A 144,179-nucleotide genomic window follows, 5' to 3' on the forward strand; every position below is an offset into this window, starting at 1 on the left:
ATTTCATGGAGTTAAAAAAATCAAATTCTCAAGATGTTGGATATTTACCAGTGCCAAAGAACCCACGTTTTGCCTATCCTAAAATATCACAAATAGTTTTTGGAGCTATCTCTTTCAGCATTTGTGCAATTCCATCTTGGATGCTCAAATTTGTTTTCAGATCCACACTTGAGTTTTCAGTCACGCATTTTTCTCATAAACAAAAAATATATAAGGCATAACAAAATGAAAATTTAAGAGTTCATGCATGCACAAAAAATTAGAAAATAATTTCACACACTAAAAATGAACTCCATGGTTTTGGTGTCCATGTTTGGGAAATTCCACTAGTACAACCCCTAATAATAAGCTTGGTGGAATTTTATAGGAAAGGGACCACTAACTGATCCTAACATGCTTTAAATGTGGTGGATATGCATGCCAGAAACATGTTGAGGATGCTAGTGGACCTAATGATTCAAAAATTTCAAGGAGTGGAAAAAATCAAATTCTCAAGTGGTTGGATATTTACAAGAGCCAAACAACCTATTTTTTTGCTTATCGTTAAAAATCACAGAGACTTTTGCAACTATCTCTCTCAGGATATGTGCATTTCCATCTTGGATGCTCCAATTTGCTCTAAGATCCACTTGAGTTTTCAGTCTCCCATTTTTCTTGTAAACAAAAAAGATATAAGGCATAACAAAATGAAAATTTAAGAGTTCATGTATGCAAAAAAAAATTGAAAATTATTTCACGCACTAAAAATGAACTCCGAGGATTTGTTATCCATGTTTCGGAAATTGCACTAGTACATCCCCTAATAATAAGCTTGGTGGAATTTTTTAGGAAATGGACTTCTAACTGATCCTAACATGCTTTAAATGTGGTGGATATGCATGCCAGAAACAAGTTGAGGATGCAAGTGGACCTAATGGTCCTAAAATTTCAAGGAGTGGTTAAAACCAAATTCTCAAGTGGTTGGATATTTACCAGAGTCAAACAACCCACCTTTTGCCTATCCTTAAAAATCACAGATACTTTATGGAACGATCTCGCTCAGCAGTTGTGCATCTCCATCTTCGATGCTCCAATTTGTGTTCTGATCCAAACTTGAGTTTTGACTCTCCCATTTTTTTCGTAAACAAAAAAGATATAAGGCATAACAAAATGAAAATTTTAGAGTTCATGTATGCAAAAAAAATTTGAAAATTATTTCACGCACTAAAAATGAACTCCAACGTTTTGTTATCCATGTTTGGGAAATTCCACTAGTACAACCCCTAATAATAAGCTTGGTGGAATTTTATAGGAAAGGAAATTCTTACTGATCCTAATATGCTTTAAATGTGGTGGATATGCAAGCCAGAAACATGGTTAGGATTCAAGTGGACCTAATGATCCAAAAATTTCAAGGAGTGGAAAAATTCAAATTCTCAAGTGGTTGGATATTTACCAGAGCCAAACAACCCACTTTTTGTCTGTCATTAAAATCACAAATACTTTTTGGAACTATCTCTATCAGCATTTGTGCATTTCCGTCTAGGATGCTCAAATTTGTTTTCAGATCCAAACTTGAGTTTTCACTCTCCCCCTTTTCTCGTAAATAAAAGTGATATAAGGCATAACCAAATGAAAATTTAAGAGTTCATGCATACAAAAAAAATTAGAAAATCATTTCATGCCCTAAAAATGAACTCCAAGGTTTTGGTGTCCATGTTTGGGAAATTCCTCTAGTACAACCCCTAATAATAAGCTTGGTGGAATTTTATTGGAAAGGGACCTCTAACTGATCCTAACATGCTTTAAATGTGGTGGATCTGCATCCTAGAAACATGTTGAGGATGCAACTGGACCTAATGATTCAAAAATTTTAAGCAGTGGAAAAAATCAAGTTCTCAAGTGGTTGGATAATTACAAGAGCCAAACAACCCACTTTTTGCCTATCGTTAAAAATCATAGAGACTTTTGGAACTATCTCTCTGAACATTTGTGCATTTCCATCTTGGATGCTCTAATTTGTTTTCAGATCCAAACTTGAGTTTTCAGTCTCCCATTTTTCTCGTAAACAAAAAAGATATAAGGCATAACAAAATTAAAATTTAAGAGTTCATGTATGCAAAAAAAAATTGAAAATTATTTCACGCTCTAAAAATGAACTCCGAGGATTTGTTATCCATGTTTGGGAAATTTCACTATGACAAACCCTAATAATAAGCTTGGTGGAATTTTATGGGAAAGGGACTTCTAATTGATCCTAACATGCTTTAAATGTGGTGGATATGCATGCCAGAAATATTTTGAGGATGCAAGTGGACCTAATGATCCTAAAATTTCAAGGAGTGGAAAAAATCAAATTCTAAAGTGGTTGGATATTTACAAGAGCCAAACAACCCACTTTTTGCCTATGCAAAAAGATCACAGATACTTTTTGGAACTATCTCTCTCAGCATTTGTGCATTTCCATCTTGGATGCTCAAAAATATTTTCAGATCCACACTTGAGTTTTCACTCTCCCATTTTTCATGTAAACAAAAAAGATATAGGCATAACAAAATGAAAATTTTAGAGTTCATCTATGCAAAAAAAAATTGAAAATTATTTCACGCACTAAAAATGAACTCCAAAGTTTTGTTATCCTTGTTTGGGAAATTCAATTAGTACAACCCCTAATAATAAGGTTGGTGTTATTTTAAAGGAAAGGGACTTCTAACCGATCCTAACATGCTTTAGATGTGGTGGATATGCAAGCCAGAAACATGTTGAGGATTCAAGTGGACCTAATGATCCAAAAATTTCAAGGAGTGGAAAAAATCAAATTCTCAAGTGGTTGGATATTTACCAGAGCCAAACAACGCACTTTTTGTCTGTCCTTAAAATCACAGATACTTTTTGGAACTACCTCTCTCAGCATTTGTGCATTTCCATCTAGGACGCTCAAATTTGTTTTCAGATCCAAACTTGATTTTTCACTCTCCCACTTTTCTCGTAAATAAAAAAGATATAAGGCATAACAAAATGAAAATTTAAGAGTTCATGTATGGAAAAAAAATTTGCAAATCATTTCACGCACTAAAAATGAACTCCAAGGTTTTGGTGTCCATGTTTGGGAAATTCCACTTGTACAACCCCTAATAATAAGCTTGGTGGAATTTTATTGGAAGGGGACCACTAACTGATCCTAACATGCTTTAAATGTGGTGGATATGCATGCCAGGAACATGTTGAGGATGCAAGTGGACCTAATGATTCAAAAATTTCAAGGTGTGGAAAAAAACAAATTCTCAAGTGGTCGGATATTTACCAGAGCCAAACAACCCACTTTTTGCCTGTCCTTAAAAATCACAGATACTTTTCGGGACTATCTCTCTCAGCATTTGTGCATTTCCATCAAGAATTCTCAAATTTGTTTTCAGATCCAAACTTGAGTTTTCAGTTTCCCATTTTTTTTGTAAACAAAAAAAGATATACGGCATAACAAAAGGAAAATTTAAGAGTTCATGAATGGAAAAAAAATTAGAAAATTATTTCACGCTCTAAAAATGAACTCCAAGGTTTTGGTGTCCATGTTTGGGAAATTCCACTAGTACAACCTCTAATAATAAGTTTGCTGGAATTTTATAGGAAAGGGACCTCTAACTGATCCTAACATGCTTTAAATGTGGTGGATATGCATGCTAGAAACAAGTTGAGGATGCAAGTGGACCTAATGATTCAAAATTTTCGAGTGGAAAAAATCAAATTCTCAAATGGTTGGATATTTACATGAGCAAAACACCACACTTTTTGCCTATCGTTAAAAATCACAGAGACTTTTGGAACTATCTCTCTCAGCATTTGTACATTTCGATCTTGGATGCTCCAATTTGCTTTCAGATCAAAACTTCAGTTTTCTGTCTCCCATTTTTCTCTTAAAGAAAAAAGATATAAGGCATAACAAAATGAAAATTTAAGAGTTCATGTATGCAAAAAAAAATTGAAAATTATTTCACGCACTAAAAATGAACGCCGAGGATTTGTTATCCATTTTTGGAAAATTGCACTAGTACATCCCCTAATAATAAGCTTGGTGGAATTTTATCGGAAAGGGACTTCTAACTGATCCAAACATGCTTTAAACTAGGTCGATATGCATGCGAGAAACATGTTGAGGATGCAAGTGGACCTAATGATCCTAAAATTTTAAGGAGTGGAAAAAATCAAATTCTCAAGTGGTTGGATATTTACCAGAGCCATACAACCCACCTTTTGCCTATCCTTAAAAATCACAGATACTTTTTGAAATTATCTCGCTCAGCATTTGTGCATTTCCATATTGGATGCTCGAATTTGTGTTCAGATCCAAACATGAGTTTTCACTCTCCCATTTTTTTCGTAAACAAAAATGATACAAGGCATAACAAAATGAAAATTTTCGAGTCCATGTATACAAAAAAATTTGAAAATTATTTCATGCACGAAAAATCAACTCCAAGCTTTTGTTATCCATGTTTTGGAAATTCCACTAGTACAACCCCTAAAAATAAGCTTGGTGGAATTTTATAGGAAATGGACTTCTAATTGATCCTAACATGCTTTAAATGTGGGGGATATGCATGCCAGAAACAAGTTGAGGACACAAGTGGACCTAATGATTCAAAAATTTCAAGGAGTGGAAAAAATCAAATTCTCAAGTGGTTAGATATTTACAAGAGCCAAACAACCCACTTTTTGCCTATCCTTTAAAATCACAGATACTTTTTGGAACTATCACACTCAGCATTTGTGCATTTCCATCTTTGATGCTCCAATTTGTTTTTAGATCCAAACTTGAGTTTCCACTCTCCCATTTTTCTCGTAAACAAAAAAGATATAAGACATAAAAAATTAAAATTTCAGAGTTCATGTATGCAAAAAAAATTTGAAAATTATTTCACGCGCTAAAAATGAACTCCAAGGATTTGTTATCCATGTTTGAGAAATTCCACAAGTACAACCCCTAATAATAAGCTTGGTGGAATTTTATAGGAAAGGGACTTCTAACTGATCCTAACATGCTTTAAATGTGGTGGATATGCATGCCAGAAACAAGTTGAGGATGCAAGTAGACCTAATGATCTTAAAATTTCAAGGAGTTAAAAAAATCAAATTCTCAAGAGGTTGGATATTTACCAGAGCCAAACAACCCACTTTTTGCCTATCCTAAAAAAACACAAATACTTTTTGGAACTATCTCTCTCAGCATTTGTGCATTTCCATCTTGGATGCTCAAATTTGTTTTCAGATCTACACTTGAGTTTTCAGTCACCCATTTTTCTCGTAAACTAAAAAGATATAAGGCATAACAAAATAAAAATTTAAGAGTTCATGCATGCAAAAAAAAATAGAAAATTATTTCACGCACTAAAAATGAACTCCATGGTTTTGGTGTCCATGTTTGGGAAATTCCACTAGTACAACCCCTAATAATAAGCTTGGTGGAATTTTATAGGAAAGGGACCTCTAACTGATCCTAACATGCTTTAAATGTGGTGGATATGCATGCCAGAAACATGTTGAGGATGCAAGTGGAGCTAATGATTCAAAAATTTCAAGGAGTGGAAAAAATCAAATTCTCAAGTGGTTGGATATTTACAAGAGCCAAACAACCCACTTTTTGCCTATCGGTAAAAATCACAGAGACTTTTGGAACTATCCCTCTCAGCATATGTGCATTTCCATCTTGGGTGCTCCAATTAGCTCTCAGATCCAAACTTGAGTTTTCTGTCTCCCATTTTTCTCTTAATCAAAAAAGATATCAGGCATAACAAAATGAAAATTTAAGAGTTCATGTATGCAAAAAATATTTGAAAATTATTTCATGCACTAAAAAAAAACTCCGAGGAGTTATCCATGTTTGGGAAATTGCACTAGTATATCCCCTAATAATAAACTTGGTGGAATTCTATAGGAAAGGGACTTCTAACTGATCCTAACATGCTTTAAATGTGGTGGATATGCATGCTAGAAACATGTTGTGGATGCAAGTGGACCTAATGATCCTAAAATTTCAAGGACTGGATAAAACCAAATTCTCCAGAGGTTGGATATTTACCAGAGCCAAACAACCCACCTTTTGCCTATCCTTAAAAATCACAGATACTTTATGGAACAATCTCGCTAAGCAATTGTGCATTTCCATCTTGGATGCTCCAATTTGAGTTCAGATCCAAACTTGAGTTTTGGCTCTCCCATTTTTTTCGTAAACAAAAAAGATATAAGGCATAAAAAATGAAAATTTTAGAGTTCATGCATGCAAAAAAAATTTGAAAATTATTTCACGCACTAAAAATGAACTCCAACATTTTGTTATCCATGTTTGGGAAATTCCACTAGTACAACCCCTAATAATAAGCTTGGTGGAATTTTATAGGAAAGGTAATTCTAACTGATGCTAACATGCTTTAAATGTGGTGGATATGCAAGCCAGAAACATGTTGAGATTTCAAGGGGACGTAATGATCCAAAAATTTCAAGGAGTGGAAAATTTCAAATTCTCAAGTGGTTAGATTTTTACCAAAGCCAAACAACCCACTTTTTGTCTGTCCTTAAAAATCACTGATACTTTTTGGAACTATCTCTGTCAACATTTGTGCATTTCCATCTAGGAAGCTCAAATTTGTTTTCAGATCCAAACATGAGTTTTCACTCTCGCACTTTTCTCGTAAATATAAAAGATTTAAGGCATAACAAAATGAAAATTTAAGAGTTCATGTATGCAAAAAAAAAAAAATAGAAAATCATTTCACGCACTAAAAATGAACTCCAAGGTTTTGGTGTCCATGTTTAGGAAATTCCACTAGTACAACCCCTAATAATAAGCTTGGTGGAATTTTATTGGAAAGGGACCTCTAACTGATCCTAACATGCTTTAAATGTGGTGGGTATGCATGCCAAAAACATGTGGAGGATGCAAGTAGACCTAATGATTCAAAAATTTGAAGCTGTAAAATCAAATTCTCAAATGGTTGGATATTTACAAGAGCCAAACAACCCACTAGTATAACCCGTAAAAATATGCTTGGTGGAATTTTATAGGAAAGGGACTTCTAACTGATCCTAACATGCTTTAAATGTGGTGGATATGCATGCTAGAAACATGTTGAGGATGCAAGTGGACCTAATGATCATAAAATTTCAAGGAGTGGATAAAACCAAATTCGCAAGTGGTTAGATATTTACCAGAGCCAAACAACCCACCTTTTTCTTATCATTTAAAATCACAGAGACTTTTGGAACTATCTCTCTCAGCATTTGTGCATCTCCATCTCTGATGCTCCAATTTGTTTTTGGATCCAAACTTGACTTTTCAGTCTCCCATTTTTCTCGTAAACAAAAAAGATACATGACATAACAAAATGAAAATTTCAGAGTTCATGTATGAAAAAAAAATTTGAAAATTATTTCACGCACTAAAAATGAATTCCAAGGATTTGTTATCCATGTTTGGGAAATTCCACTAGTACAATCCTAATAATAAGCTTGGTGGAATTTTATAGCAAAGGGACTTCTAACTGATGCTAACATGCATTAAATATGGTGGATATACATGCCAGAAACATGTTGAGGATCCTAAAATTTCAAGCAGTTAAAAAATTAAATTCTCAAGAGGTTGGATATTTACCAGAGCAAAACAAAACACTTTTTGCCTATCCTATAAAATCACAGATAGTTTTTGGAGCTATCTCTCTCAGCATTTGTGCATTTCCATCTTGGATGCTCAAATTTGGTTTTAGATCCACACTTGAGTTTTCAGTCACCCATTTTTCTCGTAAACAAAAAAGATATAAGGCATAACAAGATGAAAATTTAAGAGTTCATGCATGCAAAAAAAATTTGAAAATTATTTCACACACTAAAAATGAACTCTGAAGTTTTGTTATCCGTGTTTTGAAAATTCCACTAGTACAACCCCTAATAATAAGCTTGGTGTTATTTTTTAGGAAAGGGACTTCTAACAGATCCTAACATGCTTTAAATGTGGTGGATATGCAAGCAAGAAACATGTTGAGGATTCAATAGGACCTAATGATCCAAAAATTTCATGGAGTGGTAAAAATCAAAGTCTCAAGTGGTTGGATATTTACAAGAGCCAAACAACCCAGTTTTTGTCTGTCCTTAAAAATCACAGATACATTTGGGAACTATCTCTCTCAGCATTTGTGCATTTCCATCTAGGATGCTCAAATTTTTTTTCAGATCCAAACTTGAGTTTTCACTCTCCCACTTTTCTCGTAAACAAAAAAGATAAATGGCATAACATAATGAAAATTTCAGAGTTCATGTATGCAAAAAAAATTTAAAAATTATTTCACGCACTAATAACGACCTCCAAGGTTTTGTTATCCATGTTTGGGAAATTCCATTAGTACAACACCTAATAATAAGCTTGGTGGAATTTTATAGGAAAGGGACTTGTAACTGATCCTATCATGCTTTAAATGTGGTGGATATGCATGCCAGAAATAAGTTGAGGATGCAAGTGGAACTAATGATTCAAAATTTTCAAGGAGTGGAAAAAACCAAATTCTCAGGTGGTTGGATATTTACAACTGCAAAACAACACACTTTTTGCCTATCGTAAAAAATCACAGAGACTTTTGGAACTATCTCTCTCAGCATTTGTGCATTTCCATCTTGGATGCTCCAATTTGCTTTCAGATCCAAACTTGAGTTTTTTGTCTCCCATTTTTCTCTTAATCAAAAAAGATATAAGGCATAACAAAATGAAAATTTAAGAGTTCATGTATGCAAAAAAAATTTGAAAATTATTTCACGCACTAAAAATGAACTGCGAGGATTTGTTATCCGTGTTTGGGAAATTGCACTAGTACATCCCCTAATAATAAGCTTGGTGGAATTTTATAGGAAAGGGACTTCTAACTGATGCTAATATGTTTTAAAGTTGGTGGATATGCATGCCAGAAACATGTTGAGGATGCAAGTGGACCTAATGATCCTAAAATTTTAAGGAGTGAAAAAAATGAAATTCTCAAGTGGTTGGATATTTACCAGAGCCATACAACCCTCCTTTTGCCTATCCTTAAAAATTACAGATACTTTTTGGAACTATCTCGCTCAGTATTTGTCCATTTCCATCTTGGATACTCCAATTTGTGTACAAATCCAAACTTGAGTTTTCACACTCCCATTTTTTTCTTAAACAAAAAAGATACAAGGCAAAACAAAATGAAAATTTTAGAGTTCATGTATGCAAAAATAATTTGCAAATTATTTCACGCCTAAAAATGAACTCCAACGTTTTGTTATCCATGTTTGTGAAATTCCACTAGTACAACCCCTAAAAATAAGCTTGGTGGAATTTTATCGGAAAGGGACTTCTAACTGATCCTAACATGCTTTAAATGTGGTGGATATGCATGCCAGAAACATGTTGAGGACGCAAGTGGACCTAATGATTCGAAATTTTCAAGGAGTGGAAAAAATCAAATTCTCAAGTGGTTAGATATTTACAAGAGCCAAACAACCCACTTTTTGCCTTACCTTTAAAATCACAGATATTTTTGGAAGTATCACTCTCAGTATTTGTGCATTTCCATCTTGGATGCTCCTATTTGTTTTTTGATCCAAACTTATGTTTTCACTCTCACATTTTTCTCGTAAATAAAAAAGATATAAAACGTAAAAAAATGAAAATTTCAGAGTTCTTGTATGCAAAAAAAATTTGAAAATTATTTCACGCACTAAAATGAACTCCAAGGATTTGTTATCCATGTTTGGGAAATTCCACTAGTACAACCCCTAATAATAAGCTTACTGAATTTTATAGGAAAGGGACTTCTAACTGATCCTAACATGCTTTAAATGTGGTGGATATGCATGCCAGAAACATGTTGAGGATGCAAGTAGACCTAATGATCCTAAAATTTCAAGGAGTTAAAAAAATCAAATTCTCAAGAGGTTGGATATTTACCAGAGCAAAACAACCCACTTTTTGCCTATCCTAAAAAATCACAGATACTTTTCGGAACTATCTCTCTCAGCATTTGTGCATTTCCATATTGGATGCTCAAATTTGTTTTCAGATCCACACTTGAGTTTTCAGTCACCCATTTTTCTCGTAAACAAAAAAGATATAAGGCATATTAAAATAAAAAGTTATGAGTTCATGCATGCAAAAAAAAATTAGAAAATTATTTCACACACTGAAAATGAACTCCAAGGTTTTGGTGTCCATGTTTGGGAAATTCCACTAGTACAACCCTTAATAATAAGCTTGGTGGAATTTTATAGGAAAGGGACCTCTAACTGATCCTAACATGCTTTAAATGTGGTGGATATGCATGCCAGAAACATGTTGAGGATGCAAGTGGACCTAATGATTCAAAAATTTCAAGGAGTGGAAAAAATCAAATTCCAAAGTGGTTGGATATTTACAAGAGCCAAACAACCCACTTTTTGCCTATCGTTGAAAATCACAGAGACTTTTGGAACTATCTCTCTCAGCATATGTGCATTTCCATCTTGGATGCTCCAATTTGCTCTCAGATCCAATCTTGAGTTTTCAGTCTCCTATTTTTCTCGTAAACAAAAAAAATATAAGGCATAACAAAAAGAAAATTTAAGAGTTCATGTATGCAAAAAAAAATTGAAAATTTTTTCACACTCTAAAAATGAACTCCAACGTTTTCTTATCCATGTTTGGGAAATTCCACTTGTACAACCCCTAATAATAAGCTTGGTGGAATTTTATAGAAAAGGGAATTCTAACTGATCCTAACATTCTTTAAATGTGGTGGATATGCAAGCCAGAAACATGTTGAGGATTCAAGTGGACCTAATGATCAAAAAATTTCAAGGAGTGGAAAAATTCAAATTCTCAAGTGGATGGATGCGAGAGCCAAACAACCCACTTTTTGTCTGTCCTTAAAAATCACAGATACTTTTTGGAACTATCTCTCTCAGCATTTGTGCATTTCCATCTAGGACGCTCAAATTTGTTTTCAGATCCAAACTTGAGTTTTCACTCTCCCACTTTTCTCGTAAATAAAAAAGCTTTAAGGCATAACAAAATGAAAATTTAAGAGTTCAAATATGCAAAAAAAATAGAAAATCATTTAACGCACTAAAAATGAACTCCAAGGTTTTGGTGTCCATGTTTGGGAAATTCCACTAGTACAACCCCTAATAATAAGCTTGGTGGAATTTTATTGTAAAGGGACCTCTAACTGATCCTAACATGCTTTAAATGTGGTGGATATGCATGCCAGAAACATGTTGAGGATGCAAGTGGACCAAATGATTCAAAAATTTGGAGTGGAAAAATCAAATTCTCAAGTGGTTGGATATTTACAAGAGCCAAACAACCCACTTTTCGCCTATCGTTAAAAATCACAGAGACTTTTGGAACTATCTCTCTCAGCATATGTGCATTTTCATCTTGGATGCTCCAATTTGCTCTCAGATCCAAACTTGAGTTTTCAGACTCCCATTTTTCTCGTAAACAAAAAAGATATAAGGCAAAAAAAATGAAAATTTAAGAGTTCATGTATGCAAAAAAAAATTGAAAATTATTTAACGCACTAAAAATGAACTCTGAGGATTTGTTATCCATGTTTGGGAAATTGCACTAGTACATCCCCTAATAATAAGCTTGGTAGAATTTTATAGGAAAGGGACTTCTAACTGATCCTAACTTGCTTTAAATGTGGTGGATATGCATGCTAGAAACATGTTGAGGATGCAAGTGGACCTAATGATCCAAACAACCCAATTTTTGTCTATCCTTAAAAATCATAGATACTTTTGGGAACTATCTCTCTCAGCATTTGTGCATTTCCATCTTGGATGCTCAAATCTATTTTCAAATCCACACTTGAGTTTTCACTCTCCCATTTTTCATGTAAACAAAAAAGATATAGGCATAACAAAATGAAAATTTTAGAGTTCATGTATGCAAAAAAAATTTGAAAATTATTTCACACACTAAAAATGAACTCCAAAGTTTTGTTATCCATGTTTGGGAAATTCAATTAGTACAACCCCTAGTAATAAGCTGAGTGTTATTTTATAGGAAAAGGGACTTCTAACCGATCCTAACATGCTTTAAATGTGGTGGATATGCAAGGCAGAAACATGTTGAGGATTCAAGTGGACCTAATAATCCAAAAAATTCATGGAATGGAAAAAATCAAAGTCTCAAGTGGTTGGATATTTACCAGAGCCAAACAACCCACCATTTGCCTGTCCTTAAAAATCACAGATACTTTATGGAACGATCTCGCTCAGCAATTGTGCATTTCCATCTTGGATGCTCGAATTTGTGTTCAGATCCAAACTTGAGATTTGACTCTCCCATTTTTTTCGTAAAAAAAAAAGATATAAGGCATAACAAAAAGAAAATTTAAGAGTTCATGTATGCAAAAAAAATTTGAAAATTATTTCACGCACTAAAAATGAACTCCAACGTTTTCTTATCCATGTTTGGGAAATTCCACTAGTACAACCCCTAATAATAAGCTTGGTGGAATTTTATTGGAAAGGGACCTCTAACTGATCCTAACATGCTTTAAATGTGGTGGATAAGCATGCCAGAAACATGTTGAGGATGCAAGTGGACCTAATGATTCAAAAATTTCAAGCAGTGGAAAAAATCAAATTCTCAAAGTGGTTGGACATTTACAAGAGCCAAGCAACCCACTTTTTGCCTATCGTTAAAAATCACATAGACTTTTGGAACTATCTCTCTCAACATTTGTGCATTTCCATCTTGGATGCTCCAATTTGTTTTCAGATCCAAACTTAAGTTTTCAGTCTCCCATTTTTCTCGTACACAAAAAAGATATAAGGCATAACAAAATGAAAATTTAACATTTCATGTATGCAAAAAAAAATTGAAAATTATTTCACGCACTAAAAATGAACTCCGAGGATTTGTTATCCATGTTTGGGAAATTCCACTAGTACAACCCCTAATAATAAGATTGGTGGAATTTTATAGGAAAGGGACTTCTAACTGATCCTAACATGCTTTAAATGTGGGGGATATGCATGCCAGAAACATGTTGAGGATGAAGTGAATGTAATGATCCTAAAATTTCAAGGAGTGGAAAAAATCAAATTCTCAAGTGGTTGGATATTTTACCAGAGCCAAACAACCCACTTTTTGCCCAACCTAAAAAATCACAGATACTTTTGGGAACTATCTCTCTCAGCATTTGTGCATTTCCATCTTGGATGCTCCAATTTGTTTTCAGATCCACACTTGAGTTTTCACTCTCCCATTTTTCATGTAAACAAAAAAGATATAGGGATAACAAAATGAAAATTTTAGAGTTCATGTATGAAAAACAAATTTGAAAATTATTTCACGCACTAAAAATGAACTCCAAAATTTTGTTATCCATCTTTTGGAAATTCCACTAGTACAACCCCGAATAATAAACTTGGTGTTATTTTATAGGAAAGGGACTTCTAACTAATCCTAATATGCTTTAAATGTGGTGGATATGCAACCCAGAAACATGTTGAGGATTCAAGTGGGCCTAATGATCCAAAAGTTTCAAGGAGTGGTAAAAATCAAATTCTCAAGTGGTTGCATATTGACCAGAGCCAAACAACCCATTTTTGTCTGTCCTTAAAAATCACAGATACTTTTTGGAACTATCTCTCTCAGCATTTGTGCATTTCCATCTAGGACGTTCAAATTTTTTTTCAGATCAAAAGTTGAGTTTTCACTCTCCCACTATTCTAGTAAATAAAAAAGATATAAGGAATAACAAAATGAAAATTTAAGAGTTCATGTATGCAAAAAAAATTAGAAAATCATTTCACGCACTAAAAATTAACGCCAAGGTTTTGGTGACCATGTTTGGGAAGTTCCACTTTTACAACCCCTAAAAATAAGCTTGGTGGAATTTTATTGGAAGGGGACCTCTAACTTATCCTAACATGCTTTAAATGTGGTGGATATGCATGCCAGAAACATGTTGAGGATGCAAGTGGACCTAATGATCCAAAAATTTCAAGGAGTCAAAAAAACCAAATTCTCAAGTGGTTGAATATTTACTAGAGTTAAACAACCCAGTTTTTGCCTTTCCTAAAAAATCACAGATAATTTTTGGAACTATCACTCTCAGCATTTGTGCATTTCCATCTTTGATGCTTAAATTTGTTTTCAGATCCACACTTGAGTTTTCACTCTCCCATTTTTCTCCTAAACAAAAAAGATATAGGGCATGACAATATGAAAATTTTAGAGTTCATGTATGCAAAAAAATTGAAATTTATTTCACGCACCAAAAATGAACTCCAAGGTTTTGTTATCCATGTTTGGGAAATTCCAGGAGTTTAACCCCTATTAATAAGCTTGGTGTTATTTTATAGGAAAGGGACTTCTAACCGATCCTAACATGCTTTAAATCTGGTGGATATGCAAGCCAAAAACATGTTGAGGATTCAAGTGGACCTAATGATCCAAAACTTTCAAGGAGTGGAAAAAATCAAAGTCTCAAGTGGTTGGATATTTACCTGAGCTAAACAACCCACTTTTTGTCTGTCCTTAAAAATCACAGATACTTTTGGGAACTATCTCTCTCAGCATTTGTGCATTTCCATCTAGGATGCTCAAATTTGTTTTTAGATCCAAACTTGAGTTTTCACTCTCCCACTTTTCTCGTAAACAAAAAAGATATATGACATAACAAAATGAAAATTTCAGAGTTCATGTATGCAAAAAAAATTTGAAAATTATTTCATGCACTAAAAATGAACTCCAAGGTTTTGTTATCCATGTTTGGGAAATTCCACTAGTACAACCCCTAATAATAAGCTTGGTGGAATTTTATAGGAAAGGGAATTCTAACCGATCCTAACATGCTTTAAATGTGGTGGATATGCATGCCAGAAACATGTTGAGGATGCAAGTGGACCGAATGATCCTAAAATTTCAAGGAGTTAAAAAATCAAATTCTCAAGAGGTTGGATATTTACCAGAGCCAAACAACCCACTTTTTTCCTATCCAAAAAAATCACAGATACTTTTTGGAACTATCTGTCTCAGCATTTGTGCATTTCCATCTAGGATACTCAAATTTGTTTTCAGATCCAAACTTGAGCTTTCACTCTCCCACTCTTTTCGTAAACAAAAAAAATATATGGCATAACAAAATGAAAATTTCAGAGTTCATGTATGCAAAAAAAATTTGAATTATTTCACACACTAAAAATGAACTCCAAGGTTTTGTTATCATGTTTGGGAAATTCCATGAGTACAACCCCTGATAATAAGCTTGGTGGAATTTTAAAGGAAAGGGAATTCTAACTGATCCTAACATGCTTTAAATGTGGTGGATATGCATGCCTGAAACATGTTGAGGATGCAAGTGGACCTAATGATCCAAAAATTTCAAGGAGTGGAAAAAATCTAATTCTCAAGTGGTTGGATATTTACTAGAGCCAAACAACCCACTTTTTGCCTATCCTTAAAAATCACAGATAGTTTTTGGGACTATCTCTCTCAGCGTTTGTGCATTTCCATCAAGAATTCTCAAATTTGTTTTTAGATCCAAACTTGAGTTTTCAGTCTCCCATTTTTCTCGTCAACAAAAAAGATATACGGCATCACAAAATGAATATTTAAGAGTTCTTGTATGCAAAAAAAATTAGAAAATTATTTCACGCTCTAAAAATGAACTCCAATGTTTTGGTGTCCATGTTTGGGAAATTCCACTAGTACAGTGCCTAATAATAAGATTGGTGGAATTTTATAGGAAAGGGTCCTCTAACTGATCCTAACATGCTTTAAATGTGGTGGATATGCATGCCAGAAACATGTTGAGGATGCAAGTGGACCTAATGATTCAAAAATTTCAAGGAGTGGAAAAAATCAAATTCTCAAGTGGTTGAATATTTACAAGAGCCAAACAACACACTTTTTGCCTATCGTTAAAAATCACAGAGACTTTTGGAACTATCTCTCTCAGCATTTGTGCATTTCCATCTTGGATGCTCCAATTTACTTTCAGATCCAAACTTGAGTATTCTGTCTCCCATTTTTCTCGTAAACAAAAAAGATGTAAGGCATAACCAAATGAAAATTTAAGAGTTCATTTATGCAAAAAAACATTGAAAATTATTTCACGCACTAAAAATGAACTCCGAGGATTTGTTATCAATGTTTGGGAAATTGCACTAGTACATCCCCTAATAATAAGCATGGTGGAATTTTATAGGAAAATGACTTCTAACTTATCCTAACATGCTTTAAATGTCGTGGATATGCATGCCGGAAACATGTTGAGGATGCAAGTGGACCTGTTGATCGTAAAATTTCAAGCAGTGGAAAAAATCTAATTCTCAAGAGGTTGGATATTTTCCAGAGCCAAACAACCCACTTTTTGCCTATCCTAAAAAATCACAGATACTTTTTTGAACTATCTCTCTCAGCATTTGTGCGTTTCCATCTTGGATGCTCAAATCTATTTTAAGATCCACACTTGAGTTTTGACTCTCCCAATTTTCATGTAAACGAAAAAGATATAGGCATAACAAAATGAAAATTTTAGAGTTCATGTATGCAAAAAAAATTTGAAAATTATTTCACGCACTAAAAATGAACTCCAAAGTTTTGTTATCCAGGTTTGGAAAATTCAAATAGTACAACCCCTAATAATAAGTTTGGGGTTATTTTATAGGAAAGGGACTTCTAACCGATCCTAACATGCTTTAAAAGTGGTGGATATGCTAGCCAGAAACATGTTGAGGATTCAAGTGGACCTAATGATCCAAAAATTTCAAGGAGTGGAAAAAATAAAATTCTCAAGTGGTTGGATATTTACCAGAGCCAAACAACCCACTTTTTGTCTGTCATTAAAAATCCCAGATACTTTTTGGAACTATCTCTCTCAGCATTTGTGCATTTCCATCCAGGACGCTCAAATTTGTTTTCAGATCCAAACTTGAGTTTTCACTCTCCCACTTTTCTCGTAAATAAAAAAGATATAAGGCATAACAAAATGAAAATTTAAGAGTTCATGTATGCAAAAAAAATTAGAAAATCATTACACGCACTAAAAATGAACTCCAAGGTTTTGGTGTCCTTGTTTGGGAAATTCCACTAGTACAACCCCTAATAATAAGCTTGGTGTTATTTTGTAGGGAAGGGACTTCTAACCGATCCTAACATGCTTTAAATGTGGTGGATATGCAAGCCAGAAATATGTTGAGGATGCAAGTGGACCTAATGATTCAAATATTTCAAGGAGTGGAAAAAATCAAATTCTCAAGTGGTTGGATATTTACAAAAGCCAAACAACCCACTTTTTGCCTATCGTTAAAAATCACAGATACTTTTGAAACTATCTCTCTCAGCAAATTTGCATTTCCATCTTGGATTGTCCAATTTGCTCTCAAATCCAAACTTGAGTTTTCAGTCTCCCATTTTTGTCGTAAACAAAAAAGAAATAAGGCATAACAAAATCAAAATTTAAGACTTCATGTATGCAAAAAAAAAATTGAAAATTATTTCACGCACTAAAAATGAACTCCGAGGATTTGTTATCGATGTTTGGGAAATTGCACTAGTACAACCCCAAATAATAAGCTTGGTTGAATTTTATAAGAAAGGGAATTCTAACTGATCCTAACATGCTTTAAATGTGGTGAATATGCAAGCCACAAAAATGTTGAGGATTCAAGTGGACCAAATGATCCTAATATTTCAAGGAGTGGAAAAAATCAAATTCTCAAGTGGTTGGATATTTACCGGAGCCAAACAACCCACTTTTTGTCTGTCCTTAAAAATCACAGATACTTTTTGGAACTATCTCTCTCAGCATTTGTGCATTTCCATCTAGGACTCTCAAATTTGTTTTCAGATCAAAACTTGAGTTTTCACTCTCCCACTTTTCTCGTAAATAAAAAAGATATAAGGCATAACAAAATGAAAATTTTAGAGTTCATGTATGCAAAAAAAATTAGAAAATCATTTCACGCACTAAAAATGAACTCCATGGTTTTGGTGTCCATGTTTCGGAAATTCCACTAGTACAACACCTAATAATAAGCTTGGTGGAATTTTATTGGAAGGGGACCTCTAACTGATCCTAACATCCTTTAAATGTGGTGGATATGCATGCCAGAAACATGTTGAGGATGCAAGTGGACCTAATGATCCAAAAATTTCAAGGAGTGGAAAAAATCAAATTCTCAAATGGTTGAATATTTACCAGAGCCAAACAACCCACTTTTTGCCTATCCTAAAAAATCACAGATACTTTTTGGAACTATCTCTCTCAGCATTTGTGCATTTCCAACTTGGATGCTCAAATTTTTTTTTAGATCCACACTGGAGTTTTCACTCTCCCATTTATCATGTAAACATAAAAGATATAGGCATAACAAAATGAAAATTTTAGAGTTCATGTATGCAAAAAAATTTTGAAAATTATTTCACGCACTAAAAATGATCTCCAATGTTTAGTTATCCATGTTTGGGAAATTCCACTAGTACAACCCCAAATAATATGCTTGGTTGAATTTTATCAGAAAGGGAATTCTAACTGATACTAACATGCTTTAAATGTGGTGGATAAGCAAGCCAAAAACATGTTGAGGATTCAAGTGGACCTAATGATCCAAAAATTTCAAGGAGTGGAAAAAATCAAAGTCTCAAGTGGTTGGATATTTACCAGAGCCAAACAACCCACTTTTTGTCTGTGCTAAAAAATTACAGATACTTTTTGTAACTATCGGTCTCAGCATTTGTGCATTTCCATCTAGGATGCTCAAATTTGTTTTCAGATCCAAACTTGAGTTTTCACTCTCACACGTTTCTCGTAAGCAAAAAAGATATATCGCATAAAAAAATGAAACTTTCAGAGTTCTTGTATGCAAAAAAAAATTGAAAATTATTTAACGCACTAAAAATGAACTCCAATGCTTTGTTATCCATGTTTGGAAAGTTCCACCAGAACAACCCCTAATAATAATCTTGGTGGAATTTTATTGGAAAGGGAATTCTAACCGATCCTAACATGCTTTAAATGTGGTGGATATGCATGCCAGAAACATGTTGAGGATGCAAGTGGACCTAATGATCAAAAACTTTCAAGGAGTGGAAAAAAATAAATTCTCAAGTGGTTGAATATTTACCAGACCCAAACAACCCACTTTTTGCCAATCCTTAAAAATCACAGATACTTTTGGGAACTATCACTCTCAGCATTTGTGCATTTCCATCTTGGATGCTCAATTTTTTTGTTCAGATCCACCCTGGATTTTTCACTCTCCCATTTTTCATGTAAACAAAAAATATATAGGCAAAACAAAATCAAAATTTTAGAGTTCATGTATGCCAAAAAAGTTTGAATATTATTTCTCGCACTAAAAATTATCTCCTAAGTTTTGTTATCCATGTTTGGAAAATTCCACTAGTACAACCCCTAATAATAAGCTTGGTGTTACTCTATAGGAAAGGGACTTCTAACCGATCCTAACATGCTTTAAATGTGGTGGATATGCAAGCCAGAAACATGTTGAGGATTAAAGTGGACCTAATGATCCAAAAATTTCAAGGAGTGGTAAAAGTCAAATTCTCAAGTGGTTGGATATTTACCAGAGCCAAATAACCCACTTTTTGTCTGTCCTTAAAAATCACAGATACTTTTGGGAACTATCTCTTTCAGCATTTGTGCATTTCCATCTAGGATGCTCAAATTTGCTTTCAGATCCAAACTTGAATTTTCACTCTGCCACTTTACTCGTAAATAAAAAAGATATAAGGCATAACAAAATGAAAATTTTAGAGTACATGTATGCAAAAAAACTTTGAAATTATTTCACGCACTAAAAATGAACTCCAAGGTTTTGTTATCCATGTTTGGGAAATTCCACTAGTACAACCCCAAATAATAAGCTTGGTGGAATTTTATAGGAAAGGGAATTCTAACTGATGCTAACATGCTTTAAATGTGGTGGATATGCATGCCAGAAACATGTTGAGGACGCAAGTCGACCTAATGATCCAAAAATTTCCAGGAGTGGAAAAAATCAAATTCTCAAGTGGTTGGATATTTACAAGAGCCAAACAACCCACTTTTTGCCTATCGTTAAAAATCACAGAGATATTTGGAACTATCTCTCTCAGCATATCTGCATTTCCATCTTGGATGGTCCAATTTGCTTTCAGATCCAAACTTGAGTTTTCAGTCTCCCATTTTTGTCGTAAACAAAAAAGAAATAAGGCATAACAAAATGAAAATTTAAGAGTTCATGTATGCAAAAAAAATTGAAAATTATTTCACGCACTAAAAATGAACTCCGAGGATTTGTTATCCATTTTTTGGAAATTGCACTAGTACATCCCCTAATACTAAGCTTGGTGGAATTTTATAGGAAACATACTTCTAACTGATCCAAACATGCATTATATGTGGTGGATATGCATGCTAGAAACATGTTGAGGATGCAAGTGGACCTAATGATCATAAAATTTCAAGGAGTGGATAAAACCAAATTCTCAAGTGGTTAGATATTTACCAGAGCCAAACAACCCACCTTTTGCCTATCCTTAAAAATCACAGATACTGTATGGAACGATCTCGCTCAGCATTTGTGCATTTCCATCTTGGGTGCTCCAATTTGTGTTCAGATCCAAACTTGAATCTTGACTCTCCCATATTTTTCGTAAACAAAAAAGATATAAGGCATAACAAAATGAAAATTTTAGAGTTCATACATGCAAAAAATATTTGAAATTTATTTCACGCACTACAAATGAACTCCAACGTTTTGTTATCCATGTTTGGGAAATTCCACTAGTACAACCCCAAATAATAAGCTTGGTTGAATTTTATAAGAAAGGGAATTCTAACTGATCCTAACATGCTTTAAATGTGGTGAATATGCAAGCCAGAAACATGTTGAGGATTCAAGTGGACCTAATGATCCTAAAATTTCAAGGAGTGGAAAAAATGAAATTCGCAAGTGGTCGGATATTTACTAGAGCCAAACAACCCACTTTTTGTCTGTCCTTAAAAATCACAGATACTTTTTGGAACTATCTCTCTCAGCATTTGTGCATTTCCATCTAGGACTCTCAAATTTGTTTTCAAATCAAAACTTGAGTTTTCACTCTCCCACTTTTCTCGTAAATAAAAAAGATATAAGGCATAACAAAATGAAAATTTAAGAGTTCATGTATGCAAAAAAAATTAGAAAATCAATGCATGCACTAAAAATGAACTCCAAGGTTTTGGTGTCCATGATTGGGAAATTCCACTAGTACAACCCCTAATAATAAGCTTGGAGAAATTTTATTGGAAGGGGACCTCTAACTGATCCTAACATGTTTTAAATGTGGTGGATATGCATGCCAGAAACATGTTGAGGATGGAAGTTGACCTAATGATTCAGAAATTTCTAGGAGTGGAAAAAAACAAATTCTCAAGTGGTTGAATATTTACCAGAGCCAAACAACCCACTTTTTGCCTATCCTTAAAAATCACAGATACTTTTTGGAACTATCACTCTCAGCATTTGTGCATTTCCATATTGGATGATCAAATTTTTTGTTCTGATCCACACTGGAGTTTTTACTCTCCCTTTTTTCATGTAAACAAAGAAGATATAGGCATAACAAAATCCAAATTTTAGAGTTCATGTATGCAAAAAAAATTTTAAAATTATTTCACGCACTAAAAATGAACTCCAAAGTTTTGTTATCCATGTTTGGAAAATTCCACTAGTACAACCCCTAATAATAAGCTTGGTGTTATTCTACAGGAAAGGGACTTCTAACCGATCCTAACAAGCTTTAAATGTGGTGGATATGCAAGCTAGAAACATGTTGAGGATTAAAGTGGACCTACTGATCCAAAAATTTCAAGGAGTGGAAAAAATCAAATTCTCAAGTGGTTGGATATTTACCAGAGCCAAACAACCCACTTTTTGTCTGTCCTTAAAAATCACATATGCTTTTGGGAACTATCTCTCTCAGCATTTTCTGCATTTCCATCTAGGATGCTCAAATTTGCTTTCAGATCCAAACTTGAATTTTTACTCTGCCACTTTACTCATAAATAAAAAAGATATAAGGCATAACAAAATGAAAATTTTAGAGTACATGTATGCAAAAAAACTTTGAAAATTATTTCACTCACTAAAAATGAACTCCATGGTTTTGTTATCCATGTTTGGGAAATTCTACTAGTACAACCCCTAATAATAAGCTTGGTGGAATTTTATAAGAAAGGGAATTCTAACTGATGCTAACATGCTTTAAATGTGGTGGGCATGCTAGAAATATGTTGAGGATGCAAGTCGACCTTATGATCCAAAAATTTCCAGGAGTGGAAAAAATCAAATTCTCAAGTGGTTGGATATTTACAAGAGCCAAACAACCCACATTTTGCCTATCGTTAAAAATCACAGAGACATTTGGAACTATCTCTCTCAGCATATTTGCATTTCCATCTAGGATGCTCAAATTTGCTTTCAGATCCAAACTTGAATTTTTACTCTGCCACTTTACTCTTAAATAAAAAAGATATAAGGCATAACAAAATGAAAATTTTAGAGTACATGTATGCAAAAAAACTTTGAAAATTATTTCACGCACTAAAAATGAACTCCAAGGTTTTGTTATCCATGTTTGGGAAATTCTACTAGTACAACCCCTAATAATAAGCTTGGTGGAATTTTATAAGAAAGGGAATTCTAACTGATGCTAACATGCTTTAAATGTGGTGGATATGCATGCCAGAAACATGTTGAGGATGCAAGTCGACCTTATGATCCAAAAATTTCCAGGAGTGGAAAAAATCAAATTCTCAAGTGGTTGGATATTTACAAGAGCCAAACAACCCACATTTTGCCTATCGTTAAAAATCACAGAGACATTTGGAACTATCTCTCTCAGCATATTTGCTTTTCCATCTTGAATGGTCCAATTTGCTCTCAGATCCAAACTTGAGTTTGCAGTCTCCCATTTTTGTCGTAAACAAAAAAGAAAAAGGCATAACAAAATGAAAATTTAAGAGTTCATGTATGCAAAAAAAATTTGAAAATTATTTCACGCACTAAAAATGAACTCCGAGGATTTGTTATCCATGTTTGGGAAATTGCACTAGTACATCCCCTAATACTAGGCTTGGTGGAATTTTATAGGAAACGGACTTCTAACTTATCCAAACATGCATTATATGTGGTGGATATGCATGCTAGAAACATGTTGAGGATGCAAGTGGACCTAATGATCATAAAATTTCAAGGAGTGGATAAAACCAAATTCTCAAGTGGTTGGATATTTACCAGAGCCAAACAACCCACCTTTTGCCTATCCTTAAAAATCACAGATACTGTATGGAACGATCTCGCTCAGCATTTGTGCATTTCCATCTTGGGTGCTCCAATTTGTGTTCAGATCCAAACTTGAGTCTTGACTCTCCCATTTTTTTCGTAAACAAAAAAGATATAAGGCATAACAAAATGAAAATTTTAGAGTTCATGCATGCAAAAAATATTTGAAAATTATTTCACGCACTACAAATGAACTTCAACGTTTTGTTATCCATGTTTGGGAAATTCCACTAGTACAACCCCAAATAATAAGCTTGGCTGAATTTTATAAGAAAGGGAATTCTAACTGATCCTAACATGCTTTAAATGTGGTGGATATGCAAGCCAGAAACATGTTGAGGATTCAAGTGGACCTAATGATCCTAAAATTTCAAGGAGTGGAAAAAATGAAATTCTCAAGTGGTTGGATATTTACTAGAGCCAAACAACCCACTTTTTGTCTGTCCTTAAAAATCACAGATACTTTTTGGAACTATCTCTCTCAGCATTTGTGCATTTCCATCTAGGACTCTCAAATTTGTTTTCAAATCAAAACTTGAGTTTTCACTCTCCCACTTTTCTCGTAAATAAAAAAGATATAAGGCGTAACAAAATGAAAATTTAAGAGTTCGTGTATGCAAAAAAAATTAGAAAATCAATGCACGCACTAAAAATGAACTCCAAGGTTTTGGTGTCCATGATTGGGAAATTCCACTAGTACAACCCCTAATAATAAGCTTGGAGGAATTTTATTGGAAGGGGACCTCTAACTGATCCTAACATGCTTTAAATGTGGTGGATATGCATGCCAGAAACATGTTGAGGATGGAAGTTGACCTAATGATTCAGAAATTTCTAGGAGTGGAAAAAAACAAATTCTCAAGTGGTTGAATATTTACCAAAGCCAAACAACCCACTTTTTGCCTATCCTTAAAAATCGCAGATACTTTTTGGAACTATCACTCTCAGCATTTGTGCATTTCCATCTTGGATGCTCAAATTTTTTGTTCTGATCCACACTGGAGTTTTTACTCTCCCATTTTTCATGTAAACAAAAAAGATATAGGCATAACAAAATCAAAATTTTAGAGTTCATGTATGCAAAAAAATTTTAAAAATTATTTCACGCACTAAAAATGAACTCCAAAGTTTTGTTATCCATGTTTGGAAAATTCCACTAGTACAACCCCTAATAATAAGCTTGGTGTTATTCTATAGGAAAGGGACTTCTATCCAATCCTAACATGCTTTAAATGTCGTGGATAAGCAAGCCAGAAACATGTTGAGGATTAAAGTGGACCTAATGATCCAAAAATTTCAAGGAGTGGAAAAAATCAAATTCTCAAGTGGTTGGATATCTACCAGAGCCAAACAACCCACTTTTTGTCCGTCCTTAAAAATCACATATGCTTTTGGGAACTATCTCCCTCAGCATTTGTGCATTTTCATCTAGGATGCTCAAATTTGCTTTCAGATCCAAACTTGAATTTTTACTCTGCCACTTTACTCGTAAATAAAAAAGATATAAGGCATAACAAAATGAAAATTTTAGAGTACATGTATGCAAAAAAACTTTGAAAATTATTTCACGCACTAAAAATGAACTCCAAGGTTTTGTTATCCATGTTTGGGAAATTCCACTAGTATAACCCCTAATAATAAGTTTGGTGGAATTTTATAGGAAAGGGAATTCTAACTGAAGCTAACATGCTTTAAATGTGGTGGATATGCATGCCAGAAACAAAAATTTCCAGGAGTGGAAAAAATCAAATTCTCAAGTGGTTGGATATTTACAAGAGCCAAACAACCCACTTTTTGCCTATCGTTAAAAATCACAGAGACATTTGGAACTATCTCTCTCAGCAGATTTGCATTTCCATCTTCGATGGTTCAATTTGCACTCAGATCCAAACTTGAGTTTTCAGTCTCCCATTTTTGTCGTAAACCAAAAAGAAATAAGGCATAACAAAATGAAAATTTAAGAGTTCATGTATGCAAAAAAATTTTGAAAATTATTTCACGCATTAAAAATGAACTCCGAGGATTTGTTATCCATGTTTGGGAAATTGCATTAGTACATCCCCTAATACTAAGCTTGGCGGAATTTTATGGGAAACGGACTTCTAACTGATCCAAACATGCATTATATGTGGTGGATATGCATGCTAGAAACATGTTGAGGATGCAAGTGGACCTAATGATCATAAAATTTCAAGGAGTGGATAAAACCAAATTCTCAAGTGGTTGGATATTTACCAGAACCAAACAACCCACCTTTTGCCTATCCTTAAAAATCACAGATATTGTATGGAACGATCTCGCTCAGCATTTGTGCATTTCCATCTTGGATGCTCCAATTTGTGTTCAGATCCAAACTTGAGTTTTGACTCTCCCATTTTTTTCGTAAACAAAAAAGATTTAAGGCATAACAAAATGAAAATTTTAGAGTTCATGCATGCAAAAAAATTTGAAAATTATTTCACGCACTACATATGAACTCCAACGTTTTGTTATCCATGTTTGGGAAATTCCACTAGTACAACCCCAAATAATAAGCTTGGTTGAATTTTATAAGAAAGGGAATTCTAACTGATCCTAACATGCTTTAAATGTGGTGGATATGCAAGCCAGAAACATGTTGAGGATTCAAGTGGACCTAATGATCCTAAAATTTCAAGGAGTGGAAAAAATGAAATTCTCAAGTGGTTGGATATTTACTAGAGCCAAACAACCCACTTTTTGTCTGTCCTTAAAAATCACAGATACTTTTTGGAACTATCTCTCTCAGCATTTGTGCATTTCCATCTTGGACTCTCAAATTTGTTTTCAAATCAAAACTTGAGTTTTCACTCTCCCACTTTTCTCGTAAATAAAAAAGATATAAGGCATAACAAAATGAAAATTTAAGAGTTCATGTATGCAAAAAAAAATTAGAAAATCAATGCACGCACTAAAAATGAACTCCAAGGTTTTGGTGTCCATGATTGGGAAATTCCACTAGTACAACCCCTAATAATAAGCTTGGAGGAATTTTATTGGAAGGGGACCTCTAACTGATCCTAAGATGCTTTAAATGTGGTGGATATGCATGCCAGAAACATGTTGAGGATGGAAGTTGACCTAAGGATTCAGAAATTTCTAGGAGTGGTAAAAAACAAATTCTCAAGTGGTTGAATATTTACCAGAGCCAAACAACCCACTTTTTGCCTATCCTTAAAAATCACAGAAACTTTTTGAACTATCACTCTCAGCATTTGTGCATTTCCATCTTGGATGCTTAAATTTTTTGTTCTGATCCACACTGGAGTTTTTACTCTCCTATTTTTCATGTAAACAAAAAAAATATATGCAGAACAAAATGAAAATTTTAGAGTTCATGTATGCAAAAAAATTTTAAAAATTATTTCACGCACTAAAAATGAACTCCAATGTTTTGTTATCCATGTTTGGAAAATTCCACTAGTACAACCCCTAATAATAAGCTTGGTGTTATTCTATAGGAAAGGGACTTCTAACCGATCCTAACATGCTTTAAATGTGGTGGATATGCAAGCCAGAAACATGTTGAGGATTAAAGTGGACCCAATGATCCAAAAATTTCAAGGAGTGGAAAAAATCAAATTCTCAAGTGGTTGGATATTTACCAGAGCCAAACAACCCACTTTTTGTCTGTCCTTAAAAATCACATATGCTTTTGGGAACTGTCTCTCTCAGCATTTGTGCATTTCCATCTAGGATGCTCAAATTTTTTTTCAGATCCAAACTTGAATTTTTACTCTGCCACTTTACTCGTAAATAAAAAAGATATAAGGCATAACAAAATGAAAATTTCAGAGTACATGTATGCAAAAAAAAATTGAAAATTATTTCACGTACTAAAAATGAACTCCAAGGTTTTGTTATCCATGTTTGGGAAATTCCACTCGTACAACCCCTAATAATAAGCTTGGTGGAATTTTATAGGAAAGGGAATTCTAATCGATCCTAACATGCTTTAAATGTGGTGGATATGCATGCCAGAAACATGTTGAGGATGCAAGTGGAGCTAATGATCCAAAAATTTCAAGGAGTGGAAAAAATCAAATTTTCAAGTGGTTGAAAATTTACCAGAGCCAAACAACCCACTTTTTGCCTATCCTAAAAAATCACAGATACTTTTTGGAACTATCACTCTCAGCATTTGTGTATTTCCATCTTGGACGCTCGAATTTGTTTTCAGATCCACACTGGAGTTTTCACTCTCCCATTTTTCATGTAAACAAAAAAGATATCGGCATACCAAAAGAAAAATTTTAGACTTCATGTATTCAAAAAAATTTTAAAAATTATTTCATGCACTAAAAATGAACTCCAAAGTTTTGTTATCCATGTTTGGAAAATTGCACTAGTACAACCCCTAATAATAAGCTTGGTGTTATTTTATAGGAAAGAGACTTCTAACCGTTCCTAACATGCTTTCAATGTGGTGGATATGCAAGCCAGAAACATGTTGAGGATTAAAGTGGACCTAATGATCCAAAAATTTCAAGGTGTGGAAAAAATCAAAGTCTCAAGTTGTTGGATATTTACTTGAGCCAAACAACCCACTTTTTGTCTGTCCTTAAAAATCATAGATACTTTTGGGAACTATCTCTCTCAGCATTTGTGCATTTCCATCTAGGATGCTCAAATTTGTTTACAGGTCCAAACTTGAGTTTTCACTCTCCCACGTTTCTCGTAAACAAAAAAGATATATGGCATTAACAAAATGAAAATTTCAGAGTGCATGTATGCAAAAAAAATTTTAAAATTATTTCACGCACTAAAAATGAACTCCAAGGTTTTGTTATCCATGTTTGGGAAATTCCACTAGTACTACCCCTAATAATAAGCTTGGTGGAATTTTAAAGGAAAGGGAATTCTAACCGATCCTAACATGCTTTAAATGTGGTGGATATACATGCAAGAAACATGTTGAGGTTGCAAGTGGACCTAATGATCCAAATATTTCAAGTATTGGAAAAAAACAAATTCTCAAGTGGTTGAATATTTACCAGAGCCAAACAACCCACTTTTTGCCTATCCTAAAAAATCACAGATACTTTTTGGAACTATCTCTCTCAGCATTTGTGCATTTCCATCTTGGATGCTCAAAATTGTTTTCAAATCCACACTGGAGTTTTCACTCTCCCATTTTTCATGTAAACAAAAAAGATATAGGCATAACAAAATGAAAATTTTAGAGTTCGTGTATGCAAAAAAATTTAAAATTATTTCACGCACTAAAAATGAACTCAAAATTTTTGTTATCTATGTTTGGAAAATTCCACTATTACAACCCCTAATAATAAAGTGGGTGTTATTTTAAAGGAAAGGGAGTTCTAACCAATCCTAACATGCTTTAAATGTGGTGGATATGCAAGCCAGGAACATGTTGCGGATTAAAGTGGACCTAATGATCCAAAAACTTCAAGGAGTGGAAAAAATCAAAGTCTCAAATGGTTGGATATCTACCAGAGCCAAAGAACCCACTTTTTGTCTGTCCTTAAAAATCACAGATACTTTTGGGAACTATCTCTCTCAGTATATGTGCATTTCCATCTAGGATGCTCAAATTTTTTTTCAGATCCAAACTTGATTTTTCACACTCCCACTTTTCTCGTAAACAAAAAAGATATATGGCATAACAAAATGAAAATTTCAGAGTTCATGTATACAAAAAAAATTTGAAAATTATTTCACGCACTAAAAATGAACTCCAAGGTTTTGTGATCCTTGTTTGGGAAATTTCACTAGCACAACCCCTAATAATAAACTTGGTGGAATTTTATAGGAAAGGGAATTCTAACAGATCCTAACATGCTTTAAATGTGGTGGATATGCATGCCAGAAACATGTTGAGGATGAAAGTGGACCTAATGGTCCTAAAATTTCAAGGAGATAAAAAAATCAAATTCTCAAGAGGTTGGATATTTACCAGAGCCAAACAACCCACTTTTTGCCTATCCTAAAAAATCACAGATACTTTTTGGAACTATCACTCTCAACATTTGTGCATTTCTATCTTGGATGCTCAAATTTGTTTTCAGATCCTCACTTGAGTATTCACTCTCCCATTTTTCATGTAAACAAAAAAGATATACGCATAACAAAATGAAAATTTTAGATTTCATGTATGCAAAAAAATTTTGAAAATTATTTCACGCATTAAAAATGAACTCAAAAGTTTTGTTATCCATGTTTGGGAAATTACACTAGTACAAATCCTAATAATAAGCTTGGTGCTATTTTATAGGAAAGGGACTTCTAACCGATACTAACATGCTTTAAATGTTGTGAATATGCAAGCCAAAAACATGTTGAGGATTCAAGTGGACTTAATGACCCAAAAATTTCAAGGAGTGGAAAAAATAAAATTCTCAAGTGGTTGGATATTCACCCGAGCCAAACAACCTAACTTTTGTCTCTCCTTAAAAATCACAGATACTTTTTGGAACTTTCTCTCTCAACATTTTTGGATTTCCATCTTGGATGCTCAAATTTGTTTTCAGATCCAAACTTGAGTTTTCACTGTCCCACTTTTCTCGTAAACAAAAAAGATATGTGGCATAAAAAAATGAAAATTTCAGAGTTCAAGTATGCAAAAAAATTTGAAAATTATTTCACGCACTAAAAATGAACTCCAAGGTTTTGTTATCCATGTTTGGGAAATTCCACTAGTACAACTCCTAATAATAAGCTTGGTGGAATTTTATAGGAAAGGGAATTCTGACCGATCCTAACATGCTTTAAATGTGGTGGATATGCATGCCAGAAACATGTTGAGGATGCAAGTAGACCTAATGATCCTAAAATTTGAAGGAGTTAAAAAAATCAAATTCTCAAGAGGTTGGATATTGACCAAAGCCAAACAACCCACTTTTTGCCTATCCTAAAAAATCACAGATACTTTTTGGAACTATCACTCTCAGCTTTTGTGCATTTCCATCTTGGATGCACAAATTCGTTTTCAGATCCTCACTTGAGTTTTCACTCTCCCATTTTTCATGTAAACAAAAAAGATATAGGCATAAGAAAATGAAAATTTAAGAGTTCATGTATGCAAAAAAAATTTGAAAATTAATTAACGCACTAAAAATGAACTCAAAAGTTTTGTTATCCATGTTTGGGAAATTCCACTACTACAACCCCTAATAATAAGCTTGGAGCTATTTTATAGGAAAGAGACTTCTAACCGATCCTAACATGCTTTAAATGTGGTGGATATGCAAGCCAAAAACATGTTGAGGATTCAAGTGGACCTAATGATCCAAAAATTTCAAGGAGTTGAAAAAATCAAATTCTCAAGTGGTTGGATATTTGCCCAAGCCAAACAACCCACTTTTTGTCTGTCCTTAAAAATCACAGATACTTTTTCGAACTATCTCTCTCAGCCTTTGTGCATTTCTATCTAGGATGCTCAAATTTGTTTTCAGATCCAAACTTGAGTTTTCACTCTCCCTTTTTTCTCGTAAACCAAAAAGATATAAGGCATAACAAAATGAAAATTTTAGAGTTCATGTATGCAAAAAAAAATTGTAAAATTATTTCACGCACTAAAAATGAACTCCAAGGTTTTGTTATCCAAGTTTGGGAAATTCCACTAGTACAACCCCTAATAATAAGCTTGGTGGAATTTTCTAGGAAAGGGACTTCTAACTGATCCTACAATGCTCTAAATGTGGTGGATATGCATGCCAGAAACATGTTGAGGACGCAAGTGGACCTAATGATCCAAAAATTTCAAGGAGTGGAAAAAATCAAATTCTCAAGTGGTTAGATATTTACCTGAGCCAAACAATCCACTTTTTGCCTATCCTTTAAAATCACAGATACTTTTTGGAACTATCTCTCTCAGCATTTTTGCATTTCCATCTTAGATGCTCAAATTGGTTTTCAGATCCAAACTTGAGTTTTCACTCACCCATTTTTCTCGTAAACAAAAAAGATATAAGGCATAACAAAATGAAAATTTCGGAGTTTAAGTATGCAAAAAAAATTTGAAAATTATTTCACGCGCTAAAAATGAACTCCAAGGTTTTGTATCCATGATTGGGAAATTTCACTAGTACAACCCCTAATAATAAGCTTGGTGGAATTTTATAGGAAAGGGACCCCTAACTGATCCTAACATGCTTTAAATGTGGTGGATATGCGTGCAAGAAACTTGTTGAGGATTCAAGTGGACCTAATGATCCAAAATTTTCAAAGAGTGGAAAAAATCAAATTCTGAATTGGTTGGATATTTACCAGAGCCAAACAACCCTCTTTTTGTCTGTCCTTAAAAATCACAGATACCCTTTGGAACTCTCTCTCTTAGCATTTGTGCATTTCCATCTAGGATGCCCAAATTTGTTTTCATATCCAAACTTGAGTTTTCACTCTCCCACTTTTCTCGTAAACAAAAAAGATATATGGCATAACAAAATAAAAATTTAAGAGTTCATGGATGCAAAAAAAATTTGAAAATTATTTCACGTATTAAAAATGAAGTCCAAGGCTTTGTTATCATGTTTGGGAAATTCCACTAGTACAACCCCTAATAATAAGCTTGGTGAAATTTTAAAGGAAGGGGAATTCTAACCGATCCTAACAAGCTTTAAATGTGGTGGATATGAATGCCAGAAACATGTTGAGGATGCAAGTTGACCTAATGATCGTAAAATTTCAAGGAGTGGAAAAAATCAAATTCTCAAGTGGTTGGATATTTACCAGAGCCAAACAACCCACTTTTTTCCTGTCCTAAAAAGTCACAGAAACTTTTTTGAACTATCTCTCTCAGCATTTGTGAATTTCCATCTTGGATGCTCAAATCTGTTTTTAGATCCACACTTGAGTTTTCAGCCTCCCATTTTTCTCGAAAAGAAAAAAGATATAGGAATAAGAAAATGAAAATTTAAGAGTTCATGTATGCAAAAAAATTTTGAAAATTATTTCACGCTCTAAAAATGAACTCCAAAGTTTTGTTAACCGTGTTTGGGAAATTCAACTAGTACAACCCCAAATAATAAACTTGGTGGAATTTTATAGGAAAGGGACTTCTAACTGATCCTAACATGCTTTAAATGTAGTGGATATGCAAGCTAGAAACATGTTGAGGATTCAAGTGGATCTAATGATCCAAAAATTTCAAGGAGTGGAAAAATTCAAATTCTCAATTGGTTGGATATTTACCAGAGCGAAACAACCCTCTTTTTGTCTGTCCTTAAAAATCCCAGATACTTTTTGGAACTATCTCTCTCAGCATTTGTGCATTTCCATCTAGGACGCTCAAATTTGTTTTCCGATCCAAACTTGAGTTTTCACTCTCCCAGTTTGCTTGTAAATAAAAATGATATAAGGCATAACAAAATGAAATATAAGAGTTCATGTATGCAAAAAAATTAGAAAATCATTTCACGCACTAAAAATGAACTCCAAGGATTTGGTGTCCATGTTTGGGAAATTCCACTAGTACAACCCGTAATAATAAGCTTGGTGGAATTTTATTGGAAAGGGACCTCTAACTTATCCTAACATGCTTTAAATGTGGTGGATATGCATGCTAGAAACAAGTTGAGGATGCAAGTGTACCAAATGATTCAAAAAATTCATGGAGTCAAAAAAATCAAATTCTCAAGTGGTTGGAAATATTACAGGAGCCAAACAACATACTTTTTGACTATCGTTAAAAATCACAGAGACTTTTGGAACAATCTCTCTCAGCATTTGTGCATTTCCATCTTGGATGCTCCAATTTGCTTTCAGATCCAAACTTGAGTTTTCTGTCTCCCATTTTTCTCGTAAACAAAAAAGATATAAGGCAGAACCAAATGAAAATTTAAGAGTTCATGTATGCAAAAAAAATTTGAAAATTATTTCACGCACTAAAAATGAACTCCGAGGATTTTTTATCCATGTTTGGAAAATTGCACTAGTATATCCGCTAATAATAAGCTTGGTGGAATTCTATAGGAAACGGACTTCTAATTGATCCTAACATGCTTTAAATGTGATGGATATGCATGCCAGAAAGATGTTGAGGATGCAAGTGGACCTAATGATCATAAAATTTTAAGGAGTGGAAAAAGTCAAATTCTCAAGTGGTTGGATATTTACCAGAGCCAAACAACCCACCATTTGCCTACCCTTAAAAATCACAGATACTTTATGCAACGATCTCGCTCAACATTTGTGCATTTCTATCTTGGATGCTCCAATTTGTGTTCAGATCCAAACTTGAGTTTTGACTCTCCCATTTTTTTCGTAAACAAAAAAGATATAAGGCATAACAAAATGAAAATTTTAGAGTTCATGCATGCAAAAACAAATTGAAAATTATTTCACGCATTACAAATGAACTCCAACGTTTTGTTATCCATGTTTGGGAAATTCCACTAGTACAACCCCAACTAATAAGCTTGGTTGAATTTTATAAGAAAGGGAATTCTAACTGATCCTAACATGCTTTAAATGTGGTGGATATGCAAGCCAGAAACATGTTGAGGGTTCAAGTGGACCTAATGACCCAAAATTTTCAAGAAGATGAAAAAATCAAATTCTCAAGTGGTTGGATATTTACCGGAGCCATAAAACACACTTTTTGTCTATCCTTAAAAATCACAGATACTTTTTGGAACTATCTCTCTCAGCATTTGTGCATTTCCATCTAGGACTCTCAAATTTGTTTTCAGATCAAAACTTGAGTTTTCACTCTCCCACTTTTCTCGTAAATAAAAAAGATATAAGGCATAACAAAATGAATATTTAAGAGTTCATGTATGCAAAAAAAATTAGAAAATCAATGCACGCACTAAAAATGAACTCCAAGGTTTTGGTGTCCATGATTGGGAAATTCCACTAGTACAACCCCTAATAATAAGCTTGGAGGAATTTTATTGGAAGGGGACCTCTAACTGATCCTAACATGCTTTAAATGTGGTGGATATGCATGCCAGAACCATGTTGAGGATGGAAGTTGACCTAATGATTCAGAAATTTCTAGGAGTGGAAAAAAACAAATTCTCAAGTGGTTGAATATTTACCAGAGCCAAACAACCCACTTTTTGCCTATCCTTAAAAATCACAGAAACTTTTTGAACTATCACTCTCAGCATTTGTGCATTTCCATCTTGGATGCTTAAATTTTTTGTTCTGATCCACACTGGAGTTTTTACTCTCCCATTTTTCATGTAAACAAAAAAGAAATAGGCAGAAGAAAATGAAAATTTTAGAGTTCATGTATGCAAAAAAATTTTAAAAATTATTTCACGCACTAAAAATGAACTCCAAAGTTTTGTTATCCATGTTTGGAAAATTCCACTAGTACAACCCCTAATAATAAGCTTGGTGTTATTCTATAGGAAAGGGACTTCTAACTGATCCTAACATGCTTTAAATGTGGTGGATATGCAAGCCAGAAACATGTTGAGGATTAAAGTGGACCTAATGATCCAAAAATTTCAAGGAGTGGAAAAAATCAAATTCTCAAGTGGTTGGATATTTACCAGAGCCAAACAACCCACTTTTTGTCTGTCCTTGAAAATCACAAATGCTTTTGGGAACTATCTCTCTCAGCATTTGGGCATTTCCATCTAGGATGTTCAAATTTGTTTTCAGATCCAAACTTGAATTTTTACTCTGCCACTTTACTCGTAAATAAAAAAGATATAAGGCATAACAAAATGAAAATTTCAGAGTACATGCTTGCAAAAAAAAATTGAAAATTATTTCACGTACTAAAAATGAACTCCAAGGTTTTGTTATCCATGTTTGGGAAATTGCACTAGTACATCCCCTAATAATAAGCTTGGTGGAATTTTATAGGAAAGGGACATCTAACTGATCCTTACATGCATTAAATGTGGTGGATATGCATGCCGGAAACATGTTGAGGATGCAAGTGGACCTAATGATCCAAAAATTTCAAGGAGTGGAAAAAATTAAATTCTCATGTGGTTGAATATTTACCAGAGCCAAACAACCCACTTTTTGCCTATCCTTAAAAATCACAGAAACTTTTTGAACTATCTCTCTTAGCACTTGTGCATTTCCATTTTGGATGCTCAAATTTGTTTTCAGATCCACACTTGAGTTTTCAGTCACCCATTTTTCTCGTAAACAAAAAAGATATACGGCATAAAAAAATGAAAATTTAAGAGTTCATGCATGCAAAAAAAATTTCAAAATTATTTCACGCACTAAATTGGATCTCCAAGGTTTTGGTGTCCATGTTTGGGAAGTTCCACTAGTACAACCCCTAATATAAGGGTTGGTGGAATTTTATAGGAAAGGGACCTCTAACAGATCCTAACATACTTTAAATGTGGTGGATATGCATGCCAGAAAAATTTTGAGGATGCAAGTGGACCTAATGATTCAAAAATTTCAAGGAGTGAAAAAAATCAATTTCTCAAGTGATTGGATATTTACAAGAGCCAAACAACCCACTTTTTGCCTATCATTAAAAATCACAGAGACTTTTGGAACTATCTCTCTCAGCATATGTGAATTTCCATCTTGGATGCTCCAATTTGCTCTCAGATCCAAAGTTTAGTTTTCAGTCTCCCATTTTTCTCGTAAACAAAAAAGATATAAGCCATAACAAAATGAAAATTTAAGAGTTCATGTATACAAAAAATATTTGAAAATTATTTCACACACTAAAAATGAACTCGGAGGATTCGTTATCCATGTTTGGGAAATTGCACTAGTACATCCCCTAATACTACGCTTGGTGGAATTTTATAGGAAATGGACTTCTAACTGATCCAAACATGCTTTAAATGTGGTGGATATGCATGCTTGAAACATGTTGAGGATGCAAGTGGACCTAATGATCATAAAATTACAAGGAGTGGATAAAACCAAATTCTCAAGTGGTTGGATATTTACCTGAGCCAAACAACCCACCATTTGCCTATCCTTAAAAATCACAGATACTTTATGGAACGATCTCGCTCAACATTTGTACATTTCCATCTTGGATGCTCCAATTTGTGTTCAGATCCAAACTTGAGTTTTGACTCTCCCATTTTTTTCGTAAGCAAAAAAGATATAAGGCATAACAAAATGAAAATTTTAGAGTTCGTGCATGCAAAAAAAATTTGAAAATTATTTCATGCACTACAAATGAACTCCAATGTTTTGTTATCCATGTTTGGGAAATTCCACTAGTGCAACCCCAAATAATAAGCTTGGTTGAATTTTATAAGAAAGGGAATTCTAACTGATCCTAACATGCTTTAAATGTGGTGGATATGCAAGCCAGAAACATGTTGAGGATTCAAGTGGACCTATTGATCCAAAAATTTCAAGGAGTGGAAAAAATCAAATTCTCAAGAGGTTGGATATTTACCAGAGCCAAACAACCCACCATTTGCCTATCCTTAAAAATCACAGATACTTTATGGAACGATCTCCCTCAACATTTGTGCATTTCCATCTTGGATGCTCCAATTTGTGTTCAGATCCAAACTTGAGTTTTGACTCTCCCAATTTTTTCGTAAACAAAAAAGATATAAGGCATAACAAAATGAAAATTTTAGAGTACGTGCATGCAAAAAAAATTTGAAAATTATTTCATGCACTACAAATGAACTCCAATGTTTTGTTATCCATGTTTGGGAAATTCCACTAGTACAACCCCAAATAATAAGCTTGGTTGAATTTTATAAGAAAGGGAATTCTAACTGATCCTAACATGCTTTAAATGTGGTGGATATGCAAGCCAGAAACATGTTGAGGATTCAAGTGGACCTATTGATCCAAAAATTTCAAGGAGTGGAAAAAATGAAATTCTCAAGTGGTGGGATATTTACCGGAGCCAAACAACCCACTTTTTGTCTGTCCTTAAAAATCACAGATACTTTTTGGAACTATCTCTCTCAGCATTTGTGCATTTCCATCTAGGACTCTCAAATTTGTTTTCAGATAAAAACTTGAGTTTTCACTCTCCCACTTTTCTTGTAAATAAAAAAGATATAAGGCATAACAAAATGAAAATTTAAGAGTTCATGTATGCAAAAAAAAATTAGAAAATCATTTCATGCACTAAAAATGATCTCCAAGGTTTGGGTGTCCATGTTTGGGAAATTCCACTAGTACAACCCCTAATAATAAGCTTGGTGGAATTTTATTGGAAGGGGACCTCTAACTAATCCTTACATGCTTTAAATGTGGTGGATATGCATGCCGGAAACATGTTGAGGATGCAAGTGGACCTAATGATCCAAAAATTTCAAGGAGTGCAAAAAATCAAATTCTCATGTGGTTGAATATTTACTAGAGCCAAACAACCCACGTTTTGCCTATCCTTAAAAATCACAGAAACTTTTTGAACTATCTCTCTCAGCATTTGGGCATTTCAATTTTGGATGCTCAAATTTGTTTTCAGATCCACACTTGAGTTTTCAGTCACCCATTTTTCTCGTAAACAAAAAAGATATACGGCATAACAAAATGAAAATTTAAGAGTTCATGCATGCAAAAAAAATTAAAAAATTATTTCACGCACTAAATTGGAACTCCAAGGTTTTGGTGTCCATGTTAAGGAAGTTCCACTAGTACAACCCCTAATAAAAGGCTTGGTGGAATTTTATAGGAAAGGGACCTCTAACATATCCTAACATGCTTTAAATGTGGTGGATATGCATGCCAGAAAAATTTTGAGGATGCAAGTGGACCTAATGATTCAAAAATTTCAAGGAGTGAAAAAAATCAATTTCTCAAGTGATTGGATATTTACAAGCGCCAAACAACCCACTTTTTGCCTATCATTAAAAATCACAGAGACTTTTGGAACTATCTCTCTCAGCATATGTGAATTTCCATCTTGGATGCTCCAATTTGCTCTCAGATCCAAAGTTTAGTTTTCAGTCTCCCATTTTTCTCGTCAACAAAAAAGATATAAGGCATAACAAAATGAAAATTTAAGAGTTCATGTATACAAAAAAAATTTGAAAATTATTTCACGCACTAAAAATGAACTCAGAGGATTCGTTATCCATGTTTGGGAAATTGCACTAGTACATCCCGTAATACTAAGCTTGGTGGAATTTTATAGGAAATGGACTTCTAACTGATCCAAACATGCTTTAAATGTGGTGGATATGCATGCTTGAAACATGTTGAGGATGCAAGTGGACCTAATGATCATAAAATTTCAAGGAGTGGATAAAACCAAATTCTCAAGTGGTTGGATATTTACGAGAGGCAAACAACCCACCATTTGCCTATCCTTAATAATCACAGATACTTTATGGAACGATCTCGCTCAACATTTGTGCATTTCCATCTTGGATGCTCCAATTTGTGTTCAGATCCAAACTTGAGTTTTGACTCTCCCATTTTTTTCGTAAACAAAAAAGATAAAGGCATAACAAAATGAAAATTTTAGAGAGTTCATGCATGCAAAAAAAGTTTGAAAATTATATCATGCACTACAAATGAACTCCAATGTTTTGTTATCCATGTTTGGGAAATTCCACTAGTACAACCCCAAATAATAAGCTTGGTTGAATTTTATAAGAAAGGGAATTCTAACTGATCCTAACATGCTTTAAATGTGGTGGATATGCAAGCCAGAAACATGTTGAGGATTCAAGTGGACCTAATGATCCAAAAATTTCAAGGAGTGGAAAAAAATGAAATTCTCAAGTGGTTGGATATTTACCGGAGCCAAACAACCCACTTTTTGTCTGTCCTTAAAAATCACAGATACTTTTTGGAACTATCTCTCTCAGCATTTGTGCATTTCCATCTAGGACTCTCAAATTTGTTTTCAGATAAAAACTTGAGTTTTCACTCTCCCACTTTTCTCGTAAATAAAAAAGATATAAGGCATAACAAAATGAAAATTTAAGAGTTCATGTATGCAAAAAAAATTAGAAAATCATTTCACGCACTAAAAATGAACTCCAAGGTTTGGGTGTCCATGTTTGGGAAATTCCACTAGTACAACCCCTAATAATAAGCTTGGTGGAATTTTATTGGAAGGGGACCTCTAACTGATCCTTACATGCTTTAAATGTGGTGGATATGCATGCCGGAAACATGTTGAGGATGCAAGTGGACCTAATGATCCAAAAATTTCAAGGAGTGCAAAAAATCAAATTCTCATGTGGTTGAATATTTACCAGAGCCAAACAACCCACTTTTTTCCTATCCTTAAAAATCACAGAAACTTTTTGAACTATCTCTCTCAGCATTTGTGCATTTCCATTTTGGATGCTCAAATTTGTTTTCAGATCCACACTTGAGTTTTCAGTCACCCATTTTTCTCGTAAAAAAAAAAGATATACGGCATAACAAAATGAAAATTTAAGAGTTCATGCATGCAAAAAAAATTAAAAAATTATTTCACGCACTAAATTGGAACTCCAAGGTTTTGGTGTCCATGTTAGGGAAGTTCCACTAGTACAATCCCTAATAAAAGGCTTGGTGGAATTTTATAGGAAAGGGACCTCTAACTGATCCTAACATGCTTTAAATGTGGTGGATATGCATGCCAGAAAAATTTTGAGGATGCAACTGGACCTAATGATTCAAAAATTTCAAGGAGTGAAAAAAATCAATTTCTCAAGTGGTTGGATATTTACAAGAGCCAAACAACCCACTGTTTGCCTATCATTAAAAATCACAGAGACTTTTGGAACTATCTCTCTCAGCATATGTGAATTTCCATCTTGGATGCTCCAATTTGCTCTCAGATCCAAACTTTAGTTTTCAGTCTCCCATTTTTCTCGTAAACAAAAGGATATAAGGCATAACAAAATGAAAATTTAAGAGTTCATGTAGGCAAAAAAAATTTGAAAATTATTTCACGCACTAAAAATGAACTCAGAGGATTTGTTATCCATGTTTCGGAAATTGCACTACTACATCTCCTAATAAAAATCTTGGTGGAATTTTCTAGGAAAATGACTTCTAACTGATCCTAACATGCTTTAAATGTGGTGGATATGCATGCCACAAACATGTTGAGGACGCAAGTGGACCTAATGATCTTAAAATTTCAAGGAGTGGATAAAACAAAATTCTCAAGTGGTTGGATATTTACGAGAGCCAAACAACCCACCTTTTGCCTATCCTTTAAAATCACAGAGACTTTTGGAACTATCTCTCTCAGCATTTGTGCATTTCCATCTTGGATGCTCCAATTTTTTTTTAGATCCAAACTTGAGTTTTCAGTCTCCCATTTTTCTCGTAAACAAAAAAGATATAAAACATAAATAAATGAAAATTTCAGAGTTCATGTATGCAAAAAAAACTTGAAAATTATTTCACGCACTAAAAATGAACTCAAAGGATTTGTTATCCATGTTTGGAAAATTCCACAAGTACAATCCCTAATAATAAGTTCGGTGGAATTTTATAGGAAAGGGACTTCTAACCGATCCTAACATGCATTAAATGTGGGGGATAGACATGCCAGAAACATGTTGAGGATGCAAGTGGACCAAATTATCCTAAAATTTCATGGAGTTAAAAAAATCAAATTCTCAAGAGGTTGGATATTTACCAGAGCCAAAGAACCCACTTTTTGCCTATCCTAAAATATCATAGATAGTTTTTGGAGCTATCTCTCTCAGCATTTGTGCATTTCCATCTTGGATGCTCAAATTTGTTTTCAGATCCACACTTGAGTTTTCAGTCACCCATTTTTCTCGTAAAAAGAAATATATAAGGCATAACAAAATGAAAATTAAAGAGTTCATGCATGCAAAAAAAATTAGAAAATTATTTCACAAACTAAAAATGAACTCCATGGTTTTGGTGTCCATGTTTGGGAAATTCCACTAGTACAACCCCTAATAATAAGCTTGGTGGAATTTTATAGGAAAGGGACCTCTAACTGATCCTAACATGCTTTAAATGCGGTGGATATGCATGCCAAAAACATGTTGAGGATGCAAGTGGACCTAATGATTCAAAAATTTCGAGTGGAAAAAATCAAATTCTCAAGTGGTTGGATATTTACAAGAGCCAAACAACCTATTTTTTTGCCTATCGTTAAAAATCACAGAGACTTTTGGGACTATCTCTCTCAGGATATGTGCATTTCCATCTTGGATGCTCCAATTTGCTCTCAGATCCAAACTTGAGTTTTCAGTCTGCCATTTTTCTTGTAAACAAAAAAAATATAAGGCATAACAAAATGAAAATTTAAGAGTTCATGTATGCAAAAAAAATTTGAAAATTATTTCGCTCACTAAAAATGAACTCCGAGGATTTGTTATCCATGTTTGGGAAATTGCACTAGTACATCCCCTAATAATAAGCTTGGTGAAATTTTATAGGATAGGGACTTCTAACTGATCCTAACAAGCTTTAAATGTGGTGGATATGCATGCCAGAAACATGTTGAGGATGCAAGTGGACCTAATGGTCCTAAAATTTCCAGGAATGGATAAAACCAAATTCTCAAGTGGTTGGATATTTACCAGAGTCAAACAACCCACCTTTTGCCTATCCTTAAAAATCACAGATACTTTATGCAACGATCTCGCTCAGCATTTGTGCATTTCCATCTTGGATGCTCCAATTTGTGTTCAGATCCAAACTTGAGTTTTGACTCTCCCATTTTTTTTGTAAAAAAAAAAGATATAAGGCATAACAAAATGAAAATTTTAGAGTTCATGTATGCAAAAAAAATTTGAAAATTATTTCACGCACTAAAAATGAACTCCAACGTTTTATTATCCATGTTTGGGAAATTCTACTAGTACAACCCCTAATAATAAGCTTGGTGGAATTTTATAGGAAAGGGAATTCGTACTGATCCTAATATGCTTTAAATGTGGTGGATATGCAAGTCAGAAACATGTTGAGGATTCAAGGGGACCTAATGATCCAAAAATTTCATGGAGTGGAAAAATTCAAATTCTCACGTGGTTGGATATTTACCAGAGCCAAATAACCCACTTTTTGTCTGTCCTTAAAAATCATAGATACTTTTTGGAAGTATCTCTCCCAGAATTTGTGCATTTCCGTCTAGGATGCTCAAATGTGTTTTCAGATCCAAACTTGAGTTTTCACACTCCCACTTTTCTCGTAAATAAAAGTGATATAAGGGATAACAAAATGAAAATATAAGAGTTCATGTATACAAAAAAAATTAGAAAATCATTTCACGCACTAAAAATGAACTCCTAGGTTTTGGTGTCCATGTTTGGGAAATTCCACTAGTACAACCCCTAATAATAAGCTTGGTGGAATTTTATTGGAAAGGGACCTCTAACTGATCCTAACATGCTTTAAATGTGGTGGATATCCATGCTAGAAACAAGTTGAGGATGCAAGTGGACCTAATGATTCAAAAATTTCAAGCAGTGGAAAAAATCAAATTCTTAAGTGTTTGGATAATTACAAGAGCCAAACAACCCACTTTTTGCCTATCGTTAAAAATCACAGAGACTTTTGGAACTATCTCTCTCAACATTTGTGCATTTCCATCTTGGATGCTCCAATTTGTTTTCAGATCCAAACTTGAGTTTTCAGTCTCCCATTTTTCTCGTAAACAATAAAGATATAAGGCATAAAAAAATTAAAATTTAAGAGTCCATGTATGCAAAAAAAATTGGAAATTTATTTCGCGCTCTAAAAATGAACTCCGAGGATTTGTTATCCATGTTTGGGAAATTTCACTAGAACAACCCCTAATAATAAGCTTGGTGGAATTTTATGGGAAAGGGACTTCTAACTGCTCCTAACATGCTTTAAATGTGGTGGATATGCATGCAAGAAATATTTTGAGGATGCAAGTGGACCTAATGATCCTAAAATTTCAAGGAGTGGAAAAATCAAATTCTCAAGTGGTTGGATATTTACAAGAGCCAAACAACCAACTTTTTGCCTATGCAAAAAAATCACAGATACTCTTTGGAACTATCTCTCTCAGTATTTTTGCATTTCCATCTTGGATGCTCAAAACTATTTTCAGATCCACACTTGAGTTTTCACTCTCCCATTTTTTATGTAAACAAAAAAGATATAGGCATAACAAAATGAAAATTTTAGAGTTCATGTATGCAAAAAAAATTTGAAAATTATTTCACGTACTAAAAATGAACTCCAAAGTTTTGTTATCCATGTTTGGGAAATTCAATTAGTACAACCCCTAATAATAAGGTTGGTGTTATTTTATAGGAAAGGGACTTCTAACCGATCCTAACATGCTTTAGATGTGGTGGATATGCAAGCCAGAAACGTGTTGAGGATTCAAGTGGACCTAATGATCCAAAAATTTCAAGGAGTGGAAAAAATCAAATTCTCAAGTGGTTGGATATTTACCAGAGCCAAACAACCCACTTTTTGTCTATCCTTAAAATCACAGATACTTTTTGGAACTATCTCTCTCAGCATTTATGCATTTCCATCTAGGACGCTCAAATTTGTTTTCAGATCCAAACTTGATTTTTCACCCTCCCACTTTTCTCGTAAATAAAAAAGATATAAGGCATAACAAAATGAAAATTTAAGAGTTCATGTATGCAAAAAAAATTAGCAAATCATTTCAAGCACTAAAAATGAACTCCAAGGTTTTGGTGTCCATGTTTGGGAAATTCCACTTGTACAACCTCTAATAATAAGCTTGGTGGAATTTTATTGGAAGGGGACCTCTAACTGATCCTAACATGCTTTAAATGTGGTGGATATGCATGCCAGGAACATGTTGAGGATGCAAGTGGACCTAATGATTCAAAAATTTCAAGGTGTGGAAAAAATAAAATTCTCAAGTGGTTGGATATTTACAAGAACCATACAACCCACTTTTTGCCTATCGTTAAAAATCACAGAGACTTTTGGGACTATCTCTCTCAGCATTTGTGCATTTCCATCTTGGATGATCCAATTTTTTTTTAGATCCAAACTTGAGTTTCCAGTCTCCCACTTTTCTCGTAAACAAAAAAGATATATGGCATAACAAAAGAAAATTTCAGAGTTCATGTATGAAAAAAAAATTTGAAAATTATTTCACGCACTAATAATGAACTCCAAGGTTTTGTTATCCATGTTTGGGAAATTCCACAAGTACAACCCCTAATAATAAGCTTGGTGGAATTTAAAAGGAAAGGGAATTCTAACCGATCCTAACATGCTTTAAAGTAGGTAGATATGCATGCCAGAAACATGTTGAGGATGCAAGTGGACCTAATGATCCTAAAATTTTAAGGAGTGGAAAAAATCAAATTCTCAAGTGGTTGGACATTTACCAGAGCCATACAACCCACCTTTTGCCTATCCTTAAAAATCACAGATACTTTTTGGAACTATCTCGCTCAGCATTTGTGCATTTCCATATTGGATGCTCGAATTTGTGTTCAGATCCAAACTTGAGTTTTCACTCTCCCATTTTTTTCGTAAAAAAAAATGATACAAGGCATAACAAAATGAAAATTTTCGAGTCCATGTATGCAAAAAAATTTTGAAAATTATTTCACGCACTAAAAATCAACTCCAAGGATTTGTTATCCATGTTTTGGAAATTCCACTAGTACAACCCCTAAAAATAAGCTTGGTGGAATTTTATAGGAAATGGACTTCTAACTGATCCTAACATGCTTTAAATGTGGTGGATATGCATGCCAGAAACAAGTTGAGGACGCAAGTGGACCTAAGGATTCAAAAATTTCGAGGAGTGGAAAAAATCAAATTCTCAAGTGGTTAGATATTTACAAGAGCCAAACAACCCACTTTTTCCCTATCCTTTAAAATCACAGATACTTTTTGGAACTATCACTCTCAGCATTTTTGCAATTCCATCTTGGATGCTCCAATTTTTTTTTAGATCCAAACATGAGTTTTCAGTCTCCCATTTTTCTCGTAAACAAAAATGATATAAGACATAAAAAAATGAAAATTTTAGAGTTCAAGTATGCAAAAAAAATTTGAAAATTATTTCACGCGCTAAAAATGAACTCCAAGTATTTGTTATCCATGTTTGGGAAATTCCACTAGTACAACCCCTAATAATAAGCTTGGTGGAATTTTATAGGAAAGGGACTTCTAATTGATCCTAACATGCTTTAAATGTGGTGGATATGCATGCCAGAAACATGTTGAGGATGCAAGTAGACCTAATGATCCTAAAATTTCAAGGAGTTAAAAAAATCAAATTCTCAAGAGGTTGGATATTTACCAGAGCCAAACAACCCACTTTATGCCTATCCTAAAAAATCATAGATACTTTTTGGAACTATCTCTCTCAGCATTTGTGCATTTCCATCTTGGATGCTCAAATTTGTTTTCAGATCCACACTTGAGTTTTCAGTCACCCATTTTTCTTGTAAACAAAAAAGATATAAGGCATAACAAAATAAAAATTTAAGAGTTCATATATGAAAAAAAATTGAAAATTATTTCACACACTGAAAATGAACTCCAAGGTTTTGGTGTCCATGTTTGGGAAATTCCACTAGTACAACCCCTAATAATAAGCTTGGTGGAATTTTATAGGAAAGGGACCTCTAACTGATCCTAACATGCTTTAAATGTGGTGGATATGCATGCCAGAAACATGTTGAGGATGCAAGTGGACCTAATGATTCAAAAATTTCAAGGAGTGGAAAAAATCAAATTCTCAAGTGGTTGGATATTTACAAGAGACAAACAACCCACTTTTTGCCTATCGGTAAAAATCACAGAGACTTTTGGAACTATCTCTCTCAGCATATGTGCATTTCCATCTTGGGTGCTCCAATTTGCTCTCAGATCCAAACTTGAGTTTTCAGTCTCCCTTTTTTCTCTTAAACAAAAAAGATATCAGGCATAACAAAATGAAAATTTAAGAGTTCATGGATGCAAAAAAAATTTGAAAATTATTTCACGCACTAAAAATGAACTTCGAGGATTTGTTTTCCATGTTTGGGAAATTGCACTAGTATATCCCCTAATAATAAACTTGGTGGAATTCTATTGGAAAGGGACTTCTAACTGATCCTAACGTGCTTTAAATGTGGTGGATATGCATGCTAGAAACATGTTGAGGATGCAAGTGGACCTAATGATCCTAAAATTTCAAGGAGTGGATAAAACCAAATTCTCCAGAGGTTGGATATTTACCAGAGCCAAACAACCCACCTTTTGCCTATCCTTAAAAATCACAGATACTTTATGGAACGATCTCGCTAAGCAATTGTGCATTTCCATCTTGGATGCTCCAATTTGAGTTCAGATCCAAACTTGAGTTTTGGCTCTCCCATTTTTTTCGTAAACAAAAATGATATAAGGCATAAAAAAATGAAAATTTTAGAGTTCTTGTATGCAAAAAAAATTTGAAAATTATTTCACGCACTAAAAATGAACTCCAACATTTTGTTATCCATGTTCGGGAAATTCCACTAGTACAACCCCTAATAATAAGCTTGGTGAAATTTTATAGGAAAGGTAATTCTAACTGATCCTAACATGCTTTAAATGTGGTGGATAAGCAAGCCAGAAACATGTTGAGATTTGAAGAGGACCTAATGATCCAAAAATTTCAAGGAGTGGAAAAATTCAAATTCTCAAGTGGTTGGATATTTACTAGAGCGAAACAACCCACTTTTTGTCTGTCCTTAAAAATCACTGACTCTTTTTGGAACTATCTCTGTCAACATTTTTGCATTTCCATCTAGGACACTCAAATTTATTTTCAGATCCAAACATGAGTTTTCACTCTCGCACTTTACTCGTAAATATAAAAGATTTAAGGCATAACAAAATGAAAATTTAAGAGTTCATGTATGCAAAAAAAAAAATAGAAAATCATTTCACGCACTAAAAATGAACTCCAAGGTTTTGGTGTCCATGTTTTTGAAATTCCACTAGTACAACCCCTAATAATAAGCTTGGTGGAATTTTATTGGAAAGGGACCTCTAACTGATCCTAACATGCTTTAAATGTGGTGGATATGCATGCCAGAAACATGTTGAGGATGCAAGTGGACCTAATGATTCAAAAATTTCAAGCCGTAAAATCAAATTCTCAAGTGGTTGGATATTTAAAAAAGCCAAACAACCCACTTTTTGCCTATCATTAAAAATCACAAAGACTTTTGGAACTATCTCTCTCAATAATTGTGCATTTCCATTTTGGATGCTCCAATTTGTTTTCAGATCCAAACTTGAGTTTTCAGTCTCCCATTTTTCTCGTACACAAAAAAGATATAAGGCATAACAAAATGAAAATTTAAGATTTCATGTATGCAAAAACAATTTGAAAATTATTTCACGCACAAAAGATGAACTCCGAGGATTTGTTATCCATGTTTGGGAAATTCCACTAGTAGAACCCCTACTAATAAGCTTGGTGGAATTTTATAGGAATGGGACTTCTAACTGATCCTAACATGATTTAAATGTGGTGGTTACGAATGCCAGAAACATGTTGAGGATGCAAGTGAACCTAATGATCCAAAAATTTGAAGGAGTGGAAAAAATCAAAGTCTCAAGTGGTTGGATATTTACCAGAGCCAAACAACCCACTTTTTGTCTGTCCTTCAAAATCACAGATACTTTTGGGAACTATCACTCTCAACATTTGTGCATCTCCATCTTGGATGCTCAAATCTACTTTCAGATCCACACTTGAGTTTTCACTCTCCCATTTTTCATGTAAACAAAAAAGATATAGGCATAACAAAATGAAAATTTTAGAGTTCATGTATGCAAAAAAAATTTGAAAATTATTTCACACACTAAAAATGAACTCCAAGGTTTTGGTGTCCATGTTTGGGAAATTCCACTAGTACAACCCCTAATAATAAGCTTGGTGGAATTTGATAGGAAAGGGACCTCTAACTGATCCTAACATGCTTTAAATGTGGTGGATATGCATGCCAGAAACATGTTGAGGATGCAAGTGGACCTTATGATTCAAAAATTTCAAGGAGTGAAAAAAATCAATTTCTCAAGTGGTTGGATATAAATACTAGAACCAAACAACCCACTTTTTGCCTATCATTAAAAATCACAGAGACTTTTGGTCAGCATTTGTGCATTTCCATCTTGGATGCTCAAATTTGTTTTCAGATCCACACTTGAGTTTTCAGTCACCTATTTTTCTCGTAAACAAAAAAGATATAAGGCATAACAAAATGAAAATTTCGGAGTTTAAGTATGCAAAAAAAATTTGAAAATTATTTCACGCGCTAAAAATGAACTCCAAGGTTTTGTATCCATGATTGGGAAATTTCACTAGTACAACCCCTAATAATAAGCTTGGTGGAATTTGATAGGAAAGGGACCCCTAACTGATCCTAACATGCTTTAAATGTGGTGGATATGCATGCCAGAAACAAGTTGAGGATGCAAGTGGACCTTATGATTCAAAAATTTCAAGGAGTGAAAAAAATCAATTTCTCAAGTGGTTGGATATAAATACTAGAACCAAACAACCCACTTTTTGCCTATCATTAAAAATCACAGAGACTTTTGGTCAGCATTTGTGCATTTCCATCTTGGATGCTCAAATTTGTTTTCAGATCCACACTTGAGTTTTCAGTCACCTATTTTTCTCGTAAACAAAAAAGATATAAGGCATAACAAAATAAAAATTTAAGAGTTCATGTATGCAAAAATGGGAAATTTTATAGGTTTTGGTGTCCATATTTGGGAAATTCCACTAGTACAACCCCTTATAATAAGCTTGGTGGAATTTTATAGGAAAGGGAACTCTAACTGATCCTAACATGCTTTAAATGTGGTGGATATGCATGCCAGAAACATCTTGAGGATGCAAGTGGACATAATGATTCAAAAATTTCAGGGGGTGAAAAAAATCAATTTCTCAAGTGGTTGGATATTTACAAGAGCCAAACAATCCACTTTTTGCCTATCATTAAAAATCACAGAGACTTTTGGAACTATCTCTCTCAGCATATTTGCATTTCCGTCTTGGATGCTCCAATTTGCTCTCAGATCCAAACTTGAGTTTTCAGTCTCCCATTTTTCTCATAAACAAAAAAGATATCAGGCATAACAAAATCAAAATTTAAGAGTTCATGTATGCCAAAAAAATTTGAAAATTATTTCACACACTAAAAATGAACTCCGAGGATCTGTTATCCATGTTTGGGAAATTTCACTAGTACATCCCCTAATAATAAGCTTGGTGGAATTTTATAGGAAAGGGACTTCTAACTGATCCTAACATGCTTTAAATGTGGTGGAAATGCATGCCAGAAACATGTTGAGGATGCAAGTGGACCTAATGATCATAAAATTTCAAGGAGTGGATAAAACCAAATTCTCAAGTGGTTAGATATTTACAGAGCCAAACAACCCACCTTTTGCTTATCCTTTAAAATCACAGAGACTTTTGGAACTATCTCTCTCAGCATTTGTGCATTTCCATCTCTGATGCTCCAATTTGTTTTTAGATCCAAACTTGACTTTTCAGTCTCCCATTTTTCTCGTAAACAAAAAAGATACATGACATAACAAAATGAAAATTTCAGAGTTCATGTATGAAAAAAAATTTGAAAATTATTTCATGCACTAAAAATGAATTCCAAGGATTTGTTATCCATGTTTGGGAAATTCCACTAGTACAACCCCGAATAATAAGCTTGCTGGAATTTTATAGCAAAGGGACTTCTAACTGATGCTAACATGCATTAAATGTGGTGGATATACATGCCAGAAACAAGTTGAGGATGCAAGTGGACCTAATGATCCTAAAATTTCAAGGAGTTAAAAAAATCAAATTCTCAAGAGGTTGGATAATAATTACCAGAGCAAAACAACACACTTTTTGCCTATCCTATAAAATCACAGATACATTTTGGAGCTATCTCTCTCAGCATTTGTGCATTTCCATCTTGGATGCTCAAATTTGGTTTTAGATCCACACTTGAGTTTTCAGTCACCCATTTTTCTCGCAAACAAAAAAGATATAAGGCATAAAAAGAAGAAAATTTAAGAGTTCATCCATGCAAAAATAATTTGAAAATTATTTCACGCACTAAAAATGAACTCTAAAGTTTTGTTATCCGTGTTTGGAAAATTCCAATAGCACAACCCCTAATAATAAGCTTGGTGTTATTTTATAGGAAAGGGACTTCTAATAGATCCTAACATGCTTTAAATGTGGTGGATATACAAGCAAGAAACATGTTGAGGATTCAAGTGGGCCTAATGATCCAAAAATTTCAAGGAGTGGAAAAAATCAAAGTCGCAAGTGGTTGGATATTTACCAGAGCCAAACAACCCACTTTTTGTCTATCCTTAAAATCACAGATACTTTTTGGAACTATCTCTCTCAGCATTTATGCATTTCCATCTAGGACGCTCAAATTTGTTTTCAGATCCAAACTTGATTTTTCACCCTCCCACTTTTCTCGTAAATAAAAAAGATATAAGGCATAACAAAATGAAAATTTAAGAGTTCATGTATGCAAAAAAAATTAGCAAATCATTTCAAGCACTAAAAATGAACTCCAAGGTTTTGGTGTCCATGTTTGGGAAATTTCACTTGTACAACCTCTAATAATAAGCTTGGTGGAATTTTATTGGAAGGGGACCTCTAACTGATCCTAACATGCTTTAAATGTGGTGGATATGCATGCCAGGAACATGTTGAGGATGCAAGTGGACCTAATGATTCAAAAATTTCAAGGAGTGGAAAAAATAAAATTCTCAAGTGGTTGGATATTTACAAGAACCATACAACCCACTTTTTGCCTATCGTTAAAAATCACAGAGACTTTTGGGACTATCTCTCTCAGCATTTGTGCATTTCCATCTTGGATGCTCCAATTTGTTTTTAGATCCAAACTTGAGTTTTCAGTCTCCCACTTTTCTCGTAAACAAAAAAGATATATGGCATAACAAAAGAAAATTTCAGAGTTCATGTATGAAAAAAAAATTTGAAAATTATTTCACGCACTAATAATGAACTCCAAGGTTTTGTTATCCATGTTTGGGAAATTCCACAAGTACAACCCCTAATAATAAGCTTGGTGGAATTTAAAAGGAAAGGGAGTTCTAACCGATCCTAACATACTTTAAAGTAGGTAGATATGCATGCCAGAAACATGTTGAGGATGCAAGTGGACCTAATGATCCTAAAATTTTAAGGAGTGGAAAAAATCAAATTCTCAAGTGGTTGGATATTTACTAGAGCCATACAACCCACCTTTTGCCTATCCTTACAAATCACAGATACTTTTTGGAACTATCTCGCTCAGCAGTTGTGTATTTCCATATTGGATGCTCGAATTTGTGTTCAGATCCAAATTTGAGTTTTCACTCTCCCATTTTTTTCGTAAAAAAAAATGATACAAGGCATAACAAAATGAAAATTTTCGAGTCCATGTATGCAAAAAAAATTTGAAAATTATTTCACGCACTAAAAATCAACTCCAAGGATTTGTTATCCATGTTTTGGAAATTCCACTAGTACAACCCCTAAAAATAAGCTTGCTGGAATTTTATAGAAAAGAGACTTCTAACTGATCCTAAAATGCTTAAATGTGATGGATATGCATGCCAGAAACATGTTGAGGACGCAAGTGGACCTAATGATTCAAAATTTTCAAGGAGTGAAAAAAATCAAATTCTCAAGTGGTTATATATTTACAAGAGCCAAACAACCCACTTTTTGCCTAACCTTTAAAATCACAGATATTTCTGGAACTATCACTCTCAGCATTTGTGCATTTCCATCTTGGATGCTCCTATTTGTTTTTACATCCAAACTTGAGTTTTCACTCTCCCATTTTTCTCGTAAATAAAAAAGATATAAAACGTAACAAAATGAAAATTTCAGAGTTCATGTATGCAAAAAAAAATTGAAAATTATTTCACGCACTAAAAATGAACTCCAAGGATTTGTTATCCATGTTTGGGATATTCCACTAGTACATCCCCTAATAATAAGCTTGGTGGAATTTTATAGGAAAGGGACATCTAACTTATCCTAACATGCTTTAAATATGGTGGATATACATGCTAGAAACATGTTGAGGATGCAAGTAGTCCTAATGATCCTAAAATTTCAAGTAGTTAAAAAAATCAAATTCCCAAGAGGTTGGATATTTACGAGAGCCAAAAAACCCACTTTTTGCCTATCCTAAAAAATCACAGATACTTTTTGGAACTATCTGTCTCAGCATTTGTGCATTTCCATCTTGGATGCTCAAATTTGTTTTCAGATCCATACATGAGTTTTTAGTCACCCATTTTTCTCGTAAACAAAAAAGATATAAGGCATAACAAAATAAAAATTTAAGAGTTCATGCATGCAAAAAAAAAATTAAAAAATTATTTCACACACTGAAAATGAACTCCAAGGTTTGGGTGTCCATGTTTGGGAAAATCCACTAGTACAACCACTAATAATAAGTTTGGTGGAATTTTATAGGAAAGGGACCTCTAACTGATCCTAACATGGTTTAAATGTGGTGGATATGCATGCCAGAAACATGTTGAGGATGCAAGTGGACCTAATGATTCAAAAATTTCAAGGAGTGGAAAAAATCAAATTCTCAAGTGGTTGGATATTTACAAGAGCCAAACAACCCACTTGTTGCCTATCGTTGAAAATCACAGAGACTTTTGGAACTATCTCTCTCAGCATTTGTGCATTTCCATCTTGGATGCTCCAATTTGCTCTCATATCCAATCTTCAGTTTTCAGTCTCCCACTTTTCTCGCAAACAAAAAAGATATATGGCATAACAAAAGAAAATTTCAGAGTTCATGTATGCAAAAAAAATTTGAAAATTATTTCACACACTAATTATGAACTCCAAGGTTTTGTTATCCATGTTTGGGAAATTCCACTAGTACAACCCCTTATAATAAGCTTGGTGGAATTTTAAAGGAAAGGGAATTCTAACCGATCCTAACATGCTTTAACTGTGGTGGATATGCATGCCAGAAACATGTTGAGGATGCAAGTGGACCTAATGATCCAAAAATTTCAAGGTGTGGAAAAAAACAAATTCTCAAGTGGTTGGATATTTACCAGATCAAAACAACCCACTTTTTGCCTATCCTTAAAAATCTCAGATACTTTTCGGGACTATCTCTCTCAGCATTTGTGCATTTCCATCAAGGATTCTCAAATTTGTTTTCAGATCCAAACTTGAGTTTTCAGTCTCCCATTTTTTTCGTAAACAAAAAAAGATATACGGCATAACAAAAGGAAAATTTAAGAGTTCATGAATGCAAAACAAATTAGAAAATTATTTCACGCTCTAAAACTGAACTCCAAGGTTTTGGTGTCCATGTTTGGGAAATTCCACTAGTAAAACCCCTAATAATAAGTTTGGTGGAATGTTATAGGAAAGGGACCTCTAACTGATCCTAACATGCTTTAAATGTGGTGGATATGCATGCCAGAAACAAGTTGAGGATGCAAGTGGACCTAATGATTCAAAAATTTCAAGGAGTGGAAAAAATCAAATTGTCAAATGGTTGGATATTTACAAGAGCAAAACAACACACTTTTTGCCTATCGTTAAAAATCACAGAGACTTTTGGAACTATCTCTCTCAGCATTTGTACATTTCCATCTTGGATGCTCCAATTTGCTTTCAGATCCAAACTTGAGTTTTCTGTCTCCCATATTTCTCTTAAAGAAAAAAGATATAAGGCATAACGAAATGAAAATTTAAGAGTTCATGTATGCAAAAAAAAATTAAAAATTATTTCACGCACTAAAAATGAATTCTGAGGATTTGTTATCCATGTTTGGGAAATTGCACTAGTACATCCCCTAATAATAAGATTGCTGGAATTTTATAGGAAAGGGACTTCTAACTGATCTTAACATGCTTTAAAGTAGGTGGATATGCATGCCAGAAACATGTTGAGGATGCAAGTGGACCTAATGATCCTAAAATTTCAAGGAGTTAGAAAAATCAAATTCTCAAGAAGTTGGATATTTACCAGAGCCAAACAACCCACTTTTTGCCTATCCTAAAAAATCACAGATACCTTTTGGAACTATCTCTCGCAGCATTTGTGCATTTCCATCTTGGATGCTCAAATTTGTTTTTAGATCCACACTTGAGTTTTTCTGTCACCCATTTTTCTCATAAAAAAAATATATAAGGCATAACAAAATAAAAATTTAAGAGTTCATGCATGCAAACAAAATTAGAAAATTATTTCACACACTGAAAATGAACTCCAAGGTTTTGGTGTCCATGTTTGGGAAATTCCACTAGTACAACCCCTAATAATAAGCTTGGTGGAATTTTATAGGAAAGGGACCTCTAACTGATCCTAACATGCATTAAATGTGGTGGATATGCATGCAAGAAACGTGTTGAGGATGCAAGTGGACCTAATGATTCAAAAATTTCAAGGAGTGGAAAAAATCAATTTCTCAAGTGGTTGGATATTTACAAGAGCCAAACAACCCACTTTTTGCCTATCGGTAAAAATAACAGAGACATTTCGGAACTATCTCTCTCAGCATATGTGCATTTCCATCTTGGGTGCTCCAATTTGCTCTCAGATCCAAACTTTAGTTTTCAGTCTCCCATTTTTCTCTTAAACAAAAAAGATATCAGGCATAAAAAAAAATGAAAATTTAATAGTTCATCTATGCAAAAAAAAATTGAAAATTATTTCACGCACTGAAAATGGACTTCGAGGATTTGTTATCCATGTTTGGGAAATTGCACTAGTATATCCCATAATAATAAACTTGGTGGAATTCTATAGGAAAGGGACTTCTAACTGATCCTAACATGCTTTAAATGTGGTGGATATGCATGCTAGAAACATGTTGAGGATGCAAGTGGAACTAATGATCCTAAAATTTCAAGGACTGGATAAAACCAAATTCTCCAAATGTTGGATATTTACCAGAGCCAAACAACCCTCCTTTTTCCTATCCTTAAAACTCACTGATACCTTATGGAACGATCTCGCTAAGCAATTGTACATTTCCATCTTGGATGCTGCAATTTGAGTTCAGATCCAAACTTGAGTTTTGGCTCTCCCATTTTTTTCGCAAACAAAAAAGATATATGACATAAAAAAATGAAAATTTTAGAGTTCATGTATGCAAAAAAAATTTGAAAACTATTTCACGCACTAAAAATGAACTCCAACATTTTGTTATCCATGTTTGGGAAATTCCACTATTACAACCCCTAATAATAAGCTTGGTGGAATTTTATAGGAAAGGTAATTCTAACTTATCCTAACATGCTTTAAATGTGGTGGATATGCAAGCTAGAAACATGTTGAGATTTCAAGTTGACCTAATGATCCAAAAATTTCAAGGAGTGGAAAAATTCGAATTCTCAAGTGGTTGGATATTTACTTGAGCCAAACAACCCACTTTTTGTCTGTCCTTAAAAATCTCTGATACTTTTTGGAACTATCTCTGTCAGCATTTGTGCATTTCCATCTAGGACGCTCAAAAATGTTTTCAGATCCAAACTTGAGTTTTCAGTCTCCCACTTTTCTCAGAAATAAAAAAACTTTAAGGCATAACAAAATGAAAATTTAAGAGTTCATGCAAGCAAAACAAAATTAGAAAATTATGTCATGCACTAAAAATGAACTCCAAGGTTTTGGTGTCCATGTTTGGGAAATTCCACTAGTACAACCCCTAATAATAAGCTTGGTGGAATTTTATTGGAAAGGGACCTCTAACTGATCCTAACGTGCTTTAACTGAGGTGGATATGCATGCTAGAAACATGTTGAGGATGCAAGTGGACCTAATGATTCAAAAATTTAAAGCAGTGGAAAAAATAAAATTCTCAAGTGGTTGGATATTTACAAGAGCCAAACAACCCACTTTTTGCCTATCGTTAAAAATCACAGAGACTTTTGGAACTATCTCTCTCAGCATATGTGCATTTCCATCTTGGATGCTCCAATTTGCTCTCAGATCCAAACTTGAGTTTTCAGTCTCCCATTTTTCTCGTAAACAAAACAGATATAAGGCAAAAGAAAATGAAAATTTAAAATTATTTCATGCACTAAAAATGAACTCCGAGGATTTGTTATCCATGTTTGGGAAATTTCACTAGTACAACCCCTAAAAATAAGCTTGGTGGAATTTTATAGGAAAGGGACTGCTAACTGATCCTAACATGCTTTAAATGTGATGGATATGCATGCTAGAAACATGTTGACGATGCAAGTAGACCTAATGATCCCAAAATTTCAAGGAGTTAAAAAAATCAAATTCCCAAGAGGTTGGATATTTACCAGAGCCAAACAACCCACTTTTTGCCTATCCTAAAAAATCACAGATACTTTTTGGAACTATCTCTCTCAGCATTTTTGCATTTCTATCTTGGATGCTCAAATTTGTTTACCAGAGCCAAACAACCCACCTTTTGCCTATCCAAAAAAATCACAGATACTTTATGGAACGATCTCGCTCAGCATTTGTGAATTTCCATCTTGGATGCTCCAATTTGCTCTCAGATCCAAACTTGAGTTTTCACACTCCCATTTTTTTCAAAAACAAAAAAGATACAAGGCAAAACAAAATGAAAATTTTCGAGTTCATGTATGCAAAAAAAATTTGAAAATTATTTCACGCACTAAAAATAAACTCCAAGGTTTTGTTATATATGTTTGGGAAATTTCACTAGTACAACCACTAAAAATATGCTTGGTGGAATTTTATAGGAAAGGAACTGCTAACTGATCCTAACATGCTTTAAATGTGATGGATATGCATGCTAGAAACATGTTGAGGATGCAAGTAGACCTAATGATCCTAAAATTTCAAGGAGTTAAAAAAATCAAATTCCCAAGAGGTTGGATATTTACCAGAGCCAAACAACCCACTTTTTGCCTATCCTAAAAAATCACAGATACTTTTTGGAACTATCTCTCTCAGCATTTTTGCATTTCCATCTTGGATGCTCAAATTTCTTTCCAGATCCACACTTGAGTTTTCAGTCACCCATTTTTCTCGTAAACAAAAAAGATATAAGGCATAACAAAATAAAAATTTAAGAGTTCATGCATGCAAAAAAAAATTAGAAAATTATTTCACACACTTAAAATGAACTCCAAGGTTTTGGTGTCCATGTTTGGGAAATTCCACTAGTACAACCCCTAATAATAAGCTTGGTGGAATTTTATTGGAAAGGGACCTCTAACTGATCCTAACATGCTTTAAATCTGGTGGATATGCATGCCAGAAACATGTTGAGGATGCAAGTGGACCTAATGATTCAAAAATTTCAAGGAGTGGAAAAAATCAATTTCTCAAGTGGTTGGATAATTTTACAAGAGCCAAACCCACTTTTTGCCTATCGTTGAAAATCACAGAGACTTTTGGAACTATCTCTCTCAGCATATGTGCATTTCCATCTTGGATGCTCCAATTTGCTCTCAGTTCCAATCTTGAGATTTCAGTCTCCCATTTTTCTCGTAAACAAACAAATATAAGGCTTAACAAAATGAAAATTTAAGAGTTCATGTATGCAAAAAAAATTTGAAAATTATTTCACGCACTAAAAATGAACTCCAACGTTTTGTTATCCATGTTTTGGAAATTCCACTAGTACAACCCCTAATAATAAGCTTGGTGGAATTTTATAGGAAAGGGAATTCTAACTGATCGTAACATGCTTTAAATGTGGTGGATAAGCAAGCCAGAAACATGTTGAGGATTCAAGTGGACCAAATGATCAAAAAATTTCCAGGAGTGGAAAAATTCAAATTCTCAAGTGGATGGATACGAGAGCCAAACTACCCACTTTTTGTCTTTCCTTAAAAATCACAGATACATTTTGGAACTATCTCTCTCAGCATTTGTGCATTTCCATCTAGGACGCTCAAATTTGTTTTCAGATCCAAACTTGAGTTTTCACTCTCTCACTTTTCTCGGAAATAAAAAAGCTTTAAGGCATAACAAAATGAAAATTTAAGATTTCATATATGCAAAAAAAAAATAGAAAATTATTTAACGCACTAAAAATCAACTCCAAGGTTTTGGTGTGCATGTTTGGGAAATTCCACTAGTACAACCCCTAATAATAAAGCTTGGTGGAATTTACTGAAAAGGGACCTGTAACTGATCCTAACATGCTTTAAATGTGGTGGATATGCATGCCAGAAACATGTTGAGGATGCAAGTGGTCCTAATGATACGAAAATTTCAAGCAGAGGAAAAACTCAAATTCTCAAGTGGTTGGATATTTACAAGAGCCAATTAACCCACTTTTTGCCTATCGTTAAAAATCACAGACACTTTTGGAACTACCTCTCTCAACATTTGCGCATTTCCATATTGGATGCTCCAATTTGTTTTTAGATGCAAATTTGAGTTTCAGTCTCCCATTTTTCTCGTACACAAAAAAGATATAAGGCATAACAAAATGAAAATTTAAGATTTCATGTATGCAAAAAAAAATTAAAAATTATTTCACGCACTAAAAATGAACTCCGAGGATTTGTTATCCATGTTTGAGAAATTCCACTAGTACAGCCCCTAATAATAAGGTTGGTGGAATTTTATAGGAAAGGGACTTCTAACTGATCCTAACTTGCTTTAAATGTGGTGGATATGAATGCCAGAAACATGTTGAGGATGCAAGTGAACCTAATGATCCTAAAATTTCAAGGAGTGGAAAAAAATCAAAGTCTCAAGTGGTTGGATATTTACTAGAGCCAAACAACCCACTTTTTGTCTTTCCTTAAAAATCACAGATACTTTTGGGAACTATCTCTCTCAGCATTTGTGCATTTCCATCTTGGTTGCTCAAATCTATTTTCAAATCCACACTTGAGTTTTCACTCTCCCATTTTTCATGTAAACAAAAAAGATATAGGCATAACAAAATGAAAATTTTACACTTCATGTATGCAAAAAAAATTTGAAAATTATTTCACGCACTAAAAATGAACTCCAAAATTTTGTTATCCATGTTTGGGAAATTCAATTAGAACAACCCCTAGTAATAAGCTTGGTGTTATTTTATAGAAAAGGGACTTCTAACCGATCCTAACATGCATTAAATGTGGTGGATATGCAAGCCAGAAACATGTTGAGGATTCAAGTGGACCTAATAATCCAAAAATTTCATGGAGTGGAAAAAATCAAAGTCTCAAGTGGTTGGATATTTACCATAGCCAAACAACCCTTTTTTTGTCTGTCCTTAAAAATCACAGATACTTTTTGGAACTATCTCTCTCAGCATTTGTGAATTTCCATCTAGGACGCTCAAATTTGTTTTAAGATCCAAACTTGAGTTTTCACTCTCCCACTTTTCTCGTAAATAAAAATGATATAAGGCATAAAAAAATAAAAATTAAAGAGTTCATGTATGCAAAAAAAATTAGAAAATCATTTCACGCACTAAAAATGAACTCCAACGTTTTGGTGTCCATGTTTGGGAAATTCCACTAGCACAACCCCTAATAATAAGCTTGGTGTAATTTTATAGGAAAGGGACCTATGACTGATCCCAACATGCTTTGAATGTGGTGGATTGGCATGCCAGAAACATGTTGAGGATGCAAGTGGACCTAATGATTCAAAAATTTCAAGGAATGGAAAAAATCAAATTCTCAAGTGGTTGGATATTTACAAGAGCCAAACAACCAACTTTTTGCCTATCATTAAAAATCACGGAGACTTTTGGAACTATCTCTCTCAGTATATGTGCATTTCCGTCTTGGATGCTCCAATTTTCTCTCAGATTCAAACTTGAGTTTTGAGTCTCCCATTTTTCTCATAAACAAAAAAGATATTAGGCATAACAAAATGAAAATTTAAGAGTTCATGTATGCAAAAAAAATTTGAAAATTATTTCACGCGCTAAAAATGAACTCCGAGGATTTGTTATCCTTGTTTGGGAAATTGCACTAGTACATACCCTAATAATAAGCTTGGTGGAATTTTATAGGAAATGGACTTCTAACTGATCCTAACATGCTTTAAATGTGGTGGATATGCATGCTAGAAACATGTTGAGGATGCAAGTGGACCTAATGATCCTAAAACTTCAAGGACTGGATAAAACCAAATTCTCCAGTGGTTGGATATTTACCAGCGCCAAACAACCCACCATTTGCCTATCCTTAAAAATCACAGATACTTTATGGAACAATCTCGCTCAGCAATTGTGCATTTCCATCTTGGATGCTCGAATTTGTGTTCAGATCCAAACTTGAGTTTTGACTCTCCCATTTTTTTCGTAAACAAAAAAGATATAAGGCATAACAAAAAGAAAATTTTAGAGTTCATGTATGCAAAAAAAATTTTAAAATTATTTCACGCATTAAAAATGAACTCCAACGTTTTCTTATTGAGAAATTCCAGTAGTACAACCCCTAATAATAAGCTTGGTGGAATTTTATTGGAAAGGGACCACTAAATGATCCTAACATGCTTTAAATTTGGTGGATATGCATGCCAGTAACATGTTGAGGATGCAAGTGGACCTAATGATTCTAAAATTTCAAGTAGTGGAAAAAATCAAATTCTCAAGTGGTTGGATATTTACAAGAGCCAAACAACCCACTTTTTGCCTATCGTTAAAAATCACAGAGACTTTTGGAACTATCTCTCTCAGCATATGTGCATTTCCATCTTAGATGCTCCAATTTGTTTTCAGATCCAAACTTGAGTTTTCAGTCTCCCATTTTTCTCGTACACAAAAAAGATATAAGGCATAACAAAATGAAAATTTAAGATTTGATGTATGCAAAAAAAAATTGAAAATTATTTCACGCACTAAAAATGAACTCCGAGGATTTGTTATCCATGTTTTGGAAATTCCACTAGTACAACCCCTAATAATAAGCTTGGTGGAATTTTATAGGAAAGGGACTTCTAACTGATCCTAACATGCTTTAAATGTGGTGGATATGCATGCCAGAAACATGTTGTGGATGCAAGTGAACGTAATGGTCCTAAAATTTCAAGGAGTGGAAAAAATCAAATTCTCAAGTGGTTGGATATTTACCAGAGCCAAACAACCCACTTTTTGCCCAATCTAAAAAATCACATATACTTTTGGGAACTATCTCTCTCAGCATTTGTGCATTTCCATCCTGGATGCTCAAATTTGTTTTCAGATCCACACTTGAGTTTTCACTCTTCCATTTTTCATGTAAAGAAAAAAGATATAGGCATAACAAAATGAAAATTTTAGAGTTCATGGATGACAAAAAAATTTGAAAATTATTTCACGCACTAAAAATGAACTCCAAAGTTTTGTTATCCATGTTTGGGAAATTCCACTAGTACAACCCCGAATAATAAACTTGGTATTATTTTATAGGAAAGGGACTTCTAACTGATCCTAACATGCTTTAAATGTGGTGGATATGCAACCCAAAAACATGTTGAGGATTCAAGTTGTCCTAATGATCCAAAAATTTCAAGGAGTGGTAAAAATCAAATTCTCAAGTGGTTGGATAATTACCAGAGCCAAACAACCCACTTTTTGTCTGTCCTTAAAAATCAAAGATACTTTTTGGAACTATCTCTCTCAGCATTTGTGCATTTCCATCTTGGACGTTCAAATTTTTTTTCAGATCAAAAGTTGAGTTTTCACTCTCCCACTTTTCTCATAAATAAAAAAGATATAAGGCATAACAAAATGAAAATTTAAGAGTTCATGTATGCAAAAAAAATTAGAAAATCATTTCACGCACTAAAAATTAACTCCAAGGTTTTGGTGACCATGTTTGGGAAATTCCACTATTACAACCCCTAATAATTAGCTTGGTGGAATTTTATTGGAAGGGGACCTCTAACTTATCCTAACATGCTTTAAAAGTGGTGGATATGCATGCCAGAAACAATGTTAGGATGCAAGTGGACCTATTGATCCAAAAATTTCAAGGAGTGGAAAAAATCAAATTCTCAAGTGGTTGAATATTTACATGAGTTAAACAACCCAGTTTTTGCCTATCCTAAAAAATCACTGATAATTTTTGGAACTATCACTCTCAGCATTTGTGCATTTCTATCTTGGAAGCGTAAATTTGTTTTCAGATCCAAATTTGAGTTTTCACTCTCCCATTTTTCATGTAGACGAAAAAGATATAGGCATAACAAAATGAAAATTTTAGAGTTCATGTATGCAAAAAAATTTAAAATTATTTCACGCACTAAAAATGAACTCCAAAGTTTTGTTATCCATGTTTGGAAAATTCCACTAGTACAACCCCTAATATAAGCTTGGTGTTATTTTATAGCCAAGGGACTTCTAACCGATCCTAACATACTTTAAATGTGGTGGATATGCAAGTCAGAACATGTTGAGGATTCAAGTGGACCTAATGATCCAAAAATTTCAAGGAGTGGAAAAAATCAAAGTCTCAAGTGGTTGGATATTTACCAGAGCCAAACAACCCACTTTTTGTCTGTCCTTAAAAATCACAGATACTTTTGGGAACTATCTCTCTCAGCATTTGTGCATTTCCATCTAGGATGCTCAAATTTGTTTTCAGATCCAAACTTGAGTTTTCACTCTCCCACTTTTCTCGTAAACAAAAAATATATATGGCATAACAAAATGAAACTTTCAGAGTTCATGTAGGCAAAAAAAATTTGAAAATTATTTCACGCACTAAAAATGAACTCCAAGGTTTTGTTATCCATGTTTGGGAAATTCCACAAGTACAACCCCTAATAATAAGCTTGGTGGAATTTTATAGGAAAGGGAATTCTAACCGATCCTAACAAGCTTTAAATGTGGTGGATATGCATGCCAGAAACATGTTGAGGATGCAAGTGAACCGAATGATCCAAAAATTTCAAGGAGTTAAAAAAATCAAATTCTCAAGAGGTTGGATATTTACCAGAGCCAAACAACCCAGTTTTTTCCTATCCAAAAAAATCACATATACTTTTTGGAACTATCTGTCTCAGCATTTGTGCATTTCCATCTAGGATACTCAAATTTGTTTTCAGATCCAAACATGAGCTTTCACTCTCCCACTTTTCTCGTAAACAAAAAAAATATATGGCATAACAAAATGAAAATTTCAGAGTTCATGTATGCAAAAAAAAATTGAATTATTTCACACACTAAAAATGAACTCCAAGGTTTTGTTATAATGTTTGGGAAATTCCACGAGTACAACCCCTGATAATAAGCTTGGTGGAATTTTAAAGGAAAGGGAATTCTAACCGATCCTAACATACTTTAAATGTGGTGGATATGCATGCCAGAAACATGTTGAGGATGCAAGTGGACCTAATGATCCAAAAATTTCAAGGAGTGGAAAAAATCTATTTCTCAAGTGGTTGGATATTTATTAGAGCCAAACAACCCACTTTTTGCCTATCCTTAAAAATCACAAATAGTTTTTGGGACTATCTCTCTCTGCTTTTGTGTATTTCCTTGAAGAATTCTCAAATTTGTTTTCAGATCCAAACTTGAGTTTTTAGTCTCCCATTTTTCTCGTAAACAAAAAAGATATACTGCATCACAAAATGAATATTTAAGAGTTCTTGTATGCAAAAAAAATTAGAAAATTATTTCACGCTCTAAAAATGAACTCCAATGTTTTGGTGTCCATGTTTGGGAAATTCCACTAGTACAGCCCTTAATAATAACCTTGGTGGAATTTTATAGGAAAGGGACCTCTAACTGATCCTAACATGCTTTAAATGTGGTGGATATACATGCCACAAACAAGTTGAGGATGCAAGTGGACCTAATGATTCAAAAATTTCGAGTGGAAAAAATCAAATTCTCAAGTGGTTGAATATTTACAAGAGCTAAACAACACACTTTTTGCCTATCGTTAAAAATCACAGAGACTTTTGGAACTATCTCTCTCAGCATTTGTGCATTTACATCTTGGATGCTCCAATTTACTTTCAGATCCAAACTTGAGTATTCTGTCTCCCATTTTTCTCGTAAACAAAAAAGATATAAGGCATAACAAAATGAATATTTAAGAGTTCATGTATGCAAAAAAACATTGAAAATTATTTCACGCACTAAAAATGAACTCCGAGGATTTGTTATCCATGTTTGGGAAATTGCACTAGTAAATCCCCTAATAATAAGCTTGGTTGAATTTTATAAGAAAGGGAATTCTAACTGATCCTAACATGCTTTAAATGTGGTGGATATGCAAGCCAGAAACATGTTGAGGATTCAAGTGGACCTAATGATCCAAAAATTTCAAGGAGTGGAAAAAATAAAATTCTCAAGTGGTTGGATATTTACCAGAGCCAAACAAACCACTTTTTGTCTGTCGTTAAAAATCCCAAATACTTTTTGGAACTATCTCTCTCAGCATTTGTGCATTTCCATCTAGGACGCTCAAATTTGTTTTCAGATCCAAACTTGAGTTTGCACTCTCCCACTTTTCTCGTAAATAAAAAAGATGTAAGGTATAAAAAAATGAAAATTTAAGAGTTCATGTATGCAAAAAAAATTAGAAAATCATTACACGCACTAAAAATGAACTCCAAGGTTTTGGTGTCCATGTTTGGGAAATTTCACTAGTACAACCCCTAGTAATAAGCTTGGTGTTATTTTATAGGAAAGGGACTTCTAACCGATCCTAACATGCTTTAAATGTGGTGGATATGCAAGCCAGAAACATGTTGAGGATGCAAGTGGACCTAATGATTCAAATATTTCAAGGAGTGGAAAAAATCAAATTCTCAAGTGGTTGGATATTTACAAGAGTCAAACAACCGACTTTTTGCCTATCGTTAAAAATCACAAATACTTTTGGAACTATCTCTCTCAGCATATTTGCATTTCCATCTTGGATTGTCCAATTTTCTCTCAAATCTAAACTTGAGTTTTCAGTCTCCCATTTTTCTCGTAAACAAAAAAGATATCAGGCATAACAGAATGAAAATTTAAGAGTTCATGTATGCAAAAAAAATTTGAAAATTATTTCACGCACTAAAAATGAACTCCGAGGATTTGTTATCCATGTTTGGGAAATTGCACTAGTACATCCCCTAATAATAAGCATGGTGGAATTTTATAGGAAAGGGACTTCCAACTGATCCAAACATGCTTTAAATGTGGTGGATATGCATGCTAGAAACATGTTGAGGATGCAAGTGGACCTAATGATCATAAAATTTCAAGGAGTGGATAAAACCAAATTCTCAAGTGGTTGGATATTGACCAGAGCCAAACAACCCACCTTTTGCCTATCCTTAAAAATCACAGATACTTTATGGAACGATCTCGCTCAGCATTTGTGCATTTCCATCTTGGATGCTCCAATTTGTATTCAGAACCAAACTTGAGTTTTGACTCTCCCATTTTTTTCGTAAACAAAAAATATATAAGGCATAACAAAATGAAAATTTTTGAGTTCATGCATGCAAAAAAAATTTGAAAATTATTTCACACACTACAAATGAACTCCAACGTTTTGTTATCCATGTTTGGGAAATTCCACTAGTACAACCCAAATAATAAGCTTGGTTGAATTTTATAAGAAAGGGAATTCTAACTGATCCTAACATGCTTTAAATGTGGTGGATATGCAAGCCAGAAACATGTTGAGGATTCAAGTGGACCTAATGATCCAAAAATTTCAAGGAGTGGAAAAAATCAAATTCTCAAGTGGTTGGATATTTACCGGAGCCAAACAACTCACTTTTTGTCTGTCCTTAAAAATCACAGATACTTTTTGGAACTATCTCTCTCAGCATTTGTGCATTTCCATCTAGGACGCTCAAATTTGTTTTCAGATCAAAACATGAGTTTTCACTCTCCCACTTTTCTCGTAAATAAAAAAGATATAAGGCATAACAAAATGAAAATTTAAGAGTTCATGTAGGCAAAAAAAATTAGAAAATCATTTCATGCACTAAAACATGAAGTCCATGGTTTTGGTGTCCATGTTTGGGAAATTCCACTAGTACAACGCCTAATAATATGCTTGGTGGAATTTTATTGGAAGGGGACCTCTAACTGATCCTAACAAGCTTTAAATGTGGTGGATATGCATGCTAGAAACATGTTGAACATGCAAGAGGACCTAATGATCCAAAAATTTCAAGGAGTGGAAAAAATCAAATTCTCAAGTGGTTGAATATTTACCAGAGCCAAACAACCCACTTTTTGCCTATCCTAAAAAATCACAGATACTTTTCGGAACTATCTCTCTCAGCATTTGTGCATTTCCAACTTGGATGCTCAAATTTCTTTTTAGATCCACACTGGAGTTTTCACTCTCCCATTTTTCATGTAAACATAAAAGATATAGGCATAACAAAATGAAAATTTTAGAGTTCATGTATGCAAAAAAATTTGCAAATTATTTCATGCACTAAAAATGAACTCCAACGTTTTGTTATCCATGTTTGGGAAATTCCACTAGTACAAACCCAAATAATAAGCTTGGTTGAATTTTATCAGAAAGGGAATTCTAACTGAGCCTAACATGCTTTAAATGTGGTGGATATGCAAGCAAAAAACATGTTGAGGATTCAAGTGGTCCTAATGATCCAAAAATTTCAAGGAGTGGAAAAAATCAAAGTCTCAAGTGGTTGGAAATTTACCAGAGGCAAACAACCCACTTTTGTCTGTGCTAAAAAATCACAGATACTTTTGGGAACTATCGCTCTCAGTATTTGTGCATTTCCATCTAGGATGCTCAAATTTGTTTTCATATCCAAACTTGAGTTTTAACTCTCACACGTTTCTCGTAAACAAAAAAGATATATCGCATAACAAAATGAAACTTTCAGAGTTCATGTATGCAAAAAAAATTTGAAAATTATTTAATGCACTAAAAATGAACTCCAATGCTTTGTTATCCATGTTTGGGAAGTTCCACTAGAACAACCCCTAATAATAATCTTCGTGGAATTTTATAGGAAAGGGAATTCTAACCGATCCTAACATGCTTTAAATGTGGTGGATATGCATGCCAGAAACATGTTGAGGATGCAAGTGGACCTAATGATCCAAAAATTTCAAGGAGTGGAAAAAAAAAAATTTTCAAGTGGTTGAATATTTTCCAGAGCCAAACAACCCACTTTTGCCCTATCCTTAAAAATCACAGATACTTTTTGGAACTATCACTCTCAGCATTTGTGCATTTCCATCTTGGATGCTCAAATTTTTTGTTCAGATCCACACTGGAGTTTTCACTCTCCCATTTTTCATGTAAACAAAAAAGATATAGGCATAACAAAATGAAAATTTTAGAGTTCATGTATGCAAAAAAAATTTCAAAATTATTTCACGCACTAAAAATGAACTCCAAAGTTTTGTTATCCATGTTTGGAAAATTTCACTAGTACAATCCCTAATAATAAGCTTGGTGTTATTTTATAGGAAAGGGACTTCTAACCGATCCTAACATGCTTTAAATGCGGTGGATATGCAAGCCAGTAATATGTTGAGGATTAAAGGGGACCTAATGATCCAAAAATTTGAAGGAGTGGAAAAAATCAAATTCTCAAGTGGTTGGATATTTACCAGAGCCAAACAACCCACTTTTTGTCAGTCCTTAAAAATCACATATACTTTTGGGAACTATCTCTCTCAGCATTTGTGCATTTCCATCTAGGATGCTCAAATTTGCTTTCAGATCCAAACTTGAGTTTTCACTCTCCCACTTTTCCCGTCAATAAAAAAGATATAAGGCATAACAAAATGAAAATTTCAGAGTTCATGCATGCAAAAAAAATTTGAAAATTATTTCACGCACTAAAAATGAACTCCAAGGTTTTCTTATCCATGTTTGGGAAATTCCACTAGTACAACCCCTAATAAAAAGCTTGGTGGAATTTTATAGGAAAGGGAATTCTAACCGATCCTAACATGCTTTAAATGTGGTGGATATGGAAGCCAGAAACATGTTGAGGATGCAAGTGTACCTAATTATCCAAAAATTTCAAGGAGTGGAAAAAATCAAATTCTCAAGTGGCTGAATATTTACCAGAGCCAAACAACCAACTTTTTGCCTATCCTTAAAAATCACAGATACTTTATGGAACGATCTCGCTCAGCATTTGTGCATTTCCATCTTGGATACTCCAATTTATGTTCTGATCCAAACTTGAGTTTTGACTCTCCCATTTTTTTCGTAAACAAAAAAGATATAAGGCATTGCAAAATAAAAACTTTAGAGTTCATGCATGCAAAAAAAATTTGAAAATTATTTCACGTACTACATATGAACTCCAACGTTTTGTTATCCATGTTTAGGAAATTCCACTAGTACAACCCCTAATAATAAGCTTGGTTGAATTTTATAAGAAAGGGAATTCTAAATGATCCTAACATGCTTTAAATGTGGTGGATATGCAAGCCAGAAACATGTTGAGGATTCAAATGGACCTAATGATCCAAAAATTTCAAGGAGTGGAAAATATCAAATTCTCAAGTGGTTGGATATTTACCGGTGCCAAACAACCCACTTTTTGTCTGACCTTAAAAATCATTGATACTTTTGGGAACTATCTCTCTCAGCATTTGTGCATTTCCATCTAGGACTCTCAAATTTGTTTTCAGATCAAAACTTGAGTTTTCACTCTCCCACTTTTCTCGTAAAAAAAAAAGATATAAGGCATAGCAAAATGAAAATTTAAGAGTTCATATATGCAAAAAAATTAGAAAATCATTTCACGCACTAAAAATGAACTCCATGGTTTTGGTGTCCATGTTTGGGAAATTCCACTAGTACAATCCCTAATAATAAGCTTGGTGGAATTTTATAGGAAATGGACCTCTAACTGATCGTAACATGCTTTATATGTGGTGGATATGCATTCCAGAAACATGTTGAGGATGCAAGTGGACCTAATGATTAAGAATTTTCAAGGAGTGGAAAAAATCAAATTCTCAAGTGGTTGGGTATTTACAAGAGCCAAACAACCCACTTTTTGCCTATCATTAAAAATCACAGAGACTTTTGGAACTATCTCTCTCAGCATATTTGCATTTCCATCTTGGATGGTCCAATTTGCTCTCAGATCCAAACTTGAGTTTTCAATCTCCCATTTTTCTCGTAAACAAAAAAGAAATTCGGCATAACAAAATAAAAATTTAAGCGTTCATCTATGTAAAAAAAATTTGAAAATTATTTCACGCACTAAAAATGAACTCCGAGGATTTGTTATCCATGTTTGGGAAATTGCACTAGTACATCCCCTAATAATAAGCTTGGTGGAATTTTATAGGAAAGGGACTTCTAACTGATCCAAACATGCTTTAAATGTGGTGGATATGCATGCTAGAAACATGTTGAGGATGCAAGTGGACCTAATGATCATAAAATTTCAAGGAGTGGATAAAACCAAATTCTCAAGTGGTTGGATATTTACTAGAGCCAAACAACCCACCTTTTGCCTATCCTTAAAAATCACAGATACTTTATGGAACGATCTCGCTCAGCATTTGTGCATTTCCATATTGGATGCCCCAATTTGTATTCAGAACCAAACTAGAGTTTTGACTCTCCCATTTTTTTCATAAACAAAAAATATATAAGGCATAACAAAATGAAAATTTTTGAGTTCATGCATGCAAAAAAAATTTGAAAATTATTTCACGCACTACAAATGAACTCCAACGTTTTGTTATCCATGTTTGGGAAATTCCACTAGTACAACCCAAAATAATAAGTTTTGTTGAATTTTATAAGAAAGGGAATTCTAACTGATCCTAACATGCTTTAAATGTGGTGGATATGCAAGCCAGAAACATGTTGAGGATTCAAGTGGACCTAATGATCCAAAAATTTCAAGGAGTGGAAAAAATCAAATTCTCAAGTGGTTGGATATTTACCGGAGGCAAACAACCCACTTTTTGTCTGTCCTTAAAAATCACAGATACTTTTTAGAACTATCTCTCTCAGCATTTGTGCATTTCCATCTAGGACGCTCAAATTTGTTTTCAGATCAAAAATTGAGTTTTCACTCTTCCACTTTTCTCGTAAATAAAAAAGATATAAGGCATAACAAAATGAAAATTTAAGAGTTCATGTATGCAAAAAAAATTAGAAAATCATTTCATGCACTAAAACATGAACTCCATGGTTTTGGTGTCCATGTTTGGGAAATTCCACTAGTACAATGCCTAATAATAACCTTGGTGGAATTTTATTGGAAGGGGACCTCTAACTGATCCTAACATGCTTTAAATGTGGTGGATATGCATGCCAGAAACATGTTGAGGATGGAAGAGGACCTAATGATCCAAAAATTTCAAGGAGTGGAAAAAATCAAATTCTCAAGTGGTTGAATATTTACCAGAGCCAAAAAACCTACTTTTTGCCTATCCTAAAAAATCACAGATACTTTTCGGAACTATCTCTCTCAGCATTTGTGCATTTCCAACTTGGATGCTCAAATTTCTTTTTAGATCCACACTGGAGTTTTCACTCTCCCATTTTTCATGTAAACATAAAAGATATAGGCATAACAAAATGAAAATTTTACAGTTCATGTATGCAAAAAAAAATTGAAAATTATTTCATGCACTAAAAATGAACTCCAACGTTTTGTTACCCATGTTTGGGAAATTCCACTAGTACAACCCCAAATAATAAGCTTGGTTGAATTTTATCAGAATGGGAATTCTAACTGAGCCTAACATGCTTTAAATGTGGTGGATATGCAAGCCAAAAACATGTTGAGGATTCAAGTGGACCTAATGATCCAAAAATTTTAAGGAGTGGAAAAAATCAAAGTCTCGAGTGGTTGGAAATTTACCAGAGCCAAACAACCCACTTTTATCTGTGCTAAAAAATCAAAGATACTTTTGGGAACTATCTTTCTCAGTATTTGTGCATTTCCATCTAGGATGCTCAAATTTTTTTTCAGATCCAAACTTGAGTTTTCACTCTCACACGTTTCTCGTAAACAAAAAAGATATATCCCATAACAAAATGAAACTTTCAGAGTTCATGTATGCAAAAAAAATTTGAAAATTATTTAACGCACTAAAAATGAACTCCAATGCTTTGTTATCCATGTTTGGGAAGTTCCACTAGAACAACCCCTAATAATAATCTTCGTGGAATTTTATAGGAAAGGGAATTTTAACCGATCCTAACATGCTTTAAATATGGTGGATATGCATGCCAGAAACATGTTGAGGATGCAAGTGGACCTAATGATCCAAAAATTTCAAGGAGTGGAAAAAATCAAATTCTCAAGTGGTTGGATATTTACCAGTGCCAAACAACCCACTTTTTGTCTGTCCTTAATAATCACATATACTTTTGAGAACTATCTCTCTCAGCATTTGTGCATTTCCATCTAGGATACTCAAATTTGCTTTCAGATCAAAACTTGAATTTTCACTCTGCCACTTTACTCGTTAATAAAAAAGATATAAGGCCTAACAAAATGAAAATTTCAGAGTACATGTATGCAAAAACAAATTGAAAATTATTTCACGCACTAAAAATGAACTCCAAGGTTTTGTTGTCCATGTTTGGGAAATTCCACTAGTACAACCCCTAATAATAAGCTTGGTGGAATTTTATAGGAAAGGGAATTCTAACTGATCCTAACATGCTTTAAATGTGGTGGATATGCATGCCAGAAACATGTTGAGGATGCAAGTGGAGCTAATGATCCAAAAATTTCAAGGAGTGGAAAAAATCAAATTCTCATGTGGTTGAAAATTTACTAGAGCCAAACAACCCACTTTTTGCCTATCCTAAAAAATCACAGATACTCTTTGGAACAATGTCTCTCAGCATTTGTGCATTTCCAACTTGGATGCTCAAATTTGTTTTTAGATCCACACTGGAGTTTTCACTCTCCCATTTTTCATATAAACAAAAAAGATATAGGCATACCAAAATGAAAATTTTAGAGTTCATGTATTCAAAAAAAATTTGAAAATTAGTTCACGCACTAAAAATGAACTCCAAAGTTTTGTTATCCAAGTTTGGAAAATTCCACTAGTACAACCCCTATTAAGAAGCTTGGTGTTATTTTATAGCAAAGGGACTTCTAACCGATCCTAACATGCTTTAAATGTGGTGGAGATGCAAGCATGAAACATGTTGAGGATTAAAGTTGACCAAATGATCCAAAAATTTCAAGGAGTGGAAAAAATCAAAGTCTCAAGTGGTTGGATATTTACCAGAGCCAAACAACCCTCTTTTTGTCTGTCATAAAAATTCACAGATACTTTTGGGACCTATCTTTCTCAGCATTTGTGCATTTCCAACTAGGATGATCAAATTTGTTTTAAGATCCAAACTTGAGTTATGACTCTCACACGTTTCTCGTAAACAAAAAAGATATATGGCACAACAAAATGAAAATTTCAGAGTTCATGTATGAAAAAAAAATTGAAAATTATTTAACACACTAAAAATGAACTCCAAGGTTTTGTTATCCTTGTTTGGGAAATTCCACTAGTACAGCCCCTAATAATAATCTTGGTGGAATTTTATAGGAAAGGGAATTCTAACCGATCCTAACATGCTTTAAATATGGTGGATATGCATGCCAGAAACATGTTGAGGATGCAAGTGGACCTAATGATCCAAAAATTTCAAGGAGTGGAAAAAAACAAATTCTCAAGTGGTTGAATATTTACCAGAGCAAAACAACCCACTTTTTGCCTATCCTTAAAAATCTCATATACTTTTTGGAACTATCACTCTCAGCATTTGTGCATTTCCATCTTGGATGCTCAAATTTTTTGTTCAGATCCACACTGGAGTTTTTACTCTCCCTTTTTTCATGTAAACAAAAAAGATATAGGCATAACAAAATGAAAATTTTAGAGTTCATGTTTGCAAAAAAAATTTGAAAATTATTTGACGCACTAAAAATGAACTCCAAAGTTTTGTTATCCATGTTTGGGAAATTCAATTAGTACAACCCCTAATAATAAGCTTGGTGTTATTCTATAGGAAAGGGACTTCTAACCGATCCTAACATGCTTTAAAAGTGGTGGATATGCTAGCCAGAAACATGTTGTGGATTCAAGTGGACCTAATGATCCTAAAATTTCAAGGAGTGGAAAAAATTAAATTCTCAAGTGGTTGGATAATTTCCAGAGCCAAACAACCCACTTTTTGTCTGTCCTTAAAAATCACATATACTTTTGAGAACTATCTCTCTCAGCATTTGTGCATTTCCATCTAGGATACTCAAATTTGCTTTCAGATCCCAACTTGAATTTTCAATCTGCCACTTTACTCGTAAATAAAAAAGATATAAGGCCTACCAAAATGAAAATTTCAGAGTACATGTATGCAAAAAAAAATTGAAAATTATTTCACGCACTAAAAATGAACTCCAAGGTTTTGTTATCCATGTTTGGGAAATTCCACTAGTACAACCCCTAATAATAAGCTTGGTGGAATTTTATAGGAAAGGGAATTCTAACCGATCCTAACATGCTTTAAATGTGGTGGATATGCATGCCAGAAACATGTTGAGGATGCAAGTGGAGCTAATGATCCAAAAATTTCAAGGAGTGGAAAAAATGAAATTTTCAAGTGGTTGAAAATTTACCAGAGCCAAACAACCCAGTTTTTGCCTATCCTAAAAAATCACAGATACTCTTTGGAACTATGTCTCTCAGCATTTGTGCATTTCCATCTTGGATGCTCAAATTTGTTTTCAGATCCACACTGGAGTTTTCACTCTCCCATTTTTCATATAAACAAAAAAGATATAGGCATACCAAAATGAAAATTTTAGAGTTCATGTATTCAAAAAAAATATGAAAATTATTTCACGCAGTAAAAATGAACTCCAAAGTTTTGTTATCTATGTTTGGAAAATTCCACTAGTACAACCCCTAATAATAAGCTTGGTGTTATTTTATAGGAAAGAGACTTCTAACCGATCCTAACATGCTTTAAATGTGGTGAAGATGCAAGCATGAAACATGTTGAGGATTAAAGTTGACCTAATGATCCAAAAATTTCAAGGAGGGGAAAAAATCAAAGTCTCAAGTGGTTGGATATTTACCAGAGCCAAACAACCCACTTTTTGTCTGTCCTAAAAAATCACAGATACTTTTGGGACCTATCTTTCTCAGCATTTGTGCATTTCCAACTAGGATGCTCAAATTTGTTTTAAGATCCAAACTTGAGTTTTCACTCTCACACGTTTCTCGTAAACCAAAAAGATATATGGCATAACAAAATGAAAATTTCAGAGTTCATGTATGCAAAAAAAAATTGAAAATTATTTAACACACTAAAAATGAACTCCAAGGTTTTGTTATCCTTGTTTGGGAAATTCTACTAGTACAACCCCTAATAATAATCTTGGTGGAATTTTATAGGAAAGGGAATTCTAACCGATCCTAACATGCTTTAAATATGGTGGATATGCATGCCAGAAACATGTTGAGGATGCAAGTGGACCTAATGATCCAAAATTTTCAAGGAGTGGAAAAAAACAAATTCTCAAGTGGTTGAATATTTACCAGAGTAAAACAACCCACTTTTTCCTATCCTTAAAAATCGCATATACTTTTTGGAACTATCACTCTCAGCATTTGTGCATTTCCATCTTGGATGCTCAAATTTTTTGTTCAGATCCACACTGGAGTTTTTACTCTCCCATTTTTCATGTAAACAAAAAAGATATAGGCATAACAAAATGAAAATTTTAGAGTTCATGTATGCAAAAAAAATTTGAAAATTATTTCACGCACTAAAAATGAACTCCAAAGTTTTGTTATCCATGTTTGGGAAATTCAATTAGTACAACCCCTAATAATAAGCTTGGTGTTATTCTATAGGAAAGGGACTTCTAACCGACCCTAACATGCTTTAAATGTGGTGGATATGCAAGCCAGAAACATGTTGAGGATTAAAGTGGACCTAATGATCCAAAAATTTCAAGGAGTGGAAAAAATCAAATTCTCAAGTGGTTGGATAATTTCCAGAGCCAAACAACCCACTTTTTGTCTGTCCTTAAAAATCACATATACTTTTGAGAACTATCTCTCTCAGCATTTGTGCATTTCCATCTAGGATACTCAAATTTGCTTTCAGATCCAAACATGAATTTTCAATCTGCCACTTACTCGTAAATAAAAAAGATATACGGCCTGCCAAAATGAAAATTTCAGAGTACATGTATGCAAAAAAAATTGAAAATTATTTCACGCACTAAAAATGAACTCCAAGGTTTTGTTATCCATGTTTGGGAAATTCCACTAGTACAACCCCTAATAATAAGCTTGGTGGAATTTTATAGGAAAGGGAATTCTAACCGATCCTAACATGCTTTAAATGTGGTGGATATGCATGCCAGAAACATGTTGAGGATGCAAGTGGAGCTAATGATCTAAAAATTTCAAGGAGTGGAAAAAATGAAATTTTCAAGTGGTTGAAAATTTACCAGAGCCAAACAACCCAGTTTTTGCCTATCCTAAAAAATCACAGATACTCTTTGGAACTTTGTCTCTCAGCATTTGTGCATTTCCATCTTGGATGCTCAAAATTGTTTTTCAGATCCACACTGGAGTTTTCACTCTCCCATTTTTCATATAAACAAAAAAAGATATAGGCATACTAAAATGAAAATTTTAGAGTTCATGTATTCAAAAAAAAATATGAAAATTATTTCATGCAGTAAAAATGAACTCCAAAGTTTTGTTATCTATGTTTGGAAAATTCCACTAGTACAACCCCTAATAATAAGCTTGGTGTTATTTTATAGGAAAGAGACTTCTAACCGTTCCTAACATGCTTTAAATGTGGTGGATATGCAAGCCAGAAACATGTTGAGGATTAAAGTTCACCTAATGAGCCAAAAATTTCAAGGTGTGGAAAAAATCAAAGTCTCAAGTTGTTGGATATTTACCAGAGCCGAACAACCCACTTTTTGTCTGTCCTAAAAAATCACTGATACTTTTGGGACCTATCTTTCTCAACATTTGTGCATTTCCAACTAGGATGCTCAAATTTGTTTTCAGATCCAAACTTGAGTTTTCACTCTCACACGTTTCTCATAATCAAATTTTTTTTGGATACTTGAACTCTGAAATTTTCATTTTGTTATGCCATATATCTTTTTTGTTTACGAGAAAAGTGGGAGAGTGAAAAATCAAGTTTGGATCTGAAAAAAAATTTGAGCATCCTAGATGGAAATGCACAAATACTGAGAGTGATAGTTCCCAAAAGTATCTGTGATTTTTAAGGATAGACAAAAAGTATGTTGTTTGGCTCTGGTAAATATCCAACCACTTGATACTTTGATTTTTTCCACTCCTTGAAGTTTTTGGATCATTAGGTCCACTTTAATCCTCAACATGTTTCTGGCTTGCATATCCACCACATTTAAAACATGTTAGGATTGGTTAGAAGTCCCTTTCCTATAAAATAACACCAAGCTTATTATTAGGGGTTGTACTAGTGGAATTTTCCAAACATTGATAACAAAAATTTTGAGTTCATTTTTAGTGCGTGAAATAATTTTAAATTTTTTTGCATACTTGAACTCTAAAATTTTCATTTTGTTATGCCTATATCTTTTTTGTTTACATGAAAAATGGGAGAGTGAAAACTTCAGTGTGGATCTGAAAAAAAATTTGACCATCCAAGATGGAAATGCACAAATGCTGAGAGAGATAGTTCCAAAAAGTATCTGTGATTTTTTAGGATAGGCAAAAAGTGGGTTGTTTGGCTCTGGTAAATATTCAACCACTTGAGAATTTGTTTTTTTCCACTCCTTGAAATTTTTGGATCATTAGGTCCACTTGCAACCTCAACATGTTTCATGCATGTATATCCACCACATTTAAAGCATGTTAGGATCGGTTAGAATTCCCTTTCCTATAAAATTCCACAAAGCTTATTATTAGGGGTTGTACTAGTGGAATTTCCCAAACATGGATAACAAAACCTTGGAGTTCATTTTTAGTGCGTGAAATAATTTTAAAATTTTTTTTGTATACATGCACTCTGAAATTTTCATTTTGTTATGCCATATATCTTTTTTGTTTACGAGAAACGTGGGAGAGTGAAAACTCAAGTTTGGATCTGTAAACAAATTTGAGCATCCTAGATGGAAATGCACAAATGCTGAGAGAGATAGTTCCCAAAAGTATCTGTGATTTTTAAGGACAAACAAAAAGTGGGTTGTTTGGCTCTAGTACATATCCAACAACTTGAGACTTTGATTTTTTCCACACCTTGAAATTTTTGGATCATTAGGTGAACTTTAATCCTCAACATGTTTCTCGCTTGCATATCCACCACATTTAAAGCATGTTAGGAACGGTTAGAAGTCTCTTTCCTATAAAATAACACCAAGCTGATTATTAGGGGTTGTACACGCACTAAAAATGAACTCCAAGGCTTTGTGATCCTTGTTTGGGAAATTCCACTAGCACAACCCCTAATAATATGCTTGGTGGAATTTTATTGGAAAGGGAATTCTAACCGATCCTAACATGCTTTAAATGTGGTGGATATGCATGCCAGAAACATGTTGAGGATGCAATTGGACCTAATGGTCCTAAAATTTCAAGGAGATAAAAAAATCAAATTCTCAAGAGGTTGGATATTTACCAGAGCCAAACAACCCACTTTTTGCCTATCCTAAAAAATCACTGATACTTTTTGGAACTATCACTCTCAGCATTTGTGCATTTCCATCTTGGATGCTCAAATTTGTTTTCAGATCCTCACTTGAGTTTTCACTCTTCCATTTTTCATGTAAACAAAAAAGATATAGGCATAACAAAATGAAAATTTTAGATTTCATATTTGCAAAAAAAATTTGAAAATTATTACACGCACTAAAAATGAACTCAAAAGTTTTGTTATCCATGTTTGGGAAATTACCCTCGTACAAATCCTAATAATAAGCTTGGTGCTATTTTATAGGATAGGGACTTCTAACCGATACTAACATGCTTTAAATGTTGTGGATATGCAAGCCAAAAACATGTTGTGGATTCAAGTGGACTTAATGACCCAAAGATTTCAAAGAGTGGAAAAAATAAAATTCTCAAGTGGTTGGATATTTACCCGAGCCAAACAACCTAAACTTTGTCTGTCCTTAAAAATCACAGATACTTTTTGGAACTTTCTCTCTCAGAATTTGTTCATTTCCATCTTGGATGCCCAAATTTGTTTTCCGATCCAAACTTGAGTTTTCACTATCCCACTTTTCTCGTAAACAAAAAAGATATATGGCATAACAAAATGAAAATTTTAGAGTTCATGTATGCAAAAAAAATTTGAAAATTATTTCACGCACTAAAAATGAACTCCAAGGTTTTGTTATCCATGTTTGGGAAATTCCACTAGTAAAACTCCTAATAATAAGCTTGGTGCAATTTTATAGGAAAAGGAATTCTGACCAATCCTAACATGCTTTAAATGTGGTGGATATGCATGCCAGAAACATGTTGAGGATGCTAGTAGACCTAATGATCCTAAAATTTGAAGGAGTTAAAAAAATCAAATTCTCAAGAGGTTGGATATTTACCAGAGCCAAACAACCCACTTTTTGCCAATCCTAAAAAACCACAGATACTTTTTGGAACTATCACTCTCAGCATTTCTGCATTTCCATCTTGGATGCTCAAATTTGTTTTCAAATCCTCACTTGAGTTTTCACTCTCCCATTTTTCATGTAAACAAAAAAGATATAGGCATAAAAAAATGAAAATTTTAGAGTTCATGTATGCAAAAATATTTTGAAAATTATTTAACGCACTAAAAATGAACTCAAAAGTTTTGTTATCCATGTTTGGGAAATTCCACTAGTACAACCCCTAATAATAAGCTTGGTGCTATTTTATAGGAAAGAGACTTCTAACCGATCCTAACATGCTTTAAATGTGGTGGATATGCAAGCCAAAAACATGTTGAGGATTCAAGTGGACCTAATGATCCAAAAATTTGAAGGAGTGGAAAAAATCAAATTCTCAAGTGGATTGATATTTGCCCAAGCCAAACAACCCACATTTTGTCTATCCTTAAAAATCACAGATACTTTTTGGAACTATCTCTCTCAGCATTTGTGCATTTCTATCTAGGATGCAAAAGTTTGTTTTCAGATCCAAACTTGAGTTTTCACTCTCCCTTTTTTTTCGTAAACCAAAAAGATATAAGGCATAACAAAATGAAAATTTTAGATTTCATGTATGCAAAAAAAAATTGTAAAATTATTTCATGCACTAAAAATGAACTCCAAGATTTTGTTATCCAAGTTTGGGAAATTCAACTAGTACAACCCCTAATAATAAGCTTGGTGGAATTTTATAGGAAAGGGACTTCTAACTGATCCTACAATGCTTTAAATGTGGTGGATATGCATGCCAGAAACATGTTGAGGACGCAAGTGGACCTAATGATCCAAAAATTTCAAGAAGTGGAAAAAATCAAATTCTCAAGTGGTTAGATATTTACCTGAGCCAAACAACCCACTTTTTGCCTATCCTTTAAAATCACAGATACTTTTTGGAACTATCTCTCTCAGCATTTGTGCATTTCCATCTTAGATGCTCAAATTTGTTTTCAGATCCAAACTTGAGTTTTCACTCACCCATTTTTCTTGTAAACAAAAAGGATATAAGGCATAACAAAATGAAAATTTCAGAGTTTAAGTATGCAAAAAAAATTTGAAAATTATTTCACGCACTAAAAATGAACTCCAAGGTTTTGTTATCCATGTTTGGGAAATTCCTCTAGTACAACCCCTAATAATAAGCTTGGTGGAATTTTATAGGAAAGGGACCTCTAACTGATCCTAACATGCTTTAAATGTGGTGGATATGCATGCCAGAAACATGTTGAGGATTCAAGTGGACCTAATGATCCAAAAATTTCAAGGTGTGGAAAAAATCTAATTCTCAAGTGGTTGGATATTTACCAGAGCCAAACAACCCACTTTTTGTCTGTCCTTAAAAATCACAGATACCTTTTGGAACTATCTCTCTCAGCATTTGTGCATTTCCATCTAGGATGCCCAAATTTTTTTTCAGATCCAAACTTGAGTTTTCACTCTCCCACTTTTCTCGTAAACAAAAAAGATATATGGCACAACAAAATGAAAATTTTAGAGTTCATGTATGCAAAAAAAAATTTGAAAATTATTTCACGCACTAAAAATGAACTCCAATGTTTTGTTAACCGTGTTTGGGAAATTCAACTAGTACAACCCCTAATAATAAGCTTGGTGGAATTTTATAGGAAAGGGACTTCTAACTGATCCTAACATGCTTTAAATGTGGTGGATATGCAAGCCAGAAACATGTTGAGGATTCAAGTGGACCTAATGATCCAAAAATTTCAAGGAGTGGAAAAATTCAAATTCTCAAGTGGTTGGATATTTACTAGAGCCAAAAAACTCACTTTTTGTCTGTCCTTAAAAATCACAAATACTTTTTGGAACTATCTCTCTCAGCATTTGTGCATTTCCATCTAGGACGCTCAAATTTGTTTTCAAATCCAAACATGAGTTTTCACTCTCCCACTTTTCTCGTAAATAAAAAAGATATAAGGCATCATAAAATGAAAATTTAAGAGTTGATGTATGCAAAAAAAATTAGAAAATTATTTCACGCACTAAAAATGAACTCCAAGGATTTGTTGTCCATGTTTGGGAAATTCCATTAGCACAACCCGTAATAATAAGCTTGGGGGAATTTTATTGGAAAGGGACCTCTAACTGATCCTAACATGCTTTAAATGTGGTGGATATGCATGCCAGAAACATGTTGAGGATGCAAGTGGACCTAATGATTCACAAATTTCAAGGAGTGGAAAAAATCAAATTCTCAAGTGGTTGGATATTTACAAGAGCCAAACAACCCACTTTTTGCCTATCGTTAAAAATCACAGAGACTTTTGGAACTATCTCTCTCAACATTTGTGCATTTCCATCTTGGATGCTCCAATTTGTTTTCAGATCCAAACTTGAGTTTTCAGTCTCCCATTTTTCTCGTAAACAAAAAAGGTATAAGGCATTACAAAATGAAAATTTAAGAGTTCATGTATGCAAAAAAAATTGAAAATTATTTCCCGCACTAAAAATGAACTCCGAGGATTTGTTATCCATGATTAGGAAATTGCACTAGTATATCCCCTAATAATAACCTTGGTGGAATTTTATAGGAAACGGACTTCTACCTGATCCTAATATGCTTTAAATCTGGTGGATATGCATGCCAGAAACATGTTCAGAATGCAAGTGGACCTAATGATCCTAAAACTTTTAGGAGTGGAAAAAATCAAATTCTCAAGTAGTTGGATATTTACCAGAGCCATACAACCCACCTTTTGCCTATCCTTAAAACTCACAGATACTTTTTGGAACTATCTCGCTCAGCATTTGTGCATTTCCATCTTGGATGCTCCAATTTGTGTTCAAATCCAAACTTGAGTTTTCACTCTCCCATTTTTTTCGTAAATAAAAAAGATACAAGGCCTAACTAAATAAAAATTTTCGAGTTCATGTATGCCAAAAAAATTTGAAAATTATTTCACGTACAAAAAATCAACTCTAAGGTTTTGTTATCCATGTTTGGGAAATTCCACTAGTACAACCCCTAATAATAAGCTTGGTGGAATTTTATAGGAAAGGGACTTCTAACTGATCCTAACATGCTTTAAATGTGCTGGATATGCATGCCAGAAACAATTTGAGGACGCAAGTGGACCTTACGATCCAAAAATTTCAAGGAGTGGGAAAAATCAAATTCTCAAGTGGTTAGATATTTACCTGAGCCAAACAACCCACTTTTTGCCTATCCTTTAAACTCACAGATACTTTTTGGTACTATCTCTCTCAGCATTTGTGCATTTCCATTTGGGATGCTCAAATTTGTTTTCAGATCCAAACTTTAGTTTTCACTCTCCCATTTTTTCTCGTAAACAAAAAAGATTTAAGGCATAACAAAATGAAAATTTCAGAGTTCTTGTATGCAAAAAAAAATTGAAATCTATTTCACGCACTAAAAATGAACTCCAATGTTTTGTTATCCATGTTTGGGAAATTCCACTAGTACAACCCCTAATAATAAAATTGGTGGAATTTTATTGGAAAGAGACTTCTAACTGATCCCAACATCCTTTAAATGTGGTGGGTATGCATGCCAGAAACATGTTGAGGATGCAAGTGGACCTAATGATCAAAAAATTTCAAGGAGTGGAAAAAATCTAATTCTCAAGTGGTTGGATAATTACCAGAGTCAAACAACCCACATTTTGCCTATCCTAAAAAATCACCGATACTTTTTGGAACTATCTCTCTCAGCATTTGTGCATTCCCATCTTGGATGCTCAAATGTGTTTTCAGATCCACACTTGAGTTTTCACTCTCCAATTTTTCATGTAAACAAAAAAGATATAGGCATAACAAAATGAAAATTTTAGAGTTCATGTATGCAAAAAAAATTTGAAAATTATTTCACGCACTAAAAATGAACTCCAAAGTTTTGTTATCCATGTTTGCGAAATTCAACTAGTACAACCCCTAATAATAAGCTTGGTGTTATTTTATAGGAAAGGGACTTCTAACCGATCCTAAGATGCTTTAAATGTGGTGGATATGCAAGCCAGAAACATGTTGAGGATTCAAGTGGACATAATGATATAAAAATTTCAAGCAGTGGAAAAAATCAAATTCTCAATTGGTTGGATATTTACCAGAGCCAAACAACCTACTTTTTTTCTGTCCTCAAAAATCACAGATACTTTTTGAAACTATCTCTCTCAGCATTTGTGCATTTCCATTTAGGACGCTCAAATTTGTTTTCAGATCCAAACTTGCGTTTTCACTCTCCCACTTTTCTCGTAAATAAAAAAGATATAAGGCATAACAAAATGAAAATTTAAGAGTTCATTTATGCAAAAAAAATTAGAAAATCATTTCACGTACTAAAAATGAACTCCAAGGTTTTGGTGTCAATGTTTGGGAAATTTTATAGGAAAGGGACTTCTAACTGATCCTAACATGCTTTAAATGTGGTGGATATGCATGCCAGAGACATGTCGAGGATGCAAGTGGACCTAATGATCCTAAAATTTCAAGGAGTTAAAAAAATCAAATTCTCAAGAGGTTGGATATTTACCAGAGCCAAACAACCCACTTTTTGCCTATCCTAAAAAATTATAGATATTTTTTGGAACTATCTCTCTCAGCATTTGCGCATTTCCATCTTGGAAGCTCAAATTTGTTTTCTGATCGACACTTGAGTTTTCAGTCACCCATTTTTCTTGTAAACAAAAAAGAAATAAGGCAAACAAAATCAAAATTTAAGAGTTCGCGCATGTAATAAAAATTAGAAAATTATTTCACCCACTAAAAATGAACTCCAAGGTTTTGGTGTCCATGTTTGTGAAATTCCACTAGTACAACCCGAAGTAAGAAGCTTGGTGGAATTTTATAGGAAAGGGACCTCTAACTGATCCTACCATGCTTTAAAAGTGGTGGATATGCATGCCGAAAACATGTTGAGGTTGCAAGTGGACCTAATCATTCAAAAATTTCAAGGAGTGGAAAAAATCAAATTCTCAAGTGGTTGGATATTTACAAGAGCCAAACAACCCACTTTTTGCCTATCGTTAAAAATCACAGAGACTTTGGGAACTATCTCTCTCAACATTTGTGCATTTCCATCTTGGATGCTCCAATTTGTTTCCAGATCCAAACTTGAGTTTTCAATCTCCCATTTTTCTCGTAAACAAAAAAGATATAAGGCATAACAAAATAAAAATTTAAGAGTTCATGCATCCAAAAAAATTTGAAATTTAATTCACGCACTAAAAATGAACTCCGAGGACTTGTTATCCATGTTTGGAAAATTAAACTAGTACAACCCCTAATAATAAGCTTGGTGGAATTTTATTGGAAAGGGACTTCTAACGGATCCTAACATGCTTTAAATGTGGTGGATATGCAAGCAGAAACATGTTGAGGATTCAAGTGGACCTAATGATCCAAAAATTTCAAGGAGTGGAAAAAATCAAAGTCTCAAGTGGTTGGATATTTACCAGAGCCAAACAACCCACATTTTGTCTGTCCATAAAAATCACCGATACTTTTGGGAACTATCTCTCTCAGCATTTGTGCATTTCCATCTTAGATTCTCCAATTTGTTTTCAGATCCAAACTTGAGTTTTCAGTCTCCCATTTTTTTTTTAAACAAAAAAGATATAAGGCATAACAAAATGAAAATTTCAGAGTTCATGTATGCAAAAAAAATTTGGAAATTATTTCACGCACTAAAAATGAACTCCGAGGATTTGCTATCCATGTTTGGGAAATTCCACTTGTACAACCCCTAATAACAAGCTTGGGGGAATTTTATAGGAAAGGGACTTCTAATTGGTCCTAACATGCTTTAAATGTGGTGGATATGCATGCCAGAAACATGTTGAGGATGCAAGTGGATCTAATGATCCTAAAATTTCAAGGAGTTAAAAAAATCAAATTCTCAAGAGGTTGGATATTTACCAGAGCCAAACAACCCACTTTTTGCCTATCCTAAAAAATCACAGATACTTTTTGCAACTATCGCTCTCAGCATTTGTGCATTTCCATCTTGGAAGCTCAAATTTGTTTTCAGATCCACACTTGAGTTTTCAGTCACCCATTTTTCTCGGAAACAAAAAAGATATAAGGCAAACAAAATCAAAATTTAAGAGTTCACGCATGCAATAAAAATTAGAAAATTATTTCACCCACTAAAAATGAACTCCAAGGTTTTGGTGTCCATGTTTGGGAAATTCCACTAGACAACCCGTAATAAGAAGTTTGGTGGAATTTTATAGGAAAGGGACCTCTAATTGATCCTAACATGCTTTAAACGTGGTGGATATGCATGCCAGAAACATGTTGAGGTTGCAAGTGGACCTAATGATTCAAAAATTTCAAGGAGTGGAAAAAATCAAATTCTCAAGTGGTTGGATATTTACAAGAGCCAAACAACCCACTTTTTGCCTATCGTTAAAAATCACAGAGACTTTGGGAACTATCTCTCTCAACATTTGTGCATTTCCATCTTGGATGCTCCAATTTGTTTCCAGATCCAAACTTGAGTTTTCAGTCTCCCATTTTTCTCGTAAACAAAAAAGATATAAGGCATAACAAAATAAAAATTTAAGAGTTCATGTATGCATAAAAAATTTGAAAATTATTTCACTCACTAAAAATGAACTCCGAGGATTTGTTATCCATGTTTGGAAAATTAAACTAGTACAACCCCTAATAATAAGCTTGGTGGAATTTTATTGGAAATGGACTTCTAACGGATCCTAACATGCTTTAAACGTGGTAGATATGCAAGCAGAAACATGTTAAGGATTCAAGTGGACCTAATGATCCCAAAATTTCAAGGAGAGGAAAAAATCAAAGTCTCAAGTGGTTAGATATTTACCAGAGCCAAACAACCCACATTTGTTCTGTCCTTAAAAATCACAGATACTTTTGGGAACTATCTCTCTCAGCATTTGTGCATTTCCATCTTGGATTCTCCAATTTGTTTTCAGATCCAAACTTGAGTTTTCAGTCTCCAATTTTTGTTGTAAACAAAAAAGATATAAGGCATAACAAAATGAAAATTTCAGAGTTCATGTATGCAAAAAAAATTTGGAAATTATTTCATGCACTAAAAATGAACTCCAAGGATTTGCTATCCATGTTTGGTAAATTCCACTTGTACAACCCCTAATAACAAGCTTGGGGGAATTTTATAGGAAAGGGACTTCTAACTGGTCCTAACATGATTTAAATGTGGTGGATATGCATGCAAGAAACATGTTGAAGATGCAAGTGGACCTAATGATCCTAATATTTCAAGGAGTTAAAAAAATCAAATTCTCAAGAGGTTGGATATTTACCAGAGCCAAACAACCCACTTTTTGCCTATCCTAAAAAATCACAGATACTTTTTGGAACTATTTCTCTCAATATTTGTGCATTTGCATCTTGGATGATCATATTTGTCTTCAGATCCACACTTGATTTTTCACTCTCCCATTTTTGATGTAAACAAAAAAGATATAGGCATAAAAAAATGAAAATTTTAGAGTTCATGTATGTAAAAAAATTTTGAAAATTATTTCAGGCGGTAAAATTGAGCTCCAAAGTTTTTTTAACAATGTTTGGGAAATTCCACTTGTACAACCCCTAATGATAAGCTGGTGTTATTGTATAGGAAAGGGACATCTAACCGATCGTAACAATCTTTAAATGTGGTGCATATGCAAGCCAGACGCATGTTGAGGATTCAAGTAGCCATAATGATCCAAAATTTTCAAAAAGTGGAACAAATCAAATTCTCAAGTGGTTGGAAATTTACCAGAGCCAAACAACCCACCTTTTGCTATCCTTAAAAGTCACAGATACTTTTTGGAACTATCTCGCTCTGAATTTGTGCATTTCCATCTTGGATGCTCTAATTTGTGTTCAGATCCAAACTTGAGTTTTCACTCTCCCATTTTTTTCAGAAACCAAAAAGATATAACGCATAAAAAAATGAAAATTTTAGAGTTCATGTATGCAAAAAAAAATTGTAAAATTATTTCACACACTCAAAATGAAGTCCAAGGTTTTGTTATCCAAGTTTGGGAAATTCCACTAGTACAACCCCTAATAATAAGGTTGGTGGAATTTTATAGGAAAGGGACTTCTTACTGATCCTAACATGCTTTCAATGTGGTGGATATGCATGCCAAAAACATGTTGAGAACGCAAGTGGACCTAATGATCCAAAAATTTCAAGGAGTGGAAAAAATCAAATTCTCAAGTGGTTAGATATTTACCTGAGCCAAACAACCCACTTTTTGCCTATCCTTTAAAATCACAGATACTTTTTGGAACTATCTCTCTTAGCATTTGTGCATTTCCATCTTGGATGCTCAAATTTGTTTTCAGATCCAAACTTGAGTTTTCACTCTCCCATTTTTCTCGTAAACAAAAAAGAATTAAGGCATTACAAAATGAAAATTTCAGAGTTTAAGTATGCAAAAAAAATTTGAAAATTATTTCACGCACTAAAAATGAACTCCAAGGTTTTGTTATCCATGTTTTGGAAATTCCACTAGTACAACCCCTAATAATAAGCTTGGTGGAATTTTATAGGAAAGGGAATTCTAACTGATGCTAACATGCTTTAAATGTGGTGGATATGCATGCCAGAAACATGTTGAGGATGCAAGTGGACCTAATGATCCAAAAATTTCAAGGAGTGGAAAAAATCAAATTCTCAAGTGGTTGGATATTTACGAGAGTCCAACGACACACATTTTGCCTATCCTTAAAAATCACAGATACTTTTTGGGACTATCTCCCTCAGCATTTGGACGTTTCCATATGGGATGCTTAAATTTGTTCTCAGATCCAAACTTGAGTTTTCACTCTCCTATTTTTCTGGTAAACCAAAAAGATATAAGGCATAACAAAATGAAAATTTTAAAGTTCATGGATATAAAAAAAATTAGAAAATTATTTCACGCACTAAAAATGAACTCCAAGGTTTTGGTGTCCATGTTTGGGAAATTCCACTAGTATAACCCCTAAAAATAAGCTTGGTGGAATTTTATAGGAAAGGGACCTCTAACTGATCCTAACATGCTTTAAATGTGGTGGATATGCATGCCAGAAACATGTTGAGGATGCAAGTGGACCTAATGATCCACAAATTTCAAGGAGTGGAAAAAATCAAATTCTAAAGTGGTTGGATATTTACAAGAGCCAAACAACCCACTTTTTGTCTATCGTTAAAAGTCACAGAGACTTTTGGAACTATCTCTCTCAAGATTTGTGCATTTCCATCTTGGATGCTCCCATTTGTTTTCAGATCCAAACTTGAGTTTTCATTCTCCCATTTTTCTCGTAAACAAAAAAGGTATCAGGCATTACAAAATGACAATTTAAGAGTTCATGTATGCAAAAATAATTTGAAAATTATTTCACGCACTAAAAATGAACTCCAAAGTTTTGGTGTCCATGTTTGGGAAATTCAACTAGTACAACCCCTAATAATAAGCTTGGTGGAATTTTTTAGGAAAGGGACTTCTAACTGATCCTAACATGCTTTGAATGTGGTGGATATGCAAGCCAGAAACATGTTGAGGATTCAAGTGGACCTAATGATCCAAAAATTTAAAGGAGTGGAAAAATTCAAATTCTCAAGTGGTTGGATATTTACCAGAGCCAAACAACCCAATTTTTGTCTATCCATAAAAATCACAGATACTTTTTGGATCTACCTCTCTCAGCATTTGTGCATTTCCATCTAGGACGCTCAAATTTGTTTTCAGATCCAAACATGAGTTTTCACTCTCCCACTTTTCTCGTAAAAAAATAGATATAAGGCATAACAAAATGAAAATTTAAGAGTTCATGTATGCAAAAAAAAATAAGAAAATCATTTCACGCACTAAAAATGAACTCCAAGGATTTGGTGTCCATGTTTTGGAAATTCCACTAGTACAACACCTAAAAATAAGCTTGGTGGAATTTTATAGGAAAGGGACTTCTAACTGATCCTAACATGCTTTAAATGTGCGGGATATGCATGCCAGAAACAATTTGAGGACGCAAGTGGACCTTATGATCCAAAAATTTCAAGGAGTGGAAAAAATAATATTCACAAGTGGTTAGATATTAACCTGAGCTAAACAACCCACTTTATGCTAATCCTTTAAAATCATAGATACTTTTTGGAACTATCTCTCTCAGCATTTGTGCATTTCCATCTTGGATGCTCAAATTTGTTTTCAGATCCAAACTTTAGTTTTCGCTCTCCCATTTTTTCTTGTAAACAAAAAAGATATAAGGCATAACAAAATGAAAATATCAGAGTTCATGTATGCAAAAAAAAATTGAAATCTTTTTCACGCACTAAAAATGAACTCCATTGTTTTCTTATCCATGTTTGGGAAATTCCATTAGTACAACCTCTAATAATAAAATTGGTGGAATTTTTTAGGAAAGGGACTTCTAACTAATCCTAACATCCTTTAAATGTGGTGGATATGCATGCCATAAACATGTTGAGGATGTAAGTGGACCTAATGATCCAAAATTTCAAGGAGTGGAAAAAATCTAATTCTCAAATGGTTGGATAATTACCAGAGCCAAACAACCCACATTTTGCCTATCCTAAAAAATCACAGATACTTTTTGGAACTATCTCTCTTAGCATTTGTGCATTTCCATCTTGGATGCTCAAATGTGTTTTCAGATCCACACTTGAGTTTTCACTCTCCCATTTTCCATGTAAACAGATATAGGCATAACAAAATGAAAATTTTAGAGTTCAGGTATGCAAAAAAAATTTGAAAATTATTTCACGCACTAAAAATGAACTCGAAAGTTTTGTTCTCCATGTTTGGGAAATTCAACTAGTACAACCCCTAATAAGTTTGGTGTTATTTTATAGGAAACAGACTTCTAACCGATCCTAACATGCTTTAAATGTGGTGGATATGCAAGCCAAAAACATGTTGAGGATTCAAGTGGCCCTCTTGATCCAAAAATTTCAAGGAGTGGAAAAAATCAAATTCTCAAGTGGTTGGATATTTACCAGAGCAAAACAACGTACTTTTTGTCTATCCTTAAAAATCACAAATACTTTTTGGAACTATCTCTCTCAGCATTTGTCCATTTCCTTCTAGGACGCTCAAATTTTTTTTCAGATCCAAACTTGCGTTTTCACTCTCCCACTTTTCTCGTAAATAAAAAAAATATAAGGCCTAACAAAATGAAAATTTAAGAGTTCATGTATGCAAAACAAATTAGAAAATCATTTCACGCACTAAAAATGAACTCCAAGGTTTTGGTGTACATGTTTAGGAAATTCCACTAGTACAACCCCTAATATTAAGCTTGGTGGAATTTTATAGGAACGGGACCTCTAACTGATCCTAACATGCTTTAAATGTGGTGGATATGAATGCCAGAAACATGTTGAGGATGCAAGTGGACCTAATGATTCAAAAATTTCAAGGAGTGCAAAAAATCAAATTCTCAAGTGGTTGGATATTTACAAGAGCCAAACAACCCACTTTTTGCGTATCCTTTAAAATCACAAAGACTTTTGGAACTATCTCTCTTAGCATTTGTGCATTTCCATCTTGGATGCTCCAATATGTTTTTAGATCCAAACATCAGTTTTCGGTCTCCCACTTTTCTCGTAAACTAAAAAGATATCAGACATAACAAAATGAAAATTTCAGAGTTCATGTATGCAAAAAAAATTTGAAAATTATTTCACACACTAAAAATGAACTCCTAGGATTCGTTATCCATGTTTGGGAAATTCCACTAGTACAACCCCTAATAATAAGCTTGGTGGAATTTTATAGGAAAGGGACTTCTAACTGATCCTAACATGCTTTAAATGTGGTGGATATGCATGCCAGAAACATATTGAGGATGCAAGTGGACCTATTGATCTTAAAATTTCAAGGAGTTAAAAAAATCAAATTCTCAAGAGGTTGGATATTTACCAGAGCCAAACAACCCACTTTTTGCCTATCCTAAAAAATCACAGATACTTTTTGGAACTATCTCTCTAAGCATTTGTGCATTTGAATCTTGGATGATCAAATTTTTTTTCAGATCCACACTTGAGTTTTCAGTCACCCATTTTTCTCGTAAACAAAAAAGATATAAGGCAAACAAAATGAAAATTTAAGAGTTCATGCATGCAAAAAAAATTAGAAAATTATTTCACCCACTAAAAATGAACTCCAAGGTTTTGGTGTCCACGTTTGGGAAATTCCACTTGTACAACCCCTAATAAGAAGCTTGGTGGAATTTTATAGGAAAGGGACCTCTAACTGATCCTAACATGCTTTAAATGTGGTGGATATGCATGCCAGAAACATGTTGAGGATGCAAGTAGACCTAATGATTCAAAAATCTCAAGGAGTGGAAAAAATCAAATTCTCAAGTGGTTGGATATTTACAAGAGCCAAACAACCCACTTTTTTCCTATCGTTAAAAATCACAGAGACTCTTGGAACTATCTCTCTCAACATTTGTGCATTTCCATCTTGGATGCTCCAATTTGTTTTCAGATCCAAATTTGAGTTTTCAGTCTCCCATTTTTCTCGTAAACAAAAAAGATATAAGGCATAATAAAATGAAAATTTAAGAGTTCATGTATGCAAAAAAAATTTGTAAATTATTTCACGCACTAAAAACGAACTCCGTGGATTTGTTATCCATGTTTGGGAAATTCCACTAGTACAACCCCTAATAATAAGCTTGGTGGAATTTTATAGGAAACGGACTTCTAACCGATCTTAACATGCTTTAAATGTGGTGGATATGCAAGCAGAAACATGTTGAGGATTCAAGTGGACCTAATGATCCAAAAATTTCAAGGAGTGGAAAAAATCAAAGTCTGAAGTGGTTGGATATTTACCAGAGGTAAACAACCCACTTTTTGTCTGTCCTTAAAAATCACAGATACTTTTGGGAACTATCTCTCTCAGCATTTGTGCATTTCCATCTTGGATGCTCCAATTTGTTTTCAGATCCAAACTTGAGTTTTCAGTCTCCCATTTTTTTTGTAAACAAAAAAGATATATGGTTTAACAAAAGGAAAATTTCTGATTTCATGTATGCAAAAAAAATTTAGAAAATCATTTAACGCACTAAAAATGAACTCCAAGGTTTTGGTGTCCATGTTTGGGAAATTCCACTAGTACAACCCCTAATAATAAGCTTGGGGGAATTTTATAGGAAAGGGACTTCTAACTGATCCTAACATGCTTTAAATGTGGTTGATATGCATGCTAGAAACATGTTGAGTATGCAAGTGGACCTAATGATCCTAAAATTTCAAGGTGTGGGAAAAATCAAATTCTCAATTGGTTGGGCATTTACCAGAGCCAAACAACCCACTTTTTGCCTATCCTAAAAAATCACAGATACTTTTTGGAACTATCTCTTTCAGCATTTCTGCATTTCCATCTTGGATGCTAAAATCTGTTTTCAGATACGCACTTGAGTTTTAACTCTCCCATTTTTCAAGTAAACAAAAAAGATATAGGCATAACAAAATGAAAATTTTAGAGTTCATGTATGCAAAAAAAATTTGAAAATTATTTCACGAACTAAAAATGAATTCCAAAGTTTTGTTATCCATGTTTGGGAAATGCATCTAGTACAAACCCTATTAATAAGTTTGGTGTTATTTTATAGGAAAGGGACTTCTAACCGATCCTAACATGCTTTAAATGTGGTGGATATGCAAGCCAGAAACATGTTAGGATCCAAGTGGACCTAATGATCCAAGAATTTCCAGGAGTGGAAAAAATCAAATTCTCAAGTTGTTGGATATTTACCAGAGCCAAACAACGTACTTTTTGTCTGTCCTTAAAAATCACAGATAGTTTTTGGAACTATCTCTCTCAGCATTTGTGCATTTCCATCTAGGACGCTCAAATTTGTTTTCCGATCCAAACTTGAGTTTTCACTCTCCCACTTTTCTCGTAAATAAAAAATATATAAGAAATAAAAAAATAAAAATTTAAGAGTTCATGTATTCAAAAAAAAATTAAAAAATCATTTCACGCACTAAAAATGAACTCCAAGGTTTTAGTGTCCATGTTTGGGAAATTCCACTTGTACAAACCCTAATAATAAGCTTGGCGGAATTTTATAGGAAAGGGACCTCTAACTGATCCTAACTTGCTTTAAATGTGGTGGATATGCGTGCCAGAAACATGTTGAGGATGAAAGTGGACCTAATGAGTCAAAAAATTCAAGGAGTGGAAAAAATCAAATTCTCTAGTGGTTGGATATTTACAAGAGCCAAACAACCCACTTTTTGCGTATTGTTAAAAATCACAGAGACTTTTTGAACTATCTCTCTCAGCATTTGTGCATTTCCATCTTGGATGCTCCAATTTGTTTTTAGATCCAAACTTGAGTTTTCAGTCTCCCATTTTTCTCGTAAACTAAAAAGATATAAGGCATAACAAAATGAAAATTTAAGAGTTCATGTATGCAAAAAAAAATTGAAAATTATTTCATGCACAAGAAATGAACTCCGAGGATTTGTTATCCATGTTTGGGAAATTCCACTAGTACAACCCCTAATAATAATCTTGGTCGAATTTTATAGGAAAGGGACTTCTAACTGATCCTAACATGCTTTAAATGTGGTGGATATGCATGCCAGAAACATGTTGAGGATGCAAGTGGACCTAATGATCCTAAAATTTCAAGGGGTTAAAAAAATCAAATTCTCAAGAGGTTGGATATTTACCAGAGCGAAACAACCCACTTTTTACCTATCCCTAAAAATCACAGATACTTTTTGGAACTATCTCTCTCAACATTTGTGCATTTGAATCTTGGATGATCAAATTTGTTTTCAGATCCACACTTGAGTTTTCACTCTTCCATTTTTCATGGAAACAAAAAAGATATAGACATAACAAAATGAAAATTTTAGAGTTCATGTATGCAAAAAAAATTTGAAAATTATTTCACGCGCTAAAAAGTAGCTCCAAAGTTTTTTATCAATGTTTGGGAAATTCCACTAGTACAACCCCTAATAATAAGCTTGTGTTATTTTATAGGAAAGGGACATCTAACCGATCCTAACATGCTTTAAATGTGGAGGATATGCAAGACAGACACAAGATGAGGATTCAAGTGGACCTAATGATCCAAAAATTTCAAGAAGTGGAAAGAATCAAATTCTCAAGTGGTTGGATATTTACCAGAGCCAAACAACCCACCTTTTGCGTATGCTTAAAAGTCACAGATACTTTTTGGAACTATCTCGCTCAGCATTTGTTCATTTCCATCTTGGATGCTCCAATTTGTGTTCAGATCCAAACTTCAGTGTTCACTCTCCCATTTTTTTCGTAAACCAAAAAGATATAAGGCATAACAAAATGAAAATTTTAGAGTTCATGTTTGCAAAAAAAAATTGTAAAATTATTTCACGAACTAAAAATGAACTCCAAGGTTTTGTTATCCATGTTTGGGAAATTCCACTACTAGAACCCCTAATAATAAGCTTGGTAGAATTTTACAGGAAAGGGACTTCTAACTAGTCCTAAAATGCTTTAAATGTGGTGGATATGCATGCCAGAAACATGTTTAGGATGCAAGTGGACCTAATGATCCAAAAACTTCAAGGAGTGGAAAAATCAAATTCCCAAGTGGTTGGATATTTACCAGAGCATAACAACCCACTTTTTTGCCTATCCTTAAAAAACACAGATACTTTTTGGAACTATCTCTCTCAGCATTTGTGCATTTCCATCTTGGATGCTCAAATTTGTTTTCAGATCCAAATTTGAGTTTTCACTCTCCCATATTTCTCATAAATAAATAAGATATAAGGCATAACAAAATGAAAATTTCAGAGTTTAAGTATGCAAAAAAAATTTGATAATTATTTCACGCACTAAAAATGAACTCCAAGGTTTTGTTATCCATGTTTGGGAAATTCCACTAGTACAACCCCTATTAATAAGCTTGGTGGAACTTTATAGGAAAGGGAATTCTAACTGATGCTAACATGTTTTAAATGAGGTGGATATGCATGCCAGAAACATGTTGTGGACGCAAGTGGACCTAATGATCCAAAAATTTCAAGGAGTGGAAAAAATATAATTCTCAAGCTGTTGGATATTTACGAGAGCCAAACAACCCACATTTTGCCTATCCTTAAAAGTCACAGATACTTTTTCGGACTATCTCTCTAAGCAATTGGGCGTTTCCATCTAGGATGCTTAAATTTGTTATCAGATCCAAACTTGGGTTTTCACTTTCCCTTTTTTCTGGTAAACGAAAAAGATATAAGGCATACCAAAATTAAAATTTTAAAGTTCATGTATGTAAAAATAAATAGAAAATTATTTCACGAACTAAAAATGAACTCCAAGGTTTTGGTGTCCATGTTTGGGAAATTCCACTAGTATAACCCCTAAAAATATTCTTGGTGGAATTTTATAGGAAAGGGACCTCTAATTGATCCTAACATGCTTTAAAAGTGGTGGATATGCATGCCTGAAACATGTTGAGGATGCAAGTGGACCTAATGATTCAAAAATTTCAAGGAGTGGAAAAAATCAAATTTTCAAGTGGTTGGATATAGAGAGCCAAATAACCCACTTTTTGCCTATCGTTAAAAATCACAAAGACTTTTGGAACTATCTCTCTCAACATTTGTGCACTTCCATCTTGGATGCTCCCGTTTGTTTTCAGATCCAAACTTGAGATTTCAGTCATGCATTTTTCTCGTAAACAAAAAAGGTATAAGGCATTACAAAATGAAAATTTAAGAGTTCTTGTAAGCAAAAAAAATTTTAAAATTAATTCACGCACTAAAAATGAACTGCGAGGATTTGTTAGCCAAGTTTGGGAAATTCCACTAGTACAACCCCTAATAATAAGCTTGGTGGACTTTTATAGGAAAAGGGACTTCTAACTGATCCTAACATGCTTTAAATGTGGTGGGATATGCAAGCCAGAAACATGTTGAGGATTCAAGTGGACCTAATGATCCAAAAATGTCAAGGAGTGGAAAGAATAAAATTCTCAAGTGGTTGGATATTTACCAGAGCCAAACAACCTACTTTTTGTCTGTCCTTAAAAATCACAGATACCTTTTGGAACTATCTCTCTCAGCATTTGTGCATTTCCATCTAGGATGCCCAAATTTGTTTTCAGATCCAAACTTGAGTTTTCTCTCTCCCACTTTTCTCGTAAACAAAAAAAATACATGGCATAATAAAATGAAAATTTAAGAGTTCATGTATGCAAAGAAAAATTGAAAATTATTTCACGCACTAAAAATGAACTACAAGGTTTTGTTATCATGTTTTGGAAATTCCACTAGTACAACCCCTAATAATAAGCTTCGAGGAATTTTAAACGAAAGGAAATTCTAACCGATCCTAACATGCTTTTAATGTGGTGGATATGAATGCCAGAAATAGGTTGAGGATGCAAATGGACCTAATAATCCAAAAATTTCAAGGAGTGGAAAAAATCTAATTCTCAAGTGGTTGGAAATTTACCAGAGCCAAACAACCCACTTTTTGCCTATCCTTAAAAGTCTCAGATACTTTTCCCGACTATCTCTCTCAGCATTTGTGCATATCCATCTAGGATGCTCAAATTTGTTTACAGATCAAAACTTGAGTTTTCAGTCTCCCATTTTTCTCGTAAACAAAAAAGATATAAGGCATCACAAAACGCAAATTTTAGAGATCATGTATGCAAAAAAAATTAGAAAATTATTTCACGCACTAAAAATGAACTCCTAGGTTTTGGTGTCAGTGTTTGGGAAATTTCACTAGCACAACCCCTAAAAATAAGCTTGGTGGAATTTTATTCGAAAGGGACCTCAAACTGATCCTAACATGCTTTAAATGTGGTGGATATGCATGCTAGAAACATGTTGAGGATGCAAGTGGACCTAATGATCCAAAAATTTCAAGGAGTAGAAAAAATCAAATTCTCAACTGGTTGGATATTTACAGGAGCCAAACAACCCACTTTTTGCCTATCGTTAAAAACCACAGAGACTTTCGGAACTATCTCTCTCAGCATTTGTTCATTTCCATCTTGGATGCTCCAATTTGTTTTGAGATCTAAACTTGAGTTTTTAGTCTCCCATTTTTCTTGTAAACAAAAAAGAAATACGGCATAACAAAATGAAAATTTAAGAGTTCATGTATGCAAAAAAAATTTGAAAATTATTTCACGCACTAAAAATAAACTCCAAGGAATTGTTATCCATGTTTGGTAAATTCCACTAGTACAACTCCTAATAATAAGCTTGATGGAATTTTATAGGAAAGGGACTTCTAACTGATCCTAACATGCTTTAAATGTGGTGGATATGCATGCCAGAAACATGTTGAGGATGCAAGTGGACCTAATCATCCTATAATTTCAAGGAGTGGAAAAAACCAAATTCTCAAGTGGTTGGATATTTACCAGAGCCAAACAACCCACTTTTTGCCTATCCTAAAAAATCACAGATACTTTTTGGAACTATCTCTCTCAGCATTTGTGCATTTCCATCTAGGATGCCCAAATTTGTTTTTAGATCCAAACTTGAGTTTTCACTCTCCCACTTTTCTCGTAAACAAAAAAAATACATGGCATAACAAAATGAAAATTTAAGAGTTCATGTATGCAAAAAAAATTTGAAAATTATTTCACGCACTAAAAATGAACTACAAGGTTTTGTTTTCATGTTTGGGAAATTCCACTAGTACAACCCCTAATAATAAGCTTGGTGGAATTTTAAAGGAAGGGGAATTCTAACCGATCCTAACATGCTTTAAATGTGGTGGATATGAATGCCAGAAACAGGTTGAGGATGCAAATGGACCTAATAATCCAAGAATCTCAAGGAGTGGAAAAAATCTAATTCTCAAGTGGTTGGATATTTACCAGAGCCAAACAACCCACTTTTTGCCTATCCTTAAAAGTCTCAGATACTTTTCAGGACTATCTCTCTCAGCATTTGTGCATATCCATCTAGGATGCTCAAATTTGTTTACAGATCCAAACTTGAGTTTTCAGTCTCCCATTTTTCTCGTAAACAAAAAAGATATACGACATCACAAAACGAAAATTTTACAGATCATGTATGCAAAAAAAAATTAGAAAATTATTTCACGCACTAAAAATGAACTCCTAGGTTTTGGTGTCAGTGTTTGGGAAATTTCACTAGCACAACCCCTAAAAATAAGCTTGGTGGAATTTCATTGGAAAGGGACCTCAAACTGATCCTAACATTCTTTAAATGTGGTGGATATGCATGCCAGAAACATGTTGAGGATGCAAGTGGAACTAATCACCCTATAATTTCAAGGAGTGGAAAAAACCAAATTCTCAAGTGGTTGGATATTTACCAGAGCCAAACAACCCACTTTTTGCCTATCCTAAAAAATCACAGATACTTTTTGGAACTATCTCTCTCAGCATTTGTGGATTTCCATCGTGGATGCTCATATCTATTTTCAGATCCACACTTGAGTTTTAACTCTCCCATTTTTCAAGTAAACAAAAAAGATATAGGAATAACAAAATGAAAATTTTAGAGTTCATGTATGCAAAAAAAATTTGAAAATTATTTCACGCACTAAAAATTAACTCCAAAGTTTTGTTATCCATGTTTGGCAAATTCAAGTAGTACAACCCCTAATAATAAATTTGGTGTTATTTTATAGGAAAGGGACTTCTAACCGATCCTAACATGCTTTAAATGTGGTGGATATGCAAGCCAGAAACATGTTGAGGATCCAAGTGGTCCTAATGATCCAAAAATTTCCAGGAGTGGAAAAAATCAAATTCTCAAGTGGTTGGATATTTACCAGAGCCAAACAACGTAGTTTTTGTCTGTCCTTAAAAATCACAGAAACTTTTTGGAACTATCTCTCTCAGCATTTGTGCATTTCCATCTAGGACGCTCAAATTTGTTTTCAGATCAAAACTTGAGTTTTCACTCTCCCACTTTTCTCGCAAATAAAAAAGATATAAGGCATAACAAAACGAAAATTTAAGAGTTCATGTATGCAAAAAAAATTTGAAAATTATTTCACGCACTAATAATAAACTCCGAGGATTTGTTATCCATGTTTGGGAAACTCCACTAGTACATCTCCTAATAATAAGCTTGGTGGAATTTTATAGGAAAGGGACTTCTAACTGATCCTAACATGCTTTAAATGTGGTGGATATGCATGCCAGAAACATGTTGAGGATGCAAGCGGACCTAATCATCCTATAATTTCAAGGAGTGGCAACAATCAAATTCTCAAGTGGTGGGATATTTGCCAGAGCCAAACAACCCACTTTTTGCCAATCCTAAAAAATCACAGATACTTTTTGGAACTATCTCACTCAGCATTTCTGCATTTCCATCTTGGATTCTCAAATCTATTTTCAGATCCACACTTCAGTTTCCACTCTCCTATTTTTCATGTAAACAAAAAAGATATAGGCATAAAAAAATGAAAATTTTAGAGTTCATGTATGCAAAAAAAATTTGAAAATTATTTCACGCACTAAAATTGAACTCCAAAGTTTTGTTATCCATGTTTGGGAAATTCAACTAGTACAAACCCTAATAATAAGCTTGGTGTTATTTTATAGGAAATGGACTTCTAACTGATCCTAACATGCTTTAAATGTGGTGGATATGCAAGGCAAAAACATGTTGAGGATACAAGTGGACCTAAGGATCCAAAAATTTCAAGGACTGGAAAAAATTAAATTCTCAAGTGGTTGGATATTTACCAGAGCCGAACAACCCACTTTTTGTCTGTCCTTAAAAATCACAGATACTTTTTGAAACTATCTCTCTCAGCATTTGTGCATTTCCATCTAGGACGCTCAAATTTGTTTTCAGATCCAAACTTGAGTTTTCACTCTCCCACTTTTCTCGTAAATAACAAAGAAATATCGCATCACAAAATAAAATTTAAGAGTTCATGTATGCAAAAAAACTTTGAAAATCATTTCATGCACTAAAAATGAACTCCAAGGCTTTGGTGTCCATGTTTGGTAAATTCCACTAGTACAACCCCTAATAATAAGCTTGGTGGAATTTTACAGGAAATGGACCTCTAACTTATCCTAACATGCTTTAAAAGTGGTGGATATGCATGCCTGAAACATGTTGAGAATGCAAGTGGACCTAATGATCCTAAAATTTCAAGGAGTGGAAAAAATAAAATTCTCAAGTGGTTGGATATTTACCAGAGCCAAGCAACCCACTTTTTTCCTATTCTAAAAAACCATAGATACTTTTTGGAACTATCTCTCTCAGCATTTGTGCATTTCCATCTTGGATGCTCAAATAATTTTTCAGATCCACACTTGAGTTTTCACTCTCCCATTTTTCATGTAAACAAAAAATATATAGGCATAACAAAATTAAAATTTTGGAGTTCGTATATGCAAAAAAAATTTGAAAATTAATTCTCGCACTAAAAATGAACTCCAAAGTTTTGTTATCCATGTTTGGAAAATTCCACTAGTACAACCCCGGATATTAAGCTTGGTGAAATTTTATAGGAATGGGAATTCTAACTGACCCTAACATGCTTTAAATGTGGTGGATTTGCATGGCAGAAACATGTTGAGGATGCAAGTGGACCTAATGATCCAAAAATTTCAAGGAGTGAAAAAAATCTAATTCTCAAGTGGCTAGATATTTACGAGAGCAAAACAACCCACTTTTTGCCTATTCCTAAAAATCACAGACACTTTTTTGCACTGTCTCTCTCAGCATTTGTGCATTTCAATCAGGGATGCTCAAATTTATTTTCAGATCCAAACTTGAGTTTTCACTCTCCCATTTTTCTGGTAAACAAATAAGATATAAGTCATAACAAAAAGAAAATTTATGAGTTCATGTATGCAAAAAAAAATTGAAAATTATTTCACGCACTAAAAATGAACTCCGAGGATTTGTTATCCGTGTTTGGGAAATTCCACTAGTACAACCCCTAATAATAAGCTTGGTGGAATTTTATAGGAAAGGGACCTCTAACTGATCCTAACATGCTTTAAATGTGGTGGATATGCATGCCAGAAACATGCTGAGGAGGCAAGTGGACCTAATGATCGTAAAATTTCAAGGAGTGGAAAAAATCAAATTCTCAAGTGGTTGGATATTTACCAGAGACAAACAACCCACTTTTTGCCTATCTTAAAAAATCACAGATACTTTTTGGAACTATCTCTCTTACCATTTGTGCATTTACATCTTGGATGCTCAAATTTGTTTTCAAATCCACACTTGAGTTTTCACTCTCCCATTTTTCATGTAAACAAAAAAGATATAGGAATAACCAAATGAAAATTTTAGAGTTCATGTATGCAAAAAAAATTGAAAATTATTTCACGCACTAAAAATGAACGACAAGGTTTTGTTATCATGTTTGGGAAATTCCACTAGTACAACCCCAAATAATAAGCTTGGTGGAATTTTAAAGGAAGGGGAATTCTAACCGATCCTAACATGCTTTAAATGTGGTGGATGTGAATGCCAGAAACAGGTTGAGGATGCAAATTGTCCTAATAATCAAAAAATTTCTAGGAGTGGAAAAAATCTAATTCTCAAGTGGTTGGATATTTACCAGAGCCAAACAACCCACTTTTTGCCTATCCTTAAAAGTCTCAGATACTTTTCAGGACTATCTCTCTCAGCATTTGCGCAGATCCATCTAGGATGCTCAAATTTGTTTACAGATCCAAACTTGAGTTTTCAGTCTCCCATTTTTCTCGTAAACAAAAAAGATATAAGGCATCACAAAACGAAAATTTTAGAGATCATGTATGCAAAAAAAATTAGAAAATTATTTCACGCACTAAAAATGAACTCCTAGGTTTTGGTGTCAGTGTTTGGGAAATTTCTCTAGCACAACCCCTAAAAATAAGCTTGGTGGAATTTTATTGGAAAGGGACCTCAAACTGATCCTAACATGCTTTAAATGTGGTGGATATGCATGCCAGAAACATGTTGAGGATGCAAGTGGACCTAATCATCCTATAATTTCAAGGAGTGGAAAAAACCAAATTCTCAAGTGGTTGGATATTTACCAGAGCCAAAAAACCCACTTTTTGCCTATCCTAAAAAATCACAGATACTTTTTGGAACTATCTCTCTCAGCATTTATGCATTTCCATCTTGGATGCTCATATCTGTTTTCAGATCCACACTTGAGTTTTAACTCTCCCATTTTTCAAGTAAACAAAAAAGATATAGGCATAACAAAATGAAAATTTTAGAGTTCATGTATGCAAAAAAAATTTGAAAATTATTTCACGCACTAAAAATGAACTCCAAAGTTTTGTGATCCATGTTTGGCAAATTCAAGTAGTACAACCCTAATCATAAGTCTGGTGTTATTTTATAGGAAAGGGACTTCTAACCGATCCTAACATGCTTTAAATGTGGTGGATATGCAAGCCAAAAACATGTTGAGGATCCAAGTGGACCTAATGATCCAAAAATTTCCAGGAGTGGAAAAAATCAAATTTTCAAGTGGTTCGATATTTACCAGAGCCAAACAACGTAGTTTTTGTCTGTCCTTAAAAATCACAGATACTTTTTGGAACTATCTCTCTCAGCATTTGTGCATTTCCATCTAGGACGCTCAAATTTGTTTTCAGATCAAAACTTTAGTTTTCACTCTCCCACTTTTCTCGTAAATAAAAAAGATATAAGGCATAACAAAACGAAAATTTAAGAGTTCATGTATGCAAAAAAAATTAGAAAATCATCTCACGCACTAAAAATGAACTCCAAGGTTTTCGTGTCCATGTTTGAGAAATTCCACTAGTACAACCCCTAATAATAAGCTTGGTGGAATTTTATAGGAAAGGGGCCAATAACTGATCCTAACACTCTTTAAATGTGGTGGATATGTGTGCCAGAAACATGTTGAGGATGCAAGTGGACCTAATGATTCAAAAATTTCAAGGAGTGGAAAAAATCAAATTCACGAGTGGTTGGATATTTAAAAGAGCCAAACAACCCACTTTTTGCGTATTGTTAAAAATCACATAGACTTTTTGAACTATCTCTCTCAGCATTTGTGCATTTCCATCTTGGATGCTCCAATTTGGTTTTAGATCCAAACTTGATTTTTCAGTCTACCATTTTTCTCGTAAACAAAAAAGATATAAGGCATAAAAAAATGAAAATTTAAGAGTTCATGTATGCAAAAAAAATTTGAAAATTATTTCATGCACTAAAAAAGAACTCCAAGGATTTGTTATCCAAGTTTGGGAAATTCCACTAGTACAACCCCTAATAATAAGCTTGGTAGAATTTTATAGGAAAGGGACTTCTATCTGATCCTAACATGCTTTAAATGTGGTGGATACGCATGCCAGAAACATGTTTAGGACGCAAGTGGACCTAATGATCCAAAATTTTCGAGTGGAAAAAAACATATTCTCAAGTGGTTAGATATTTACCTGAGCCAAACAAACCACTTTTTGCCATCCTTTAAAATCACAGATACTTTTTGGAACTACCTCTCTCAGCATTTGTGCATTTCCATCTTGGATGCTCAAATTTGTTTTCAGATCCAAACTTGAGTTTTCACAATCCCATTTTTCTCGTAAACAAAAAAGATATAAGGCATAACAAAATGAAAATTACAGAATTTAAGTATGCAAAAAAAATTTGAAAATTATTTCACGCACTAAAAAAGAAATCCAAGGTTTTGTTATCCATGTTTGGGAAATTCCACTAGTACAACCCCTAATAATAAGCTTGGTGGAATTTTAAAGGAAAGGGAATTCTAACTGATGCTAACATGCTTTAAATGAGGTGGATATGCATGCCAGAAACATGTTGTGGACGCAAAGTGGACCTAATGATCCAAAAATTTCAAGGAGTGGAAAAAATATAATTCTCAAGCTGTTGGATATTTATGAGAGCCAAACAACCCACATTTTGCCTATCCTTAAAAGTCACAGATACTTTTTCGGACTATCTCTCTGAGCAATTGGGCGTTTCCATCTAGGATGCTTAAATTTGTTATCAGATCCAAACTTGGGTTTTCACTCTCCCATTTTTCTGGTAAACAAAAAAGATATAAGGCATTACAAAATGAAAATTTTAAAGTTCATGTATGTAAAAAAAATTAGAAAAATAATTCACGAACAAAAAATGAACTCCAAGGTTTTGGTGTCCATGTTTGCGAAATTCCACTAGTATAACCCCTAAAAATAAGCTTGGTGGAATTTTATAGGAAAGGGACCTCTAACTGATCCTAACATGCTTCAAATGTGGTGGATATGCATGCCAGAAACATGTTGAGGATGCAATTGGACCTAATGCTTCACAAATTTCAAGGAGTGGAAAAAGTAAAATTCTCTAGTGGTTGGATATTTGCAAGAGCCAAACAACCCACTTTTTGCCTTTCGTTAAAAATCACAAAGACTATTGGAACTATCTCTCTCAACTTTTAATACATTTCCATCTTGGATGCTCCAATTTGTTTTCAGATTCAAACTTGAGATTTCAGTCTCCCATTTTTCTCGTAAACAAAAAAGGTATAAGGCATTACAAAATGAAAATTTCAGAGTTCATGTAAGCAAAAAAAATTTGAAAATTATTTCACGCACTAAAAATGAACTCCGAGGATTTGTTATCCATGTTTGGGAAATTCCACTAGTACAACCCCTAATAATAAGCTTGGTGGAATTTTATAGGAAATGGACTTCTAACTGATCCTAACATGCTTTAAATGTGGTCGATATGCAAGCTAGAAACATGTTGAGGATTCAAGTGGACCTAATGATCCAAAAATTTCAAGGAGAGGAAAAAATCAAATTCTCAAGTGGTTGGATATTTACCAGAACCAAACAACCCACTTTTTGTCTGTCCTTAAAAATCACAGATACCTTTTGGAACTATCTCTCTCAGCATTTGTGCATTTCCATCTTGGATGCCCAAATTTGTTTTCAGATCCAAACTTGAGTTTTCACTCTCCCACTTTTCTCGTAAACAAAAAAGATATATGGCATAACAAAATGAAAATTTAAGAGTTCATGTATTCAAAAAAAATTGAAAATTATTTCACCCACAAAAAATAAACTCCTAGGTTTTGTTATCATGTTTTGGAAATTCCACTAGTACAACCCCTAATAATAAGCTTGGTGAAATTTTAAAGGAAAGAAAATTCTAACCGATCCTAACATGCTTTAAATGTGGTGGATATGAATGCCAGAAACATGTTGAGGATGCAAGTGGACCTAATGATCCAAAAATTTCAAGGAGTAGAAAAAATCAAATTCTCAACTGGTTGGATATACAAGAGCCAAACAACCCACTTTTTGCCTATCATTAAAATCCACAGAGACTTTTGGAACTATCTCTCTCAGCATTTGTGCATTTCAATCTTGTATGCTCCAATTTGTTTTGAGATCCAAACTTGAGTTTTTAGTCTCCCATTTTTCTCGTAAACAAAAAAGATATACGGCATAACAAAATGAAAATTTAAGAGTTCATGTATGCAAAAAAAATTTGAAAATTATTTCATGCACTAATAATAAACTTCAAGGATTTGTTATCCATGTTTGGGAAATTCCTCTAGTACGTCTCCTAATAATAAGCTTGGTGAAATTTTATAGGAAAGGGACTTCTAACTCATCCTAACATGTTTTAATTGTGGTGGATATGCATGCCAGAAACATGTTGAGGATGCAAGTGGACCTAATCATCCTATAATTTCAAGGAGTGGAAAAAATCAAATTCTCAAGTGGTTGGATATTTACCAGAGCCAAACAACCCACTTTTTGCCTATCCTAAAAAATCACAGATACTTTTTGGAACAATCTCACTCAGCATTTGTATATTTCCATCTTGGATTCTCAAATCTATTTTCAGATCCACACTTCAGTTTCCACTCTCCTATTTTTCATGTAAACAAAAAAGATATAGGCATAACAAAATGAAAATTTTAGAGTTCATGTATGCAAAAAAAATTTTGAAAATTATTTCACGCACTAAAAATGAACTCCAAAGTTTTGTTATCCATGTTTGGGAAATTCAACTCGTACAAACCCTAATAATAAGCTTGGTGTTATTTTATAGGAAAGGGACTTCTAACCGATCCTAACATGCTTTAAATGTGGTGGATATGCAAGACAGAAACATGATGAGGATTCAAGTGGACCTAAGGATCCAAAAATTTCAAGGACTGGAAAATCAAATTCTCAAGTGGTTGGATATTTACCTGAGCCGAACAACCCACTTTTTGTCTGTCGTTAAAAATCACAGATACTTTTTGAAACTATCTCTCTCAGCATTTGTGCATTTCCATCTAGGACGCTCAAATTTGTTTTCAGATCCAAACTTGAGTTTTCACTCTCCCATTTTTCTCGTAAATAAAAAAGAAATATGGCATAACAAAATGAAAATTTAAGAGTTCATGTATGCAAAAAAAATTAGAAAATCATTTCATGCACTAAAAATGAACTCCAATGCTTTGGTCTCCATGTTTGATAAATTCCACTAGTACAACCCCTAATAATAAGCTTTGTGGAATTTTACAGGAAAGGGACCTCTAACTTATCCTAACATGCTTTAAAAGTGGTGGATATGCATGCCAGAAACATGTTGAGAATGCAAGTGGACCTAATGATCCTAAAATTTCAAGGAGTGGAAAAAATAAAATTCTCAAGTGGTTGGATATTTACCAGAGCCAAACAACCCACTTTTTTCCTATCCTAAAATATCACAGATACTTTTTGGAACTATCTCTCTCAGCATTTGTGCATTTCCATCTTGGATGCTCAAATTTGTTTTCAGATCCACACTTGAGTTTTCACTCTCCCATTTTTCATGTAAACAAAAAATATATAGGCATAACAAAATTAAAATTTTAGAGTTCGTATATGCAAAAAAAATTTGAAAATTATTTCTCGCACTAAAAATGAACTCCAAAGTTTTGTTATCCATGTTTGGAAAATTCCACTAGTACAACCCCGAATATTAAGCTTGGTGAAATTTAATAGGAAAGGGAATTCTAACTGATCCTAACATGCTTTAAATGTGGTGGATATGCATGCCAGAAACATGTTGAGGATGCAAGTGGACCTAATGATCCAAAAATTTCAAGGAGTGAAAAAAATCTAATTCTCAAGTGGCTAGATATTTACGAGAGCCAAACAACCCACTTTTTGCCTATTCTTAAAAATCACAGATACTTTTTTGCACTATCTCTCACAGCATTTGTGCATTTCCATCTAGGATGCTCAAATTTTTTTTCAGATCCAAACTTGAGTTTTCACTCTCCCATTTTTTTGGTAAACAAAAAAGATATAAGGCATAACAAAAAGAAAATTTATGAGTTCATGTATGCAAAAAAAATTTGAAAATTATTTCACGCACTAAAAATGAACTCCGAGGATTTGTTATCCATGTTTGGGAAATTGCACTAGTACAACCCCTAATAATAAGCTTGGTGGAATTTTATAGGAAAGGGACCTCTAACTGATCCTAACATGCTTTAAATGTGGTGGATATGCATGCCAGAAACATGCTAAGGAGGCAAGTGGACCTAATGATCCTAAAATTTCAAGGAGTGGAAAAAATCAAATTCTCAAGTGGTTGGATATTTACCAGAGACAAACAACCCACTTTTTGCCTATCTTAAAAAATCACAGATACTTTTTGGAACTATCTCTCTCACCATTTGTGCATTTATATCTTGGATGCTCAAATTTGTTTTCAAATCCACACTTGAGTTTTCACTCTCCCATTTTTCATGTAAACAAAAAAGATATAGGCATAACAAAATGAAAATTTTAGAGTTCATGTATGCAAAAAAAATTTGAAATTTTTTTCACGCACTAAAAATGAACTCCAAAGTTTTGTTTTCCATGTTTGGGAAATTCCACTATGACAACCCCTAATAATAAGCTTGTAGGATATTTATAGGAAAGGGATTTCTAACCAATCCTAACATGCTTTAAATTTGGTGGATATGCATGCCAAAAACATGTTGAGGATGCAAGTGGACCTAATGATTCAAAAATTTCAAGGTGTGGAAAAAATCAAATTCTCAAGTGGTTGGACATTTACAGGAGCCAAACAACCCACCTTTTGCCTATCCTTAAAAATCACAGATACTTTTTGGAACTATCTCCCTCAGCATTTGTACATTTCCATCTTGGATGCTCCAATTTGTGTTCAGATCCTAACTTGAGTTTTCACTCTCCCATTTTTTTCATAAACCAAAAAGATATAAGGAATAACAAAATGAAAATATTAGAGTTCATGTATGCAAAAAAAATTGCAAAATTACTTCACGCACTAAAAATGAACTCCAAGGTTTTGTTATCCATGTTTGGGAAATTCCACTAGTACAACCCCTAATAATAAGCTTGGTGGAATTTTATATGAAAGGGACTTCTAACTGATCCTAACATGCTTTAAATGTGGTGGATAAGCATACCAGAAACATGTTGAGGACGCAAGTGAACCTAATGATCCAAAAGTTTCGAGGAGTGGAAAAAATCAAATTCTCACGTGGTTAGATATTTACCTGAGCCAAACAACCCACTTTTTGCCTATCTTTTAAAATCACAGATACTTTTTGGAACTATCTCTCTCAGCATTTGTGCATTTCCATCTTGGATGCTCAAATTTGTTTTCAGATCCAAACTTGATTTTTCACTCTCCCATTTTTTTCGTAAACCAAAAGATAAAAGGCATAACAAAATGAAAATTTTAGGGTTCATGTATGCAAAAAAAAATTGTAAAATTATTTCATGGAATAAAAATGAACTCCAAGGTTTTGTTATCCATGTTTGGGAAATTCCACTAGTACAACGCCTAATAATAATCTTGGTGGAATTTTATAGGGAAGGGACTTCTAACTGATCCCAACATGCATTAAATGTGGTGGATATGCATGCCAGAAAAATGTTGAGGACGCAAGTGGACCTAATGATCCAAAAATTTCATGGAGTGGGAAAAATAAAATTCTCAAGTGGTTAGATATTTACCTGAGCCAAACAACCCACCTTTTGCCTATCGTTTAAAATCACAAATACTTTTTGGAACTATCTCTCTCAGCATTTGTTCATTTCCATCTTGGATGCTCAAATTTGTTTTCAGATCCAAACTAGATTTTTCACTCTCCTATTTGTTCTCATCAACAAAAAAGATATAAGGCATAACAAAATGAAAATTTCAAATTTCATGTATGCAAAAAAAATTGAAAATTATTTCACGCTCTAAAAATGAACTCCAAGGTTTTGTTATCCATGTTTGGGAAAATCCACTAGTACAACCCTTAATAATAAGCTTGGTGGAATTTTATAGGAAAGGGACTTGTAGCTAATCCTAACATGCTTTAAACGTGGTGGATATAAATGCCAGAAACAAGTTGAGGATGCAAGTGGACCTAATGATCCAAAAATTTCAAGGAGTGGGAAAAATCTAATTCTTAAGTAGTTGGATATTTATGAGAGCCAAACAACCCACTTTTTGCCTATCGTTAAAAATAACAGATACTTTTTGGGACTATCTCTATCAGCATTTGGGTATTTCCATCAAGGATTCTCAAAAAAAATTTCAGATCCAAACTTGAGTTTTCAGTCTCCCACTTTTCGTGTGAATAAAAGAGAAATACGGCATAACAAAATGAAAATTTAAGAGTTCATGAATGGAAAAAAAAATTTAGAAAATTATTTCATGCTCTAAAAATGAACTCCAAGGTTTTGGTGTCCATGTTTGGGAAATTCCATTAGTACAACCCCTAATAATAAGCTTGGTGTTATTTTATAGGAAAGGGACTTCTAACCGATCCTAACATGCTTTAATTGTGGTGGATATGCATGCCAGAAACATGTTGAGCATGCAAGCAGACCTAATGATCCTAAAATTTCAAGGAGTTAAAAAAATCAAATTCTCAAGAGTTTGGATATTTACAAGAGCCAAACAACCCAGTTTTTGCCGATCCTAAAAAATCACAGATACTTTTTGAAACTATCTCTCTTAGCATTTGTGCATTTCCATCTTGGATGCTAAAATTTGTTTTCAGATCCAAACTTGAGTTTTCACTCTCCCACTTTTCTAATAAACCAAAAAGATATATGGCATAACAAAATGAAAATTTCAGAGTTCATGTATGCAAAAAAAAAATTGAAAATTATTTCACGGAATAAAAATGAACTCTATGGTTTGGTTATCATGTTTGGGAATTTCTACTAGTCCAACCCCTAATCATAAGCTTGGTGGAATTTTAAAGGAAAGGGAATTCTAACCGATCCTAACATGCTTTAAATGTGGTGGATATGAATGCCAGAAACATGTTGAGGATGCAAGTGGTCCTAATGATCATAAAATTTCAAGGAGTGGAAAAAATCTAATTCTCAAGTGGTTGGATATTTACAAGAGCCAAACAACCCACTTTTTGCCTATCCTTAAAAGTCTAGGATACTTTTCGGGACTATCTGTCTCAGAATTTATGCATTTACATCTAGGATGCTCAAATTTGTTTTCAGATCCAAACTTGAGTTTTCAGTCTCCCTTTTTTCTCATAAACAAAAAAGATATAAGGCATAACAAAATGAACTCCAAGGATTTTTTATCCATGTTTGGGAAATTCCACTAGTACAACCCCTAATAATAAGCTTGGTGGAATTTCATAAGAAAGGGATTTCTAACTGATCCTAACATGCTTTAAATGTGGTGGATATGCATGCCAGAAACATGTTGAGGATGCAAGTGGACCTAATGATCCAAATATTTCAAGGAGTTAAAAAAATCAAATTCTCAAGAGGTTGGATATTTACCAGAGCCAAACAACCCACTTTTGCCTATCCTAAAAAATCACAAATACTTTTTGGAACTATCTCTCTCAGCATTTGTGCATTTCCATCTTGGATGCTGAAATTTGTTTTCAGATCCACACTTGAGTTTTCACTCTCCCATTTTCCATGTAAACAAAAAAGATATAGGCATAACAAAATGAAAATTTTAGAGTCATGTATTCAAAAAAATTATTTCATGCACTAAAAATGAACTCCGAGGTCTTGGTGTCCAATTTTGGGAAATTGCACCCGTACAACCCTTAATAATAAGCTTGGTGGAATTTTATAGGAAAGGGACCTCTAACTGATCCTAACATGCTTTAAATGTAGTAGATATGCATGCCAGAAACATGTTGAGGATGCAAGTGGACCTAATGATTCAAAAATTTCAAGGAGTAGAAAAAATCAAATTCTCAAGTGGTTGGATATTTACAAGAGCCAAACAACCCACTTTTTACCTATCGTTAAAAATAACAGAGACTTTTGGAACTATCTCTCTCAGCATTTGTGCATTTCCATCTTTGATGCTCCAATTAGTTTTTTATATCCAAACTTGAGTTTTCAGTCTCCCATTTTTCTCATAAACAAAAAAGAAATAAGGCATAACAAAATGAAAATTTCAGAGTTCATGTATGCAAAAAACAATTTGAAAATTATTTCACGCACTAAAAATGAACTCTAAGGATTTTTTAATCATGTTTGGGAAATTGCACTAGTACAACCCCTAATAATAAGCTTGATGGAATTTTATAGGAAAGGGAATTCTAACCGATCCTAACATGCTTTAAATGTGGTGGATATGCATGCCAGAAACATGTTGAGTATGCAAGTAGACCTAATGATTCAAAAATTTCAAGGAGTGGAAAAAATCAAATTCTCAAGTGGTTGGATATTTACAAGAGCCAAACAACCCACTTTTTGCCTATCGTTACAAATCACAGAGACTTTTGGAACTATCTCTCTCAGCATTTGTGCATTTCCATCTTGGATCCTGCAATTTGTTTTTAGATCCAAACTTGAGTTTTCAGTCTCCCATTTTTCTCGTAAACAAAAAAGATATAAGGCATAACAAAATGAAAATTTCAGAGTTCATGTATGCACAAAAAAATTTGAAAATTATTTCACGGTCTAAAAATGAACTCCAAGGATTTGTTATCCATGTTTGGAAAATTCCACTAGTACAACCACCAATAATAAGCTTGTAGAATTTTATAGGAAAGGGAGTTCTAACTGATCCTAACACGCTTTAAACGTGGTGGATATGCATGCCAGAAACATGTTGAGGATGCAAGTGGACCTAATGATCCTAAAATTTCAAGGAGTTAAAAAAATCAAATTCTCAAGAGGTTGGATATTTACAAGAGCCAAACAACCCAATTTTTGCCTATCCTAAAAATTCACAGATACTTTTTGGAACTATCTCTCTCAGCATTTGTGCCTTTCCATCTAGGATGCTCAAATTTGTTTTCAGATCCAAAATTGAGTTTTCACTATCCCACTTTTCTTGTAAACAAAAAAGATATATGGCATAACAAAATGAAAATTTCAGAGTTCATGTATGCAAAAAATATTTGAAAATTATTTCACGCACTAAAAATGAACTCCATGGTTTTGTTATAATGCTTGGGAAATTCCACTAGTACAACCCCTAATAATAAACTTGGTGGAATTTTAAAGGAAGGGGAATTCTAACTGATCCTAACATGCTTTAAATGTGGTGGATATGCATGCCAGAAACATGTTGAGGATGCTAGTGGACCTATGGATCCAAAAATTTCAAGGAGTGGAAAATATCTAATTCTCAAGTGGTTGGATCTTTACGAGAGCCAAACAACCCACTTTTTGCCTATCCTTAAAAATCATAGATACTTTTTGGGACTATCTCTGTCAGCATTTGTGCATTTCCATCAAGGATTCTCAATTTTTTTTTCAGATCCAAACTTGAGTTTTCAGTCTCCCATTTTTCTCGTAAACAAAAAAGATATACGGCATAACAAAAGGAAAATTTAAAAGTTCATGAATGCAAAAAAAAAAATTAGAAAATAATGTCACGCTCTAAAAATGAACTCCAAGGTTTTGGTGTCCATGTTTGGGAAATTCCACTAGTACAATCCCTAATAATAAGCTTGGTGGAATTTTATAGGAAATGGACCTCTAACAGATTCTATTATGCTTCAAATGTGGTGGATATGCATGCCAAAAACATGTTTAGGATGCTTGTGGACCTAATGATCCTAAAATTTTAAGGAGTGGAAAAAATCAAATTCTGAAGTGGTTGGATATTTACAAGAGCCAAACAACCCACTTTTTGCCTATTCTTAAAAATCACAGATACTTTTTGGAACTGTCTCGCTCAGCATTTGTTCATTTCCATCTTGGATGCTCCAATTTGTGATCAGATCCAAACTTGAGTTTTCACTCTCCATTTTTTCTTGCAAACAAAAAAGATATCAAACATAACAAAATAAAAATTTCGGAGTTAATGTTTGCAAAAAAAATTTGAAAATTATTTCACGCACTAAAAATAAACTCCATGGTTTTGTTCTCCATGTTTGGAAAATTCTACTAGTGCAAACCCTAATAATAAGCTTAGTGGAAATTTATAGGAAAGGGAATTCTAACTGATCCTAACATCCTTTAAATGTGGTGCATATGCATACCAGAAACATGTTGAGGATGCAAGTAGACCTAATGATCCAAAAACTTAAGGAGTGGAAAAATCTAATTCTCAAGTGGTTGGATATTTACGAGAGCCAAACAACCCACTTTTTGCCTATCCTTAAAAATCACAGATACATTTTGGAACTTTCTCTCTCAGCATTTGGGCATTTGCATCTTGGATGCTCAAATTTGTTTTCAAATCCAAACTGAAGTTTTGACTCTCCCATTTTTCTGGTAAACTAAAAAGATATAAGGCATAACAAAACGAAAATTTAAGAGTTCAGGTATGCAAAAAAAATTAGAAAATTATTTCACGCACTAAAAATGAACTCCTAGGTTTTAGTGTCCTTGTTTGGGAAATTCCACTAGTACAACCCCTAATAATAAGCTTGGTGGAATTTTATTGGAAAGGGACCTCTAACTGATCCTAACATGCTTTAAATGTGGTGGATATGCATGCCAGAAACATGTTGAGGATGCAAGTGAAAGGGACCTAATGATCCTAAAATTACAAGGAGTGGAAAAAATCAAATTCTCAAGTGGTTGGATGTTTACCAGAGCCAAATAACCCACTTTTAGCCTAGCCTAAAAAATCACAGATACTTTTTGGAACTATCTCTCTTAGCATTTGTGCATTTCCATCTTGGATGCTCAAATTTGTTTTCAGATCCACACTTGAGTTTTCATACTCCCATTTTTCTTGTAAACAAAAAAGATATAGGCATAACAAAATGAAAATTTTAGAGTTCATGTATGCAAAAAAATTATTTCACGCACTAAAAATGAACTCCAAGGTTTTGGTGTCCAATTTTGGGAAATTCCACTAGTACAACCCCTAATTATAAGGTTGGTAGAATTTTATAGGAAAGGAACCTCCAACTGATCCTAACATGCTTTAAATGTGGTGGATATGCATGCCAGAAACATGTTGAGGATGCAAGTGGACCTAATGATTCAAAAATTTCAAGGAGTGGAAAAAATCAAATTCTCAAGTGGTTGGATATTTACAAGAGCCAAACAACCCACTTTTTTCCTATCGTTAAAAATCACAGAGACTTTTGGAACTATCTTTCTCATCATTTGTGCATTTCCATCTTGGATGCTCCAATTTTTTTTTTTAGATCCAAACATGTGTTTTCAGTCTCCCATTTTTCTCGTAAACAGAGGCATAACAAAATGAAAATTTCAGAGTTCATAAATGCAAAAAAAAATTTGAAAATTATTTCACGCACTAAAAATGAACTCTAAGGATTTTTTAACCATGTTTGGGAAATTCCACTAGTACAACCTCTAATAATAAGTTTGATGGAATTTTATAGGAAAGGGAATTCTAACCGATCCTAACATGCTTTAAATGTGGTGGATATGCATGCCAGAAACATGTTGAGGATGCAAGTGGACCTAATGATCAAAAATTTCAAGAAGTGGAAAAAATCAAATTCTCAAGTGGTTGGATATTTACAAGAGCCAAACAACCCACTTTTTGCCAATCGTTAAAAATCACAGAGACTTTTGGAACTATCTCTCTCAGCATTTGTGCATTTCCATCTTGGATGCTCCAATTTGTTTTTTAGATCCAAACTTGAGTTTTCAGTCTCCCATTGTTCTCGTAAACAAAAAAGATATAAGGCATAACAAAATGAAAATTTAAGAGTTTACGAATGCAAAAAAAAAATTAGAAAATTATTTCACGCTCTAAAAATGAACACCAAGGTTTTGTTGTCCATGTTTGGGCAATTCCACTAGCACAACCCCTAATAATAAGCTTGGTGGAATTTTATAGGAAATGGACCTCTAACTGATTCTAATATGCTTTAAATGTGGTGGATATGCATGCCAAAAACATGTTGAGGATGCATGTGGACCTAATGATCCTAAAATTTTAAGGAGTGGAAAAAATCAAATTCTCAAGTGGTTGGATATTTACAAGAGCCAAACAACCCACTTTTTGCCTATTCTTAAAAATCACAGATACTTTTTGGAACTGTCTCGCTCAGCATTTGTGCATTTCCAACTTGGATGCTCCAATTTGTGTTCAGATCCAAACTTGAGTTTTCACTCTCCATTTTTTCTCGCAAACAAAAAAGATATCAAACATAACAAAATAAAAATTTTGGAGTTAATGTTTGCAAAAAAAATTTGAAAATTATTTCACGCACTAAAAATAAACTCCATGTTTTTGGTTTCCATGTTTGGAAAATTCGACTAGTACAAACCCTAATAATAAGCTTGTTGGAATTTTATAGGAAAGGGAATTGTAACTGATCCTAACATCCTTTAAATGTGATGGATATGCATGCCAGAAACATGTTGAGGATGCAAGTAGACCTAATGATCCAAAATTTAAGGAGTGGAAAAAATCTAATTCTCAAGTGGTTGGATATTTACGAGAGCCAAACAACCCACTTTTTGCCTATCCTTAAAAATCACAGATACTTTTTGGAACTATCTCTCTCAGCATTTGGGCATTTGCATATAGGATGCTCAAATTTGTTTTCAGATCCAAACTGAAGTTTTGACTCACCCATTTTTCTGGTAAACTAAAAAGATATAAGGCATAACAAAACGAAAATTTAAGAGTTCATGTATGCAAAAAAAATTAGAAAATTATTTCATGAACTAAAAATGAACTCCTAGGTTTTGGTGTCCTTGTTTGGGAAATTCCACTAGTACAACCCCTGATAATAAGCTTGGTGGAATTTTATTGGAAAGGGACCTCTAACTGATCCTAACATGCTTTAAATGTGGTGGATAAGCATGCCAGAAACATGTTGAGGATGCAAGTGAAAGGGACCTAATGATCCTAAAATTACAAGGAGTGGAAAAAATCAAATTCTCAAGTGGTTGGATATTTTCCAGAGCCAAATAACCCACCTTTTTCCTATCCTAAAAAATCACAGATACTTTTTGAAAGTATCTCTCTCAAATTTGTTTTCTGATCCACACTTGAGTTTTCTCTCTCCCATTTTTCATGTAAACAAAAAAGATATAGGTATAACAAAATGAAAATTTTAGAGTTCATGTATGCAAAAAAATTATTTCAAGCACTAAAAATGAACTCCAAGGTTTTGGTGTCCAATTTTGGGACATTCCACTAGTACAACCACTAATTATAAGCTTGGTGGAATTTTATAGGAAAGGGACCTCTAACTGATCCTAACATGCTTTAAATGTGGTGGATATGCATGCCAGAAACATGTTGAGGATGCAAGTGGACCTAATGATTCAAAAATTTCAAGGAGTGGAAAAAATCAAATTCTCAAGTGGTTGGATATTTACAAGAGCCAAACAACCCACTTTTTGTCTATCGTTAAAAATCACATAGACTTTTGGAACTATCTTTCTCAGCATTTGTGCATTTCCATCTTGGATGCTCCAATTTGTTTTTTAGATCCAAACACGTGTTTTCAGTCTCCCTTTTTTCTCGTAAACAAAGGCATAACAAAATGAAAATTTCAGAGTTCATGTATGCAAAAAAAAATTTGAAAATTATTTCACGCACTAAAAATGAACTCTAAGGATTTTTTAACCATGTTTGGGAAATTCCACTAGTACAACCCCTAATAATAAGCTTGATGGAATTTTATAGGGAAGGGAATTCTAACCGATCCTAACATGCTTTAAATGTGGTGGATATGCATGCCAGAAACATGTTGAGGATGCAAGTGGACCTAATGATCAAAAATTTCAAGGAGTGGAAAAAATCAAATTCTCAAGTAGTTGGATATTTACAAGAGCCAAACAACCCACTTTTTGCCTATCGTTAAAAATCACAGAGACTTTTGGAACTATCTCTCTCAGCATTTGTGCATTTCCATCTTGGATGCTCCAATTTGTTTTTTAGATCCAAAATTGAGTTTTCAGTCTCCCATTTTTCTCGTAAAAAAAAAAGATATAAGGCATAACAAAATGAAAATTTCAGAGTTCATGTATGCAAAAAAAAATTTGAAAATTATTTCACGCACTAAAAATGAACCCCAAGGTTTTGGTCTCCATTTTTGGGAAATTCCACTAGTACAACCCTAATAATAAGCTTGGTGGAATTTTATAGGAAAGGGACCTCTAACTTAACCTAAAATGCTTTAAAAGTGGTGGATATGCATGCCAGAAACATGTTGTGGATGCAAGTGGCCCTAATGATTCAAAAATTTCAAGGAGTGGCAAAAATCAAATTCTCAAGTGGTTGGATATTTACTAGAGCCAAACAACCCACTTTTTGCCTATCGTTAAAAATCACAGAGACTTTTGGAACTATCTCTCTCAGCATTTGTACATTTCCATCTTGGATGCTGGAATTTGTTTTTAGATCCAAACTTGAGTTTTCAGTCTCCCATTTTTCTTGTAAACAAAAAAGATATAAGGCATAACCAAATGAAAATTTCAGAGTTCATGTTTGCAAAAAAAAATTTGAAAATTATTTCAAGCACTAAAAATGAACTCCAAGGATTTGTTATCCATGTTTTGGAAATTCCACTAGTACAACTCCAAATAATAAGCTTGGTTGAATTTTATAGGAAAGGGACTTCTAACTGATCCTAACATGCTTTAAACATGGTGGATATGCATGCCAGAAAATTGTTGAGGATGCAAGTGGACCTAATGATCCTAAAATTTCAAGGAGTTAAAAAAATCAAATTCTCATGAGGTTGGATATTTACCAGAGCCAAACCACCCACTTTTTGCCAATCCTAAAAAATCACAGATACTTTTTGGAACTATCTCTCTCAACATTTCTGCATCTCCATCTTGGATATTCAAATTTGTTTTCAGATCCAAACTTGAGTTTTCACTCTCCCACTTTTCTCGTAAACAAAAAAGATATATGGCATAACAAAATGAAAATTTCTGAGTTCATGTGTGCAAAAAAAATTTCAAAATTATTTCACGCACTAAAAATGAACTCCAAGGTTTTGTTATCCATGTTTGGGAAATTCCACTAGTACAACCCCTAATAATAAGCTTGGTGGAATTTTAAAGGAAAGGGAATTCTAACCGATCCTAACATCCTTTAAATGTGGTGGATATGCATGCCAGAAACATGTTGAGGATGCAAGTGGATCTAATGATCCAAAAATTTCAAGGAGTCGAAAAAATCAAATTCTCAAGTGGTTGGATATTTACAAGAGCCAAACAACCCACTTTTTGCCTATCCTTAAAAATCACAGATACTTTTCGGGACTATCTCTCTGTCAGCATTTGTGCATTTCCATCTAGGATGCACAAATTTGTTTTCAGATCCAAACTTGTGTTTTCAGTCTCCCATTTTTCTCGTAAACAAAAAAGATATTAGGCATAACAAAATGAAAATTTAAGAGTTCATGTATGCAAAAAAAATTAGAAAATTATTTCACGCACTAAAAATGAACCCCAAGGTTTTGGTCTCCATTTTTGGGAAATTCCACTAGTACAACCCTAATAATAAGCTTGGTGGAATTTTATAGGAAAGGGACCTCTAACTTATCCTAAAATGCTTTAAAAGTGGTGGAAATGCATGCCAGAAACATGTTGAGGATGCAAGTGGACCTAATGATCCTACAATTTCAAGGAGTGGAAAAAATCAAATTCTCAAGTGGTTGGATATTTACGAGAGCCAAATTACCCACTTTTTGCCTATCCTAAAACATCACAGATACTTTTTGGAACTATCTCTCACAGCATTTGTGCATTTCCATCTTGGATGCTCAAATTTGTTTTCAGATCCACACTTGAGTTTTCACTCACCCTTTTTTCACGTAAACAAAAAAGATATAGGCATAACAAAATGAAAATTTTAGAGTTCATGTATTCAAAAAAAACTTTGAAAATTATTTCACGCACTAAAAATGAACTCCAAAGTTTTTTTATCCATGTTTGGGAAATTCCACTAGCACATCCCCGAATATTAAGCTTGGTGAATTTTTATAGGAAAGGGAATTGTAATTCATCCTAACATGCTTTAAATGCGGTGGATATGCATGCCAGAAATATGTTGAGGATGGAAGGGGACCTAATGATCCAAAAATTTCAAGGAGTGGAAAAAATTTAATTCTCAAGTGGCTAGATATTTACGAGAGCCAAACAACCCACATTTTGCCTATCCTTAAAAATCACATATACTTTTAGGCACTATCTCTCTCAGCATTTGTGCATTTCCATCTAGGATGCTCAAATTTTTTTTCAGATCCAAACTTGAATTTTCAAACTTCCATTTTTCTGGTAAACAAAAAAGATATAAGGCATAACAAAATGAAAATTTAGGAGTTCATGTATGCAAAAAAAATTTGAAAATTATTTCACACACTAAAAATGAACTCCGAGGATTTGTTATCTATGTTTGGGAAATTACACTAGTACAACCCCTAGTAATAAGCTTGGTGGAATTTTATAGGAAAGGGACTTCTAACTGATCCTAACATGCTTTAAATGTGGTGGATATGCATGCCAGAAGTATGCTGAGGATGCAAGTGGACCTAATGATCCTAAAATTTCAAGGAGTGGAAAAAATGAAATTCTCAATTTGTTGGATAATTACCAGAGACAAACAACCCACTTTTTGCCTATCCTAAAAAATCACAGATACTTTTTGGAACTATTTCTCTCACCATTTGTGCATTACACTTGGATGCTCAAATTAGTTTTCAGATCCACACATGAGTTTTCACTCTCACATTTTTCATGTAAACAAAAAAGATATAGGCATAACAAAATGAAAATTTTAGAGTTCATGTATGGAAAAAAAAAATTGAAAATTATTTCACTGACTAAAAATGAACTCCAAGGTTTTGGTGTCTATGTTTGTGAAATTCCACTAGTACAACCCCTAATAATAAGCTTGGTGGAATTTTATTGGAAGGGGACCTCTAACAGATCCTAACATGCTTTAAATGTGGTGGATATGCGTGCCAGAAACATGTTGAGGATGCAATTGGACCTAATGATCCAAAAATTTCAACGTGTGGAAAAAATCAAATTCTCAAGTGGTTGGATATTTACCAGAGCCAAACAACCCACTTTTTTCCAGGCCTTAAAAATCACAGAAACTTTTTGGTACTAACTCTCTCAGCATTTCTGCATTTCCATCTTGAAAGCCCAAATATTTTTTTAGATCCAGACTTGAGTTTTTACTCTCCCAATTTTCTCCTAAATAAAAAAGATGTAAGGCATAACGAAATGAAAATTTTAGAGTTCATGTATGCAAAAAAAATTTGAAAATTATTTCACGCACTAAAAATGAACTCCTAGGTTTTGTTATCCAGGTTTAGGAAATTCCACTAGTTCAAACCCATGGTGGAATTTTATAGGAAAGGGACTTGTAACTGATCCTAACATGCTTTAAATGTGGTGGATATGCATGCCAGAAACATGTTGAGGATACAAGTGGACCTAATGATCCAAAAATTTCAAGGAGTGGAAAAACTCAAATTCTCAAGTGGTTCGATATTTACCAGAGCCAAACAACCCACTTTTTGCATGTCCTTAAAAATCACAGATACTTTTTGGAACTATCTCTCTCAGCATTTGAGCATTTCCATCTTGGATGCTCAAATTTGTTTTCAGATCCAAACTTGACTTTTCACTCTCCCATTTTTCTCGTAAACAAAAATGATATAAGGCATAATAAAATGAAAATTAAAGAGTTCATGTATGCCAAAAAAATTAGAAAGTTATTTCACACACTAAAACTGAACTCCAAGGTTTTGGTGTCCATGTTTTGGAAATTCCACTAGTACAACCCCTAATAATAAGCTTGGTGGAATTTTATAGGAAAGGGACCTCTAACTGATCCTAACATGCTTTAAAAGTGGTGGATATACATGTCAGAAACATGTTGAGGATGCAAGTGGACCTAATGATCCTAAAATTTCAAGGGGTGGAAAAAATCAAACCCTCAAGTTGTTGGATATTTACGAGAGCCAAACAACCCACTTTTTGCCTATCCTAAATAATCACAGATACTTTTTGGAACTATCTCTCTCAGCATTTGTGCATTTCCATCTTGGATGCTTAGATTTGTTTTCTGATCCACACTTGAGTTTTCACTCTCCCATTTTTCATGTAAACAAAAAAGATATAGGCATAACAAAATGAAAATTTTAGAGTTCATGTATGAAAAAAAAATTTGAAATTTATTTCAAGCACTAAAAATGAACTCCAAAGTTTTTTTATCCATGTTTGGGAAATTCCACTAGTACAACCCCTAATAATAAGCATGGTGAAATTTTATTGGAAAGGGAATTCTAACTGATCCTAACATGCTTTAAATGTGGTGGATATGCATGCCAGAAACATGTTGAGGATGCAAGAGGACCTAATGATCCAAAAATTTCCGGGAGTGGAAAAAATTTAATTCTCAAGTGGTTGGATATTTATGAAAGCCAAACAACCCACTTTTTGCCTATCCTTAAAAATCACATATACTTTTTGGCACTATCTCTCTCTGCATTTGTGCATTTTCATCTAGGATGCTCAAATTTGTTTTCAGATCCAAACTTGAGTTTTCACTCTCCAATTTTTCTGGTAAACTAAAAAGATATAAGGCATAACAAAATGAAAATTTAAGAGTTCATGTATGCAAAAAAAATTAGAAAATCATTTCACGCACTAAAAATGAACTCCAATGTTTTGGTGTCCATGTTTGGGAAATTCCACTAGTACAACCCCTAATAATAAGCTTGGTGGAATTTTTTAGGAAAGGGACTTGTAACTGATACTAACATGCTTTAAATGTGGTGAATATGCATGCCAGAAACTGTTGAGGAAGCAAGTGGACCTAATGATCTGAAAATTTGAAGGAGGGGAAAAAATCAAATTCTCAAGTGGTTGGATATTTACCAGAGCCAAACAACCCACTTTTTGTCAGTCCTTAAAAATCAAACGTACTTTTTGGAACTATCTCTCTCAGCATTTGTGCATTTCCATCTTGGATGCTGAAATTTGTTTTCAAATCCAAACTTGAGTTTTCACTCTCCCATTTTTTCTCGTAAACAAAAAAGATATAACGCATAACAAAAAGAAAATTTTAGAGTTCATGTATGTAAGAAAAATTTGAAAATTATTTCACTCACTAAAAATGAACTCCAAGGTTTTGTTATCCATGTTCGGGAAATTCCACTAGTACAACCCCCTAATAATAAGTTTTATGGAATTTTATAGGAAAGAGACTTCTAACTGATCCTAACATGCTTTAAATGTGGTGGATATCCATGCCAGAAACATGTTGAGGATGCAATTGGACCTAATGGTCCAAAAATTTCAAGGAGTGGAAAAAATCAAATTCTCAAGTGGTTGGATATTTACCAACGCCAAACAACCCACTTTTTGCCTATCCTTAAAAATCACAGATACTTTTTGGAACTATCTCTCTCAGTATTTGTGCATTTCCATCTTGGGTGCTCAAATTTGTTATCAGATTCACACTTGAGTTTTCACTCTCCCACTTTTCTCGTAAACAAAAATGATATATGGCATAACAAAATGAAAATTTAAGAGTTCATGTATACAAAAAAAATTAGAAATTTATTTGACGCACTAAAAATGAACTCCAAGGTTTTGGTGTCCATGTTTGGGAAATTCCACTACTGCAACCCCAAATAATAAGCTTGGCGGAATTTTATAGGAAAAGAACTTCTAACTAATCCTAACATGCTTTAAATGTGGTGGATGTGCATGCCAGAAACATGTTGAGGATGCAAGTGGACCTAATGATCCTAAAATTTCAAGGAGTGGAAAAAATCAATTTCTCAAGTGGTTGAATATTTACCAAAGCCAAACAACCCACTTTTTGCCTATTCTAAAAAATGACAGATACTTTTTGCAACCATCTCTCTCAGCATTTGTGCATTTCCATCTTGGATGCTCAAAATTGTTTTCAGATCCACACTTTAGTTTTCACTCACCCATTTTTCATGTAAACAAAAAAGATATAGGCATAACAAAATGAAAATTTTAGAGTTCATGTATGCAAAAAAATTTTGAAAATATTTCAGGCACTAGAAATGAACTCCAAAGTTTTGTTATTCTTCTTTGTGAAATTCCACTAGTAAAACCCCCTATTAATAAGCTGGGTGTTATTTTATAGGAAGGGGACTTCTAACCGATCCTAACATGCTTGAAATGTGGAGGATATGCAAGCCAGAAACATGTTGAAGATTCAAGTGGACCTAATGATCCAAAAATTTCAAGGAGTGGAAAAATTCAAATTCTCAAGTGGTTGGATATTTCCCAGAGCCAAACAACCCACTTTTTTTTTGTCCTTAAAAATCACTAATACTTTTTGGAACTATCTCTCTCAGCATTTGTGCATTTCCATCTATGAACTCCAAGGTTTTGGTGTCCAAGTTTGGGAAATTCCACTAGTACAACCCCTAATTATAAGCTTGGTGGAATTTTATAGAAAAGGGACCTCTAACAGATCCTAACATGCTTTAAATGTGGTTGATATGCATGCCAGAAACATGTTGAGGATGGAAGTGGACCTAATGATTCAAAATTTCAAGGACTGCAAAAAATCAAATTCTCAAGTGGTTGGATATTTATAAGAGCCAAACAACCCACTTTTTGCCTATCGTTTAAAATCACAGAGAGTTTTGGAACTATCTCTCTCAGCATTTGTGCATTTCCATCTTGGATGCTCCAATTTGTTTTCAGGTCCAAACTTGAGTTTTCAGTCTCCCATTTTTCTCGTAAACAAAAAATATACAAGGGATAACAAAATGAATATTTCAAAGTTCATGTATGCAAAAAAAATTAGAAAATTATTTCACGCACTAAAAATGAACTCCATGGTTTTTTTATCCATGTATGGGAAATTCCACTAGTAAGACCCCTAATAGAAAGCTTGTGTTATTTTATTGGAAAGGGACTTCTAACCGATCCTAACATGCTTTAAATGCGGTGGATATGCAAGCCAGAAACATGTTGAGGATTCAAGTGGACCTAATGATCCAAAAATTTCAAGGAGTGGAAAAAATCAAATTCTCAAGTGGTTGGATCTTTACCAAAGCCAAACAACCCACTTTTTGTCTATCCTTAAAAATCACAGATACTTTTTGGAACTATCTCTCTCAGTATTTGTGCATTTCCATCAAGCACGCTCAAATTTGTTTTCAGATCCAAACTTGAGTTTTCACTCTCCCACTTTTCTCGTAAATAAAAAAGATAAAAGGCATAACAAAATGAAAATTTCAGAGTTCATGCACGCAAAAAAAATTTGAAAATTATTTCAAGCACTAAAAATGAACACCATGGTTTTGTTATCCATGTTTGGGAAATTCCACTATGACAACCCCTAATAATAAGCTTCGTGGAATTTTATAGGAAAGGGACTTCTAACCGATCCTAACTTGCTTTAAATTTGGTGGATATGCATGCCAGAAACATGTTGAGGATGCACGTGGACCTAATGATCCAAAAATTTCAAGGAGTGGAAAAAATCAAATTCTCAAGTGGTTGGATATTTACCAAAGCCAAACAACCCACTTTTTGCCTGTCCTGAAAAATCACAGATACTTTTTGGAACTAAATCTCTCACCATTTGTGCATTTCCATCTAGGATGCTCAAATTTTTTTTCAGATCCAAACATGAGTTTTTACTCTCCCAATTTTCTCGTAAACAAAAAAGATATCAGGCATAACAAAATGAAAATTTTAGAGTTCATCTATGCGAAAAAAATTTGAAAATTATTTCACTCACTAAAAATGAACTCCAAGATTTTGTTATCCATGTTTGGGAAATTCCACTAGTACAACCCCTAATAATAAGCTTGGGGGAATTTTATGGGAAAGGGACTTGTAACTGATCCTAACATGCTTTAAATGTGGTGCACATGCATGCCAGAAACATGTTGAGGAAGCAAGTGAACCTAATGATCATAAAATTTCAAGGAGTGGAAAAAATCAAATTCTCAAGTGGTTGAATATTTACTACCAGAGCCAAACAACCCACTTTTTGCCTTTCCTTAAAAATCACAGATACTTTTTGGAACTATCTCTCTCAGCATTTGTGCATTTCCATCTTAGATCCTCAAATTTGTTTTCAGATCCAAACTTGAATTTTCACTCCCATTTTTCTCGTAAACAAAAAAGATATAAGGATTAACAAAATTAAAATTTTAGAATTCAAGTATGCAAAAAAAATTAAAAATTATTTCACGCACTAAAAATGAACTCCAATGTTTTGTTATCCATGTTTGGGAAATTCCACTAGTATAACCCCTAATAATAAACTTGGTCGAATTTTTAGGAAAGGGACTTGTAACTGATCCTAACAAGCTTTAAATATGGTGGATATGCATGCCAGAAACATGTTGAAGATGCAATTGGACCTAATGATCCAAAAATTTCAACGTGTGGAACAAATCAAATTCTCAAGTGGTTGGATATTTACATGAGCCAAACAACCCACTTTTTGTCTTTCTTTAAAAATCACAGATACTTTTTGGAACTATCTCTCTCAACATTTGTGCATTTCCATCTAGGATGCTCAAATTTGTTTTCAGATCCAAACTTGGGTTTTCATTCTCCCCTTTTTCTCGTAAACAAAAAAGATATAAGGCATAACAAAATGAAAATTTAAGAGTTCATGTACGCAAAAATAATTAGAAAATCATTTCACGCTCTGAAAATGAACTTCAAGGTTTTGGAGTCCATGTTTGGGAAATTCCACTAGTACAACCCCTAATAATAAGCTTGGCGGGATTTTATAGAAAAGAGACCTCTAACTGATCCTAACATGCTTTAAATGTGGTGGATATGCATGCCGAAAACATGTTGAGGATGCGAGTTGACCTAATGATTCAAAAATTTCAAGGAGTGTACAAAATGAAATTCTCAAGTGGTTGGATAAATAAGAGCCAAACAACCCACTTTTTTCCTATCGTTTAAAATCATAGAGACTTTTGGAACTATCTCTCTCAGCATTTGTGAATTTCCATCTTAGATGCTCCAATTTCTGTTCGGATCCAAACTTGAGTTTTCAGTCTCCCATTTTTCTCGTCAACAAAAAAGATATAAGGCATAACAAAATGAATAGTTCAGAGTTAATGTATGCAAAAAAAATTTGAAAACTATTTCACGCACTAAAAGTGAACTCCAAGAATTTGTTATCCATGTTTGGGAAATTCCACTTGTACAACCCCTAATAATAAGCTTGGTGGAATTTTATAGGAAAGGGACTTCCAACTGATCCTAACATGCTTTAAATGTGGTGGATAAGCATGCCAGAAACATGTTGAGGATGCAAGTGGACCTAATATCCTAAAATTTCAAGGAATGGAAAAAATCAAATTCTCAAGTGGTTGGATATTTACGATAGCCAAACAACGCACTTTTTGCCTATCCTTAAAATTCACAGATACTTTTTGGGACTATCTCTTTCAGCATTTGTGCATTTCCATCTAGGATGCTCAAATTTGTTTTCAGATCCAAACTTGAGTTTTCAGTCTCCCATTTTTCTCATAATCAAAAAAGATATAAGGCACAACAAAATGAAATTTTAAGAGTTCATGTATGCAAAAAAAAGTAGAAAATTATTTCACGCACTAAAAATGAACTCCAAGGTTTTGGTGTCCATGTTAAGGAAATTCCACTAGTACAACCCCTAATAATAAGTTTGGTGGAATTTTATAGGAAATGGACCTCTAACTGATCCTAACATGCTTTAAATGTGGTGGATATGCATGCAAGAAATATGTTGAGGATGCAATTGGACCTAATGATTCAAAAATTTCAAGGAGTGGAAAAAATCAAATTCTCATGTGCTTGAATATTAACAAGAGCCAAGCAACCCACTTTTTGCCTATCATTAAAAATCACAGTGACTTTTGGAACTGACACTCTCAGCATTTGTGGATTTCCATCTTGGATGCTCCAATTTGCTTTCAGATCCAAACTTGAGTTTTTTGTCTCCATTTTTCTCGTAAACAAAAAAGATATAAGGCATAACAAAATGAAAATTTAAGAGTTCATGTCTGCAAAAAAAATTTGAAAATTATTTCACGCATTAAAATGAACTCCAAGGTTTTCTTATCCATGTTTTGGAAATTCCACTAGTACAACCCCTAATAATAAGCTTGGTGGAATTTTATAGGAAAGGGACTTCTGACTGATCCTTACATGCTTTAAATGTGGTGGATATGCATGCCAGAAACATGTTGAGGATGCAAGTGGACCTAATGATCCAAAAATTTCAAGGAGTGGAATGGGACTTCTAACTGATCCTAACATGCTTTAAATGTGGTGGATATGCATGCCAGAAAACATGTTGAGGATGCAAGTGGACCTAATGATCCAAAAATTTCAAGGAGTGGAAAAAATCAAACTCTCATTTGGTAGGATATTTACCAGAGCCAAACAACCCACTTTTTTTCTGTCCTAAAAATCACAGAAACTTTTTGGAACTATCTCTCTTAGCATTTGTGCATTTGCATCTAGGACGCTCAAATTTGTTTTCCGATCCAAACTTGAGTTTTCACTCTCCCACTTTTCTCGTAAATAAAAAAGATATAAGGCATAACAAAATGAAAATTGCAGAGTTCATGTACGCAAAAAAAATTTGAAAATTATTTCATGCACTAAAAATGAACTCCTAGGTTTTGTTATCAATGGTTGGGAAATTCCACTATGACAACCCCTAATAATAAGCTTGGTGGAATTTTATAGGAAAGGGACTTCTAACCGATCCTAACATGCTTTAAATTTGGTGGATATGCATGCCAGAAACATGTTCAGGATGCAAGTGGACCTAATGATCCAAAAATTTCAAGGAGGGGAAAAAATCAAATTCTCAAGTGGTTGGATATTTATGAGAGCCAAATAACCCACTTTTTTCTTGGCCTTAAAAATTACAAATACTTTTTGGAACTAACTCTCTCAGCATTTGCGCATTTCCGTGTTGTATGCTCAAATTTTTTTTTAGATCCAAACTTGAGTTTTTACTCTCCCAATTTTCTCCAAAACAAAAAAGATATAAGGCATAACAAAATGAAAATTTTAGAGTTCATGTATGCAAAAAAAATTTGAAAATTATTTCACGCACTAAAAATGAACTCCAAGGTTTTGTTATCCATGTTTGGGAAATTCCACTAGTACAACCCCTAATAATAAGCTTGGTGGAATTTTATAGGAAAGGGACTTGTAACTGATCCAAACATGCTTTAAATGTGGTGGATATGCATGCCAGAAACATGTTGAGGATGCAACTGGACCTAATGATCCAAAAATTTCAAGGAGTGCAAAAAATCAAATTCTCAAGTGGTTGGATATTTACCAGAGCGAAACAACCCACTTTTTGCCTATCCTTAAAAATCACAGATACATTTTGGAACTACCTCTCTCAGCATTTGTGCAATTGCATCATAGATTCACAAATTGTTTTTCATATCCAAACTTGAGTTTTTACTCTCCCATTTTTCTCGTAAACAAATAAGATATAAGGATTAACAAAATGAAAATTTTAGAGTTCAAGTATGCAAAAAAAATTTGAAAATTATTTCACGCACTAAAAACGAACTCCAAGGTTTTGTTATCCATGTTTGGGAAATTCCACTAGTACAACCCCTAATAATAAACTTGGTGGAATTTTATAGGAAAAGGGACTTCTAACTGATCCTAACATGCTTTAAATGTGGTGGATATGCTTGCCAGAAACATGTTGAGGATGCAAGTGGACCTAATGATCCTAAAATTTACAGGAGGGGAAAAAATAAAATTCTCAAGTGGTTGGATATTTACGAGAGCCAAACAACCCACTTTTTCTCTGACCTTAAAAATCACAGATACTTTTTGGAACTATCTCTCTCAGCATTTGTGCTTTTCCATCTTGGATGCTCAAATTTGTTTTGAAATCAAAACTTGAGTTTTCACTCTCCCATTTTCTCGTAAACAAAAAAGATATAAGGCAAAACAATATGAAAATTTTAGAGCTCATGTATGTAAAAAAAATTTGAAAATTATTTCACGCACTAAAAATGAACTCCAAAGTTTTTTTATTCAAGTTGGGGAAATTACACTAGTACAACCCCTAATAATAAGTTTGGTAGAATTTTATAGGAAAGGGACTTCTACTGATCCTAACATGCTTTAAACGTGGTGGATATGCATGCCAGAAACATGTTGAGGATGCAAGTGGACCTAATGATCCAAAAATTTTAAAGAGTTAAAAAAATCAAATTCTCAAGAGGTTGGATATTTACAAGAGCCAAACAACCCACTTTTTGTCTTTCCTTAAAAATCACAGATACTTTTTGGAAGTATCTCTCTCAGCATTTGTGCATTTCCATCTAGGATGCTCAAATTTGTTTTCAGATCCAAACTTGGGTTTTCATTCACCCATTTTTCTCGTAAACAAAAAAGCTATAAGGCATAACAAAATGAAAATTTTAGAGTTCATGAATGCAAAAAAAATTAGAAAATCATTTCACGCACTAAAAATGAACTCCAAGGTTTTGGAGTCCAGGTTTGGGAAATTCCACTAGTACAACCCCTAATAATAAGCTTGGTGGAATTTTATAGAAAAGAGACCTCTAACTGATCCTAACATGCTTTAAATGTGGTGGATATGCATACCAGAAACATGTTGAGAATGCAATTGGACCTAATGATTCAAAAATTTCAAGGAGTGCAAAAAATCAAGTTCTCAAGTGGTTGGATATTTACAGGAGCCAAACAACCCACTTTTTGCCTATCATTTAAAATCACAGAGACTTTTGGAATTATCTCTCTCAGCATTTGTGCATTTCCATCTTGGATGCTCCAATTTGTTTTCAGATCCAAACTTGAGTTTTCACTCTCCCATTTTTCTCATAAACAAAAAAGATATACGGCACAAGAAAATGAATATTGCAGAGTTCATGTATGCAAAAAAAATTTGAAAATTATTTCACGTACTAAAAATGAACTCCAAGGTTTTGTTATTCATGTTTGGGAAATTACACTAGTACAACCCCTAATAATAAGTTTGGTGGAATTTTATACGAAAGGGACTTCTAACTGATCCTAACATGCTTTAAATGTGGTGGATATGCATGCTAGAAACATGTTGAGGATGCAAGTGGACCTAACGATTCTAAAATTTCAAGGAGTGGAAAAAATCTAATTCTCAAGTGGTTGGATACTTACCAGAGCCAAACAACACACTTTTTGCCTATCCTTAAAAATCACAGATACTTTTTGGGACTATCTCTCTCTGCATTTGTGTATTTCCATCTAGGACGCTCAAATTTGTTTTCAGATCCAAACTTGAGTTTTCAGTCTCCCATTTTTCTCGTAATCAAAAAAGATATAAGGCATAACAAAATAAAAATTTAAGAGTTCATGTATGCAAAAAAAATTAGAAAATTATTTCACGCACTAAAAATGAACTCCAAGGTTTTGGTGTCCACGTTATGGAAATTCCACTAGTACAACCCCTAATAATAAGCTTGGTGGAATTTTATAGGAAAGGGACTTCTAATTGATCTAACATGCTTTAAATGTGGTGGATATGCATGCCAGAAACATGTTGAGGATGCAAGTGGACCTAATTATTCAAAAATTTCAAGGAGTGGAAGAAATCAAATTCTCAAGTGCTTGGATATTTACAAGAGCCAAACAACCCACTTTTTACCTATCATTAAAAATCAGACAGACTTTTGGAACTATCTCTCTTAGCATTTGTGCATTTCCATCTTGGATGCTCCAATTTGCTTCCAGATCCAAATTTGAGTGTTTACTCTCCCATTTTACTCGTAAACAAAAAAGATATAAGGCATAACAAAATGAAAATTTAAGAGTTCATGTATACAAAAAAAATTTGAAAATTATTTCACGCATTAAAAATGAACTTCAAGGTTTTGTTATCCATGTTTTGGAAATTCCACTAGTACAACCCCTAATAATAAGCTTGGTGGAATTTTATAGGAAAGGGACTTCTAACTGATCCTTACATGCTTTAAATGTGGTGGATATCCATGCCAGAAACATGTTGAGGATGCAAGTGGACCTAATGATCCAAAAATTTCAAGGAGTGGAAAGGGACTTCTAACTGATCCTAACATGCTTTAAATGTGGTGGATATGCATGCCTGAAACATGTTGAGGAAGCAAGTGGACCAAATGATCCAAAAATTTCAAGGAGTGGAAAAAATCAAATTCTCAAGTGGTTGGATATTTACTAGAGCCAAACAACCCACTTTTTGTCTGTCCTTAAAAATCACAGATACTTTTTGGAACTATCTCTCTCAGCATTGGTGCATTTCCATCTAGGACCGTCAAATTTGTTTTCAGATCCAAACTTGGGTTTTTCGTCTCCCATTTTTCTCGTAAACAAAAAAGATATAAGGCATAACAAAATGAAAATTTAAGAGTTCATGTACACAACAAAAATTAGAAAATCATTTCACGCACTAAAAATGAACTCCAAGGTTTTGGTGCCCATGTTAGGGAAATTCCACTAGTACAACCCCTTATAATAAGCTTTGTGGAATTTTATAGGAAAGGGACCTCTAACTGATCCTAACATGGTTTAAATGTGGTGGATATAAATGCCAGAAACATGTTGAGGATGCAAGTGGACCTAATGATTCAAAAATTTAAAGGAGTGCAAAAATCAAATTCTCAAGTGGTTGGATATTTACAAGAGCCAAACAACCCAGTTTTTGCCTATCGTTTAAAATCACAGAGACTTTTGGAACTATCTCTCTCAGCCTTTGTGCATTTCCATATTGGATGCTCCAATTTGTTTTCAGATCCAAACTTGAGTTTTCAGTCTCCCATTTTTCTCGTAAACGAAAAGGATATAAGGCATTACAAAATCAATATTTCAGAGTTCATGTATGCAAAAAAAATTTGAAAATTATTTCACGCACTAAAAGTGAACTCCAAGGATTTTTTATCCATGTTTGGGAAATTCCACTAGTACAAACCCTAATAATAAGCTTGGTGGAATTTTGTAGGAAAGGGACTTCTAACTGATCCTATCATGCTTTAAATGTGGTGGATAAGCATGCCAAAAACATGTTGAGGATGCAACTGGACCTAATGATCCTAAAATTTCAAGGAGTGGAAAAAATCAAATTCTCAAGTGGTTGGATATTTACCAGAGCCAAACAACGCACTTTTTGGGACTATCTCTCTCCGCATTTGTGTATTTCCATCTAGGATGCTCAAATTTGTTTTCAAATCCAAACTTGAGTTTTCAGTCTCCCATTTTTCGTAATAAAAAAAGATATAAGGCATAACAAAATGAAAATTTAAGATTTCATGTATGCCAAAAAAATTAGAAAATTATTTCACGCATTAAAAATGAACTCCAAGGTTTTAGTGTCCATGTTATGGAAATTCCACTAGTACAACCCCTAATAATAAACTTGGTGGAATTTTATAGGAAAGGGACCTCTAACTGATCCTAACATGCTTTAAATGTGGTGGATATACGTGCCAGAAACATGTTGAGGAAACAAGTGGACCTAATGATTCAAATATTTCAAGGAGTGGAAAAAATCAAATTCTCAAGTGCTTGGATATTTACCAGAGCCAAACAACCCACTTTTTGCCTATCATTAAAAATCAGAGAGACTTTTGGAACTATCTCTCTCAGCATTTGTGCATTTCCATCTTGGATGCACAAATTTGTTTTCAGATCCAAACTTGAGTTTTCATTCTTCAAGTTTTCTCGTAAACAAAAAAGATAGAAGGCATAACAAAATGAAAATTTTAGAGTTCATGTATGCAAAAAAAATTTGAAAATTATTTCACGCATTAAAAATGAACTCCAAGGTTTTGTTATCCATGTTTTGTAAATTCCACTAATACAACCCCCAATAATAAGCTTGGTGAAATTTTACAGGAAAGGGACTTCTAACTGATCCTTACATGCTTTAAATGTGGTGGATATACATGCACGAAACATGTTGAGGATGCAAGTGAACCTAATGATCCAAAAATTTCAAGGAGTGGAAAGGGACTTCTAACTGATCCTAACATGCTTTAAATGTGGTGGATATGGATGCCAGAAACATGTTGAGGATGCAAGTGGACCTAATGATACAAAAATTTCAAGGAGTGGAAAAAATCAAATTCTCAATTGGTTGGATATTTACGAGAGCCAAACAGCCCACTTTTTGTCTGTCCTTAAAAATCACCGATACTTTTTGGAACTATCTCTCTCAGTATTGGTGCATTTCCATCTAGGACGCTCAAATTTGTTTTCAGATCCAAACTTGAGTTTTCACTCTCCCACTTTTCTCGTAAATAAAAAAGATTTAAGGCATAACAAAATGAAAATTTCAGAGTTCATGTATGCAAAAAATATTTGAAAATTATTTCACGCACTAAAAATGAACTCCAAGGTTTTGTTATCCATGTTTGGGAAATTCCACTATGACAACCCATAGTAATAAGCTTGTTGGAATTTACAGGAAAGGGACTTCTAACCGATCCTAACATGCTTTAAATTTGGTGGATATGCATGCATAAAACATGTTGAGGATGCAAGTGGACCTAATGATCCAAAAATTTCAAGGAGTGGAAAAAATCAAACTCTCAAGTCGTTGGGTATTTACCAGAGCCAAACAACCCACTTTTTGCCTCTCCTTAAAAATCACAGATACTTTTTGGAACTAACTGTCGCAGCATTTGTGCCTTTCCATGTTGGATGCTCAAATTTTTTTTCAGATCCGAACTTGAGTTTTCACACTCCCAATTTTCTCCTAGACAAAAAAGATATAAGGCATAAGAAATTGAAAATTTTAGAGTTCATGTATGCAAAAAAAATTTTAAAATTATACCACGCAATAAAAATGAACTCCAAGGTTTTCTTATCCATGTTTGAGAAATTCCACTAGTACAACCCCTAATAATAAGCTTGGTGGAATTTTGTAGGAAAGGGACTTCTGACTGATCCTAACATGGTTTAAATGTGGTGGATATGCATGTCAGAATTATGTTGAGGATGCAAGTGGACCTAATGATCCAAATATTTCAAGGAGTGGAAAGGGACTTCTAACTGATCCTAACATGCTTTAAATGTGGTGGATATGCATGCAAGAAACATGTTGAGGATGCAAGTGGACCTAATGATCCAAAAATTTCAAGGAGGGGAAAAAATCAAAATCTCAAGTGGTTGGATATTTACCAGTGCCAAACAACCCACTTTTTGCCCATCCTAAAAAATCACAGATACTTTTTGGAACTATCTCTCTCAGCATTTGTGCATTTCCATCTAGGATGCTCAAATTTGTTTTCAGATCCAAATTTGACTTTTGATTCTCCCATTTTTCTCATAAACAAAAAAGATATATGGTATCACAAAATGAAAATGTAAGAGTTAATGTTTGCAAAAAAAATTAGAAAATCATTTCACGCACTAAAAATGAAATCCGTGGATTTGTTATCCATGTTTGGGAAATTGCACTAGTACATCCCCTAATAATAAACTTGGTGGAATTTTATTGGAAAAGGACTTCTAACTGATCCTAACATGCTTTAAATGTGGTGGATATGCATGCCAGAAACATGTTGAGGATGCAAGTGGACCGAATGATCCTAAAATTTCAAGGAGTGGAAAAAATCAAATTCTCAAGAGGTTGGATATTTACCAGTGCCAAACAACCCACTTTTTGCCTATCCTAAAAAATCAGTGATACTTTTTGGAACTACCTCTCTAAGCATTTGTGCATTTCCATCTCGGAGGCTCCAATTTGTGTTCAGATCCAAACTTGAGTTTTCACTCTCCCATGTTTTTCAGATCCAAACTCTAGTTTTCACTCTTCCAATTTTCTCCAAAACAAAAAAGATATAAGGCATAACAAAATGAAAATTTTAGGGTTCATGTATGCAAAAAAAAAATTGAAAATTATTTCATGCACTAAAAATGAACTCCAATATTTTGTTATTCATATTTGGGAAATTCCACTAGTACAACCCCTAATAATATGCTTGGTGTAATTTTATAGGAAAGGGACCTCTAACTGATCCTTACACGCTTTCAATGTGGTGGATATGCATGTCAGAAATATGTTGAGGATGCAAGTGGACCTAATGATCCAAATATTTCAAGGAGTGGAAAGGGAGTTCTAACTGATCCTAACATGCTTTAAATTTGGTGGATATGCATGCCAGAAACATGTTGATGATGCAAGTGGTCCTAATGATCCGAAATTTCAAGGAGGGGAAAAAATCAAAATCTCGAGTGGTTGGATATTAACCAGTGGCAAACAAACCAACTTTTTGTCTTTCCTTAAAAATCACAGACACTTTTTGGAACTATCTCTCTCAGCATTTGTGCATTTCCATCTAGGATGCTCAAATTTGATTTACGATCCAAATTTGAAATTTCATTCTCCCATTTTTCTCATAAACAAAAAAGATATAAGGCATAACAAAATGAAAATTTACGAGTTCATGTATGCACGCACTAAAAATGAACTCCGAGGTTTTGTTATCCATATTTAGGAAATTGCACTAGTACATCCCCTAACATGCTTTAAATGTGGTGGATATGCATGCCAGAAATATGTTGAGGATGCAAGTGGACCTAATGATCCTAAAATTTCAAGGGGTGGAAAAAATAAAATTCTCAAGTGGTTGGATATTAACCAGCGCCAAACAACCCACTTTTTGGCTATCCTTAAAAATAACTGATACTTTTTTGAACTATCTCTGTCAGCATTTGTGCATTTCCTTCTTGGATGCTCAAATTTGTTTTCAGATCCAAACTTGGGTTTTGCTTTTCCCATTTTTCTTGTAAACAAAAAAGATATAAGGCATAACAAAATGAAAATTAAGGAGTTCATGTATGCAAAAAAAATTAGAAAATCATTTCACGCACTAAAAATGAACTCCAAGGTTTTGGTGTCCATGTTTGGGAAATTCCACTAGTACAACCCCTAATAATAAGCTTGGTGGAATTTTATAGGAAAGGGACTTGTAACTGATCCTAACATGCTTTAAATGTGGTGGACATGCATGCCAGAAACATGTCGAGGATGCAGGTGAACCTAATGATCATAAAATTTCAAGGAGTGGAAAAAATCAAATTCTCAGTGGTTGAATATTTACCAGAGCCAAACAACCCACTTTTTGCTTTTCCTTAAAAATCACAGATACTTTTTGGAACTATCTCTCTCAGCATTTGTGCATTTCCATCTTAGATCCTCAAATTTGTTTTCAGATCCAAACTTGATGTTTCACTCTCCCATTTTTCTCGTAAACAAAAAAGATATAAGGATTAACGAAATGAAAATTTTAGAATTCAAGTATGCAAAAAAAAATTGAAAATTATTTCACGCACTAAAAGTTAACTCCAAGGATTTGTTATCCATGTTTGGGAAATTTCACTAGTACAACCCCTAATAATAATCTTGGTGGAATTTTATAGGAAAGGGACTTCTAACTGATCCTAACATGCTTTAAATGTGGTGGATAAGCATGCTAAAAACATGTTGAGGATGCAAGTGGACCTAATGATCCTAAAATTTCAAGGAGTGGAAAAAATCAAAATCTCAAGTGGTTGGATATTTACCAGTGCCAAACAACCCACTTTTTTTCTTTCCTTAAAAATCACAGATACTTTTTGGAACTATCTCTCTCAGCATTTGTGCATTTCTATCTAGGATGTTCAAATTTGTTTTCAGATCCAAACTTGAGTTTTCATTCTCCCATTTTTCTCATAAACAAAAAACATATAAGGCATAGCAAAATGAAAATTTAAGAGTTCATGTATGCAAAAACAATTAGAAAATTATTTCACGCACTGAAAATGAACTCCGAGGATTTGTCATCCATGTTTGGGAAAATGCACTAGTACATCCTAATAATAAGCTTGGTGGAATTTTATAGGAAAGGGATTTCTAACTGATCCTACCATACTTTAAATGTGGTGGATATGCATGCCAGAAACATGTTGAGGATGCAAGTGGTCCAAATGATCCTAAAATTTCAAGGAGTGGAAAAAATTAAATTCTCAAGTGGTTGGATATTTACCAACGCCAAACAACCCACTTTTTGCCTATCCTTAAAAATCACAGATACTTTTTGGAACTATCTCTCTCAGCATTTGTGGATTTCTTTCGTGGATGCTCCAATTTGTGTTCAGATCCAAACTTGAGTTTTCACTCTCCCATTTTTTTCATATCCAAACTTGAGTTTTCACTCTCCCAATTTTCTCCTTAACAAAAAACATATAAGGCATAACAAAATAAAAATTTTTAAGTACATGTATGCAAAAAAAAATTGAAAATTATTTCATGCACTAAAAATGAACTCCAATGTTTTGTTATCCATGTTTGGGAAATTCCACTACTACAACCCCTAATAATAAGCTTGGTGGAATTTTATAGGAAAGCGACCTCTAACTGATCCTAACATACTTTAAATGTGGTGGATATGCAAGCCAGAAACATGTTGAGGATGCAAGTGGACCTAATGATTCAAAAATTTCAAGGAGTGAAAAAAATCAAATTCTCAAGTGGTTGGATATTTACAGTAGCCAAACAACCCACTTTTTGCCTATCGTTAAAAATCACAGAGACTTTTGGAACTATCTCTCTCTGCATTTGTGCATTTCCATCTTGGATGCTCCAATTTGCTTTCAGATCCAAATTTGAGTTTTCAGTCTCCCATTTTTCTCGTAAACAAAAAAGATATATGGCATAACAAAATGAAAATTTCAGAGTTCATGTATGCAAAAAAAATTTGAAAATTATTTCATGCACTAAAAATGAACTCTGAGGATTTTTTATCCATGTTTGGGAAATTGCACTAGTACATCCCCTAAAAATAAGCTTGGTGGAATTTTATAGGAAAGTGACTTCTAATTGATCCTAACATGCTTTAAATGTGGTGGATATGCATGCCAAAAACATCTTGACGACACAAGTGGACCTAATGATCCAAAAGTTTCAATGAATGGAAAAAATCAAATTCTCAAGTGGTTGGATATTTACCAGAGCCTAACAACCCACTTTTTATCTGTCCTTAAAAATCACAGATACTTTTAGGAACTATCTCTCTCTGCATTTGTGCATTTCCATCTAGGATGCTCAAATTTGTTTTCAAATCCAAACTTGAGTTTTCTCTCTCCCACTTTTCTTGTAAACAAAAAAGATATAAGGCATGACAAAATGAAAATATCAGAGTTCATGTATGAAAAAAAAATTGAAAATTATTTCATGCACTAAAAATGAACTCCAAATGTTTGGGAAATTCTACTAGGACAACAACTAATTATAAGCTTAGTGGAATTTTATAGGAAATGGACTTCTAACCAATCCTAACATGCTTTAAATGTGGTGGATATGCATGCCAGAAACATATTGAGGATGCAGGTGAACCTAATGATCCAAAAATCTCAAGGAGTGGAAAAAATTAAATTCTCAAGTGGTTGGATATTTACTAGAGCCAAACAACCCACTTTTTGCTTGTCCCTAAATATCACTGATAATTTTTGGGACTATCTCTCTCAGCATTTGTGCATTTCCGTCTTGGATGCTCAAATTTGTTTTTAGATCAAAACTTGAGTTTTCACTCTCCCATTTTTCTCGTAAACAAAAAAGATATAAGGAATAACAAAATGAAAATTTAAGAGTTCATGTATGCAAAAGAAATTTGATAATTATTTCACGCACTAATAATGAACTCCAAGGTTTTGTTATCCATGTTTGGGAAATTCCACTAGTACAACCCCTAATAATAAGCTTGGTGGAATTTTATAGGAAAGGGAATTCTAACTGATCCTTACATGCTTTAAATGTGGTAAATATGCATGCCAGAAACATGTTGAGGATGCTAGTGGACCTAATGTTCCAAAGATTTCATGGAGTGGAAAAAATCACATTCTCAAGTGGTTGGATATTTACCAGAGGCAAACAACCCACTTTTTGTCTGTCCTTAAAAATCACAGATACTTTTATTGAACTATCTCTCTCAGCATTTGTGCATTTCTATCTAGGATGCACAAATTTGTTTTCAGATCCAAACTTGAGTTTTCATTCTTCAAGTTTTCTCGTAAACAAAAAAGATAGAAGGCATAACAAAATGAAAATTTTAGAGTTCATGTATGGTAAAAAATTTAAAAATTATTTGATGCACTAAAAATGAACTCCAAGGTTCTTTTATCCATGTTTGGGAAATTCCATTAGTACAACCCCTAATAATAAGCTAGGTTGAATTTTATAGGAAAGGTACTTCTAACTGATCCTAACATGCTTTAAATGTGGTGGATATGCATGCCAGAGACATGCTGAGGATGCAAGTGGACCTAATGATCCAAAGATTTCAAGGAGTGGAAAAAGTCAAATTTTCAAGTGGTTGGATATTTACCAGAGCCAAACAAACAACTTTTTGCCTATCCTTAAAAATCATAGATACTTTTCGCGACTATCTCTCTCAGGATTTGTGTAATTCCATCTTGGATGCTCAAATTTGTTTTCGGATCCAAACTTGATTTTTCACACTTCCTTTTTTCTCGTAAACAAAAAAGATATAAGGCATAAAAAAATAAAAATTTTAGAGTTCATGGATGCAAAAAAAATTGAAAATTTTTTCGTGCACTAAAAATGAACTCCAAGATTTTGTTATCCATGTTAGGGAAATTCCACTAGTACAACCCCTAATAATAAGCTTGGTGGAATTTTATAGGAAAGGGACTTCCAACTTATCCTAACATGCTTTAAATGTGGTGGATATGCATGCCAACAATATGTTGAGGGTGCAAGTGGACCTAAAGATCCAAAAATTTCAAGGAGTGGAAAAAATCAAATTCTCAAGTGGTTGAATATTTACCAGAGCCGGATAACACACTTTTTGCTTGTCCTTAAAAATCACAGATACTTTTTGGGCCTATCTCTATCAGCATTTGTGTATTTCCATCTTGGATACTCAAATTTATTTTTAGATCCAAACTTAAGTTTTCACACTCCCATTTTTCTCGTAAACAAAAAAGATATAAGGCATAACAAAAGAAAAATTTTAGGGTTCATGTATGCCAAAAAAAAAAATTGAAAAATATTTCACGCACTAAAAATGAACTCCAAGGTTTTGTTATCCATGATTCGGAAATTCCACTAGTACAACCCCTAATAATAAGCTTGGCGGAATTTTATAGGAAAGGGACTTCTAACTGATCCTAACATGCTTTAAATGTGGTGGATATGCATGCCAGAGACATGTTGGGGATGCAAGTGGACCTAATGATCCAAAGATTTCAAGGACTGGAATAAATCAAATTCTCAAGAGGTTGGATATTTACAAGAGCCAAACAACCCACTTTTTGCATATCCTTAAAAATCACAAATACTTTTTGGGACTATCTCTCTCACCATTTGTGCATTTCCATCTTGGATGCTCAAATTGTGTTTTAGATTCAAACTTGAGTTTTCACTCTCCCATTTTTTCTCGTAAACAAAAAAGATATAAGGCATAACAAAAGAAAAATTTTAGAGTTCAAGAATGCAAAAAAAAAATTGAAAATTATTTCACGCACTAAAAATGAACTCCAAGGTTTTGCTATCCATGTTTCAAAAATTCCACTAGTACAACCCCTAAAAATAAGCTTGGTGGAATTTTATAGGAAAGAGACTTCTAACTGATCCTAACATGCTTTAAATGTGGTGGATATGGATGCCAGAGACATGTTGAGGATGAAGGGGACCTAATGATCCAAAGATTTTAAGGAGTGGAAAAAATCAAATTCTCAAGTGGTTGGATATTTACCAGAGCCAAACAACCAACTTTTTGCCTATCCTTAAAAATCACAGATACTTTTTGGGACTATCTCTCTCAGCATTTGTGTATTTTCATCTTGGTTGCTCAAATTTGTTTTCAGATCCAAACTTGAGTTTTCACTCTCCCATTTTCTCGTAAACAAAAAAGATATAAGGCATAACAAAATGAAAATTTTAGAGTTCATGGATGCAAAAAAAATTTTCATGCACTAAAAATGAACTCCAGGGTTTTGTTATCCATGTTTGGGAAATTCCACTAGGACAACCCCTATTAATAAGTTTGGTGGAATTTTATAGGAAATGGACTTCTAACCGATCCTAACATGCTTTAAATCTGGTGGATATGTGTTATGCATACAATAACATTAAATGTTATGCATGCAATAACATTATTATTTTAGTTGTTTTATTTAATTTACTTTATTTTATTTCAGTTTTAGGTGATAGGGGTATTTTTGGAATATTTTATTTATAGGGGTATTTTTGGAATATTTTATTTGCAGGAGTATTTTCTAGAATATTTTATTGTAAACCCTAACCGGGTGAACCCTATTTAAGGGGTAAGAGTAATGAGAAACAGAAGCATTGAGTATTAAAGTTAATTTAGAGTAAGCTTAGAGTAAATAGGTCGGATTCTCCCTTTGAGATCCAGGTCGAGCTTCCTTCAAAGCTCAATCATCCCATTCCTATTCATCGTCATCGTCTTCCTCACATGTCAGATCCGGGACCGTAACAACTGGTATCAGAGCAGGAACACGATGCCCATCGAAGACCCATATTTGGCAATGCACAGACAAGTCCGTGAAATGGCTGAATATGGTGAGACGCCGGAAAGTATACAGATGTGGCGTGCTGGCTGGGTTCAATATTGGCTGACAACGGAGTACAGAGAGGCATTCCTCGGAGAAAATATCTCCGACAGAGTAAAATTATGGCGAATGATGAGGTACAGTGAGGCATCCCGAGGAAAAACTGTATTTGAAGGGAAAAAGGTAAACGCTAATGCTTCGGCTTCGTTCCGTCTACCGACCGAGACTCTTGCGGAGGATTTGGGGGAAACCACAAATCCAAATTCACCCCAAACACCTCACCATCACCATCCACCCTCACCTCCACCAGTGCCGACCACCAGCGTCGATTCCGCGACGGCGACCTCCGAAATTGGGGACTCAACATGTCCCAAATTGGAAGGATATAACGAAATCCCTTCGGCAACACCCACGGAACACCGTTTACAGGTCCCCCTCAAGTCCGAAAGCTCGCCCTTTTGGAAGAGATTTTTGAAATCCTGAAATCAAACGACGAGGACCCAGATTTTGGGAAATCGGCAGAAATTTCTGCCCCAATCCCGTCGATGGGTTCGACCTCCCAAATCACCTTCTCACGGCCAGCTGCACCTCTTCCAGCACCGCAGACGAAAGTCTTCTCATCTTCCTCGGTCACGGCGAAGCCTCCAAGGGCTGTTCTTCACCGCCGGAGTAGTAGGAGACTCCGTCGGTGAAATTTCCGCACTGTGCGGCGCCGTGAGGATGGCATACGACCATCGGCCGCCTTTATCGGTGCCGTGAGGAAAGGAGCCGAGGTTCCCGCAATGTCCGATGGCCGCTCTGTTCGGGATCGGCATGAGGATGAGGAAGATTTCCGATTTCCCCAGAAGAACCGTGGGCGAAATTTCCGCCGAAGGAGGGAGATGACTCCCGATTCGAATTTTCCTAAGTTAGGAAAATTTGATCTATGCAGGAAGCTGACTCGCGCGAGGGACTGGGCTTCCAGAACTGGGTCAACTCGGGCCAACTCGGGAAAAAAAAAAAATCTTTAGCTGGCTTGAGGCTCCCCAAATACCGCGGTAGACACTTGCGCAGACACTACTTCCGAGCTTGAGGACAAGCTCGTCTTCCAACGGGGGTGTAATGTTATGCATACAATAACATTAAATGTTATGCATGCAATAACATTATTATTTTAGTTGTTTTATTTAATTTACTTTATTTTATTTCAGTTTTAGGTCATAGGGGTATTTTTGGAATATTTTATTTATAGGGGTATTTTTGGAATATTTTATTTGTAGGAGTATTTTCTAGAATATTTTATTGTAAACCCTAACCAGGTGAACCCTATTTAAGGGGTAAGAGTAATGAGAAACAGAAGCATTGAGTATTAAAGTTAATTTAGAGTAAGCTTAGAGTAAATAGGTCGGATTCTCCCTTTGAGATCCAGGTCGAGCTTCCTTCAAAGCTCAATCATCCCATTACTATTCATCGTCATCGTCTTCCTCACGTGTCAGAACCGGGACTGTAACAATATGATCCCGAAAACATGTTGAGGATGCAAGTAGACTTAATGATCCAAAGATTTCAAGGAGTGAAAAAAATCAAATTCTCAAGTGGTTGGATATTTACCAGAGCAACACAACCCACTTTTTGCCTATCCTTAAAAATCACAAATACTTTTTGGAACTATCTCTCTCAGCATTTGTGCATTTCCATCTTGGATGCTCAAATTTGATTTCAGATCCAAACTTGAGTTTTCACTCTCCCAATTTTCTCGTAAACAAAAAAGATATAAGGCATAACAAAATGAAAATTTTAGCGTTCATGTATGTGAAAAAAATTCTAAAATTAGTTCACGCACTAGAAATGAACTCCACGGTTTTTTTATCCATGTTTAGGAAATTCCACCAGTACAACCCATAATAATAAGCTTGGTGGAATTTTATAGGAAAGGGACTTTTAACTGATCCTAACATGCTTTAAATGTGGTGGATATGCATGCCAGAAACATGTTGAGGATGCAAGGGGACCTAATGATCCTAAAAATTCATGGAGTGGAAAAAATCAAATTCTCAAGTGGTTTGATAATTACCAGAGCCTAACAACCCACTTTTTTCCTGTCCTTAAAAATCACGAATACTTTTTGGAACTATCACTCTCAGCATTTGTGCATTTCCATCTAGGATGCTCAAATTTGATTTCATATCCAAACTTAAGTTTTGACTCTCCATTTTTTCTCGTAAACAAAAAATATATAAGGCATAAAAAAATGAAAATTTAAGAGTTCATGTATGGAAAAAATATTTGAAAATTATTTCACGCACTAAAAATGAACTCCAAGGTTTTGTTATCCATGTTTGGGAAACTCCACTAGTACAACCCCTAATAATAAGCTCGGTGGAATTTTAAAGGAAATGGACTTCTAACTCATCCTAACATGCTTTAAATGTGGTGGATATACATGCCAGAAACATGTTCAGGATACAAGTGGACCTAATGATCAAAAAATTTCAAGGCGTGGAAAAAATCAAATTCTCAAGTGGTTGGATATTTACCAGAGCCAAACAACCTACTCTTTGCTTGTCCTTAAAAATCACAGATTCTTTTTGGAACTATCTCCCTCAGCATTTTTGCATTTCCATCTAGGAT

Source organism: Aristolochia californica, unplaced genomic scaffold (genome assembly GCF_029961685.1).
Source record: "Aristolochia californica isolate CCGP_79_NKW_82.1479 unplaced genomic scaffold, dmAriCali1.0.hap1 SCAF_16, whole genome shotgun sequence".
NCBI classification, from domain to species: domain Eukaryota; kingdom Viridiplantae; phylum Streptophyta; class Magnoliopsida; order Piperales; family Aristolochiaceae; genus Aristolochia; species Aristolochia californica.